The 144,179-nt window shown below is 39.4% G+C and overlaps 1 protein-coding gene across 2 annotated transcripts; it reads left to right on the forward strand.

Annotated features, from left to right (window-relative positions):
• Positions 1 to 11,653: 11,653 nt before the first annotated feature.
• LOC140725466 (fatty acid CoA ligase Acsl3-like) lies at positions 11,654 to 88,103 on the forward strand. 2 transcript variants are annotated; one of them, XM_073040955.1, is made up of 16 exons: positions 11,654 to 11,754; positions 20,044 to 20,443; positions 24,585 to 24,638; positions 44,236 to 44,413; positions 50,151 to 50,260; positions 51,099 to 51,237; positions 52,890 to 53,040; positions 57,599 to 57,722; positions 58,108 to 58,179; positions 60,394 to 60,533; positions 68,483 to 68,655; positions 72,569 to 72,643; positions 74,898 to 75,089; positions 76,236 to 76,350; positions 78,748 to 78,905; positions 85,431 to 88,103. In XM_073040955.1, exons 2-16 carry the CDS (start codon positions 20,105 to 20,107, stop codon positions 85,586 to 85,588), a joined length of 2,178 nt encoding a protein of 725 aa, XP_072897056.1. In that variant the 5' UTR covers positions 11,654 to 11,754; positions 20,044 to 20,104; the 3' UTR covers positions 85,589 to 88,103. The 2 variants fall into 2 exon arrangements, with proteins under 2 accessions (XP_072897056.1, XP_072897058.1); XM_073040957.1 differs by lacking the exon at positions 24,585 to 24,638.
• The last annotated feature ends 56,076 nt before the right edge of the window (positions 88,104 to 144,179 follow it).

Genomic DNA, 144,179 nt, shown 5'->3' on the forward strand with positions numbered 1-144,179 from the left:
TCTCTTTTAAAACAAAGGGGGGTGAATGTTGTGAACTACATATACCTGTCTGGACACGCCCCACTGCTGACTGCTCCTGTGGCTCCTCCCACTGACTGTGGCTCCTCCCACAGACCCCGGTATAAAGGCGATTGAGGCCTGAGCCCTGCCCTCAGTCTCCAGGATGTAGCATGGTGGTCAATTGCTGCTTGTTCCTTCTTCCAGTCAATAAAAGCCGATATCTCGCCTCACGTCTCAGAGAGTTATTGATGGTGCATCAAGTTGATTAAGTGCTGTGAAACAACAACCTTGCACGTAACATCAGCAAGACCAAGGAATTAATGATGGACTTCAGGAAGGCAAAGTCAGGAGAAGACACGGCAGTCCTCATAGAGTGGTTAGCGATGGAAAGAGTCAGTTTCTGGGAGACAAAACTTTGAGGATCTACCATAGGCCCAACAAACTGAAGCAATCACAAAGAAGGCCCTCTAGTGGCACTACACTCAGAGGGCACTTTATTAGGTACACCAGTACACCTGCTCATTAATGTAATTATTTTATCAGCCAATCATGTGGCAGCAACAATGCAAAAAAAGAGCATGCAGACATGTTCGAAAGGTTCAGTTGTCATCATTTTGCAGCTCATTCCACATTCTCCCGACCCACTGAGTGAAAAGGTTTCCCCTCATGTTTCCCTCAAACATTTCACCTGTCACCCGTAAGTCATGACCTCTAGTTGTAGTCCCACCCAATCTCAATGGGAAAGCCTGCTTTCATCTATCCTATCTATACCCCTCATAATTTTGTTTACCTTTATCAAATTTCCTCTTCATCTTCTACATTAAGGAATAAAGTCCTAACCTATTCAATATTTCTTTACCCCCCTAGTCCTCAAGACCCAGCAACACCTTTGTAATTTTTTTCTGTACTCTTTCAACCTTATTATCATCTTTCCTGTAGGTAGGTGACCAAAACTGGACACAATTCTCCAAATCAACCCCCTCCAATGGCTTATACAACTTCAACATAACATCCCATCTCCTGTACTCAGTACTTTGATTTATGAATGCCAATGTGCTAAAAGCTTTCTTTATGACACTATCTAGGAAGTGAAAGTCAAGGTAACACAGACCAGTCCTCATCAAGAGATCAGCAGTGGAAAGAGTGAACAGTTTCAAGTTGTTGGATGTCAATATCTCTGAAGATCTATCCCGGACAACTCATTGATGCAATTACAAACAAAGCATGGCAGCAACTATATTTAATTAGGAGATTGAAAAGACATGGTATGTCACCAAAGACTCTTGCATATTTCTATAGATGTACCATGGAGAGCATTCAAACTGGTTGCATCACCGTCTGGTATGGAGGGTCAGGAGACTATTGCTGAAGGGTCTCGGCCTGAAACGTCGACTGTACTTCTTCCTATAGATGCTGCCTGGCCTGCTGCGTTCCACCAGCATTTTGTGTGTGTTGCTTGAATATCCAGCATCTGCTGATTTCCTCGTGTTTGCAGTGTACTCTGGATGAATTCCTCCATTGATAATTATTAGAATCGACAGTTTTACAGTACTGTAGCAGTATTGTTCATGCTCTAACTTGTTCTGTATTTCCTTTAAATACATAATTTGTTACCCAATTTTCATACATTTTAAACTATTTCTGTGAATCTTTGGCTAATTTGGGCAACCACTTAATTGGGTCAAAATGTACTGGTCTCAATCAAACAGAATCCATTGTATAGCGGAGAGCCAGATGTTTGAGATTGAGTGCCCACTGCTAAATTTTTAGTCTTAATAAAATTAATGTATTAACGCTGAAAATAGAATTTAGTTTTATCTTTGACTACTGGGTATAAAAATCAGTACATGTTCATTAGATTTAAGAGTTTTCTTTGGTCCTTTAATGTGAAGAAAGCAAATAACATTCCTAAAAATATTTTGCTGGACAAAAACCAGATCATCAAAATAAATTAGATAGCTTGTTGGGCGACGTACAGAATTGTGTGCATGTATGAGGGCAATCCTGGCAGTGGCTCAAGCCTTAGTGAGCAGCTTAGAGCTGAATGCTGAGGCATGTTGCAAATCTCAGTGGAAGATTTTGATTCTATCGGAAAGTCCATTGGGACTATGGAGAATTCTCATGTTAGCTTTTACAGTTGAATTTATCTCTATCTCTATCTCATAGATGGTGCTTCAATAGTGAAGACTGATTAAATAGGCTTTTAATTAAACGATTAATTAATTAATTAATTAATTACTTGTATCGATTTTATTCGATTTTAATCCTGTCAAGTTTTTGACAACTTGAACTGTCAAAGGCCATCAAAAAAGTACAGGGCATGATGCCTTAAAATATGACAGGATTGAAGGAGCCTGCAGAAGGTTGTAGACTCACCCACTTCTGTCATAAGCACAACCCTCCCCACCGTTGAGAACATCTTCAAAAACCAATGCCTCAAAGTGGTATCCATCATCAAGGACCGTCACCATCTGTGACATGCCCTCTTCTCATTACTACCATCAGGGAGGAAGTACAGGAGCCTGAAGAACCACACTCAGCATTTCAGGACCAGGATCTTCCCCTCTGCTATCAGGTTTCTGAACCATCCATGAACCCAAGTACACTACCTCAATATTCATCTTTTGTACTGCATATTTATTTACTTTTATTGAAACTTATTTTGGCCAGCTGCCACAAAAGATTTAATTTGACAATGTACATCAGTGATAATAAACTTGATAGTGATTCTGGTTTTAATTCAGATTGTAAACTAATTTTCTAGTGCAAGACCTTCTCAGATCACTGGTAAATGGCAAGAATTGGGATCAATATAAAAATCTCTAAATGTATTACTTTAAAATCAGATAGGTTTAAGATGCTTTTTAGCAACTGCAGCTCAGAACCCCTTTCCATAATGTTATAGGGGTTACTGGGCTCCATCCATAGCACAATTGCTGGATTGTCAATCTAGTCTATTTCATACTACTTCAAACACCTGAGCAGATTGGCAATGAACTGGGACTTCTGATGGCATTTGACTTTCTCTCAGCGTATTCACTCCACATGCATCCCACCAAGTGGAAGGAGTCACATGAAAAACTACCTTGTAAAAGCAAAGTTAAAATACAAAATCTGAGAATAAAAATAGAGAAAATCAGAATCATGTTTATATCACAACGTACATTGTGAAATTTGCTATTTTGCTGCTGCAGTAGTCAAGTTAAGTTTATTGTCATTTCGACCATAAAACTGCTGATACAGTACACAGTAAAAACAAAACAATCTTCCTCCAGAACCCAGGCGCTCCATGAAACAACACAAAACTACACTAGACTATGTGAGACAGCACAAGGCTACACTAGACTACGTAAAACAACATAAAAACTGCACTAGACTACATAAAGTGCACAAAACAGTGCAGGGCAGTACAATAATTAATAAACAAGACAATAGGCACAGTAGAGGACAAATTACAATATAATAATAAATGATGTACATTGCAATCCATAATAATAAAAACTACAAACTACAATAAGTAGTATATATAAAAGAAAATTAAACTAGTAAGTAGATCAAAAAGAGGGGAAAATACGAGGTAGTGTTCATGGGTTCACTATCCATTCAGAAATCTGATGGCAGAGGGGAAGAAGTTGTTCCTGAAATGTTGACGGTGTGTCTTCAGGCTCCTGGATTTCCTCTTTGATGGTAGCAATGAGAAGAGGGCATGTCCTGGGTGATGTGAGTCCTTAATGATGAATGCTGCATTTTTGAAGCACCCGCTTTTGAAGGAGTCCTCGATGCTGGGGAGGCGAGCGGCCATGATGGATCTGGCTGAGTTTACAATTTTAGATCTTGTGCAGTGGCCCCTCTGTGCCAGATAGCAATGCAACCAGTTAGAATGCTCTCCATTGTACATCTGTAGAAATTTGCAAGTGTTTTTGGTGATGCACCAATTCTCCTCAAACTCCTAGTGAAATCAAGTTGCTGTCATGCCTTCTTTGTAACTGCATCAATATGTTGTGCCCAGGATGGATCCTCAGAGATGGTGATCATCCTTTCCAATTCTAATCCTTCGCCGAGGGCAGGTGTGTGTTCCCTCAACTTCTCCTTCCTGTGGACCCCAATCAATTCTTTGGTCTTACTGTCAAATTTTTCTCAAACTTTCTATGTGAGATCTTTGGAAGCGAAATACTTTCCAGTCCTCCAGAGATTAATTGAGCGCACCGTATCTTTACATCTCACTCAGTGGATGGCCAGAGACCACGTCCAGTGATAGTTCGCCTCCATCATTACCAAATCAAGGATATACTAATTAAAGAAGCTCGCCGACATAAAACACTTCAATATAAAGGTCATGCTATCCTTTTAGTAGAGGACTATGCACCTCAAGTTATGAGTCAACGTGCTGAATACAGAGTAATGAAAGTTCTCGACGATCATGGACTTCATCTGTCTCTCGCCTATCCAACCCGCCTCAGAATCAAGCTTAGGAACAGCGATTTTAAATGTTTTGATTCGGTTGCAGAGGCACAGACCTTCATTGATAGCCTATCTGCTAATTCGAGTTCCTCAGATACGATATGATATGATTTTTTTTTCTTTTCAGCCTTTTTCGTAGACACCTCTTAAAGGTCTTTGGAGACTTTATTTCAAAATGGACTCGGTGTCGCATTAAAAAATTGATATCGATTCGTGAAGTGACGACGTCTTTGAATGGTTTTTTGTTTTTCTTTTCAGACTTCAGTCTCCAATTTCTGCAAATCTTGATATTTTCTTAAATTTAAAATGTAGCTGTTGTTGCATCTATTTAATTAGTAGCTTAATTATGGTGCATTGTCCTATTGAAGTGTTTTTTTTCCATTTTCTCAATTTTAGTTTCTATGTTACATAATTTTAGTTCTTTAAAGGCGATGATCTTTTTTTCTCTCCGGTTAGATTATTTTAACCTTAAGCAGCAGTTGATGCTGTACCTTTAAACTCAGTTTCGGGTTTGGATCAAATTCCTCTCGAATGGATTTTTCTTTGGTGGTTTTTTTCCTTGTGTTTCAAGATGCTATTTGTGTTTTTTTTCTTATTTTTATGATTCGGTTGGATTACTTATTTTGACGTTAAAGTTTTTTTTCTGTATAACTGAGTTTATAGATTATCTTTTCTTTGGTTTATCAACTCTAGCGGGAAGGTTGGGGTAAAGTTTTTTTTAGAACATTATTATACTTTAAGATTTACAAACTTTGAATGTATTGTTTTTTCTTGTTGAGGTAAATCTTTGTTTGTAACTCTTAAAGCTTTTTGGTGTTTATTTCCATTACTGTATCAACAGTTGGAGTGGAGATAATTAAGATGTTACCTAATTGGAAGTCCAGTAGGGGGTTAGTTTATCTCGGGGAGAGCTTGCTGCTTTATATTTGCAGCTTTCTTGTTGTAGGTTTAGAGGGTGTGGGTGGGAACTCCAATGCTAATATTATATATGGAATTTTGACATATTTGTACTATACAGGATGTAATTTCATCCTGTTTTTTTTCTTCTATACTTTTGCCCCAGAATTACATATAAATTTCAGATATGGTTTAATGTCTGCTATCCTTTTTTTTCTTATGTTCAATGGTTAGTCCATTGAACTTTGTCAGCTGGAATGTTAAGGGTTTGAATCATCCGGTTAAAAGGGGGAGAGTGTTCGCACATCTTAAACAGCTTAGAGCAGAGGTAGTCTTTTTACAAGAAACACATAATTGTCACTCAGATAATTCTTGTCTTATGGCACGATGGGCAGGACAACACTTTCATTCAACTTTTCAAGCCAAGGTGAGGGGCGTTTCAATTCTTATAAACAAAAATGTTTCTTTTGAGCTTCATAATAAGATATCTGATCCTAATGGTTGTTATATTATTGTTTCGGGGAAACTTTATAATACACGGGTGGTCTTAGCCAACCTTTACGCTCCTAACTCGGATGATGTAGGGTTTTTTGACTGTTTTTTTTTCTTCATTGCCAGAACTAAGTTCATACTCTCTTATGTTGGGTGGTGACTTTAACTGTTGGCTTGATCCAGTTTTGGATAGATCTTCTTCTATCCTTAGACAATTAAGTAAATCTGCTTTATTTATTCAATCTTTTCTTTCTAATTATGGAATATCTGATATTTGGCGTTTCTTTCATCCACATGAAAGAGATTACTCCTTTTACTCACAAGTTCACCATACATTTACTAGAATCGACTATTTTTTAATTTATAATCAATTGATCCCATCCGTCCGTTCTTGTGACTATAAGAGTATATTGATTTCAGATCATGCCGCACTTATATTGTCCATAGTTCTCCCTGGCCTCCCTCAAGTAAATAAACACTGGCATTTTAATTCGACCTTGTCGGATAACGACTTTGTAAAACTTATGGAGGATCAGATAACTTTCTTTTTAAATACTAATGCACTACCTGAAACCTCTAGTCAGGTGGTTTGGGATGCAATGAAAACATATCTAAGAGGTCAAATAATTTCCTACACAGCAAATTTGAAAAGAAGGACTCACAAAGAACGTTTAGAACTGATCAATCAGATTAAAGCTATAGACCAATTATACGCCTAGGTCAAGGATCCGGAGTTATATAAGAAAAGAATGGAACTTCAAACTAAATTTAATCTTATTTCTACTTATCAGATTGAACGCCAACTTTTGGGCAGTCGGAGTAAGTTCTATATTCACGGGGATAAATCTGGTAAATCCTTAGTTAACCAACTTAGGCGCTCTAAAGCAAAACAACACATCACTAAAATTTGAATGAGTAATGGGAATATTAGTGTGGACCAGTCTGAAATTAATGATACATTCAGGAATTTTTACTCTCAACTTTACACCTCTGAATCCTTTAATGATAATACTACTGTTATGCAATTTTTAGATAGTTTAAATATTCCTAAACTTTCTTCTGATCTTAAACATAAATTGAATGAGCCATTATCCTTAGAGGAAATATCCTCTGCTATTTCTGCTTTGCAGCCTGGTAAATCTCCTGGTCCTGATGGGTTCTCTACAGAATGTTATAAATCATTTTCCTCATTGCTCTTATCCCAACTTAGTTTAGTTTTTTCTGATTCTTTTAAACAAAATAAATTGCCTGCATCATTTGATGAGGCTTGTATCATTCTTTTAACGAAAAAAGGCAAGGATCCATTAGAATGTGCTTCATACAGGCCGATTTCTCTATTAAATCTAGATGCTAAAATTTTAACTAAAGTTTTGGCCCGTAGGCTGGAGACTATTTTACCCTTAATTATCTCTGAGGATCAATCTGGCTTTATTAAAAATAGCCTTCCCTTTTTCAATATTAGATGTCTTTTTAATATTCTATATTCATCTTCATCAGGGACCCCTGAATGTGTTATCTCTCTTGATGCTGAAAAGGCGTTTGATCGGGTGGAGTGGCACTATTTATTTGCAGTTTTAGAAAAATTTGATTTTGGATATAATTTTATTAAGTGGATTAAGTTACTATATTCCCATCCAATTGCATCAGTTTTGACTAATTCCCAGCAATCCCAACCATTTGATCTTAAACATGGCACCCGACAGGGATGCCCTTTAAGTCCTCTGTTATTTGATCTGGCTATCGAGCCACTGGCAATTGCGTTTCGCAGTTGTACTGAACTGACTGGGATCTGGAGGGGTGGTTTTGAGCACAAAGTCTCTCTATACGCCGATGATTTGTTACTTTTTATATCAAACCCGACCACCTCCTTACCCTTGTTGTTTTCATTTCTCAATAAGTTTAGTCAACTATCTGGATACAAACTTAATCTACATAAGAGTGAACTTTTTGCAATAAATAAGGAAGCACAAGAATTAGAATTTCACAATCTCCCTTTTAAAGTAGTAAACAATTGTTTTACTTATCTTGGTATGATCGTAACAAGGAACTATAATTGACTGTTCGATGAGAATTTCAATAATCTTTTAAATTTTACAAAACAGAGATTAGCACAGTGGTCACCTCTGTCCATGTCTTTAATTGGGCGAATTAATGAAATTAAAATGTATATTCTCCCTAAATTTTTATACTTATTTCAATCTTTACCTATATTTATTCCTAAAGTTTTTTTTTGATTCTTTAGATTCTATTATCTCGTCATACCTATGGAAGGGTAAACAGCCCAGACTCAATAAAGCTCATCTCCAAAAGCCTAAAAGAGAAGGTGGCTTGGCGTTGCCTAATTTTCGTTCATATTATTGGGCAGCCAATATTCGTAATATTATCTTTTGGTCCTACTTTTATAACCAGTCTGTTTGTCCAACATGGGTGGCAATGGAATTAAATGCTTATAAGAAATTATCTATTCCAGCTTTACTTGGATTTGTTCTTCCTTGCCAATTGCCAAAATCTATTATTAATCCTGTAATCAGACATACTCTGAGAATATGGGCTCAATTTAGAAAATACCATGGTCTTTATAGTTTTTCCCTCTCTAGTCCTATTCTATACAATCATTTATTTCAACCATCTATGCAGGATTCCACATTCCTGGTGCAGGAGAGGTATCAGGCGTTTTGAAGATCTTTTTATAGACAATCGGTTTGCGTCTTTTGAACAGTTGTCTATAAAGTTTAATTTACAGAATACTCACTTTTTTTAGATACCTTCAAATTAGACGTTTTATTAGCCCTTTAATACCACATTTTCCTGAACAACCTGATAAAAATGTTGTAGACTTGTTTCTTCAAATGAACCCCTTGGGCAAAGGTGTAATCTCTACTATTCGTGTTAAATTTATGATTCTCATACGAGCCCCTTGTGATAAAATTAAAACTGCTTGGGAGCATGACTTAGGTTTTTCTTTGTCCGACAAGGTTTGGGATTCAATTCTTAAATCCATCAATTCAATCTCCTTATGTGCTCGCCATTGTCTCCTGCAGTTTAAAGTGGTCCACAGGGCTTATATGTCCAAAACCAAATTGGCGAAGTTCTATCCTGATACTAGTCCCTGGTGTGACAAATGCAAAGGAGGTGAGGCCTCCCTTTTCCATTTGTATTGGGCCTGTCCTACTCTGGAAAAATGTTGGAAAGATTTTTTTTAACTTTATCTTCTATATTAAATTGTCATTTGGAACCTGATCCTTTGATCGCTCTTTTTGGTATTTTTCGAGACCCTGACAAGCATTTGACCCTGGCTAATCAACGAACATTGTCTTTTGCCTCTCTTCTAGCCAGACGAGCAGTACTCCTTAAATGGAGAGATGTAGTTCCCCCTACCCATGCTCAATGGCTTAGGGATATTATGTCTTGTTTAGATCTTGAAAAGATTCACTACTCACTTTCTAATTCGGACATAAAGTTCCATAGGGTGTGGGGATCTTTTCTCGAATATTTTCATAACTCTCACCTAGATTGACAGGTGGGTGTTCTTTTTTCCTTGATAATCAGACCCTACATTTCCAGCTTTTTTTGACTTTTGTTTTTTTGCCCCTTTTTTTATTACAATATGTAGTTCTGGGGTAATAAAAGTGTATCTCATATAATGGTTGGCTTGGAGTTGGATAGGTGATGGATTGCGTGCTTTTCTTCTTTTCTCTTTTTTTTCCTTTTTTACTATGGGTGACTTGCTCATTTGTTAAGACATGTATTATTGTTATTTTTGATTATATGGCAATGATCCTTCTATATATATTATTGATTTTCTTTTCTTTGTTGTAGTTTTGTAGAAAATTATAAATAAAATATTAAAAAAAGACTACTGAATGAATCTCTTGTATGATAAGATAAACACGACCTCACAACTTACCTCATCATGGACTTACGCCTCTTTGTCTACCTGCTCTACACTTTCTCTGTAACTATAACATTATATTCTGCATCCTGCATTGCTTTTCCTTTCTACAATCTTAATGCATTGATGTTGCAAAAGAATCTATATGGATAGCATGCATAGTTTTTCACCTCAGTACATGTTACAATAATAAACCACTTACCAAATTATGATCATGGCTGACCTTTGCCTGGACACCGGTTTCATATCCTCCTCCCATATTTCTTGATTCCTCCAGTATTTATAAATCGATTAACCCCCATTTTGCATACAATCAATGACTGAGGTATCACAGCCTCTCGGGTAGTGAATTTCACATATTCTCCACCTGTGAGTGGACTAACCACTCTCACTTCAGTCCTAAATGGTCTGCCACTTACTCTGTAACTTTAATCCTCAGTTCTAGACATGTCAAGCAGAGTAAACATTTTACATTGGATACACCTTAGTATATTTTCACCAAGGCTTGATTTAATCGATGTAAATAGCAATATTCACAAGAGGCAGGAAGAACTCAGTAGGTCAGGCTTATTGAATTACATCCTTCACATACATGATTAAAAATCTTTATGTTACGTCTCCATCTAAATGTGCAATCATAGTAATTTATAATAATTTGTAATAAAAAGAAGTCAATGTAACATAGAAATACACTCAAATCAGTGTGACGTGATCAGACTGATGGCCTGGTGGAAGAAGCTGTCCTGGAGCCTGTTAGTCCTGGCTTTTATGCTGTGATACTGTTTACCGGATGGTAGCAGCTGGAATAGATTATGGTTGGGGTGGCTCAGGTCCCCAATGATCCTTTTTTCACACTTATCTTTGTAAATATCGATGCTATTGAAAGGAATAAAGAGCCAACATTTTGGATCGAGTCCCTTCATCAAGTCGTGATAAAGGGTCTCAGCCCAAAATGTGATCTGCCTGACCATCTGAGTTCCTCCAGCATTTTGTATGTGTTACTCTGCAACTCCAGCATTTGTAGAACCTCTTGTGTTTCTAAATAGCAACTCCTCAATTTTATATGCTCCAAGTAGTTTTCCCATCTCTGTGTGGGTCCTCATTTAAAGCTTTCTCAAAATCTTTATTACACCCTCTACTTTTCTCTCGTCTACTTTAATAAGGTATGTTTAAAAAGTTCCAATGGATTATTTAAATATGACTTCCTTTTTGTAATCGTTTTCGCTCTTCAACGTGAAACACAAAGTTTTATCCCCTAATGGTTTTTCAATTTGTTGAGTGTTTCCCGCATTTTCTGTTTCAGTTGTAAAACTTAATCTTTAATTTACATACAACTTTCACTAGTTTGTTTTCAGATTCTGTTTTTCCTTGATCAATTTGTCATCCCTTGCTGAATTCCAAAAGGTAACAAATGAAAGGGAAATCCAATAATGACAGTAAAATAGCCAGAACCAAACAAAAATAAAACATAAAACCGTAATCATTGACGATTCTCTCTCAGACTTTAACGTGCTTGGATGTTAACATTGTGATTGGATTACTCTGTAATCCAGCAAGCTAAAGTGTTCATATTTTAATCAACTTGCCTTTCTAACCAATCAGTTTCGAAGTAGTTACTGTTTTCTACTGTGATTTATTAACAGGATACAGTTGCCTCATTTCTTCCCCCGCACCTTCGGTGAGGTGGATGAACCAGACGGACAGCATGGGGCTCAGTAGGCGGACAAAGGAAATATCACCAGATCCAACCCACCACTGACTGCTGAACTACGTCAGCAGCCTCACCTTCGTCGCGTCATTATCCCCTCCTCCAATCATCTCGCCACCTTCGATTTTAGTCGCATCACCGGCCTCTCCTCCAATCAGGGCAGTCGAGCGTCCTCCACCAACTGCCGATCTCCTGACGTTTCCGTTGAACGGCGCAGGCGCGCGATTTTGGCTGCCACGGGAAATAGCGGGATTTGATAAGTGTGAGCGCGGCGACGGAGTGGTTACGGAAACTAGGTTAACTGGTGAGTGTTGACCGATCAGTAGCCGGTCTGTTTCCCCGTGGATGCATGAGTTTCTCACCGGTGGTGCCTGAAGTAAGCAGGTCATGGTTCTGTTCAGAGTTTTCAATTTACAAGCCCCCTGTCATTGCCGCGGAGACTAAGCAATCACTCGTTATGTAGGCCACCATCATGTCAGTGGTTGCTCCTGGTTACTTAGGCTGCGGGTCGTCCGCTGGGCACCTGTTCTTAGGGGAATGGGATTTTGTTTGCAGGTGTTAACCTAGAGGTAAATGCAGTGATATCGATTGAAACCCAGCTACACGAACTATTTGCCATTTTATTCTCCTCGTCCAGCTGTTTTAGCTGGACGAGAAGAATAAAATGGCAATTGTTACTCTTATCTGCACGATTAAATTAACAACTCAACCACGCTAGGCTTCGAAATTATAAAGGCAGTGTTAGGAGGCAGTCGGCAATGATTAGAGTATTTTCGTATTGCTATATCATTTTGCATTTAACTAAGTTTAACATTTGTTGTCCCATCTTTACATACTTTTGAGATGGCTTTGCCCGAGCAGTTGAAGAGTTTTTGAGTGTTCTAATAAAGCCCAACACAAGTCGAAAGGTAAATTATAGTCTTTCACAGGATTGTCACAGGAGGCAAAGTTTACAATTTCCTAGATTTCATTTGTAAACCTAATGGAATTTTATAGTGATCAAGTGGCTTTGTTTTAACGGATACCAGTTAGTTTCATTCACTAAATTACCACTAGAATGGTGGAATACTTGTTTTGTTAAAAAAACTTGCATATTTCAGTGTACTACGTGGCATCATTAGTGTGCTTGATTATAACATCTTCTGTTTAAATATAAAATGCCTGCCATCATAGGCTATTGTTTGTAACTGCATTAACCTAAAGGTTAATTATTGATTTAGACATTTGTTTTTTCAATAACATTGATTTAATGTGAATCCCTATATCTATACTAGCTGAAGCTTGTACTAAACAACGTAGGGAGATTATCTGGTTACAGAACTTTTATAGCTGACCTCTTGTCAGATAATCCATGATGGCATCCAGTAGGGGTCACTGTATGATTGGCTGATTTTATATTTATCCACCAAGGGCCATTGTGACTAACATAGAATCCCAGAGAACATTTTTATGTTTTAAAACTGATTTTTTCCCCATTATAATTTGCTCTGAAGGAGGAGATTGGAACAGTCAACCTATCAAGGCATTCAGAACCTTGTATGTTACAGAAAGGATATTCCATTCCTCTTAATTGGAATTTGGGCTACTTGATCTTTCCTCTCCAGCTTTTTCATGTCAGGTTCAGACTATTTACATAACATTCATTGTGATGTGTGGAGTTGGAGCACTGTTTTGAACCATGCATAATGTACCTAACCTTCTTTCCCCCATTTCCCAAAAGCTGAAAGCAAATGCATTAGGAACGTAAATGTGTTGAGGAATATCTTCTCTCGCAATCCAGGATCAGGGTTGAAAAATAGCTATCAAAGATAAAAGAGAGGATCATGGTACAGGCACTTCAGCTGGCAATCTGCTGATCTGCTAACCTACTGTTAAGATCAGTCTAACCCTCCCTCCCACGAGGCCCCCATTTTTCTTTCTTTCATGGGGTAATTTTCAGTATAAGACAAACATGACTACTTTGTTTTTTTGCTTTTTGGAGTAAATTTGCTGCTTCAAAGAAAGGCATAAGATCGTAGTGTATTTGCTGTATCGGACTTGATAGAATTGTAGTTGATGCTTGATTGTATGCGATAAATTTGTGGTAGAACTGTATTTGTGATATTTTTTGTTTGCTATGGTGGTGGGTTTTAAAATGAATTTGTTTGAATTGCAGAATTTTTACTTGGGAAACTGGTAGGATATGCTTAGCTTGATTACGAGCATTCTGCACAGAACAAGGGCGGAAGGCTTGTTGGAGGATCAGGTTCAGTTATCAAATTCTTAAATTTACTGCTTTGCAGTGCTGGGAGTGTATTGTTCCTAGGACTCTCAGTAAGCAGGTGTTTCAGTAGTTCTTTGCTGAAGGAGAATGATGTGAATGTAAATTTTGCATACACTTGCAGTAACTCAAATTTGATCTTGTGTACTGGGTTGACTTAACAGGCCTTCCTTTGACTATCTGGATTTATGGCATGTTTGCATTTTCTGTGACTGTACATCCCAAAGATGTGCCAACAGTAAACTTTGCCTTTGCATGGATAAGTGGCAAAATTAACAAAAGGAAGTTACTTAGCATGTTAGAAAGAATAAGCAAAGGGTACTGATGCAAATGTACTTTTGCAAACCCATCTGAACATTATGGGGCAAATATCATAATTGTAACTTGTAAGAGCAAGGAGAACAAATTTGACTGTTAAATTTGAAAGAGCAATGGATTGTGGTATTTTATATTCATGGACGGCACTTTAGATACGGACCCAAATACTGTTGTTTTTCAGGGGAAAATAGAAATGTGATGGAGAGTGTTAAAATTAATGCTTCAAGTGTTACATTGCATTGTTTTTGTAGCCACTCCAATATTCTGTGGTTTCCAGTGCCTTTGTCTGAGCCCAGGTGTCATTGAAAATACTGGGGATACTTGCCAGGTCGTGCAACATCTGCAGAGGAAAACAAAATTATTTTCCATACTTAGAACTTGTGTTGGGCTTTTAGAACACTAGAGTCTAAAGATTTGATATCAGAGTAGGATGGAGTACATTCGGCCCTCCTTATCCGCAAGGGATTGGTTCCGGGACCCCTCGTGGATACCAAAAAACATGGATGCTCAAGTCCTTTATTTAATCTCTTTCAGTGCGCTGGACTTTAGGACCCAGCGGAACCCCTGACCTTATTTAACCTTTCTCGGAGTGGTGGTCTTTAGGACTCGGCAGAGCTCTGAATCCGCAGTGTTTCTGTTCACGAAAATAATCACGATTGAAAATAAAGTGGAAATAATAAAGCGATTGGAAAGAGGTGAAACACCATCGGTCATTGGAAAAGCGTTAGGCTACAGTCGGACAACGATTGGAACAATTTTAAAGGATAAAGTGAGAAAGGCCCTGCCCCGATGATAGCTACAATGCAGTGGTTTGATTATTGAATATGTACGTTTCTTAAGTGTTTTATATACGTAGAAAGGTAAAATATATACTATTTTCTAAGACAAATGTTTGACTAACTGACGCTAAATAATACTGGATGTAGCTGTTCCGACTTACTTAGTAAGAGAATTTCTGATTTTTTTCGATCCCGATCCACGATAACTTACGCACATCCTCCCACATACTTTAAGTCATCTCTACATTACTTATAATACCTAGTATAGTGTAAATGCTATGTAAATAGTTGTTATACTGCATTGTGTAGGGAATAACGGCAAGAAAAAAGGTCTGTACATGCTCAAACAATGAGTGCTGGAAGAGCACTTCTGGCTTTTCTCGGTTCGCGGTTGGCTGAATTCGTGCATGCGGAACTCGCGGATAAGGAGGGCCGACTATTATAGTGATGGGGTGATGTTTTAGGTCAGTCTTGCAATCTGAGTAGAGATGCTTGGAAAAGTGGTCATCCAATGTGTATATGTTTTTACCAGTGTAGCTGGGACTGCATTATCAGCATTAAATATATGCTAAATTAGAAGTAATAAAGAAGTGATTCACTCTTGCACTGTGTTTGGTTCGTAGGTTGTGGGAAGCAATGAGGTAAAAAGTTTGGTACGCGAAGGGACAGGAATCCGCTATTGATTCATTGCTGGGGAATTGTTATCAGGCAGTTCTTTGCAATAACGTTTTAATTTAATTTATCACTTGAAAGTTTCATTCACTGCATTGAAAGGTGGAGAGTCAACAAGTTATTATATTAGGAGGTGGGTGTGGAGATGAAATTCTACTGAGCACCTATTCTTTTCCCACTGCAAGGTTGGCCATTGAACATGTAAGTTTCATCTTCTCAACACACAAGCATGGTTTGTTTTTGACTTGCTGCATCTTCAGTGGGAATAAATAATAACATTCTAGTTTTTTTCTAACCATCCAGGGCAACCTGTGTAGTTCACACTTTTTGTTTGCATTATTAAGGGCTGTCTTGGAAGTCCACTTTAACTAGTGGAGAAATATGCAAGTTCTACTTTTATTCAAAGAAGACTGCATTAATGGGATGTGACCACTTTAACAGGATGTGTCCATTCCTAATTCCACTTAGGAATCAACCATGTTATTTTGGAATTCCAAATAGTGGGAATAGTCAATGAGTTTTTATGACATCTGATAGTTTCACGATGATTGTTACACAAATGGTGTATGTACTCTTCTGTGGATCAATTGTTAAAGCCTCTGTACTCTGGTTTAGTGACTTAATCACAGCTACAATTTTTTTTTGGCAAAAACAAACTGATTCCTAGTATACCACCTGCTGCTTTATTCTGCTGGATCTTAACAGGTACAGCCTTCTGCAAGACTCAGTTTCAGTGTGTAAAATAATTTCCTATATCACCCAAGGAGATGAGTAAGATTAATAACACCAGGTGCAAAGTATCTTTGAGCTAGAGGTAGGCTTGTGCATAAAATAAACACCAACCCAACCCGAGTCTGTAAAAAGAAACAATCTTTTTGCAGTGAGGTGACTAGTACTGCAGATAAAATCTTGTAATTGCTGTTGATTTGTTTGAAGATGCAACACCACATTCAACTGAAATTTGACTTTCTGAAAGTTGTTTTTACTAGATAAATCATACTGACCGGAGTAAAACAATGAGCTAGGCCAGTATTAGCAAAGCTGAAATTGAGGCCATTCAGTGTTCTATGAAAATTTATAACCGACCTGAGCCCAACCTGCAATTGGGTATGATTTGGTTTGTATCATGCAATTTGGAGCAGAGCCTGATTAAAAGGCAAAGCTAATAATGCATGGAGTTTATGAGAAGCTGGAAGTTTGCATTGTCTGCCTGACAATTTATAACTTGACATGGCCATAAAAGACATGGTGTTCTCAGATCTGTTGCAAAAAAAACCAGTAGTGAAATCCTTCACTATTGTTTAGACTGAATAAACTTTCTTTTATGTTTAATTTGTTCCTTCTGTCTGTTAGCTTTTTTGTGTTACTTTAGGCTGTGCATAATTGATTAGGAGATTTTTTTTAATGTATCAACAAGATATTTTCTCAACACATTAGTTTTGCCAATTACATGTGTGTGATTTTGCGGGAATTACTTAAAAGCATGCAAAGTGATGGGAGAGATATACAAGTCTAACACTTGTGCAAATGAATAATGAATATATTGTAAATTCTCTATTTGCGGTGCTGCCTTCTGGAGGGAAGAAATAACATGCTTGAAGATGAAAAGCATCTGGAAAAATTTCCTTCTGATCCTCTCAGGCAATCAAAGCCAATGCAGGCGTTTTCTCTATCTTTGCATGTGCACATTTAATCCACTTAGGTGTTATGTAATGATGAACTTTGCTCCAGTTCTTTTTTGAGTTGGGACTGTTGGAAGGCTATGTAGTCTGCCTGGTTCCTGGGTCTGGGACATCTCGCCTAGCCTACAAGAGGAATTTAGAGGGGGAGAGAAAAGGTCCATTTGGGGACCAGCAAAATTGGAAGAACAAGGAAAGAGGTTCTGCTGAGGAAATTTGAGCAGCTGTGGACTAAAATAAAACACAGAACCAAAAAGGTAATCTCTGGATTGTTACGTGATCCACATGTAAAGTGGCATAGTGTTAACAAGATCGGGGAGCTAAATGCGCGGCTTAAAGTTTGGTGTGGGAGAAGTGGATGTGAATTTTTTTGGGACATTGGTACCAATATTGGGGAAGAAGGGATTTGTTCCAGTGGGACAGGTTCCACCTGAATCATGTGGGGACTAGGATACTGGCAAATCGCATAACTAGTGCTTTGAACTAAATAGTTATGGAATGAGTTCAACAGGTTGGAAAATTAAGGATAAATTAAAAGGGAAGGAGAGTGCAGCAGAGGTTACAGAAGTTTCTGGAATGACAAAAGACAAAGTTTAAAAAGGAATAAGAATTTAACTTCCAGTAATATGGAGACAAAATTGAAAAGATGTGGATTACCTCATATTTTATATTTGAATGCATACCTACTATATCATAAGATATAAGGTAGTAAGAAAGAGTGTACTGGCATTGGAGAGGATGAGTCAGAGGATGTCTGGGAATGAAAGGGTTAATAGGAGCTTTTTATGGCTTTGGGCCTGTACTTGCTGGAGTTTAGAAAAATGAGGGAGAAATCTCACTGAAATCTTTCAAATATTGAGATGCCTAGATAGACATGGAGAGAATGTTTCCAATAATGGGGGGATCTAGGTAGAAGGACGTCCCTATAGAACAAAGATGAGGAGGATGTTGAATCTGTAGAATTCATTGCCAGTACAGCCATGGAGGCCAAGTAGTTGGGTATATTTTAAGCAATGATTAATAGGTTCTTGGTTGGTAAGAGGCATCAAAGATTATGGGAAGAAGGCAGTAGAGTCAGCCATGATCAAATGGTGGAGCAGATTTGATGGGCCAAATGGCCTAATTCTGCTGCTATGCCTTCCAGTCCTAGTAAACTTCTGTTCCAAAGCTTAAGTCTCTCAGACAAGTTTAGTTTTCCATGACTAATGCAATCGAAACTACACAAGGGAGCTTGCAAAAGCCCTATATAATTGCAGCCAACTCCCTTGCTATTTTACCTTCCTAAAATTGTTTGAACCTGCATTTTAATGTTCATTGATTTGTGTGTGACCCAACCCATTTCAACACTACCTACATTTACCATTTTTATAATGATTCAGCTTTCTAATTCAGTTGACTAATAATTGAAATTGTATAAAACAATTGTAGATTAGCTTCATATTTATTTGTTAATAATTTATTTTGTTTTGAGTGTATTTAGTTATACTGATACCTACGAAACCTTGTAGAGAAAACATGTAATGTTTACAAAATTGCAAGAAAGCACAACAACAAGAGTACCAACATTGATTCCCGCAGTACACCACTTGTCAGGACTCCATTTAGAATATGACTGCTCCCCCACAGCCTTCTGTCTTCTATGCTCATGCCAATTTTAAATCCATTCTATCAAATCACCATGGGTACCATGTTTCTTGGTCTGTCTGCGTCCTCACAGCCTACCCTTCATGGAACTTGGGCATCTATGAAATGTAGAATCTGATGTTCAAATTGTGCTGTTGTTCATTAACAGTTAAAACTATTGCAGCTGACTTTTTTAACCTCCCAACTCAAACATTGCAAGGCTTTTCTAGCTCAGTGGTCCTCAACCACCGGGCCGCAAAGCATGTGCTACCGGGCTGTGAGGATACGAGATAATTTGGCGATATGAAATGAAATGAGTCAGCTGCACCTTTCCTAATTCCCTGTCACGCATTCTTGAACTTGAAATAACCTACCGAATCAAACCAAATAACACACAAAACCTGAAATAACACTTAACATATAGTAAAAGCAGGAATGATATGATAAGTACACAGCCTATATAAAGTAGAAATAATGTATGTACAGTGTAGTTTCACTTAACAGAATCGGGAAGATTAAGGCAAAACTGATTTGTAGAGAAGAAAAATTGGCACATACACGCATGCGCACATCATGTATGCACACATCACTCATGCACACACAGGTGCCCATGCAATACTTCATGGTCATGGTAGTCTTTCTCGGGGTAACCACAAGTGTCCTGTATTTGACTGCTACTTTTGTCCCTAATTTGGGAGTGAGAAAGTTGACAACCCTACTTGAACGCCTCCCCTCCCCCCCCATTGGTTGGTCCGCAAGAATATTGTCAATATTAAACCGGTCCACAGTGCAAAAAAGATTGGGGACCCCTGTTCTAGCTGGCCTTGTCAATTTTTCAAAATAAATTGAGTATGTCTTAACCAGTACAGAGCCCTACTCAACCATTCGCAGTGGTTAATCTACACTTGTGATGTATATTTAATAGAGTATTCTCCTTGTGTTTGTGTTTCTTTCAGCCATTGACATTTTTGGATCCTTTTAGAACTTATGACCTCATTCATTTAAATATCCCATTTGTGACAAGTTTCTGGCCAGCCAGGTCCTTTTGTTTTGAGATTCTATCCATAATCTTTCTCTTTTATAACTTTTAACTGTTTCCTTAACCAATTCTTGTTTTTAATGTTTTGTTTACCACATTGCATACCACATTAAAGATGTTAAAATTTGAAGTTATTAGCATGTAAAAGACAGTAAAATCTGTATTAAGAAGTTTTAAAACAATTGTTTTGTGTTTTTATATCTTACCTTTTTTTAATCTTTAGGCTTGAGAAAATTGGACTACTAGCCTCTATCCTAGAAGCACATTGGATTTCTCCAAGCAAAATGAAATTGAAGAAGGGTGTTAATCCCATCTTATCATTATTTTTGCAATTTATGATCATGGCATGCAATGTCATATTTATTTTGCCTTTACGGCTCTTTGGATGTTCACAACGAAGGTCCAGAATAAGAGCAAAATCAATTACCAATCATCCTGCTGGCCCATATAGATGCGTGGAAAGCCTGGATAATCTAATAGCAAACCTGTATGCTGGCGCTGACACTCTGGATAACATTTTTCAGTTTGCTACTGATCGTTTTAAACATAGGAATTGTTTAGGAACACGTGAAATTCTTAGTGAGGAAGATGAAATTCAGCCAAGTGGAAAGATCTTCAAAAAGGTAATTGTTACAGTTTTTTACACTTGAATGTATGTTTTACAATCTTGTTATTGTCATCCCAGTGGTTTTTTTTTCTCTTTAAAGTCATTTGCACATTTATGTCTCAATCCATTTTGATCAGTTATGGTATTCTATCAAAACCAGCTCAATGGGAAGAAGTTGGGTAAGAAATGTTTTGAAGTGTTCGATATGGACGGCTAACAAACTAACTTTTCACATTTACTTGGATGCAGTGAAAATAAGTATCCAGATCCCTTGTCATTTTTGATTTTGATTTCTGCTCACTGCAGATTAATTGCTTTTTTCCTCAGAATTTAAGGCTATTTGATTTTTGTTCTGCCTATCCTTCCCTTTCAAGTTATGGAAAAGAAATAATAGAACTTTCCTTCAGCATATCATCTCAGTTATTTTTGATGTATTCATTTGTTTACTGGCGTAAAAATGTAGCCATGTTATGGTAAGTGTGGACGTGTATTGGCGAAGGTGCTGGGAATGCCTGGTCATGGCAAGTGGAGTCCACGTCAAAGCTGAGATGTGACATCCCCAAGAGTGAGGAACAACCCGATGTTTGGACAATCTTTGCACCAGGTCAGATTGAAAAGGTCAAGGTGTTGGGACTGGAGGCGAGTGGCAGGCTGGTTCTACTTGCTGCTCCACATTTGCTGTGCTCTGTGCTGGACTGCAGTGATGCCTGGCTTCACGTCTGTTGGTCTCACAATGAACTGTGGCTGTTGCCTGTGCCAGCTGGAGTGAAGCCTGGCTTCATGTCTTTTTTAAAACTCCAGTACTGGAGCTATTTACTTGCTTTTGTTGTTTGTAAGATTTATTTTTATTTATTCTCTCTGCTCATTGGGTGTTTGGCGATCTTTTTTTTTGGTGGATTCTGTTGAGGTTTCTTTGTTTTGTGGCTGCCTGTAAAGAAATGAATCTCAAGGTTGTATGGTATATACATGCTTTGATAGTAAATGTACTTTGAACTTAAACTAAATCAGATTTTGGTAACTCATCAGTCCTGGATGATGAGCCCCAACATAATTGGTATTGTAGAGCACTGGATAAATTTTTGAATTATTGCCCCAACTCTGGAGAAAAATAAGATCACTTAAACCACTTCATTTGGTTTGTGGGACCTTGAAGTATTCTGGAGTTTCTGCACTGTGCCTGACAGTTCTTCATTAGATAATTAGACCATTTATTACCACATTGAGCCATTCTGTGTACTAAGCATAACAAATATAAAATTGATGCAAGTATCTGGACTGAAAGGGATGGCTTCTACTTCTGTCTAGGATATTGCTCTTCGAATCTGTCTTGTGCGCTTGTACCTGATCAAAGGATTTCAGATTGCATTGTAACCTACTTTAAACCTTCATGTCCCCTTTGTGTACTTGTGGAGATGTTTTATCTTTCCACTTGGTCTTGACCTGTTTTTATACTTTATCCTTCATTACCCACTGCTTCTTGAAAATCACTCAATAACCCCACACATCCCCTTTGTACATCTCTTCTCACTAACTCTGAAGAGGTCATTCAGGCATTGTAGCAATCACCTCTTATTCTGTTGCTTTCTGGTGCCTACCTTCTAATAAATTAAAATTTTCAGTGGTAAAATGCCTTCCGTGGAATGCCTTCAGTGGGTTACATTTTAATTGTGAAAATCAGATAACCTTTTTGCAGTGAAGATTTGATAATTGAATATTTGTTCTTGGGCAGGGTTGGTGGTAGGAAGATGACAATGGTACTTTATATCACAAGTCTCTCTTTGTCAGGACTTTTTGTTGCATGCTTCATCATTGGGTCATAAGGTAAACTAGAGGTGTGGAAACAAATTGTATATAATTAATCAATATTTATTCCTTTTGGGACTTCTCTTCAGGAAGCTGCTTGAAACAAATACCATTTCAACAATGCTTAATTATTGTCTTTTTTATTCAAGCTCTTTGTGTCTTCTGGAGGAACTCAGTGTCAGGCAACATCTATGGAGAGGAATAAACATTTGATGTTTTGTTCTGAAGCAATTTCCTTCAATTTGCTTTGTTCCTCCAGCAATTTGTTTGTGTTGTAGATTTCCTGCATCTGCAGAATCTCATGTTTAGATATGCCTTTGGACTGTCAACAGAGCTGATCTTTTGTCTGTAACATTATGAATTTGTTTATGGAGATGTCCTTTCATTCAAGGATTGAGGGTTCTTAAACTTTCCAGTCAATAAAGTGATAGCTTAGGATGAGTTTTCCTATTTATTAGAAACCTGCTTTGTCTATTCTTCAACTCCCCTAGGAAAAATGAACTACATGTACAATCTTTTTTGTGGTTATGCCTGCTTGTGTGCATAACATTCAGGAGCTTTTCTTGAGGGGCATCAGATTAGTGCATACTTATTATGGACAGGGAAGTTGATGCATGCCAAGTATCTACATGTTCAGAACTGTTTACTTTTGGACACTTCTTAGGATATCGTTGTCTTCCTCCCACCATTCACATGTTCTGCAAAAGTTAACATTTTCAACTTGTATAAAGATGAATTGTTAATGATTTTAATTAATGAGTTAGCAATAACTTCATGAATTTGTTGCTCATTGCAACATTTGTTGCATGAATTGTTCATGAATAATTAAATTATAATTATTGCAAGACCCTGTTGAACATTGTTAATGTGGAATGCTGAAAGTCTGATTCACTGATTTATTGGCATAAGGCAGGAAAGCTGCATGATCTCAGTTGTAGGAAGATAAAGCTTCAAATCATGGTGTCGCCTGTTTACAACTGCTCGAGAGAGTAGCATCGGAGTTGGTGTGCCCCACCCGAGGGTCAGGGGCTGTGTGGCACAGCGTCCAAGCTGGAGATGGTGCTGTGTCCCTGTGTTCACTCAGCAGATGACAAGCCATAAATGAGGAAATCTGCAGATGCTGGAAATCCAGGCAACATGCACAGGAGCTCGGCAGGCCAGGCAGCATCTATGGAAAAGATTTCAGGATGACGAGCCAGGTTGTGTTTGACTGCAGACTGCATTCATGGACTCGAGGTCCTGAACTGTATTTTACTGATATCTTGTATCTGCTTGCTATCTTATGTACTACATGTGTCTTGTGCTGTGTCTGACTGTTGATGCTGTGTTTTGCACCTTAGCCTCAGTAATGCTGTTTTGTTTGGCTGTATTCACAGGTATTCATGTATGGTTGAATGACAGAGACTTGAACTTGAATTTGATCTTGAACCTGAGCCCAAGTGCAAACTTTTGTTTTATGTCCAATATAACAATTTTAGGTGTGGATTGAGGCTGTTGAGCAAAAAATGAAGATGCCTGTCAATAATTTTTATCTTGATCTGTGTAAGGCTGTGACCTTGCCAAACTCCCAACACCTGTTTCAAAGTTGATCATTCCTTGCAGTGCAATATACTTGATGCAACCTGACTCAACGTGTAGAAGTTGTGCTTTGAACATGGTAAAGTTCAAGAACAGGAATTCCCAACTTGAAGTCCACAGACCCTTTGCTTAATGATTGAAAAAGGTTGGGAACCCCTACTCTAGTACTTTTTTTTAAAGAGAACTTTGTGTATTGCTTTGTAATTATGTGAGTGTCTGGAACGAGATTGTTACAGCTGTTTCAAAGTTGATCATTCCTTACAGATCAGACAGCAAGTTAACTGGCTTACATCCAGAAGCAGTTTCTTACAATTTGTGACTGATATTATTAATGTTATAATTTCAGGTCCAAAAGATTTTGTTCTCCATTTATTATTCTTGGGCTCTTGTATGAGTTAATCTTGACAAGAAGAGTAGCAATAAACAAAGATAACAAAATAAAGTGTTAGATATTTTACTGTAACATTTTAAAAATTTCACTAGGCTGGTATAATTGCATACAAACATCTGGACATAGCTTCCTTGTATCGGTTTGTTTGCGATTTAGTTCTGATATTCTTGGTGTGATTTTTCTCACATTTCACTATGATAGCAATTTTATTGTGAAGTTTAGTGTAACTAGTTCAGATGTATAGTATTGCTTATTTACGTAAGTGAATGAGATTTTTAAGCAATAAAGTTGCATTTAGTAGAAAAGGGTAAAATCATAAGTTTCCTGTCCTACTGGACAGGTGGTACTTCATTTTACCATTGTTTTCTGACCCTTCACATTATAGAGTTCTTCAGGTGAGACAGCACAGGAAGAAGAGAAGGTCATAGTGACAGAGAAAGTAAGTCCTTTTGCAACCTATTAGAATATTCCAGGTATGCCTGAAAGTAGGTTAAGTATTCATTTTTATTTATTTGTAAATCATTTGTGAAGATCTAAGTATAACAAGAGGATTTCATGAATGGCAGTTGCTATATTTAGTAAAGTGTGGTGTGTCATTCATTTCTGCACTCTGATACTTGAATCTCTGGGTATACTATAACTTATTAGGTTTGACAGTAGTTTTCAAGGTTATTGTACAGAGGGCTGTAGTTTTGCATCCTTTGTGCCAGATCAGATAACATTCACTATTGTTTGATTGTGTAAGCCATAGATAGTGTTAGTATGTATGTTTCTTATAGTCACTGGGTCCCTGTTACAATCTCACTGATGTAAGTATGCCTGATGAGGGTCACCAGTTGGGGGGAGAAAAAGCAGTTTATAAGCTGCCACAGTACGTTAGTGCCAAGGGGTTTTATTTAGTGCCAGGAGGAAAAAGTGCAAAAGCTGCCCAAAAGTTGTGAAGGAAAAAAAATTACAAGTAGACAAATGAAAAATAAACGAGTATGTACAAAAATTTACAAATATACAGATGCTTTCTCCATGACACACTTTAACTTTCTGATATAACTATTCACCAACTATCAAATCCAACTTCCACACCTCTCTAACAAAGCCAGACTGAGGGTTTAAATTTGCCAGACAGTTCTACTGTTGGTCTGGGGGGGGGGGTGATAATCATGTGACCAGACCGTAATAATTATTTCAGATGCAGAACTAGAACATTTTAAACAGGAATTCTGACATCCTACAGTTTTATTCCACAATAAATGCCTTAGTTAATGCCATCAGTGTCCACATGCTCAGGTGAATATAAGAGAATAATGCCTTCCCATCCATGGTGTTGGGTGTAGTGCGCCTGCTCCCACTAACCCATGCATTATTTTAGGATGCTCCAAACTGTCCCTTGGGTCTTCTCTTGGTTCTGCTGACTGCAAACTGATGTAACAGTATGAGTGAAAATAAATAAAACTGGAATGCCTATGTTTAGAATCCTTATTTTTATGAGTTATGAACTGTAGAGCATGTTAACTGAAGGGTTTGTTTTGATTATCCAAACAAGCAATTGTTTTACTGTTGGGGTCTGTAAATGGTGAACTCCCAAGAACTGCAGAACAGGAGGGCAAAGTGTGTGAACTACAAGTGTCCCCCGCTTTACAAAAGTTTGTTTTATGCCACTTCGCTTTTACAAAAGTCCTACATTAGTAATCTGTTTTTGCATTACAAAGAGGATTTTCGCTTTTATGAATTTTTTCCCCCATATAAATTAATGGTTCTTTGCTTTACGCCATTTCAGCTTAAGAAAGGTTTCATAAGAACGCTGTACCTTTGTAAAGTGGGGTACACCTGTACTGGGGAAATTAGACCAGTGATAGAACACGGAGGAGTGACTAACCAGGCAAAGGGGCAGTGTTACTGGGAAAATTAGCATTGCCAACCTGTTCTGTCACAGTCCCAATCACCAATGCAGTAACTAATTTATGAAGTTCGTAGTGTATTCAAGTCCAATGGCACTTTCATATAATTGCAGTTACTAAAATTAGAACTTTAAAATTAATAGCAGAAACAAATTATCTAGAATTTATTTTTTCTATATATTTTCATGTATTAAGGATCTTCATTTACATAGTTATAAGAATGTTTTCAACCATTTTCTGTGTAACATGACATCATTAAGCAATGATGATTAGGACTGTTTTTGCTCTTCACTTTTGCTAACACTTGCTCGATTATGGGAGCAATTAATGAAGTTATTTGTCATGCTACCTAGGGTCCTCTGTCCAGTGCCTGAATGCGAAACTTTGTCAGAGTGTTTGCAGTAAGTCGCCTGACTGGCTCCAATGAAAAATGGAGAATACAATGATAACTTGTTTTGTTTTAATTTGCCTTTGTGAATATAGCATTGCATCAATTTATAAAGCAAAATCCTTCCTGAAACTAAGTGAAAACTTCAGTATTTTGGCTTGATTCCCTTGTTAATCTATTTGCAGTAGCTTAGAGCTATTGACAATTATGGGTTTATGGTCTATGGATTGCTTTTCATAATCTCTTGATAGTAATACAACTGTCCCCTTATATGAACAATATCTTCAGTCAAGAATTGGAATCTAATTTCAAATGAAACCACATTTTGGGCTTAGCCTTTATGGATATTTAAATCATATACAAACCTTTTAAAAGTTCTGGACTAATGAGAGCACTGTGCTGACTAAGCTTAGAGTAAAGGAACCTTCATATTTGCACAAGGAACAAAAATGACGTATTATTATGAACATATTTTTCATTGGAAATGAATGCTTAGTTTTATATTACTATTTCAAAATTGGGCATGCTGCTTTCATGTCAGTTAAACTATGATACTGAATATTAAGTGATAAGTTTATTGCTGCCCTGTCTATTTTTGATTATAGTGTGACTATTAATGCTGGACTGTTTACACTTTTTAATGCCAAGCTCCCAGTCTCTTTCCAGTGTTTAACAACATGCAAATGCCATCACAAAGAAGATGCAACATGCGCCTCTTCCTTCTTAGAAGTTTGGATAAATTTGTCATGTCATATGAAGCTTTCACAAACTTGTACAGATGCACAGTAGAGAGTATCCTGACTATCACACGGTATTGGGCATAATGTCATTTATGGGGTGAAAATTAGCGATTCTCACCTCACCGATATTTGTGTCTTGCCTCTCCCCCCTCAACTCTCAACATATGCATCAAAATTCCAAACATGTGGGGACTTCCGGTAAGATGGCGATTGTTTAGTTGCTCCGAACTTTTGCTCCGTTATTCTTCTTACCTTTGCACTATGTGTCTCCCTTCTTAAACCTTAGTTAGGTATTTTATTGTTCTCTTCTACCTGCCTGCGAACACATCTATCTTACAATGGCTACCAAAAGTACTAAAACCGGGAAAAAGGAAACTTCTACGGCTTTGCCGGCTGACATTCTCGCTGTTCTGGAACAACATCGACAAGTTACTTTAATGGATTTTAGAACTGAATTTAGAACTTCTTTCAACCAGCTGAATGTCAAACTGGATCAGATTAATGCTAGAGTGGATGATCATGCTGAACATTTATCTCGCATTGACGTAACTTCTGAAGATTTAAAACGCCGTGTTCAATATCTTGAAACTCTCTGCTCCAACCTGGAGGAGAAGAATAGTAAACTTTTTTCCAAAATGGTGGATCTTGAAAATCGGAACAGACGTTGCAATCTACGAATTCTTGGTTTGCCAGAGGCCACCGAAAAGGGCTCTCCCGTTGAATTTTTTTCCAAGTTTCTCTGTGAGATTTTCGGGAAAGAATTTTTTCCGACTCCACCTGAGCTTGAAAGGGCACACAGGATCTACGTTCCTCGAGCAATTCTGGGTTCCCGCCCACGGCCGATTATTTTATGCTTTCATCAATACCAGGTGAAAAACCGTTTGATGATGGAGGCACGCCGCAGAGGTACTTTTGCCTTTCAAAATACGGTCATTAGTTTTGTGGAGGATTTTGCCCCCCAGGTTCTGAAGATGCGTGCTGAGTTTAAAGGTGTAATGAAAGTGCTTTTTGATCGCGGACTCAAACCCTTTCTCCGAAACCCAGCCGATCTTCGAATTACGCTTACTACTGGAGATTATAAGTGGTTTAAATCAGTGAAGGAGGCTGAGGCGTTTGTTGGAAGTCTTCCAGCCACCTCGTCTTCTTCGGAACCGGCCTGACCTTCTAAAATGGTTGATAAGTACTTCTCGAAGTAAAACTATTTTTTCCGAACTCAGGCTTTACTTGAATAATTCAGTCATTATCTATCGAAACTCTAAGGGCTGTAGTCAATCTCTCCCTGGACTTGGTGCGTTTTTTCTAAATAGATAATTTAAGTTTAATGTTTCCCTGCGAACTTTTAGATTTTACCTGTGTAATCTATTTTATTTTTGTATAACCTTATCTATAGAGAACTACAATTGTCTTTAACTTGTTTTGGAGGTTTGGAGTTTTTATTGAAGGCCTCCCTGTTGGTTGATTCATAGTTTAAGTTTTGCTTTTTTTTCTGTAAATGGTCGATAAGGACTCTCTTTGAATTTTATAATTTCCCCCTTTTTTCTTCCCTTTTTTTTCTTTTAATCTTTTCTAATTTTTCGCGGGTAGGTTAGCTTTAGTTTTCTTCTGATTTTCTTTGTATTAAGTTTTATACTTCTGTTGAAGTTCCTATTTATAATTCTGTTTTCTAGTGCATAAATTAGTTATTATTTGCTATATTATTTATACGGAACTTTTGTTAACGACACAGAACTGGAAGTCATACTTGGGTTAATTTTTTTGGTAGAGCTAGCTGCTTTTTTAGGTAGCCGTCTAATTTTGGGTTGCGAGGGGGGGTGGGTTCTCCAGTTCCAACACTACTCACTGTTTCTTTTGTTTTCTTTTATTATTCAGGACATGTCTCTGTTTTGATTCTATGGATCTATGTTTACATTTTTGCTTCCAGACTGTTATTGTACGGCTTGATTTTTTATATGCCTGCTACCTTCTATGCACCAACAATTGATAATGGTTAATTCACTTAAATTTTTGAGCTGGAATGTAAAGGGATTGAATCATCCTGTTAAAAGAAGGAAGGTCTTCTCGCAAATTAAACAACTCAAAACTGACATTGCTTTCCTTCAAGAAACTCATATTCGTAGTTTTGATAATTCTCGGCTTCTGTCAAAGTGGGCGGGTCAACATTTTCATTCATCCTTTGCTGCCAAAGCTAGGGGGGGGTCTCCATCCTTATTAATTCAAATATTCCTTTTGAACTCCATAATAAGATATCTGATACAAATGGCCGTTTCATTATTGTTTCTGGTAAATTATACAATACTAAAGTTGTACTAGCAAACCTGTATGCTCCCAATTTTGATGATGTTAATTTTTTTGAACGTTTTTTCTCCTCGTTACCAGATTTAAACTCATGCTCTCTTATACTGGGTGGCAATTTCAATTGTTGGTTAGATCCTAATTTGGATTGATCGTCCTCTGTTACTAGACTACTTACTAAATCTGCCTTAGCTATTCACTCTTTTCTCTCTAATTATGGTATTTCTGATATATGGCGTTTCCTTCATCCCACTGAGAGAGACTATTCTTTTTTTTCACATGTTCACCATACTTTTACTAGAATTGACTACTTTTTACTCGATAATCAACTTATTCCATCTGTCTATTCTTGTGACTATCAGAGTATACTGATTTCTGATCATGCCCCAATTACTTTGTCTTTAAATTTTCCTGGTCTCCATCAGAGGAATAAACACTGGCGTTTTGACTCGACTTTATTATCGAATGATGATTTTCTAAAATTTATTAAGGATCAGATAACCTTTTATTTTAACACCAATACATCATCTGAAATGTCATCCCAGATTGTCTGGGATGCCATGAAAGCATATTTGAGGGGTCAAATAATCTCCTATATAGCAAATCTTAATAGAAAGTCCTGTGCAGATCGATTAGACCTCATTAATCAGATTAAAGAATTGGATCAATTGTATGCTCAAACTAAGAATCCTGAATTATACAAGAAGCGTGTAGAACTTCAAACTAAATTTAATCTTCTGTCTACTCAACCTGTTGAACGCCAACTTCTTGAAAGTAAGAGTCGCTTCTATATTCATGGTGATAAATCTGGTAAATTTCTAGCCAATCAGCTGAGACGTTCCAAAGCCAAAAAACATATTACAAAGATCCGGAAGGAAAATGGAGACTTTACATCGGATCACTTAGAAATCAATGACGCATTTAAAAATTTATATTCTCAACTTTATTCCTCTGAATCTTTGAATGACAATATCTCTGTTGATCACTTTTTAAATAATCTGAATATCCCTTCGCTTTCATCTGATTTTAAAGCCAAACTTAATGGGCCTATTTCATCAGAAGAAATACCTTTTGCAATTTCTGCATTGTCTTCAGGGAAATCTCCTGGACCTGATGGGTTCCCCGTAGAATTTTATAAATTATTCTCTTCACTTCTTTCCCCTCAGTTATTCTCAGTATTATCTGACTCGTTTAATTACGGTAAATTGCCACCCTCTTTTAATGAGGCATCTATTATTCTTTTATTAAAAAAGGGTAAAGACCCAACAGAGTGTTCCTCGTATAGGCCGATTTCTTTGCTCAATGTCGATGTTAAAATCTTGGCCAAAGTTTTGGCTTATAGATTAGAAACTGTTATTCCCTCTATTATTTCTGATGATCAAACTGGTTTTATTAAAAACCGTCTTCCTTTTTTTAACATTCGGCGTTTATTTAACATTTTATATTCACCCCCAACTGGGATTCCTGAATGTGTTATTTCCCTCGATGCGGAGAAAGCATTTGATCGTATAGAGTGGAACTACCTTTTTGCAGTTTTAGAAAAATTTGACTCCGGTCAAAGTTTTATCTCTTGGATCAAATTGCTGTATTTGTGTCCTACTGCCTCTGTTTTGACTAATTTTCAGAAATCCCAGTTATTTAACCTCAAACGTGGCACCCGTCAAGGATGCCCTTTAAGTCCCTTTCTCTTTGATTTGGCTATAGAACCTTTGGCGATAGCATTTCGAAATTGTCCTGAATTGACCGGGATTTGGAGAGGGGGTGTTGAGCATAGAGTTTCTCTTTATGCTGATGACTTATTACTTTTTCTTTCAAATCCGTCTACATCCTTACCTCCAATGTTTTCACTTCTTGATCAGTTTAGCCAGTTCTCTGGCTATAAACTTAATTTACATAAGAGCGAACTTTTCCCAATTAATAAAGAAGCACAAGAATTAACATTTCGTGATCTCCCTTTTAAAGTAGTTCACAATCAATTTACTTATCTTGGGATTACAGTCACAAGGAAGTTTAAAGGTCTCTTTCGTGAAAATTTTGCCAATCTTTCATATACTATAAAACACCGTCTGTTACAATGGTCACCTCTATCTATGTCTTTGGTAGGTCGTATCAATGTTGTTAAAATATATGTTCTCCCTAAACTTTTATATTTATTTCAATCAATCCCAATTTTTATTCCTAAATCTTTTTTTTATTTCTTAGACTCTATTATTTTGTCATATCTGTGAAAGAATAAGCGCTCTAGAATTAAAGTTTATCTCCAAAAATCTAAAAAAAGAGGGTGGCATGGCTTTACCTAACTTTCCTTTATATTATTGGGCAGCCAATATACGTTGTGCTACCTTTTGGTCTTTTTTCCATGGCCAACCCGAGTGCCCTAATTGGGTGGCAATGGAGTTGAGTTCCACTAAAGATTTATCTATCTCTGCACTTCTTGGCTCTGTACTCCCTAGTAGTTTGTCCAGATTAATTGTTAATCCTCTTGTTAGACACACTTTGTGTATATGGGCTCAGTTTAGGAAGTTTTATGGTTTCCATGGTTTTTCCTTTTCTAGCCCTATCTTACATAATCACCTTTTTTTACCTACTACGTATGATTCAGCATTCCATGATTGGTATAGGAAGGGCATTAGACATTTTGAAGATCTTTTTATTGATAATCGCTTCGCATCTTTTCAACAACTCTCTGCTAAGTTCAATCTGCTCAATGCTCATTTTTCTAGATATCTCCAAATTAGACACTTTATTAATCCTTTAATTCCTAACTTCCCTGAAATGCCTGAGAAAAATGTTATGGATTTATTTTTCTATTAATCCACTAGTTAAAGGTTTAATATCATTTATTCGTGATAAATTAGCATCCTTACGGCGTGCCCCTGTGGTTAAAATTAGAATGGCTTGGGAGCATGATTTAAATATCTCCTTATCTGATGAGACTTGGGATTCGATTCTCAAATCGGTTAATTCATCCTCTCTTTGTGCTCGCCATTGCCTTTTACAGTTTAAGATTGTTCATAGAGCCCATATGTCTAAATCTAAACTATCTTGATTTTACCCTAACATTAGTCCTCTCTGTGATAAATGCAAAAGGGGCGAGGCCTCTCTCATTCATATGTACTGGTTGTGTCCTAGCTTGGAGAAATTTTGGAAAGATGTCTTCATAACATTATCTTGTATTCTGAATCGCCACCTAGAACCTAACCCTTTAACTGCTTTGTTCGGTTTTTTGGGTGAGACAGATTTACGTCTGAGTTCGACTAAGTGTTGAATATTATCTTTTGCTTCTCTCCTGGCTAGACGTTTAATCCTCCTTAGATGGAGGGATGTTGCCCCGCCCACGCATGCTCAATGGCTTAATGATATTATGTCCTGCTTAGACCTTGAAAAAATTCATTATTCAGTTCTTAATTTGGATACAAAGTTCTGTAAGGTCTGGGGACCTTTTATTGAGTATTTTCATAACCTTCCTCTTAACTAAGGTTTTTTTTTGGGTCCCTTGCTTTCAGCTTCTTTTTTGTTGGTAGTAGGCATTAATATCTTCTGTTGCTAAGTGTATTTACAGTTTTGGGGGTTTGAATGTCCTGATGTATACTCTCTGGATTGTGTTGCGGTTGGTCTGGAGTTCTTTTTTGTTGCGGGGCTTGGGGAGGATACTAATTTTACATATCTTCAATTTGGGTGCTTTCTCAATTATCTTCTTTTGTATTATATTATTTTTGCACTGTATTAATGTTCTTCATTTCGATCTGGGGTTTTTTTTATCTGTAGCGATGTAGAAAATGTATTAAAAAACTAATAAAAACAAAGAAAAAAAAATTCCAAACGTGTGATTGTGTGTGTATAAGTATTCATTTCTAGGTAAAAACAGCAAATATCGGCAGAGGCATATGCTACACAGATATTACGGGCATTGTACTGTGCTCTGACAGAGAGATCCCTTAGCCTCAAACTACTAAAGCAAGTGTAATATGTACTCTGCCAAGTATTAACTTATGTTTAATTTCATGCCCTTTTGATTTGATCACCAGCGGGTACCGTCATTATTGCTGTATCACCTTTAATATGTTCCATATTACAAGTGAAACTCTTTTCAGTTGTTCTGGGGTTTTGGGATTCTCCATCTCCAGAAGAGGGAACGAGGAAAAGGAAAGAGACGCTGGAAGAAGAGGGTGGGTGGGGGGGAGATATAGAGAGGATCATGGCCTTTGATGGATCAAAGTGGACAAAGAGCTCTTGGGGTAGGCATAGGGCACTTTGAAATTCTTTGTAATTCAATAAATGGGACCCAGTAGATAATTTCGGTTTTTCAAGAAGGTACATAGTAACAAAGGTTGCTGCTGTACAGGATAGCAGTTTTAGAATGGCAATTAGTAAACAGTTGGGTGCCTCAGATCAGTGCTGACTATAATAATTTATAATCACTTGGATGAAAGGACTTGGTGTACCGTAGCCAGATTTGCCAAAGCACACAGATTAGTAAGTCATGAGGAGGGCAAGAAGAGTGTGCCAAGAGACGTGGGCAGGGTAAAATATTTGGGCAAGAAGCTGGCAGATGGAGTATAATAGGCAAAAATGTGAAGTTTCCACTGGAAGGAAGAACTTAAAACAATTTATCATTGAAATACAATGATTCTGCAACTACAAAGCATTCAAGGATTCCTAGTTCATGAAGCATAAAATAACCTGAAAGTGCATTAAGTAATTAGGAAAGCATATAGAATATTGGCCTCTATTGCAAGGGATGTGGAGTATAAAGTTGCATTCATAGTTTATTTTTAAATGGTGCTAGTGAATTTAAACTTGAAAGACTGCTGCACCAGTCTTGGTCTCTTTATTTAAGGAAGTGTAGCGATGTACTACATACAGAGCTAGAAACAATGACACGCAGTTGGAAAGTCGTTTCGAGACTAGTTTATTCAAACTTCGCGGCGCTGGCTTTTAATCCCTAGTTCCCGTCCTCTCCGGGCGGAAATGACGTCAGAGGTGCATTACCAAAGTCTCTCCCCACGCGCGGACTATTTGTGAGCCGGTTCGCCTGTGCAGAAAGTGGGTCGCCACAGAAGGATATACTTGTATTAGAAGAAATACAGAAAAGATTCACTGGATTGATTGAGATGAAAAGGTTGACACTAAATGGAAGGTTAGCCCTATACCCAATAGAGTTTAGATGAATGAGGGGTGATCTTATTGAAACATTAAAGATTTTAAGGGGAGTAACAGAGGTTGTTGAGTCTACTGGTGTTATCTAGATTTAGAATGAACAATTGCATATTTTTGCTGGAGAAGGCCTACTAGGGAAGGGGCTATAAGAGGGGAATGATTATCAGCTGTCAACCAGATTTCTTCCTGGATCTTTTAAATACTATTTTACCTGCCTACTCTAGTTCTATGTTTTTTTTTCGTCATTAGCTCAAAATCTTGTCTGTTTGCTGCCAGTTCCAGAGAATTTATACTTTTATATCCTTGTCATACTACAAGATCCTAGACAACCATTGTATTGAAGTTGTCAGCCAAAGGCTCTTCGCTTATTATCAATTTATAATCTCCTTGTGTTTGAAGCTTTAAAACCCTATTTTCCCTCTTCCTCCTTGTTGAGTATAAATCTTTATGACCCTTTTTAGATTTTCCTCAAGTGCAGACAAACTATGATATTTTACGTAATTTTGTTTCTTTTAAACCATCAAAGCCAACAATGACGAGATGGTCTATGATCTGGAAGAGCTTGAGGCCTGGTGCCTGGCAAATATCCTCTTCCTCAATGTCAACAAGACAAAAGTAGTTATAGACTGTAAGAGAACTCGTACCACTCACACCCCTCTTTACGTTGGTGGCACAGCAGTGAAAACTGCGGGCAGTTTCAAACTTCTGGGAGTATACATCTCTTGGTCACAGAATGCATTATACACAATCAGAAAAACTCACCCATGCTTCTACTTTCTGAAGAAGCTGAAGAGAGCTGCACCATGCACATCTATACTTGCGTTATTCTATTAGATACATAGTAGAGAGCACCCTAGCAAGCTGCATCACCTCAAGGTAAGAAGAATGCATTACAGCAGACAGGAAGGCTCCACAATGGGTCATCAAAACTGCGCGACGCATTACCGACACAAGCCTACCTGCCATCAAGGACATGTATACAGAAAGGTGCTGGAAAAAAAACAGTAACAACATCAAAAATCCCACCCACCCTGCTTATGGATAGTTTGTCCTACTCCCATCAGGGTGGAAGCTTCATAGCATCCATGCCAGGACCACAAGACTCAAAAACAGTTACTTTCCCCAAGCAGCAAAGCTGATCAACATCTGCACCCACTAGCGCTCTCCTCCATATTCCCAACCACCACTAGTTCATCATTTCCTGTCCGTCATCTTGTGTACAGACAGTTCTGAGCCTAACATCACTTTACAGACATGTAATCAATCTACGTATATATGCAAACTTGTGCATTTATATTTATTGTGTTTTTATTTTTTTTGTGCGGGATCAGATCTGGAGTAACAATTATTTAGTTCTTCTTAACACTTGGGTACTGGAAATGACAGAAAACAATCTTGAATCTTAACAGATGCCTCTGATCTTTAACTTTGAAGTTTCCCAGGCCCACTATTTGTCTTTTGCAACACGTTACCTCCAGATCCTTTTTTTTCCTCCTTCAGGATCTTTTCATGCTTTTATGTTAGTGGGTGGTGGTGTTCAACGGGGATGAGCAAGACTTTCTCATTTTATTTAAGTAGGTAAATTGAAGTTCAGTTTCTGAGTGTACACATTACATATCAGTGACCTAGTTTGCTATCTGAGGTTGAAGCTGGAGGTGACACAAGTTGAACTCCCCCTCCCCCACTCCCCATGCTCCTGATTGGCAGATGAAAGACTTAATGGAATCAAACAGTGGTTGATGTTGCTCCCTAGACTTTTCAAAAGCCAATGTTCAAAGAACGTTTATTATCAGAGTACATGTAGAGTATACAACCTTGAAATTCATCTTGCAGGCAGTCACAAAGCAAGGAAACACAACAGAACCCATTTAAAGAAAAAAAAACCCTGTACAGTAAAGACCATTAGACACCCAATGTCTGAATCCAGGCTCCACAGCTTGGGACTTGGAATACTCCTGCACCTTCTCCCAGCAGTTACGAGAAGAGAGGGAGAACAGTCAAATGCAGACAGACAACCTGTACACTTTCCACTCTTGTCCTCTATGATTGTAATCTTGCTCAACACTTATAGCAGCACTGAATAATGGGGCCAACCACAGATTTGTTCTGCCATTAAGAATCGATGAGCCATCCTCAGTGATGGCTGCCCCTGCACTTTCTGCTCTCATCCTTGCCGAATCCCCCCAGGAGATCACAAAAGCACCAAATCGTATAGTTGGCACAAAATACATTCTTAAAGTGAAAATTACAGGATGCAATCAATCACAGTTCAGAAGTAGTATATTGAGTAGAAGAAGAGGAATATTGTTTGAATATAATTTGAATATTGTTTTGTGAGCTGTCTGCAAGATGTCACCTTTGGTCGTTGATGCTATCTTGCTCATCTTTTTTAAGCGTTTAGGGGACCTGCTTCAGTTCCGGCAACTCAAGTTCAATACTTTTTATGTGGACTTTGCATTTCTTGCCTTGACTTCATGGGGTTTCTCTGTGCCTCAAAGATGTATTGATGTGCTAATAGGCTACCTGTACTGCAGATGACTATTTTCTCTATATTTGGAATTTTCGAAATCTGAAGTTACTTATTTTCATAAAAGATCGTGGTATTAAGAATGGTTGTGAAGCTGATACACGTGCAGGAAAATGAATGAGAAGGTAAATTTAGTCCAATACTATTGATACAAAGTGTAGTAGATACTGGAAACTGAAATAAAAGGGAATGATCCTCTCTCTTCTCCAGCTGGGTATCCCTTTTGCCAATCAACTTTCCAACTGTTAGCTTCATCCCTCCCCATCCTGTCTTCTATCATTTCAGATCTCCCCCTCCCATTTTCAAATCTCTTACTATCTCTTTCATTTGGTCCTGACGAAAGGTCTCGGCATGAAATGTCGACTGTACTTCTCCCTATAGATGCTGCCTGGCCTGCTGTGTTCCACCAGCATTTTGAGTGTGTTGCTTGAATTTCCAACATCTGCAGATTTCCTCGTGTTTGCGTCTGGAAATGCACAGTTGTCTGGACATTATGTATAGGGGGGAAAATAACAGTTAATATTGCCACTGTGTGATGTTTCATCAGAATTGGCCAGGCTAACTTTCTGAATTCAATCTTGGATCTTGAGAACTACAACATTTCTAGTTTTTCAAGCTTGGCTTCAGAGCAATGTAAGGAGTCAGTGCAGGTGTGGAATAAGATATTAGGCATCAGGAAACTCAGTGACCCTTGTGCAGTGACACGAGTTCAACAAAGCAGTTGTCAAATATGCATGGGGCTTTAGGTGTAGAGGAAACTGGAATTCAATGAAGGTCAAAGGTCTTGATGGTAGTGCAGGTACCACACAGCTCCAGCCATCCTGATTTTTTGATTCTGAATGCTTGGAGATGTCCGTGTTGCAGGTGCACAATCTCCCCGAGAATGGCAAATATTTTCTGCTAGAAGTTACATTCATGAAGTAAAAAACAAGGAAATAGATTATCCAGTTCATCATGTTTGTGCATACTAGTAAACACGGGTATCCAATCACAAAAAAAACATTCAATCATCACCCTATGTCTTTTTCTGTTAAACCAATTTTTGATTCAAGCTGCCCAGGATCGCATGGAGTCTAACCTTTTAAATTGGTCTCCTGTTTGGGACACTGCAGAAGCCTTTTTGAAAACCTGCTCTGGTTTCCTTCCTCATACTGAGGATGTGCTGATACTGTAAATTTCTCCAAGTATAGGTAAGCAGCAGGAGAATCAGAGGAAGCTCAATGAACCTGAGCCAGAATTGGTTATAGAGGAAAAGAAAGGGGAAATGAAATAGATGGGGTGGCTTTGTAAGTCAATAAAGGGGGAGGAGGAAGATCAGGTTGTTTTGGTATGCGGAAAGAGTAGGTATGTCTAACTTTATTGAAGATGGTAGAAGTTATGCAGGCTAACTTGTAAGCTGAGGATGAGATCAATGAGAACTGAATTTAGCTCTGGGTGGAAGCAGAAGAGGTGAGGCAGAAATGTTGTATGCTTTTATATATGTATTTTAATTTAATCCTGTAGGACATGTATTCTTAAAACTAATCTTTGCAATATGATTTCATTGTGATTTGACCAACAAAATAAATATCTAAATCAGATGCAATAATAAAGAAGGCACAGCAGCAGCTATATTTTATTAGGAGTTTCAGGAGACTTGGTACGTCACCAAGGCCTAGCAAATTTCTACATGTGCACCTTGGATATCATTCTAATTGGTTGCATCATCATCTGGAATGAAGGGACCACTGCACAGGATTAGAAAACGCTGCAGAAAGTCGCATGCTCAGTCAGCTCCATCATGGGCATTAGCCTCCCCAGCATCAAGGGCATCTTTAAAAAGTGATGCCTCAAAAAAAGCTGTATCCATCATTAAGGACCCCCATAACCTAGAACATACCCCCTTCTCATTGCTACCATCAAGGTGGAGGTACAGAGACATGAACAAAGGGTCTCGGCCCGAAACGTCGACAGCGCTTCTCCCTATAGATGCTGCCTGGCCTGCTGTGTTCCACCAGCATTTTGTGTGTGTTGTTTGAATTTCCAGCATCTGCAGATTTCCTCGTGTTTATGTTTTAGGAACAGCTTCTTCCACCATGTCATAAGATTTCTGAATGGACAATGAACCCATGTATACTACCTCACTATTTTTCTTTTTTTGCACTGCTTATTTAATTTAATTCTTTTGGTATATGTTATTATAATTAGGTTTTTATTATGTATTGCAATGTACAACTGCTTCAAATCAACAAATTGCACAATATATGCCAGTGTTATTAAGCTTGATTGATTCGTCGTGATTGAGTATTGCATCACATTTTCAAGATTGTGTATTTTTGAATTGAATTTGTTGGTACTTAAGCTTGTCTCTGGATGGCAGTGTTATTCCAAGGAAGTGGATGTTTGTTCTACATATCTCTAAACATTGTTTGAATGCACTTTTCAGTTAATGTTTTTTTCTGTCTTGGTCAATGCTGGCTAGAGAATGATTACCTTATGTTATGTGGATTCTGCAATAGCAGATGTCATGTGAGAACTGCAGACGAGGTAAAAGACGGTTGATAGGACAAGTGGATAATTTGCGATGTCCTCCTTCCACAGGTTTTGCAGTGCTTCTGCTTGTTCCCAATGCCCAGATTTGAAGTTCTATTTATACCATCCTGAATGTTTCTTCTAAACTTCGCAGTAAAAGAAGATTCTCATTCTCTCTTTCCTCTCTCTCCTCTTTTTTCTCTCTCTTTTCTCTCTCCCCCTCTCTCTCTTCCCCCTCTCTCTCTCCCCCCATCTCTCCCCCCTCTCTCCCCCCTCTCTCCCCCCTCTCTCCCCCCTCTCTCCCCCCTCTCTCCCCCCTCTCTCCCCCCTCTCTCCCCCCTCTCTCCCCCCTCTCTCCCCCCTCCCTCCCCCCTCTCTCCCCCTCTCTCCCCCTCTCTCCCCCTCTCTCCCCCTCTCTCCCCCCTCTCTCCCCCCCTCTCTCCCCCCTCTCTCCCCCCTCTCTCCCCCCCTCTCCCCCCCTCTCCCCCCCTCTTCCCCCCTCTCCCCCCCTCCTCCCCCCCTCTCTCCCCCTCTCTCCCCCTCTCTCCCCCTCTCTCCCCCTCTCTCCCCCTCTCTCCCCCTCTCTCCCCCCTCTCTCCCTCCCCCCCTCCTCCCCTCTGTCCTCTTTTCTCTCTCTCCCCTCTTTTTTTCTCTCTCCCCCTCCCTTTTTTTTCTCTCCCCCCCCCCCCCGTACCAGAGCTCCAAATGGAGTAAATGTTTCACAAGTCCTCTGTCCAATTTGTAAATGATGTGGTCCATGCTGTGCACTTAACCAAGTCCACTGAAGATGTCAAAGATGGAAATTTTGGTGTTAGAGCAACCACTGGTATTGGTCCATTTAACAGTGAATTTACAGGATTTGGCAGAAGCCACGTTAGTGCTATTTTTCTAGTAGCTTGCACTGTTTGTTGTAGGTAGCCCAAGTCTTCAGAAATACGTGGAAACTATCTTATTGTCTGGTAAACCATGAGTTTTATGCCAGATCAGAGTTTTATGCCAGATTTTCAAGGACTCTTTTTCTCAGTTTACCAAAGGCTATGCAGCCATATTTAAACGTGGTGGATTTTTAAAATTCCTTTTTTTTTGTGGACAGATGGCCCTCAAAGTATGAATGATCCATATTGTGGAACTTTTCCCAGGTGTCATTTGTGGTGGACTTCAGCAAAGCTCATTCTTGTGGATGACAGCAGTTCAGGAAATATCTGTATTTTATATCAGCTAACTTGGCAAGATGCTAGAAAGCTTACATTCCCATCAAAACTCATCAAGTTTCAAGACCTGAGCCTCTATCTCCCTTTGTAATTGGATACGAGTTTCCTCATTGACAGACCTCTGAGGATTGGTCTCCTCCTTGTTGATTGACACAGGTGCACCTCTAGCTGTTTGCTTGGCTCCCTGTTGTAATCTTTAACAGTCGACTCTGGTTAAGTAGAGCTCCAGTGCCATTTTCAAAATCATAGAAAACGCTACTGTTTTTGGACAACAGTTGGCAATGAGTCAGCTTACCGGAACAAAATCAGATATCTGATTTGGTGGTGCAGTAAAAACAACCTGTCACCTGTGGTGAACTACATATACCTGTCTGGACACGCCCCCCCCTGCTGACTGCTCCTGTGGCTCCTCCCACAGACCCCGGTATAAAGGCGATTGGAGGCACTGCTCTTTCCTCAGTCTCTAGGATGTTGTGTGGTGGTCGCTTGCTGCTTGTGCTTTCTTCCAGCCAATAAAAGCCTACCTTAACTCACGTCTCCGAGAGTTATTGATGGTGCATCACCACCCAACTTCAGTAAAACTGAAGAGCTAATTGTTATCTTCGAGCAGGGGAAGGAGAACAAACGTGCAGCAGTCTACATTGGGGGATGGGGTGGAGAGATTAGGTTTTCCTTTACACTTGTAAGTTTCTGTATGCTTGCTGCATCAGTTACAATCTTTCCATAGCTTGCTTGTCAAGGTACAGGTTCTGATTTGGTTTTAAGTTGATTCTGCATGGACCTGTTCTTTCTATTCCCTGCACAGATGTCCCAATCTTAGGGTGATTATATAGATAATTATACCCTCTGGATATGATCTGTTTATCTGCCTTACTGAAGATTCCCACGTGGTGATGCAGTTTACTAGTTTTAAATCATTCAACCATAGTTGTGGTTCTGCCTTACTTGCATAAATTTTGTTCTGTGGTCTCCTGCTGTGCATTTGAGCTTCTCACTTTTTTGTTCTCTTTCATTTGTCCCTAGTACCTCGTTGAAGTTCACACTACTTTCCTTCCTTAACTTCTGTACTTCAGTCCTGTTTTACTCACTGATTTATGTGCCTTCCTTATTTCTTGCTCCTTCATATAAACTTTCCAATCCAACTTTACAACCACTTTAAACTTGTTATCTCACTTGATTCACTTTTCCTATTTCATTTTTGTACTTATGGTTATAGTGGTCATCCATACTAAGTTATCAGACTTTTCCTTGCCAAAACCAAATTCTTCACCTATAGCCTTTAATGTACAAATTCTCATTTAAGATAGTTAGGTTAATTTGTTCCACTACTGTTTTGTTAGCAGCATGAATTTTATATCAGATTTCTGCTTGACAGATGAGTGTGCAGCTGTTCATTCATCTTGTGCCCTTCAGTGTTTCTTTGTGGAAGAGTGTAAACTCTGGTTTTCAATTAATCTACCCTGGTATTTTTTCCCTGTAATTCTACGTGCAGCTATAACTTATTATTCTTCAACATCAAGCCCTCTGCTTAAAGTAACAATGGTTTTGTAACTCAATTAACTTAGTTGGTATTCTTTCATATTTACTTAGATTACAGTCTATCCTTGATAGAAAAATGCAACTTTAGTTCATCAGAAGGGCCACAGCTTAGTCAGATTGCCTTGACTGTACAGCTTCCTGCTGCTGCAATAGAATACAATTATCACATACACTGTATTTTGCCCTAGAATGAAAGCTTCACTCATTGTATATGTAGTCATGAGTTTCATAAACATACTGTTAACATATGCCACCACAGTAACATAAGCATGATATTTCCCCATGTCATCTATGATTTAAAATTCTGTCATTTCACTTTCAAACTGATAAAGCTATTTTCCTGGCAGGCAGCAGTGGATATAAGCCAGAACAAATCAAATACAGTGTACCAGTAAGAAAATGGTTGATGTATGTTTGCACTGTGAATGTTTTTTAAAAGATCAACAGAGTTATATGAGAGAAATTAAAGTTTTGTTTACCTCTTCCAGACTTGTGGCTTTTCTATTGCAGCATAGGTAAACTAAATGTACTGACCAATGCAAACAATCTGCAGGAGGAACTTAGCAGGTTGAGCAGCATTTGTGGAAGGAAAGGAATTGGTGACTTTTGGGTCAACACTGCATCGCTTCCTTCTCCAGATGTTGCCCAACCAGCTGAGTTCCCTCCAGCAGATTGTTATTCCAGATTCTAGCATCTGTGGTCCCTTGCCCTCCTTAGTTAAAAGTGCATTTTCAACATTTGTCGTGCACAGGTTTTGTTTCCTTAATTATGTGAGTTTGTTTGCTAATTGCAGGGTTGAACAACAAGCCAACTCACTCACCAAAATGTGTTACAAGAAATCTTGCATATGGACTAAAGAACAAGAGCAGAATTCATTTTGTTTGTATGAATTTACACAAACTGCTCAAACTGATGCAATGGTATTTCCAGTTTGTTTATTTTCATCATTGTAAATTATGATTTGGCCGTACTAACTCAACTTGCACTGTTGTTCAATCAAAAGGAGTCTACTGCCTTGATATCTGCCGCATAACTATGCACAGTTGTCTTGAAAGAGATGCCCTATGATGATGCATCATTTCAGGCGTTGGCTAAGAGGAATTTAGCCTCAGTAAGTGGTGTAATACAGAATTTCATTAATTAAGATTTAAAGTGATGCAGAGATCATTCTTCAGATATGGAGCAAAGTACTTGGTCTAATATGCACTTGCTTCTAGTTCTCAACATTGTAGTTATTGTCCACATTGGAAAAAAAAAATTGAATTTTGTTGTCCGAGTAAGTTCTATTTTATGAATATGACGTCAGCAGCAAATGTGTTTGGAGAACTCTAAATCAGAATAATTTCAAAATTAATACAGAACATGAGGTACCTATGAATTCTAATGACAACTCGGTTTGCAGAAAATGGAAGTATTGGAAATTGTACTTTTTTTTTCTCATTCCCTTTTCCCTACTCTTGATTATGTATGTTCAAATTGTGGGAGTGGGGGAAGTCAACAGGGACTTCAATAAGCACAATAGTTCCAATGCAGGATATGAAATTGTGATATCAGATGGCCTGCCTAACTGAAACCACTGAATGAAGAGTAGCTGAATTGGAAAATGCAATTGCACTAGCTTTTTAAACGTCAAATTTGCACAGTGATTGCTGTACTTTGAATTAAACAGTCAAACTACTAATTTTTATATCCAGTTTGATATTGTATGTATAACATGTAATTTTATTCACAGTATTAGTATTGAAAGTTTTTTTTTCCTTTTGCCCAAACTAGTTGATTCTTGGGAGTTATAAATGGCTGACCTATGATGAGGTCTATCGACGTGTTCTGCACTTTGGCAGTGGGTTGGCTGTGTTGGGCCAGCGACCCAAATTCAACATAGCCATCTTCTGTGAAACCAGAGCTGAATGGATGATAGCTGCACAATCCTGCTTCATGTACAATTTTCCCCGTGAGTAAATCTTTTAATATATTCCTAATGTGTGTTTTCTCTAATAAATAATTACTACTTTTCTAGCTACCCCCAATTGACAAGATAACATTTGCATTGTTATTGAAGGGGTGTGTATATCTGAACAATTGGTTTATATTTTTGCAGTGATGTAATAGCTATAGGAATGTCATCTAATTTCCAGGTAGGAACGCACCATGTTGTGTTATGCTAAAGCACCTGGGTTAGAAATTATAGCCAAGTTTTCCACTTAATTGGCATGTAGTAACTTAAGATTTTTTAAAAAAAAAATGCTATTGTGAGGGTGTCATATGTAAGCAGGATCATACTTAACTGTGGTGATTACCATCAGTTTCAGATATTTCTCACAAAATACCAAAGGTAAATCAAACTCTGTTCGAATTTTATGATGGGATAGCATGCTACTTCAGGGGAAGAAGTAAATTGCAGAAAGTGATTAATGTAATTAGCTTAACTTATCTGCACCCTTTCTTGAAAGGTTTTAAGTTAATGGTCCTAGTTCATGTTTTTGAATTGTCTGTGAGCTTCAAGTACAAAGTGTGCTGTAATTCTTAATCTGGGTCAAATGTATTTTATGCCAACTTTAAAACTGTAGTGTGCATTTACTCTTAAGAGCAGCTTTTTATTGGTCTTAATCTTCCAAACTGCACTTTGACCTTCCTGATCTCAGAACACCTCTTAAACTCAATGTCCACAGATTGAATGGTTCTAATCCTTTTTTTATTTGCAAGCCAATTAATACTAGCACTGTATATTAAAATGGAGCTGGACTTTGAAGCCATTCAGCATTGCCAAATCTGGCTCCCTTTTCAGTATTTTCAGATCTCAAGGCATGTACATACTGTTCATTCTTTGGACCACAATATTAACATGTGTTTGTCCTAGCAAAGCTCCAGTTTGCTAATTAACTCAGATTTGCAAGTAGCAGTAATGATCTTTGCAGCTGTCAAATAAGAAATGTGGTCATTTTTGACTATTAAGATATGAGGTTATATTATTCAGAAATTCAACAGGTGAATTAGCTTAGCAACACACGCAAAATGCTGGAGAAACTCTGCAGACCAGGCAACATTTATGGAAAAGAGTACAGTCGATGCTTCAGTCTGAGACCCTTCAGCAGGACTGGATATAAAAAATGAGTAGAGTTAAAAGGTGGGGGGAAGGAAGGAGAAACACAATGTGAGAGGTGAAACTGGGAGGGGTGACGTAAAGAGCTGGGAAGTTGATTGCTGAAAGAGATACAGGGCTAGAGAAGGGGGAATCTAATAGGAGAAGACAGAAGGCCATGGAAGAAAGAAAAGGTGGGAGGTGCACAATAGGGAGGCGATGGGCAGACAAGGAGATGAGGTGAGAGAGGGAAAAGTGGATAGGGAATGGTGGGGTGGGGGGGGGGGTCATTAGTAGAAGTTCGAGAAATCGATGTTCATGCCATCGGGTTGGAGGCTACCCAGACAAAATATAAGGTTTTGTTCCTCAAATCTGAGTGTGGCCTAATCACAATAGAGGAGGCCATGGATTGACATAACGTGTTTGAGAAGTGGAATTAAAATGGGTGGCTGCTGGGAGGTCCCGCTTTTTCTGGCGGACAGAGCGTAAGTGCTCGGCAAAACAGTCTTCCAATCTACATTGGGTCACACCACTATGAAGGAGTGTGAGATGAATTAGCTTGTCCTAAAAAAAACCATCCTGTAGCATTAAACTTTTTGCGCAAAGTCAGTATCATGTTTTGATGAAACTATTATCCCAGTAGTTATTAGCCTGAATTATACTATCAGAAAAGAATTGAAATAACTTGCTCTTCATCCACACATAAAATCAGCATACTTTGGTGTATCTCTGTGTCGCAATATATCATGAGATTTTTATTTTTCCTCTGACAAGATTTTTATTGATTTGTGCAGGTATAGAAGTAATAGCATTTGAGACCGTCAAGCTAGCCTTGCGCATGAAATAGGACGAAAAGTTGAACTTGTGATACAGCCTGTTCCAAGTTTAACTATTTAAAGCTTTCTTGAAAAAACAGATGTTTTAAACAAACTAAGAATTTGATTTTTTTTTAAGGTTTTAAATTCTCTTCGAGACCTTTTATAAAATGTCTTTTGAAAAGTGATAGGAAAACATTCTTTGTGCTTGGAGCGGTTGACTATAATTCCTGACAAATTACTATCATGAATAGTGAGCTGTCAGCCCAAATCTCATTCCCAGAGGCTTCTGTTGAGTCACTGATGGAAACTTTGGCATTTGCAAGTTTCAGCTTGCGCATGTAGAAATGGCAACATTGCTGTCGGTTTGGCACAGTAAAATCCTGGCAAACTGCTTTTTAGTAAAATCTTCAGTGACTTCAAGCAAAGTAGCTGGTTTAAAAAAAAAGGGGTCACTTTCAGGAAAGCTGAAAGGTAATTGTTCATTTCTTTTCTTTCCCTATTTCAATAAAAATTGTGACTTTCTACTTTGAGCAGTCATGGGTCAGTGATTTCCCCATATAAGTGAAGATGTTTTGTTCCTTTTCATAAATCTTTGAACATGTTCCTTAAACCTACCTGGTAATCCCTTCTCAATACAGAGTTACTAATGTTTCTGTTTCAAACATCCAGTGGTAGGCATGCAAACTACATGATCTATATAGGTAGATGAACTTGCAGCACAGTTACAGATTGGTAGGTATGATGTTGTAGGCAACACGGAATCATGTCTGAAAGATTATAGCTGGGAGCTTAATGTTCAATGATACACATTGTATTGAAAGGATAGACAGGAAGGTAGAGGGGGTGGCATTGCTCTGTTGGTAAAAATGAAATCAAATCATTAGAAAGTGTTGACATAGGGTTGGAAGGTGTTGAATCATTGTGGACAGAGCTAAGGAACTGCAAGGGTTAAAAGTCCCTCATGGGAGTTCTATACAGACTCCCCAAACAATAGTAAGGATGTGGGCTACAAATTAAAATGGGAGGTAGAAGATGTATGCCAAAAGGGGGGTGTTAGAATAGTCATGGGGGATTTCAATATGCAGGTATTTGGGAAAATCAGGTTGATACTGGATTACCGGAGGGGGAATTATTACAGTGGAGTAAAGTGAATTACAGAGGCATGAGAGAGGAGTTGGCCAGAAGTGATTGGAAAAGGACACTGGCAGGGATGACAGCAGAGCAGCAATGGCTGGAATTTCTGGAACCAATTTGGAAGGCACAGGATATATACATCCTGTATAGGAAGAAGTATTCTAAAGGAAAGATGATAGGACCATGGCTAACAAGGGAAGTCAAAGCCAACATAAAAACCAGGGAGGGCATATAATAGAGCAAAGTTAAAAGATTGGGAAGCTTTTAAAAACCAACAGAAGGCACCCTAAAAAGTCATTATAATTTGATTAGGAGAATGGGCAAAGAAATGGCAGATGGAATGCAGTGTGGGGCAGTGTATGGTCATGCACTGAGAGGAAAATTGGGTTGGTCATGATGAAATGGCAGAGCAGACGCGATAGGCCAAATGGCCTAATTCTACTCTTTTCTCTTATGGTCTTATGATCTATACATTGCCTGACTGAGTCTAATTGAAATCTCCCTGCTGAAGGTGGTGCACTGGGAGAGGAGGGTACAGACTTTGCAGAGATAACATTGATATTTTCTTAGTACTGTAAGGTGCCTGCCATTTATAACCCAGATCTGAGTTTTGTCTCAAAATACTTTTTCCATCCCTCAACCAAAGGCTGTGTTAAATATTAAGCAAGACAGTGAATTTCATCATTGAGATCTTCACTGATCTTGCATTCTGCAGTTTTACTATGAACATTTTGTTGTTGGAAAGTGCCATTGTACTGCAGAAGCAGGTTGCTGGGATATGTGGATGTTAAGTATGACACATAATTGTTTCTGTGAATGTCAATGATTTAGAGTGGTGCCTCAGAGCTCTTACAAATGCAAGTATCTGCATATTTCAGCTTGTCTACTGACATTTGGCTAACATTGGTGCCGGGTGCAGTTGCCATCAATTGAACCGTTTTCCAACAGCACTGAAGGTTACCTGTGAGAAGCACGTTGGAGGGAATGTGCATGTTGTCGCAATAATATTTGAAATGTATTAGAGTAATGATACAGCCTTATTTGATGCTGGTCATTGCTGAGATTGGTTAGGATTATGGCATGAATGGAGATGGCTTTCTGTGGGCAGCTGTATCTGAGGAAAATGCTTCATTCATTCTTCTATTTCATGGAATAAAAAGCTTGTGAAGTTGATTAAAGATAATATACTGTAGTTCCTGCAGCCTTTTATTTCTCATTGGAATTGTTGTTCTGTGAAGGTTCATATCTCCTGTCTCAAGTCAATTTCAATTTGCAATGCAGCTTTTTGGCCACGGAGCAGCTAGTTGTGGCAGATCCTGGCAATGACTTGCTATGTGGCAGACAAATGGATATAACAGTTCTTTCCTTAATTATTATATTTAGGACTTGATAAGATACTGTAATATTGACAATCACAATGATGCAGCACTTATGACACTGAGCTTTATTGAAAACTAACTTCATGTGTATTTGGCTATTGTGTTTTACCTGAGGCATAATGAAATCTGATATTATTGCTAATTGTCAGGATGTATACATTCTCTAACATCCAAATATCCAGAAGCACAAGAAATTTTTTCTAACTACCTTTGATTGAGTCTGATTTTTAACTGTTCTACATTGGTAGGTGCTTCCCTTGCATACTGATTCATGCTGTAAAGCACATTATTGCCCTTTCTGTTGGCCTCAGCCAGTCTGATTGCATCAGCATATGTGCAGTCTAAAGTTTATGCTCCCAGGAAGCCTTCGTGATCTTGCACATGTATCCATTTAGTGATGCCTGAGAGTTAGTGTCTTGAATGAAAACTAATGACATCCAGGCCAGTGACAGCGTTGATTAGCTAACTCAGTTTCTCCTTCCCACTTTCCTCCATGATGTCAATACATAATTCTTAAAGCATGATTATTTAACACTTTTGTAGTTTCAGAATAGTTTTCTCATAGCAACAATCCTTTTGACCACTTTATGAAATATTTACATGACAGTTTGTATGTAATGAATAAAATGTTCCTTTGTTGTTTTCTAGCAAAAGGGTTACCAGCTTTTTGGTGAAAGTGTATGTGAGCAAAGAGGGTAGTTTTAGATTTACCTGAATCTAACATTTTGATGGGGAATATGTCTTGTCAAATGTTGCTGAATATTAGCTATTGCTGAATCATTTTGTATCACTTAGAACATTTGATGGGAGACTTGAATTAGTTAACCTTGTGAACCAAATTTGATTTCAATGTCGGATCTTTGGAGCATTGCAAAGGTACTTGGATCAGATTATTTTGGAGTTATTGGTGAATGTGCACAGGACCACATGGTGTTACCATGTGCACAGGACTGGAATATTTGGAGAAAAGTGAAATGCTTCCATAATTCCTTTTCGCTGCTACAGTCTGTCCCTTCATAGTTAGATTCCTTATTCCCAAAATTGCCACTACAGCCGCACCACAGCATCCTCAACATCTCAACACGTTTGCTGTTAAGTCATTCATCCTCTCCTTAATTTTCTTCCACTGTGCAGTTATTTGCCTGACCTGAGAGTAGCTTTGCAGACCTTCCTCAGATGGAACTAAATCATGATGCATTGGGATGAGGGAAGCGGGTGTGGGGTACAATATATTCTTCATAAGGAGGAACTGCACTGATGTTCAGTTTTAATTTTCAGTTGTTACATTGTATGCAACTTTGGGAGGTCAAGCAATTGCACATGGCTTAAATGAAACTGAAGTTACTCACATCATAACCAGCAAGAAACTTCTTCAAACAAAGCTAAAGGTAGGTTGTAACATTCTATTGCTATTTGGAGACTTTTTGTATTTCCTTAGTTTCTCTACAAGAGTAAATATTAATGTAACTTGCAAAATTCCCAAATGGTATAATGCTTTCTATGCTATCTAGGATGAGAAAGTTGGTAAACTGTTCCATTTGTCTAGGAGTTAATAAATCAAACAAAAAATGAACTTGAAGTTCTGTTTCATTTATTACTGAGATGAAATGGGCTTTCTATTTGTGAAAATACCTATGAAAATAATAATTCTGTTTTAAAGTTTTTTTTCCCCTAAAATTCAAGATACTAAATTTGTGGTTCTCAAATTGAAATAAAAAATGAGCTAGGTAAAAAGCTAGGTTGTGAAGAAAAAGCATTTCAGGATGTGTGTGTATGTATGTATATGTGTGTGTGTGTGTGTATGTATGTATGTGTGTGTGTGTGTGTGTATATATATATATTTCTCTGACATTAAATTGTACCTTTGAAGAAGTCCACTTGAATGCTAAAGCTCTTCTCTGCACCCTTTGGCAGTTTGTACATTTTGCACTGATAAGGCCATTATGATATTCAGGTTATTTCTTGTATTCATGTTTTCTTTGATATTTTAAACTGATTTGGACAATATACATGTTTAAGGAGCACAAATATTTCAATTTGTTTTAATAAGATTTCCACTTACCCATTTTGTTCCCAATCGGAATGGTCTGAATTCTTAAACTTCATGGGTACTATTGTACAGCAGTTTCCAAAGTGCTTATATATCCATCTTGTAACAGGGTAGTTGTGATTACATTTTGCATGCTCATTCTGGATTTTTCATTTTTTCCCCAAATTTCTCCACAGGAAATCCTCCTTAATGTTCCAAAACTGCAACATATCATAATTGTGGATGACAAGCCAACAGCATGGGCTGATTATCCTCGTGGAATCATGGTTCACAACATGGCAGCAGTGGAAGTATTGGGTGCAAAACCAGAAAACTGTGTGTAATTTGTTTATTCTTTTTCCTACTTAAGTTTATTTTTGTATCACTATGCAAGGGACTGGTGCAGAGTTTTTTTATACTAAAAACTTGTATTAAGTGCATGGCAGATCTATCAACATTTGAAAGAGAAAACGTAATGTCTGAAACCACCTTTACATTTCAGAATGCAAAAAGAATTAAAGGGGAATGGTGTTTCTTCATGATAATAACTTAAGAAATGCTGTAGGATCTCAGCAGGTCAGGCAATCTGATAAGAGGGGGAAAGTGGACTCTGGGAGAAGTAGAAGGAGGAGGGGACCCGGGGGAAGTTATAGGTGAGAAGAGATAAAAGGTCAGAGTGGGGAATAGAGGAAGGGAGGGCTGGGGCAGAATTTGTTTACTGTGAGAATTTGATATTCATGCCATTCGCTTGGAGGCTCGTGTGCAGATGGAATGTAAAGTGTTGCTCCTCCACCCTGAGGGTTGCTTCATCTTAGCACTAGAAGAATCCATGGACCGACATGTTGGAATGGGAAGTCTCGCTTCTCGTGGATGGTGCGCGGGCGCTCAACAAAGTGGTCCCCCAATTTACGACAAATCTCACCGGTCTATCAGGAATAACAGAAGCAAACATCTCTTGCATCTTTTTTTAAATGTTTTTGGCTCCATTAAAGCATTTTAAGAATTGCCAAACAGTGCATTGAGACTGCTAGTTTGTTTCAGAATTGGTTTACATGAAACCAGATAGTTTATTGAGGTTTGTCACAACTTGATTTAAGCAAGCTGATAAACCAAATCTGCTGTTTCTGCATACTGCATATGAGGCAATTTTTCTTGCAGTTATGAAGAGGATGCTGTACATCTTTGTCAAACAGACTTTGAGCGTAGTGACCGAAACTGAGACCATTGTTAAGTTGCCGTGCTATTTTCCATCCTGGGAGGGTGCTCTATTCAGCCCATTCAGAGAAATTTCTCCCCCCTCCCCCCAGTTTATTTCCCTATAGCTTGTTCTTCCTCAGAACCATCAACTCTCTCCCCTGATTGTCTTGGCACCACCAACGCAAGAAGTAAATTACAGTGCCCAAATAACCTGTGAATCAGCATGTATTTAAGATGGAAACCAGGGCACCAGGAGGAATGCATGTGGTTATAGGGAGAATGTATAAGCTTCACACACAGCCTCAGGTCAGGGCAGAATCTGAGCTGGTGGAGCTGTGAGGTGGTTACACCAGCATGGTTTCAGCAGGTTGTCTTAGTGGTTCAAAATGCCACAAAAGTGATTCATTGTTCATTTAGAATAGGTATGATTTTTTTTTTAATTGAGAAAGACCTTGGCAAAAGTGGCAGTTGTGGAAGAAAATCAAAGATTTAAAGTAAATTTATTGTCAAAGTGCATGCGTATCTGTCATCATATACTACCCTGAGATTCCATTTCTTGCTGGCATTCACAGTAAATACAAAGAAACACAATAGAATTAATGAAAGACTGCACACAAAATGGACCAACAACGAATGTGCAGTTGGCATTGAGATAGTAATCATTAAAGCAGCATCTTAAAAATAGATAAAATGGAAAAACACTGAAATATCAAGCAATGGGAGACGTTGTTTTTCAACTATTTGCTTTCCTTTTAAATTATTTTGAACGTTGTCATTTTTTTTCTACCTAGTGAATAAAGCTCGAACAAAACCTACAGCTTTAGATATTGCAGTGATAATGTACACAAGTGGATCCACGGGACTACCCAAAGGAGTGATGATTTCACACAGCAACCTCATCGCTGGAATAGCAGGAATGTGTGACCGAGTTCCTGACTTGGGGTGTGTATAATAAGTCAAGGAAGTTTTGCTGACTTGTATTTTCTTGGAAGAAGTTAAATAAATAAATCTTATGCAGGCTTTGACTTGGACCTTCATTGTTTTAAATTTTGATAATGAAATAGAAAAAGATTTACAAATGCAATTACTTGGCTGGACAGTTTGTTAAAAAAGTACTAAAATAAAAAACCTTGCAACACATTAAATTGGGTATACTTTTTAGTCTATTCTTTTCATTCCATCACACAGTTGAGGAATGGCTTGGAATATGTTGGTACCAACGACAGGTAGAAAAAGGGAGTAAGTCCTGAAAATAGAATACAGGGAATTAGGAAGGATGCTGAGAAGTAGGACCTCAAGGGTGTAATCTTGGGATTGCTGCTTCTGCCACGTGACTGAGGATAGGAGTAGAATGAGGTGGCAGATAAGTGTGTGGCTGAAGAATTGGAGCAGGGGGCAGGGATTCAAATTTCTGGATAATTGGGACCACTCCTGAGACAAGTGTGACCTGTACCAAAGGGACAGATTGCACTTGAATCTGAGGGGGACCAATATTCTTGCAGGTAGGTTTACTAGAGCTGTTGGGAATGGTTTAAACTAATATAGCAGCGGGATGGGAACCAGTATGATAGAGCTGAGGATGAGCCAGCAGGTTTGCAAGTAGATGATCCAATATGAATGTAAGGAAGGACAAGCTGATGATTAGGTACAACTGCAGACAGAGCAAAGAGCTAAATTGTACCACAGAGGCAAAATTTAAAAGGGTGAAGAATGCAGGACTGAAGGTGTTGTATTTAAATGCATGTAGTATTTGGAATAAGGTGGATGAACTCGTGGTGCAATTAGAGATTGGTCAGTATGTTGTGGGCATCGCTGAGTTGTGGCTGAAAGAAGGCCATAGTTGGGAGCTTAATGTCAAAGGATATACTTTGTATTGAAAGGACAGGCAAGAAGGCATAGGTGGTGGCGTGGCTCTGTTGTTAAGAGAGGGAATTGTATCTTTAGAAAGAAATGACTTGGAGTCAGAGAATGTTGAATCTTTTTGGGTGGAGTTAAGAAGCTGCAAGGGTTTTAAAAAAAACACATTGTGGGAATTATAGACTTCCAAATAGTAGCCAAGCTGTGGAGTTGAGATTGCAAAGGGAGCTGGAAAAGGCATGTAATAAGGATAATGGGACAATTGTAATGGGGGACTTCAGTAAGCAAGGAGATTGGGAAAATTGCAGGAAAGGGAATTTGTTGAATGCCTATGAGATGGCTTTTTAGAGCAGCTTGCGCTAAGGGGAAAAGCTTTTACTAGGGGAAAAGTTATCTTAGTTTGGGTGTTGTATAATAACTCCGTCTTATTAGGGAGCTTAATGTAAAGGAACCCTTAAGAGGCAGTGGTCATAATATTGAATTCTTACTGCAGTTTGAGAGGAAGAAGCATAAGTCATATATATCGGTTTTGCAGTGGAGTAAAGGAATTAGAGGCATGAGGGAGGAGTTTGCCCAGGTGGATTGGAGGATGATGCTGGTGGGGATGACAGCAGAGCAGAGGTGGCTGAAGTTTCTGGTAATAGTTCACAAGGTGCAGGATAGATATGTCCCACAGAAGTTGTTCTCAAATGGCAGGTGTAGTTAAGGACTGCATGGCTGACAAAGGTAGTTAAGGACTGCATAAAAGCCAAGGAAAGAGCATATAAGGCAGTAAAACTGAGTGGGAATTTGAATGATTGGGAGGCTTTTAAAATTCAACAAAAGGGAGCTAAAAAAGTTATAAGAAAGGAGAAGATGAAATATGAGGACAAACTAGTTGATAATATAAAGCAGGATAGTGGAAGTTTTTTAAAGTGTATAAAGAGTAAGAGGGAGGTAAGAGTTGATATTGGACCACTGGAAAATGACGCTGGTGTGGTAGTAATGGGACAAGTCACCTGAACCAGATGGACTGCATCCCAGAGTCCTGAGAGAGATAACAGATGCGTTAGTCATGATCTTTCAAGAATCACTTGATTCTAGCATGCTCCTTGAGGACTGGAAGATTGCAAATGTCACTCCACTCTATAAGAAGGGAGGAAGGCAAAAGAAGGGAAATTATAGGCCAGTTAGCCTAAGCTTAGTGGTTGGGAAAGTGTTGGAGCCTATTAATAAGGATGATAAAATTAGTCAAAGTTAGTATGGTTTCTGTAAAAGGAAATCTTGCCTGACAAAACTGTTAGAATTCTTCAAGGAAGTAACAAGCAGCGTGAACAAAGGATAGGCAATGGATGTCAGAAGGCATTTGATAAAGTACCACATATGAGGCTCTTAACAAGATAAAATCCTATGGTGTTACAGGAAAGATACTGGCATGGATAGAGGAATGACTGATGGGCAGGAGGCAGCAAATGGGAATAAAAGGTGCCTTTTCTGGTTGGCTGCCAGTGACCAGTGGTGTTCCTCAGGGGTTGGTATTGGGACCACTACTTTTCACATTGTTTGTCAGTGATTTAGATAATGGAATTGTTGGCTTTGTGGCAAAGTTTGCGGATGATATGAAGATAGAGGGATAGGTAGTTCTGAGGCAGCAATGCGATTGCAGCAGGACTTGGACAAATTGGAAGAATGAGCAAAAAAAGTGGCAGATGGAATACAGTGTTGGGAAAAGTATGATCATGCATTTTGATAAAAGGAACAATAGTGCAGACTGTTGTCTAAATGGGGAGAAAAGTCCCACATCAGAGGAGCAGAGGGACTTGGGACTCCTCGTGCAAGACTCCCAGAAGGTTAATTTACAGGTTGAGTCTGTGATAAAGAAGGCAAAAGCAATGTTTGCATTTATTCCAGGAGAATAGAATATAAGAGCAAGGAGATGATGCTGAGGTTTTCTAAGACACTAGTCAGGCAGCACATGGAGTAATATCAACAGTTTTGGGTCCCATATCTCAGAAACGATATGCTGTTATTGCAGAGAGTCCAGAGGAGGTTTGTGAGGATTATTCTGGGAATGAATGGGTTAATATATGACAAGCATTTGGCAGCTTTGGGCCTGTACTCACTGGAATTTAGAAGAATGCAGAGGGGATCTCATTGAAACCTACCGAATAGGAGGAGGAGTATAGGAAACTGATACAGGACTTTGTGATATGGTGCAACTCAAACTACCTGCGTCTCAATATCACCAAGACCAAGGAGATGGTGGTGGACTTTAGGAGATCTAGGCCTCATATGGAGCCAGTGATCATTAATGGAGAATGTGTGGAGCAGGTTAAGACCTACAAGTATCTGGGAGTACAGTTAGACGAGAAGCTAGACTGGACTGCCAACACAGATGCCTTGTGCAGGAAGGCACAGAGTCGACTGGACTTCCTTAGAAGGTTGGCGTCATTCAATGTCTGTAGTGAGATGCTGAAGATGTTCTATAGGTCAGTTGTGGAGAGCGCCCTCTTCTTTGTGGTGGCGTGTTGGGGAGGAAGCATTAAGAAGAGGGACGCCTCACGTCTTAATAAGCTGGTAAGGAAGGCGGGCTCTGTCGTGGGCAAAGTACTGGAGAGTTTAACATCGGTAGCTGAGCGAAGGGCGCTGAGTAGGCTACGGTCAATTATGGAAAACTCTGAACATCCTCTACATAGCACCATCCAGAGACAGAGAAGCAGTTTCAGCGACAGGTTACTATCGATGCAATGCTCCTCAGACAGGATGAAGAGGTCAATACTCCCCAATTCCATTAGGCTTTACAATTCAACCGCCAGGACTTAAGAACTTTTTAAAAGCTATTATTAATGCTTTTTGAGATAGTGATTTAGATGCATATCATATTTTTTTTACTGAGTTAAGTATTGTATGTAATTAGTTTTGCTACAACAAGTGTATGGGACATTGGAAAAAAAGTTGAATTTCCCCATGGGGATGAATAAAGTATCTATCTATCTATCTATCTATCTATTGAAAGGACTAGATATGTTGGATGTGGATAAGATGTTTCCTCTGGTGGGGGTATCCAGAACTCGAGGGCACAGCCTTAAAATTGACCTTTTAGAACAGAGATAGGGAGGAATTTTTTTTTTGCCAGAGTGTAGTGAATCTGTAGAATGCTCTGTCACAGACTGTGGTGGAAGCTAAATCCATGGATATATTTAAAGTGGAAGTTGATAGTTTCCTGATTGGTTTGGGTATCAAAAGATATGGCAAGAAGGCAGATATACGGAGTTGAGTGGGATTTGGGATCAGCTACAATGGAATGGTGGAGCAGACTCGATGGGCCGATTGGCCTAATTCTGCTTCTATGTCTTAATGCCAATTGACAGATATATATTGATCAGAAAATTGGGAGACTTTTTTTTTGTTAGATCAATGGCCTTTTTTCCCCTCCGTCCACTGGAGGGCAGATGCAAATTTGGTTTAAAATCTGCATATCTCTATGAAACATTATCTCGGTGTTAGAGTAAAATGTTGAAGTAGATTATGCAATCAAGTGGCTTCACTGAGCCTTGAATACTATCTTTTAACACAGACATAATTGAGTCAAATATCAAATACTAAATATAATTTTTAAATATTTTATAGTGATATTGTTATGTGTATCTTTTTTTCCTTAAAGACCGAAGGATACCTACATTGGTTATCTGCCTCTGGCACATGTCCTGGAGTTGAGTGCAGAAACACTGTGCATGGCATGTGGCTGTTGCATTGGTTACTCTTCCCCTCAAACCTTGGCAGACCAGGTACAGATTAAACAAGGTTTTCTTTTGTTTTTGAACATTTTGTTTCATTCCCTCATAATAATTTGATCTGAATTTTAAACCAGCAGTGTTTTGTCCATAAGCAGCTTACCAATTATTTTAACTTTAACGTTGCAGCACTTTTGTGCTAATTTTGTGTGTACTTTTCTATCTGAATTAGAATATTTAAGTTTACACCATTCTTTTGAAAGTTGAAAAATACTGATGCATGTTCTATTTGGGAGGAGCTATACTTTTTCTATATTTACTTGTATGTTTTGAAAGCTGAAACATCTATTGTAAATGTATATTAACTATGAAAATGTATTTGAGCCACATGCACAACTAAATTTTCCTATGGGGTGCATTGATATTTGTTGTCTTTTAGTCTGCTAAAATCAAGAAAGGAAGCAAAGGTGATACAACTGTACTTAAGCCAACACTATTAGCGGCTGTACCGGTGAGTTCTTAATTTTAAAAAAATTCATCTAAATTTTAACAAGTACTATTGCTTGTTAGCGCCTGAAAAGCTTGTTACATTTGATTAATTCTCATCTTAAGTACTGCTCAAATACAGAATGCTAAGTCGAAGTTCTTTAATGTTGCACTAACAGAATAAGCAGTATTGTTTCACTCATTGGTTAAAATTGTTTCTGTTCCAGTAAGAGATCTGCATCTGAGCAATAAGACCATAAGAATAGGAGCAGATTAGGCCATTTGGTCCATTAAGCCAAATTATGGCTGATGTATTATCCCTCTCAACCCCATTCTCCTGCCTTCTTTTCATTACCTCTGATGCCCTTACTATTCAAGAACCTATCTACATCAGCTTTAAATATTCTCAATGATTTGGCCACCATAGCCATTCATGCATTGAATTCCACAGATTCACCACCCTCTAGCTAAAGAAATTTGCCCTTTTCTCTGTTCTAAAGGAATATCCTTCTATTCTATGGCTATTCTTTCTGGTCCTAGACTCTCCCACTAAGGAAACTTCCTCTCTATATCCATTCTATCTAGGCTTTTCAATATTCAGTAGGTTTCAATGAGATTTCTCTTCTCTTCCCCCCCCCCAACATTCTTCAAAACACCAGCGAATACATGCCCAGAGCCATCAAACCCTTCCCATGTGTTAACCCTTTAATTTCCAGGATCATTCTTGTGAGCCGCTTCTAGATCCTCTCCAATGCCAACATATGTTTTCTTAAACAAGGGACCCCCAAACTGCTCACAATAAGCCAAATGTGGTCTGACCAATTCCTTAAAGCCTCGACATTATATCCATGCTTTTATGTTTTAGCTAACATTGTATTTGCCTTCCTTACTATTAATATCTTGATATTTAAGTGTTTCTATCGGTGCCAAAGCTAATTCTGTGTTTTTTTAAAAATAAATTTGACAACACACTGTTAAACCATAACAGTACAAAAGTCTATCTTGCAAAGTTTCTCATCAGTTCTGGCTTTGGGTCAGGCATGGCCAATGGTTCCAATTTCGTGCAATATTAATGATTTTGGAGGATCTGAGCCTAAAAATGCTGGAAAAGAGTTGGTTAAGAGAAGACATTACCAGTATATGGGATCGTCTTGGCTGAACAGTGTACATGTTGCTGGATTATTGGATTTTTTTCCTGCAGATTTTCCAGGCTGTCATGCATTCTATAAAGCCTCCCATACACTTAATTTGCCCTTTTAGAGAGATTACACGATGGTATAAGTTTTCCAGTGAACCCGCGAGGTTTCATGGGAGGGTGAAACAAAGAGCCAGGTGAGTTTAAAAGGGATTGCAGGGTACAAAGGTGCTGTCAGGTGGATGGTGAGCACAGGAACTGGGTCCCTGGTGAATGGATGGAGTTCAGCAAACATCCATCTTGTTAGCCAGGTGTCATATGTTCCTGATTTCTGAATAGCTGGATAGTGGATTATCAGAGTTTTATTCAATTACCAGCCAAGTGGACAAAGGTAGTCCAAATTCGGAAGACTGAACATACAGTATGTTCTAAGGCATAATTGGAGTAACAGACTGAATGTTTCCAACTAGGCTTTTGTTTGTAAAATACACTCCATCCACCATAGACATGTCTCTGTTACAGACAACATTTAATTTCTTGGTCATCAGTATGGTGGAGATAACTTTCATTTTTGATCAGTTGAAGAGTTTGAAGTATGAATTTTGTTGCATTGGCTAATAAGCAGCAGCAGCTTCTCAATTGCTTAAAATTCCTCTTAATATCCTGTATTCCTGTGATGTGTACAGCATATTATTAGAAGGGATAGCCCAGGTTCCTTTGAAAAGACACTAGAATTTGATCAAAAAAAGGAACAATGTTTTCAGAAAAGATTTATTTATTCCTTGAGATACAGCGCAGAATAGGCCTTTCTGACCCTTCATGACACACCACCCAGCAATCCCCCGATTTAACCCTAGCCTAATCACAGGACAATTTACAATGACCAGTTAACCTACTGACTGGTATATCTTTGAACTGTGGGAGGAAACCAGAACACCTGGAAGAAACCTTTGAGGTCATGGGAAGAAAGTACAAACTCATTACAACCAGAGCTGGGAATTGAACCTGGGTCACCTCTACTGTAAAGTGTTGTGCTAACCACCTATGCTACCTTATGTACTGTCAACAAACCTACAGTTACTCTATCTCATTTTGTGCCAACAGGAAATTATGGATCGAATTTATAAGAATATAGTAACAAAAGTAGAAGACATGAATAGTATACAGCGAACTCTCTTTATTGTTGCTTACAATTACAAAAAGGAACAGATTGCTGTAGGTTACAACACACCCATCTGCGACTGGTAAGATGATTAAAACTTCTAAATTGTTTTATAGTAGTGTATGAAGTTATGCACCAAATTGAATAGAACCAAGCATGCCTCATTGTTTTGCTTAACTGTGGGCTAGAGGTTTGGGTTTAAAATCTCAAAGGAGTGTAAACATGTCAGCAATCATTAAAACAGGGGTTCCCAAACTACTTTATGCCATGGACCCTGATCATTAACCGAGTGGTCCATGGACCCCAGGTTGTGGACCTTTGATTTATAACTTCAAATAATTATTTGACGTCAATTGCTATGAAGTGCTTCGAGCGATTGGTTATGGCACACATTAACCATTGTTACGTATCCCGTAACTGGATCACTTACCAGCAAAGATAGAGAGGTCCACTGAAGTCTGATGGTACCATTTTTAAACGTTTTTATTTATAAAGGGGCACAAAAGTAAGGTTAATACAAACATTCAGATAACATACGTCATCAATACTCAATCTAAAGCGCAGGTATAGTAATAATCAATCAGAAATAAGCTCTATCGTTGTCTAGGGGATAATATCTTGTCCATTTGGAAATATAACAGTCATTCAAAAGTCTGCAGGCTTCAGCCTTTTGGGAACCACTGGGTTTCCCGTGTTGGAGAGAGAGAGAGAGATTGGTGAGAAAAGGAACACTTGCCCGGGTCCTTATGAAGCAAAGCCGTGGAATCAGGGGAGCAGGCTTTCCTGTTGTTAGTTAAAAGCGATTTTCCGTGATTCCAGCCACAGACTCCTGATTCGGAATCTAACGCACGTGGCTTCCTTCAAAATGGCTTCCCGCTACGACGGGATCGCTATCGTGTCTCCTTGGTGCGTCTGAAGGGGTCCCCCCCCAGACCCTCCTTTATACTTCCTCACGGGATCGCAGGTGTCAATCTCCCTCTCAACCAGCCCACTTTGCCCGAGGGCTTTACACCTGGTCTTCATGAGACAATAGTCAAGGTCGCCTTATTCTGCATCCCGGTGGAATGCGGTATTCAGCATGTCTCTCTCTCTCCCATTTCCTGTGTCTATTCAGCACGTCTCTCTCTTCTCTTGGGTCATTGACCCCCCCCTTCACTAGGGCTCTTTGGATTCTCACAAAGGAGGGGGCTGGTATCATAACACCTCCTCTCTTAAACGTTTTTTACCAGCGGTTAAAAACAGTGGTATAGAGTCTTACAGGATTTTTGAATCTACCACAATACACAAGCTTTTCTTTTCACAGAGTACTACTGTTATACATTCAAGTCAGTATCTAAACAGTTAACGATTACAGTGTCCCTTTCTTTAATATCTTAACATCGCGTACCGTACTAAAAATCTTGTAGCATCAGACTTCAATTCAATAACCACCTATTTATTTATTTATTTTCTTCAGCAACAAAACTAAGGAGGTGTGATCTTAGCTTAGGTGCATCTACAAAAGTTTATGCGAATACTAATCGTTTCGGTCGTTTCACTTCACCGGCAGGTCTCCAAAGGGGCTGTCTTTATTATTCACAGGCGTTGGCGCAACCCCGTACAACCTGCTTTGCTGTTTAAAAATGGCATCCCCATTAACCGTCACCTCTTTTTCGGTGAGTCCCCCCGTGGGGAACTTGAGTAATTTGGCGTGGTGAACTCCTGCCTGTCTCGTTCATCGGGGTCATCTTATCAACACCACTTAGACCATTTCCACCCAATTCTGTAATTTTACCCAGGTGGCTAGCCCTTTTGTCAGGACTGATGGGTTTCAGTTCGAACCTTTCCCTCAGGCCACATTTAAATTTTGGCTTTTTCACAGCGCTCTCTTGAATAACAACAGCGTGTGGGGCACCTTTACATTCCAAATCAACCTGTAATCGATGCGCAGGCACCGCGTTACCAAGCCCTCGTTTCTGTAGCTTGGTTGCTTCTTCTGACACCAATCTAAACTTTAAATTTTCTTCATTCGATTTGGGAACTACAAACTTCCCGTTCCCTTCAATAATAATGTTTATTCCCCCTTGGTCGAGTTCCACTTTAAGGCTCACCACCCCTTCGCGTACCAACACCTGGGAACCCTCCCTTCCCCCAATTACCAGGATTAACCCTGTCTTCACTGAATCCAGTCCATCTGACCCACAGGGACTGCATTCCTTTTCAACTGAATCAAATACCTCAGACTTTTTCTGAGCTCCATTACTAGGTTCAGTACCACGTGCATCCACATCTTGGACACACTCAAACAGGACATCTGCCTCTTCCAGGCTTTCAATACCTGTACCCTTTTCAAATTCTAAATTCCCCTGATCCTCCCAGTTCCTCTCTGGGCAACTCCCTTCCGGAGTAAACTCAACCCCGCGGGCTGAAACAACCTCGTCTGCCAACCCAGCAGACCTCTCCAAGGTAATGGCATCCTTTTCATCTAGGACTGCCTTCATCTCATTATCGGGAACACCTTGATAACTCTCAACTTCTTCAAACAGGGCTGCCACCCCCGACAGATCATCCATGTCCAACTCTGGACCTTTTAACAGCTTTTTCCGTTTCTCATCTTTATTTCCTACCTCTAGGACCTTTCTCTTCGCTAAGGGCAGATCTTGCTCCTCTCCCTTAACCCCTTTCACTTTACTACTCTTCAGTTTACCACCCTCAGAACCCTCGTGGTACAGGGTCGGTAGGACCGTCTCGGCCAAATCAATACTGGCCAGATTTAAACTGCTCGCTTTCTCAGCTGCCTTTCTCAACAGGCTGCGAATGCTCGCGCCTGTGGTACAGACTGGAGATGCGAGGGGCGGGGCTGCAATCCTCACAGGCTGTTTGAGCCTTGTCCAAACCTGCCCCCCGGCTAAATCATTTCCGAGGAGGACGTCCGCGTCAGTTCTCGGGAATTCTGATGGCACCCCTATTTCGACTGGTCCAGATACCAGCTCACAATCCATAATTACTTGATGTAGGGGCACTATTTCTATTCTTGTACCTATCCCCTTCACGGCGACCATTCCCCTTCTCCGACCGAAATCTAGTATCTCACGGCGGATCAACGACAGCTCCGCCCCGGTGTCTCGCCAGATTTGGACGGGAATGGGTGGGTCTCCCCCCTTCATGGACACGGTTCTGGGTGACAGCCAAGTCTCTGACCCTTCCCGTACTCTGTCTACCCGGGGCTCTCTCGTCGATTTACTGATTACCACGGCACACCCGATAGGGACCGCTGCTCTCCCTTTTTCTGGCTCCTTTCTCGGAGCAAAGCACCTAGAGGCAATATGTCCTCCCTTCCCACAATTAAAACAGGTCAAGCCCGGAAATCTCGGGCCGCCTGGCCTTTCCCCCTCAACCCTACCACTAGCTCCCGGCGGGACCTCTGCCTCAGCCGGCGGACTTTCCCTACCGTTCCGACGGTCTCTCGGGTAACCTTTTGGCGAGGAAAACTTTATCCTGTGGGTTAGAGCATATTCATCTGCGAACCTAGCAACTTCTGAGATGGACTTATTCGCCTTCTCATTCAAATACACCCGGATCTCCTCCGGAACACACCCTTTTAATTTCTCAATCAGAAATAACTCCCTGATATGCCCATAATCCCCGTCCACCTGTTCCGCGGTGCACCAATGGTCCAAGAGCACACCCTTTTCATAGGCTAGCTCAGTATACGTTTGATTCCACCCTTTCCGTAAATTTCTGAACCTTTGTCTATAAGCTTCAGGTACTAGCTCGTAACTCCGGAGAATGGCCTCTTTTACTTTGGCATAATTCTCCGCTTCCCCTTCCTCGACGGCCAAGGCCGCATATGCTCGTTGTGCCTTCCCCTTTAACACACTTTGTAACAACGCCACCCACTGCTCTTTGGGCCACTTTTGATTTACTGCCACCTTTTCAAAAAGCAAGAAATAACTATCAACATCCGACTCTTCGAATGGAGGTACTACCCTCAACTCCTGACTAACATTAAACCTCTCGTCTCGATCTAACCCTAGATCTCTTCGCTCTTTCTTTAACTTCTCCATCTCCAAGTCATGTTCCCTCTGTTCTCGTCTCTCTTCATACTCTCTTTGCTTTTCCGCTCATTCTCTCTCGTTCTCGGCTCGTTCCCTCTCGTTCTCGGCTACTTCTAGCTCTTTTAGCTGAATTTCATGCTGTCTTTGCTTTTCAGCTTGGTCCTGCTCTTTTTCCACCTCTAACCCCTTTAGTTGGAGCTCCTGCTCCCGTTCTTTCTCTCTCTCAGCCCGTTCTTTCTCTCTCTCAGCCGCTTCCAGCTGCTTCATTTTAAATTCATGTTCCAACCTTAATTTCTCCAACTCTAGCTGATCCATCCCACTCGCTGGTACTTTTTCAGGGATATTTTCCAAGACCTCAGCTTCGAACACTTTCTTCCCAATGTAATACCGAGTTATGGCCCCTCGCACCTCCTGCTTTTTCATGGACGACCTCACTTCTGCGAGATCCAATCCCTTCGCCAAATTTAACAAGTCTGATTTGGTGGCCGCCTCTAGCGCCTCCACACTCGGGTTTTTCATAAATTCATCCACGTCCATCTTTGCTGGTTTCCCGTCTGGCTACCCGCGTACCAGATCCAAATTTTTTAAATTTTTTTTTTGACTTACAAACCCAATTCACTGCCCTCCCAATTTGGTTTCAAATCTCGAGACGAGGCCCCCACGTTGTTACGTATCCCGTAACTGGATCACTTACCAGCAAAGATAGAGAGGTTCACTGAAGTCTGATGGTACCATTTTTAAACGTTTTTATTTATAAAGGGGCACAAAAGTAAGGTTAATACAAACATTCAGATAACATACGTCATCAATACTCAATCTAAAGCGCAGGAATAGTAATAATCAATCAGAAATAAGCTCTATCGTTGTCTGGGGATAATATCTTGTCCATTTGGAAATATAACAGTCATTCAAAAGTCTGCAGGCTTCAGCCTTTTGGGAACCGCTGGGTTTCCCGTGTTGGAGAGAGAGAGAGAGATTGGTGAGAAAAGGAACACTTGCCCGGGTCCTTATGAAGCAAAGCCGTGGAATCAGGGGAGCAGGCTTTCCTGTTGTTAGTTAAAAGCGATTTTCCGTGATTCCAGCCACAGACTCCCGATTCGGAATCTAACGCACGTGGCTTCCTTCAAAATGGCTTCCCGCTACGACGGGATCGCTGTCGTGTCTCCTTGGTGCGTCTGAAGGGGTCCCCCCCCCCCCAGACCCTCCTTTATACTTCCTCATGGGATCTCAGGTGTCAATCTCCCTCTCAACCAGCCCACTTTGCCCGAGGGCTTTACACGTGGTCTTCATGAGACAATAGTCAAGGTCGCCTTATTCTGCATCCCGGTGGAATGCGGTATTCAGCACGTCTCTCTCTCTCTCCCATTTCCTGTGTCTATTCAGCACGTCTCTCTCTTCTCTTGGGTCATTGACCCCCCCCCTTCACTAGGGCTCTTGCGATTCTCACAAAGGAGGGGGCTGGTATCATAACACCATAGCCTACTGGTCAAACTCGACGCTTTGCAATTCGCCTACCGGAGCAACAGGTCAACAGCAGATGCCATCCCTTTGGCACTACATTCCTCCTTAGAACACTTGGAGAATAAAGACACATATGTAAGGCTCCTTTTCATTGACTACAGCTCTGCCTTTAATACCATCATTCCAAATAAACTGATTCCTAAGCTCCAGAACCTGGGTCTTAGCACTCAGATCTGCAGCTGGATCTTCAACTTCCTCACAGACAGGACCTAGGCTGTAAAAATAGGGGACAAGCTCTCCTCTACAATCACTCTGAGCACCGGTGCCCCACAAGGCTGTGTACTCACTGTGTACTTTCCAACTGTGATAAGACTGCTGAACGGATCCTAACCCGGATCTGGGCCGTACCTTCCAAATATTTGGACCTGAATTGCACTGCCTTACTTTCCCTTTTCTATTTTCTAATGTTACGTAACCTCGTAACCAGGTAACTTACCAGCAAAGATAGCTGGATCAGCTGAGTCGGATGCTACTATTTTCAAACGTTTTATTCAAAAAGGGGCACAAACGTATGGTTAATACAAAACATTCAGATCATATACATCGTCAAAACTCAATCTAAAACACCGGTGTAATAATAATCAATCAGAAATAAGCTCTATAGTTGTCTAGGGGATAATACTGAGTCCAATTGAAATATAAAGAGTCACTCAGAAGTTTGCAGGCTTTTCCCTTTTGGGAACCGCTGGGGTTTCACGTTGTGGAGAGAGAGAGATGGTTGAGAAAGGATAAACACTTGCCCATTGTCTTTACAGAGCAAATCCTTGGAATCAGGGGAGCAGGCTTCCCCGTTGTTAGTTAAAAGCGGTCTTCCAAGGTCCAGCCACAGATTCAAAATTCGGAACCTAACGCACGTGGCTTCCTTCAAAATGGCTTCCCGCTCCCACGGGAATCGGTATCGTGCTTCCTTGGTGTCTCCTTGGTGCGTCTGAGGGTTGTCCCCCCCTCAGACCCTCCTTTATACTTCTTCACGGGATCGCAGGTGTCAATCAGGTTGCAGGTGATGCGATCTCTCTCTCAACCAGCCCACTTTGCCCGAGGGCTTTTCACGTGGTCTCCATGAGACAATAGTCAATGTCGGCTTTATTCTGCTTCTCGGGAGAACGTTGTCTTCCGCACGTCTCCCTCTCTCTCTCTCCCATTTCCTGTGTCTATTCAGCACGTCTCTCCCCCTCTTGGGTCAGTTGACCCCCCCTTTGACTAGGGCTCTTGCGATTCTCACAAAGGAGGGGGCCGAGGGCATAACACTAATTATAATTTATAATTTAAATTTTTGTTATATTTACTTCGATTTGTGCTTCAGGGAGTGCAAAGCGCAAAAGCAAATATCGCTGTGTTGATTGTACGCTGTAGTATCAATTGTTTGGTGACAATAAAGTATTTCATTTCATTCATTTTACTTGGGATGCAAATGACACTTGTGGAAGTTTTAATTGTAGGGAATAAATATTGTTGAAAATAAGTTTTTAAAACATTTGTTCCTGTCACTCTTAAGATATATGATACCAGTACATAAGTTTCTTTATCTTAACAAGGTAATTTTACTCTGAATTTTGACATTTGAGGATTTGATTCTCTCTGAAGTTGCTCCAGTTGATATGGATTAAATACGTTAAGTTCAATAAAAGATTCCAAGTTAGCTGTAATGTGTTTGTGGAATGGGAATAATCACTGTGCTGTAAATTTCTTTAAACTATGGTGTTATGCATGTGGCTTAGCATTGTCGATTTGTAAGGACGTAGCAACATAAATTGTCATTCTCCATTTGGCCTAAAATTTACCGGGAGGGTGAGGGGGGGATGGTAGCAGTTGTAGTACGAAGGAACTATTTCCTTAACAAAATATAGCAAATGTTACACCATTTAATGCAAATATGTATAATTAGTAATCAGTGTTAAAATTATCAAATATATTATAAAAGAAGTTTATAGGAATTTGGTATGCTGCCCAGAATTATCATTTCACAAACCCTCTTTGTAGCCTTTTCCTGTTCTATATTTTGATCATTCATTCATCTTCAACATGGTCCCCTGACACTGCCATCACTTAAACTGATTTTGTTCCATCTTTTCTGAATTCAATAGTCATATTTAAATCCTGTTGAGCAACCATTTCCGTCCTGAAGAACTGTCTTGGTGCAAAACGCCGATTGTTTACTCTTTTTTTTCCATAGATGCTGCCTGGCATGCTGAGTTCCTCCTGTGTTTTGTGTATGTTGCTTTGGATTTCCAGTATTTGCAGACTTTCTCATGTTTATACTTTTACTATCTCTCTGGTATCAATTTTAATATAACTTTCAAATATATAGCGATTTTGCTGCTACAAGCCATAGTATCAATACAAATTGTATTTCCTACTGGTCATTTATCTAGTCTAGTCTATTTAATTATTTCAAGTTGTTTAACATTATTTGCATTGACTGATTATTCATCTGGAACTGCCATATTTAAACTATTATTATTTTCCTTTGCAGGTTGATTTTCCGGAAAATACGTTTATTGCTAGGAGGAAAGACCCGGCTCATTCTGTGTGGTGGTGCTCCATTATCACCATCCACACAAACATTCATGAACATCTGCTTTTGCTGCCCTGTTGGACAAGGATATGGATTAACAGAGACCTGTGGAGCCGGAACTATTAGTGATGGTTAGTCATCTCCTGGGAAATGTACTTTGTAACTGTCGTACTAGCAAAATCTGGTTTAATATCACTGGCATATGTCATGAGCTACGTTTTATGTTAGGAGTACATTGCAATGCATAATCAAAAAACAAATTAGAATAAATATATAACTGTTCCTAAAATGTTGATTGTGTGTCTTCAGGCTCCTGTATCATGACCTTGATGATACTAATGAGAAGAGGGCATGTCCAGGGTGATGGGGGTCCTTAATGACAGATGCTACCTTTATGAAGCATCATCTTTTGAATATGTCCTCAAATGCTGGGGAGGCTAGTGCCCATGATGGAGTTTGCAACTTAGTGCTGCTTTTTCTGATCCTGTGCAGTGGACTCTTCATACTTAGACGGTGAAGCAACTAGTTAGACTGCCCTTCATGCTACATTTGTCAAAATTTGCGCAAGTCTTGCTGACATACCAAGTCTTGTCTAATTCTGAATGAAATGGTATGTTCAAGGATCTGTGTGTTCAACCTTTAGAAATGAACTTACTTGGAAAAGGTGGCTTAAGGACCACCTTCTATTGAAATAAAACTAAAGCCATTTATTCCTTTTATCTTTTTCTTAATATATTTAACATGACATTTTATAGTATGATCTCTAACAAAGTTCAAAAAGTTCAAAGTAAAATTTATCAGAGTACGTACATGTCACCATTTACAACCCTGAGATTCTTTTTCTGCAGCCATACTTGGCATATCTCTAGAACAGTAACTGTTAACTGGATCAATGAACAACTGTGTAAATGCAAATATAAATAACAATAAATAACTAAGTGTATTACTACTATATGTAGATGAATACTAAAGGGCAAAAAAAGTTATTAGAAACTGTATCCCTATAGCTATTTTTTTTTGAAGGCAGGTTGTAAACTTTTTCCCGTATCGGATACATCTTTGATATTTTTGAATTGATATTTTATTAATGCTATATGTAATCATTTTGATTACAGTTTACTTTTATCTAAATATGAAGTAATGCAGGTTTATTACGGCAGTTAATTCTTGAAACATTTAACTTCCTGAATCAAGATTATCAATTAACATAATTGGTCTTCATGTTGCATATGTCATGTTCACCAAAATCTCCAGAATTTCTGAACTATTTGAGTTTTTGCTTCACACAAAAATGCTGGAGGAACTCAGCAGACCAGGCAGCATATACGGGAAAGAGTACAGTCGAAGTTTCAGGTCGAGACCCTTCAGCAGGATAAGAGGAAAAAAAAAGATCAGTAGATTTAAAAGGTGGGGAGGGAGGAGGGAGAAACATGGTGGTAGGTGAAACCGAGAGGGGTGAAGTAGAGAGCTGGAAAATTGGTGAAAGAGATACAGGGCTGGAGAAAAGGGAATCTGATAGGAGAGGACAGAAGGCCGTGGATGAAAGAAAAGGGGGAAGGTGCACCAGAAGGAAGTGATGACCAGACAAGGAGATAAGGTAAGAGAGGGAAAAGGGAATGGAGAAGGGGGGCCCCTACTAGTTCTTATCTGATTTAATCAATTCACAAATGTTTGCTGCTTTTGCTTCTTCTGTTGAGCTTGAAGTATAAACTGAGTTTCACCCAAAGGATGATGAGTACCTGAAGCTCATTGCCTGAGAGAGTGGTAGAAGCAGAGTCATTGTCAGCATTCAAACCTCTTGAATCCCTGCTGCCACGAAGAATATGTGTCATGTGCTGGATCAGATTAATATGACTGGCTGGCCACTGATTGGCAAGAATGTGTTAGCCCAAAAGACCCACTTCCATGTTCTAATACCATAGAAAGTAGACTGGTGTGAATGAAGACTTTGCAGCTCGTGGGTTTGTACTTGGAGAAACCTGGATATGAAAAAGCATAGAAAATAGGAGTAGGCAACTTGGTCCTGTTCCATTATGATTATCTACTTCAATGTCCTGTTCCTGCTGCCCTCCCATATCCGTTGGTCTCCTTAGCATTAAGAAATATATATAGGTCTGCCTTGAATATAGTGGCTAACTTGGCCACTGTACCTTCCCCCATTGGGAATTCCATTGCTTTAGCAGACTCAGGATCAAGACATTTCTTCTAATCTTGGTCTAAACGGCATATTCCAGAAGACTTGAGATCACATGATTCTCTGTTCCACTGAAAATAGGCCTATCGAGCTCAATCTCTCCTGCCACTTCAGGGTCTGTCTTGTAAACAGGGTCTGTCTTGTAAACACTTCATTCACAAGAAAATCTTCAGATGAGGAGACCAAAATGACGCTTTCACATTTTCAAACGACTTCTCACCAAGGCCCCATGCAGCTGCAGCAAAACATCCTTGCTCTCAAAATAAAAACATTTTGGAATGAAAGCCATCATATAATTTGCCTTTCTAAATGTTTAGTGCACTAGAATGTTTGCCAGGTATCATTGCACCACCACTTTTCTCACTCTGTAATTATTCAGGTAACTTGTCTTTCCATTTTTCAAACTAAAATGGATAATGTCACACTTATTCATGTCATACTGCAGATGCTGTGCATTTGCCTACTCTCCCATCTTCTCTAAATCACATTGCAGCCTCGCTTCATCCACCTCCCATCCATCCCTACATTCCTCTCCACACACCAACTTTCACTCTTTGGCTTTGTATCCTTCATAATCTTAAATGTTTCATTTGTTAACAAAATAATTGCTATACCATGTGATTTAATGGAAGCTAACCACTGATTCCTACAGTGCAACTTTAGTCATGGCCTGCCATCCAGTAAAAAGTCCACTTCACTCTTGCTCTAGCAACCAGTTCTCAATCTATGCCAGAATGTTTCCTCCAATCCCATAAGTTTTAATTTTGCACATCAACCTCTCATTTAGGACCTTATCTGCATACAAGTCTAAATTCTATTTGTTATTTATTTTTAAAACCTCCAGTGGATTTTTGTGGTTGGTTTCCAATCTTGTTAATCATTCCTAAGTGTTATGTTATTACACCTTTTTATAATAGGTGGTTGTATTTTTCTGCAGTACTGATGGGAAATATTATTACTAAATCTGTGTTTTCTATCTTTGCAATTTGAAACGTATATACAGTGGGTGGAAGGTTTAAATTAGTTTGATAATAGGTAGGTTTGAGTTTCATTTGGTGCGTTATCCAGTGGACAATGTAAATTCATTTTCATTGTTTCACTGGAAGGAACATTTAATTAGCTGAAATGGAAGCGTCGTGATCTTTTGGTTGTTTTAAAATGAATTGCATATGAAGAGAACTAATATTAAAATCTTCTATTACTATGAATAGTTCCTCAATAAATTATGCTAAAGTGATTCCTAAAACATGAGATGCGTTTTAATATTGTTTCACAACTGCAATCATCCAAAGCCTATGATCTACTATATTTTAATTGTAATGTGAATAAATGATAGCCTTCTTGTGTACTTTCCCACAACGAAAATCTGACCTGGTAATTCATCCATTAATTAATGTTGATTGTGGAATATGTCACCTTGGTGAAAGATTTTAACCCAAGTACTAAACAGCCAAAGAAAAACAATTTCATCTCAAAAGTAAATCCATAATAGAAAAGCTTATTTAGCTCAACTCATTCATTCCATTGTGTACAATATTAACCTCAATCGGTACGTATAAAGTACCCCGACAGGCTTTCAGTGGAAAATTAGCTAGTAAAACCTTCTCAGGTATATTGTGGTTATAATATACCAGCTGGTTTTTTTTTTAAGTCTTTGGCTGCCCCTTGAAACCCCAGTTTAGATCACTGGGGATGGAGAATGGGGGAAGCAAAGCATTAAATGTCGCTCCATTGACTCATTCTAGCTATAGCAAGCCAAAGTGTTTTCAATTCTCTATAAACTTCTGTACTTCAGAATCTTTTAACAACTTTTAGAGGTGTTTCATTCAAGTAATTTTTGTTGATTCTAGCATTTGACTTCACTACTGGCCGTGTGGGAGCTCCACTTCCCTGCTGTGAAATTACATTAAAAAACTGGGAAGAAGGTGAGCACTGTCATTTGCTTGAAATGGAAGTGTCTAGTAAGAAGTGAAATACTTAATTTCCCATTTCTTAACAGATTTATTCCAGTACAATTTTCTGCAGAAGAATGGTAATGTCTCTGTTCTGAATTTATAGCTGCATTATAGAGCTTCCCTATGACATCTTGCAACAGTACAGCACAGGAATAGACCCTTCAGCTCACAATGCCTGTGCAAACCATGATTTCAATCTAAACTAAATGATCTTCCTGCAGAAGATCATATCCCTCTATTTCCTGTTAGTCTATTTGTCTGAATGCTTCCTAAAGGCTGCTGTCTCGTTTCTTTCTCTTCAGCTAGCAGAACTTTCCAGGCACTTGCACTCTGTTTCAAAACAAACACCAAAAAAAACCTTATGGTAAATAGTCATAGAAAAGTACAGCACAGAAATAGACCCCTCAGCCCATTTATTCTGTGCTGCACTATTTAAACTGCATAGTCCCATCGACCTGCATAGCCCTCCATATCCATCCATGTACCTATCCAAACTTCACTTAAGCGTTGAAATTGAGCTTACATGCACCACTTTTGCTGGCCTCTCATTCCACACACTCACAACCCTCTGAGTGACGAAGTTTCCTCTCATGTTTCCCTTAAGCTTTTCACCTTTAACCCATGACCTCTAGTTGTAGTCCCACTCAACCTCTAGGCATTGCTTGCATTTACCCTATATATATCCATGATAATTTTGTATACCTCTTTCAAATCTTCCCTCAATCTTTTACATTCCAAAGAATAAAGTCTTGACCTATTCAATCTTTCCTTATAACTTGGGTGCTCTGGTCCCAGCCACATCCTTGAAAATTTTGTTTAGACTGTTTAACCTATTTACATGTTTCTTGTACGTTGGTACCCAAAACTGCCCATGATACTTCAAAATGGGCCTCACCAACATCTCATACAACTTCAATATAGCATCCCATCTCCTGTACTGAATATTTTGATTTTCTTTACGAACGAATCTACCTGTGACTCCACTTTCAATGAATTATGGACCTGTATTCTCAGATCCCCTTGTTCTACTGCACTCCTCAGTATCATACCATTCACTGTGTAAGACTTACCCTGGTTGGTCCAACCGAAGTGCAACACCTCACTCTTGTCTGCATTAAATCTGATCTGCTATTTCTCAGCCCATTTTTCCAAGTTGGTCCAGATCCCACTGCAAAGTCATGATAGCCTTCCTCGCTGTCCACTACATCCCCAATCATGGTGTCATCTGCAAATTACAGATCCAGTTTACAACATTGTCATCCAGATCACTGATTTAGATGACAAGCAACAACAAACCCATCACCTGTGACACTCCACTAGTCACAGGCCTCCAGTCAGAGAGCCAACCATCTCCTAACACTCTGGCTTCTCCCACAATGCCAATGTTTAATGTAATTTGCTACCTCATCTTGAATGCCTAGTGACTGGACCTTGACAACTTTCCATGCTGTGTCAAATCCCTTACTAAAGTCCATGTGGATAACATGCACTGCCTTGCCTTCAACAACTTTCCTGGTAGCTTACTCGAAAAACTCTTAAGATTGGTTAGACATGACCTTCCATGCACAAAGCCACGCTAAATATCCTTAAACTGTCCATGTCTATCCGAATACTTGTACGTCCAGTCCCTCAGAGTACCTTCCAATAACTTTCCCACTACTGATGTCAAGCTCACTTGCTCCTAATTTATTTTTAGAGCCGTTCATGAACAGTGAAATAACATTGGTAATCCTCCAATCCTCAGGAACCTCTCCTGTCACTAAGGATGATTTAAATATCTCTGCTGGGGCCCTGGCAATTCTACACTTGCCGCTCGTAGAGTCTGAGGAACACCTTGTCAGGCCCTGAGGATTTATCTACCCTAATTTGCCTCAAGACAGCAAATACCTCCTGTGTGATCTATTTAGAATCATTGCTTTGCTGCTCTCTAGACTCTTGTGTCCATCTCCTGAGTAGACACAGATGCATAAAATACCGTTAGCATCTCCATCATCTCTTTTGGCTCCATGTATAGATTACCATTCTGATTTTTCCAGAGGACCGATTACATGAGACGGTTGTCAGCTTCAATAGGTATTACAATGGCTAACCTGGATATGCAACACACAAATACAAGTCTCTGTACATTTTCAAGGCTTCAGATAAAGTTGGTTATACCTTGCATGTTTCTGTTTGAGTGTTAACTCTATACATCACCTTTTTGTTTTCCTATTTCATTAACTAGGTGGATATACAGTTTATGACAAACCTCATCCAAGAGGAGAGATTATTATTGGTGGCCCAAATGTTACCTTGGGATACTTCAAGAATAAATCCAAAACAATGGAAGATTATTTTATGGATAAGGATGGGCAGTCCTGGTTCTGTACTGGGGATATAGGCGAATTTCAAAACGATGGATGCCTTAAGGTCATTGGTTAGTGTCTGTAGATAACTGAATATAAATTTCAATCATTAAGTAATACTAGAATTGAAAAGCCTATAATTTTGTGATAATGGTAAGTGTGAATTCAACAGAAGTATAATTGAGGAGGAGTCTATTTCTAAATACTATTTAAAAGCTATTTTCCTCTCAAAGTTTAGCCTTTGGGATATTGCCAATTACAAGTCACTATAATCTTGGGAAAATGTATCTTTCAACAGCAAATACTAAACCTAATGAGATCATTCTTGTGCCCTTAAGAGAAACTTAAATGTTTCTACTGAAGCATTGCCATATGTCTCTCCAGTTTTCCCCCAGGAATTAATCATTTTTTTTTTCTACATTGGCGTAATTTTCTTTTCGTAATGCCAGATAAGCAGCTGTTGGAATACAAGCAATCTTGTAAAGCATTGTTGGCAGTTTGCATCTACTGCAAAAGTCTAGTGCAAAGACGTTGGTCTTGTTTCACATATGACCTAATTCATTACCCTCAGTAACAATTTACAGTAAAGGATTATTAATGATCTTAATTTCATTGGAATAGTATTTTCCTGTTATCCCTATACACTATTATTTCCCATCCCCTGATTTTTTTCCAGCATGGTGCACAGTGATGGGGATATGTATGTTACTCATCCAGGCACATCTCTTAGAAATATAGAAACATAGAAAACCTACAGCACAATACAGACCCTTTGGCCCACAAAGCTGTGCCGAACATGTCCTTACCTTACTACCTAGGCTTACCCATAGCTCTCTATTTTTCTAAGCTCCATGTACCTATCCAGGAGTCTCTTAAAAGACCCTATCATTTCCACCTCCACTACCGCTGCTGGCAGCCCAATCCACGCACATGTACTGCTTTTCAAAAAGGATTATTTAAACCAGACAGAATATATATTAATTTGAGGTACTTGACAACCAAATTTGGTAATTATTCTTAATTTAATAACATTTCCAAGAATTGAAAATTTTAAGTTCATAATCTTCAAGTTACTTCATATACAAGCAGTCTCAATTTTTTTACAGATTGAATTTGAGTAAAATCTGTATTGACATTGTAAGATAATATTTGTGAATTTTTTTAAACAGAATGCTTTAATTTCAAGAATTGTAACTGCAATTGTACCTTCTCTATAGATCGTAAGAAAGATCTTGTGAAGCTTCAAGCTGGGGAATATGTTGCCTTGGGAAAGGTGGAGTCTGCTTTGAAGAACAGTCCATTAATAGATAATATCTGTGTCTATGCAAACAGGTGAGATTTGTGTATATTTCTACCCTTCTGAATAACCTGTTGCTCTACAGAATCTAAAACATAAAATTACCTCGCGATAGACTGGCGTCCTATGCAGGTGGGGGGGGGGGGGTAATTCTCGTGCTCTCAGTCACTTCACGCCACGGAAACCAACACCGGCCTGATGAGCCGATAACGCTCTGGACAGACTTTAACTAACAGTCTATGAAGGGATTTTTTTTGACCAAAATTAAGTGTAATTAAATTAATTCCGGGTAAAAGCATAGATTGCACTTTGGTGATAAACACCAGGGAGAACAGAGAGCATTTCAAATGCTTGTCTCTTTCCCATGTCTAACCTCTGAAAATTCCCAGTGTAAAGCTGAAGAATTTCTTCCCTTGTATCTGGCAATGTCAGATTGATTTTATTTACCCTGTAGTACAGTGCTTTGTAAATGATTTCAGCCCTGACCCTTTGTTCACATAAATGAATATTACAACCAGGGATTTTGATGTATTTAACTAAGAAATTTTATTTGTGAATCATTTGTTTTTTCCCCCAACAGTAGAGCCCAAAAAAACAGGGAAAATTGTTAAGCATGAAAAACTAAACATTCAAAAACTAAAATGTCAGCACTTCAAAAGTATTCATTCCACTTTACTCAGTACTTAACTGAACTACTCCTTAATGCTATTATGGCCAGTGATCATTTTGGACAAGTCTCTATTAGCTTTGCACAATGTGATGGAGCAAGATTTTTCCATTCCTTCTTGTAAAATTGCTCGAGTTGTGTCAGGTGAGTTGAGGAGCAGCCATGGACTGCATTCTTGAAGTCTTGCCAGAGATGTTCACTTGGGTTAAACCCAAGACTCTGGGCCATTCAAGGACATCCAAATTCTTCAGTAGAAGCCACTCCATGATTGCTCTGGCAGTGTGCTTTGGGTTGTTGTCCTGCTGAAAAGCTAACTTCCTCCCCAATTTAAGCTTTCTAACAAAGGCTAGCAGTTTTTTATCCAGGATCTCTCTGTATTTAGCAGCATTCATCTTCCCATCAGTCCTGACCAGATTTCTGGTCCCTTGTGCTGAAAAGCATCCCCATATCATGATGCTACCTTCACCATACTTTACAGTAGGGATGGTACTGGCTGATGCACAGTATTAGATTTTTACTGTCAGATTTTTTCTTTTGTCTTCCTTTTGGGTTGGTCTGTTGAAAATCTACCATACTGTTGGACCTTACAGAGAGAGAGGGCATTTATTCTTATTAATTAAAACAGGTAATCCACAAATTTTCTACATCAACAAATTGGGTGAGTTGGTAAGGTAATATAGAGTATTGCATCTGAGGAAAGTTAGCATAGTACCGTAATTGCAAAGGGGATGAATACTTTTTTCAGCCTCACAATTTTGGTTTTTAATTTTTTGTAAATTGACAGGTTTTGGAATTTTTCTTTTGATTTGACGATGCACAATGTTTTGTAGATTACCTCAAAAATCCTACTTCAATATATCTTAAATTTAGAAAATGAGACAGTAAAATAGTTGTGGGGGCTGTGAGCTTTGACAAGGTACTGTATGTTTATTGCCATTCTTTCTGCCTTTCTGTTGTCTAGTATTTCATTCCCTCTGATATTCATCTACTGTAAGCTACAGTTCCTTGTGCGATGTGTTTCATGTTCTTTCAGGTTAATTAGATAAATGTTTGTGTTCTCTCTTGTGACTTAAGATTTTATCAGTTTGTGTCCAGCAATTTCTAACAATTGCAAAATCTTATTAAGGTCAAGTATATTAATGGATATCATTTTGATGCTTTGAACAATTAAATCGTGAATTGGTATATTTCAGGTTTTAAAATTATCTCTGGAAATTCAATTTTTGTAACATAGTTGGAATTTGGTCTTGATTTTTTGGTTAATAGGATTTTGTGCTGAAAATGCATCTCATAATTCAAGGTCATGAACATTTAAAGTAAATAAAACAAATGATGCCTGTTTAAGACACAGCCCCACCTGCAAAACAGATGAAGCAAGCAACATTGAGGAGCATTCACCAGGATCAAGCATCATACTTTTTTAAAAAGAACTTGATCTATAAAAATCTACTAAGGCACTTCGACAAACAATTAAGGGTATATATTAAATCTGTCTAATTTAAATAAGTCAATTGAAGCTTAATTTCTGAGAATTCCAGCCCTTACTACAGGGATAGTTTAGTAATCACTGGTAAAGAATGGTTCAGAGTAACTGGCATTTTCCATGCAAAATGCACCCCTGCAATTACTGTATAAATTTTGAAGAACCGTATCTGGTAAAATTTTCAAACTGTGCATTACTGTCACTTTGGACATTTTCTTGAAATGTTAATGTCTATATATGTTTAGCAACCAAAAGTTAATTCACAAATTGTTTTCTCCCTAGTGATCAGTCATATGTCATCTGTTTTGTGGTGCCCAATCAGAAACAACTGCTAACTTTGGCTCAGCACAAGAATGTAATAGGAAGCTGGACTGAGGTTTGTAACCACCCAGAAATGGAGAAAGAAGTGCTGAGAGAGATTACTGATGCTGCTGCAATTGGTGAGCTTGAAAGGAAAAAAGACTGTCCTACTAATGAATTCAGTTCATATTTAATCCACAAGCATGATGTTATGGATTACTTAGAACAGTCTACAGTTACAACTGTATTGATCAAGTACAATAGATATGGTTTCATGGCTGAAAGAAGTTTATAGTTGGGAGCTTAATGTCCAAGGATACACATTGTATCAAAAGAACAAGCAGGGAGGCAGAGGGGGCAACATTGCTCTGTTGGTTTAAAGAAAATGAAATCAAATCGTTAGAAATGAAGTGACATAGGGTTGGAAGATGTTGAATCATTGTGGGATAGTGCTAAGGAACTGTAAGGGTAAAAAGACCCTGATGGGAGTTGTGTACAGACCCCCAAATAGTAGCCTACAAATTACAGTAGGAGATAAAAATGCATGTCAAAAGGGTAACATTGCAAAAGCCATGGAGGGCTTAAATATGCAGGTTGATTAGGAAGATGAAATTGGTGCTGGATTACAGGAGGGGGAGTTTCTAGAGTGCCTATGAGATGGCTTTTTAGAGCAGCTTGTGGTTGAGCCCACCAGAGGATCAGCTATTCTGGCTTGGGTGTTGTTCAATAAACCAGAATTGATTAGAGGGCTTAAGGTAAAAGAACCCTTTACAGCAAGTGATCATAATGCAATCAAATTCACCCTGAAATTTGAGAGGCTAAAATCAAATATGTCAGTATTACAGTGAAATTAAGGGAACTACAGAGGCGTGAGAGAGGAGTTGGCCAGAATTAATTGGAAAAGAACACTGTTGGGGATGATGGCAGAGTAGCAATGGCTGGAATTTCTGGAAGCAGTTTGGAAGGCACAGGATATATTCATCCCAAAGAGAAAGAAGTATTCTAAAGTAAAGATGACACAGCCATGGCTAACAAGAGAAGTCAAAGCTAACATAAAAGCCAAAGAGAGAGAATGTAATAGAGCAAAACTTAGTGCGAAGTTAGAGAATTGGAAAGCTTTTTAAAAAGCAATGGACGGCAACTTAAAAAGTCATTAAGAATGTAAAGATGGAATACAAAAATAAGCTAGCCAATAATATTGAAGAGGATGCCAAAAGTTTCTTCAGATACATAAAGTGTAATAGAGAGGCGAGAGTGGATATTGGTTTGTTGGAGAGGTAGCAGTGGGGGAGAATGAAATGGCAAGTGAAGTGAACTGAATAAATATTTAGCATCAGTCTTCATTGTCCATGACACTAGCAGTATAATGGAAGTTCCAAGTGCCAGGGGTCATGAAGTGTGTGAAGCTACCATAACTAGAGAGAAGGTTTTTGGAAAACTGAAAGGTCTGAAAGTAGATAATTCACCTGGACTAGATGGTGTGCACCCCAGGTTCTGAAAGAGGTGGCTGAAGAGATCAATAGGTATGTTTAATGTCAGAGAAATGTATACAATATACATCCTGAAATACTTTTTCTTCGCAAACATCCATGAAAATAGAGGAGTGCCCCAAAGAATGAATGACAATTAAATGTTAAAATCCCAAAGTCCCCCCCCAACTCTCCCTCCCACACATAAGCACAGCAAAGCAATGACACACCCCCCCCAGCGAAAAAGTATCTATACCCTCCACCAAGCACTCATGCGTGCAGCAAAGCATCAGTTAAGATACAGACTTGCAGTACCCCAAAGACTACTTGTTCACCCGGTAATTTGACATATCACAGGCTCTCTCTCTCTCCCAAATAAGGGGAAAAAAGAGATTTCCCTGTTTCATGAAGATATTATTAATAATCTTTTAAGAATCACTAGATTCTGGAATGGTTCTGGAAAACTGAAAAATTGGATATGTCATTCCAAGAAGGGAGAGAGGCAGAAGAAAGGAAATTATAGGCCAGTTACTCTGACCTCAGTGGTTGGGAAGATGTTGGAGTTGATTACTAAGGATGTGGTGTCAGGTTTCTTGGAAGCACATGATAAAATAGGCCATAGTCAGCATAGTTTCCTCAAGGAAAAATCTGGCCTGACAAACCTGTTGGAATTCTTTGAAGAAATAACAAGATAGGTAGAAAAAGGAGAATCAGTTGAGGTGTTCTTGGATTTTCAGAAGGCCTTTGACAAGGTGCCACACATGAAGCTGCTTAATGAGCTGCAAGCCCAGAGTACTTATTACAGGGAAGATTCTAACATGGGTAAAGCTATGGCTGATTGGCAGAAGGCAGAGAGTGGGAATAATGGGAACATTTTTTGGTTGGCTGCAAGTGAGAGAAAACGCTTCATACAACAAGCCATTCAATTCTGGAATCATGCACAGGGGCCTGAGTTGGGGCCGATTCTTTTTATGTTATATGCCAATGATTTGGATGATGGAATTGATGGCTTTGTTGCAAAGTTTGAAGATGATGGGTGGAGTGGCAGGTAGTTTTGAGGAAGTAGACAGGCTTCAGAAGGACTAGGGTGAAGATTAGGAGAATGGTTAAAGAAATGGCAGTTGGAATACAGTGTTAGGAAGTTTATAGTCATGCATTTTGTTGGAAGAAATAAAAAGGTTGACTATTTTGTAAATGGAGAGAAAATACAAAAAAGTGAGGTGCAAAAGGACTTGGGAGTCCTTGTGCAGGATTCCCTAAAGGTTAGTTTGCAGGTTGAGTCTGTGGTGAGTAAGGCAAATGTGATGTTAGCATTCATTTCAAGAGGACTAGAGTATAAAAGCAAGTATGTAATGTAGAGATTTTATAAAGTACTGGTGAGGCCTCACTTGAAGTATTGTTAGCAGTTTTGTGCCCCTTCTTTTAGAAAAGATGTGCTGATATTGGAGAGGGTTCAAAGGCGGTGCATGAAAATGATTCCAGGCTTGTTGTAGGAGGAGTGTTTTCTGACTCTGGGCCTGTATTCACTGGAATTCAGAATGTTGAGGTGTGACCTAATTGAAACCTATCAAATGGTGAAAGATCTTAATGGTGTAGATGTGGAAAGGATGTTTCCTATGGTGGGAGAGTCTAAGACCAGAGGACACAGCCTCAAAAAGAGATGGAGATGAGTAATTTCTTTGTCCAGGCAGTGGTGAATTTGTAGAACTCGTTGCCACAGGCAGCTGTGGAGGCCAAGTCTATATGTATATTTAATGCAGAAGTTGATAGATTCTTGATTGGTCATGGCATGGAAGGATACAGGGAGAATGCAGGAGTTTGGGACTGAGTGGAAAATTGGATCAGCAATGATGAAATGGTGGAGCTGACTCAATAATCCAAATAGCCTAATTCTGCTCCTATGTCTTATGGTTTCAAGACCTGACATTTATTATAGGATACGATTAATTCAGACATTTAACAGAAGTTGATGTTTAAACTCGAGGCTTAGCTGCAGATAGTGGACATTTAAAATCGCAACATGCTGGGAATTATCAGCAGGTCAGATTGAAATATTTTAGAAAGCAGTGCAGTGAAGATATTTCAGTTATTAAGCAGTTATGAGTTGGATTTTCTTTACTCTTGGTAATGTTGGTTGTTGGCTTTGCTGTAGGGTATGATTTTGGTTTGGTCTTATTGCACAACTTTCATATTAGCTTGAGGCATATCCCAGCCAATGAATCAGCAGAGTATGCACAAATCATAGGGTGATGCAGTTAATGTTGACTGATCCAAGGCTTTACCTGAGATAGTTATCATGGAAACTGTTTAATCTCTGCCCCTGCTAGGAGTACATGAACCATCTTTTACAGATGTAGGAGTATATCACTGACTCTAAAATTGCTAAAGGTGGCAAATTTGCTGATTTCTGCAGGAAATGTTCTCTGTTGAGGCCAAGTAAACAGGAACAAAAGCTTCAAGCATTTTTTAAGCATTTTATTTGTAGATTTGGGTTTTTGTAGATTTAGATTTTTTCTGCTCTGCTTTAAACCTAACAAATTGGAAACTGCAATTAAAATTTATTATATAAGCATATTAACTTCAATTTCAGATACATATCTACAAACACATAGAAATATCTGAACTTGAAGTCCTTGTATAACAAATTCTAATTGCAGTTTCCATTTTGTTAGGCTTGCTTTAAACTTTAAATGCTATTTTTTACTACATTAAAAATACCCATTGCACTTTAAAAATTTATTATGGTCGAAGTTTCCTTTTAAAATCACTTACCCTACAAATTCTGAGCTTTTTAAAGGATAGTACTTTTGACGACTCATAATGTGATCTCTGTATCTTGAATGCTGCAGACTCTTATTTCTAATTTTTAGAAACATTTAAGTTGTAAATTATCTTAGTTTAGATAAGATAATCTAAGGCCATGATCTTAGTGATGTGCTGATGGTGACTATAAGACAAAGGCAAAGAATGGGGCCATTCACCCCATCAAATTTGCTTCACCATTCGATCATGGCTGATTTATTATTCCCTGTCAGCCCATGCCTTCTCCCTATAATCGTTGACACCTTCTCTAATTAAGAAGCTATCAACCCTGCTTTAAATATACCCAGTCACTTAGTCTCACAGCTATCTGTCAGAATGAATTCCATCGATTTAGCACCCTTATTTAGCACCTAAAGAAATCCCTCCTTATCTTTATTCTGAGAGGATTTGTTTTATTCTGAGCTGTGCCCTATGTTCCTATACTCCCCCACTTCTGGAAATGTACTCTCCACATCCACTCTATCCAAGCCTTTAAAAATTCAGTAGATTTCAATGAGATCCCCTTCGTCCTTTTAAACTCCAGCAAGAACAGGCCCACAACCATTAATGTGTGTTAACTCTTTCAACCTAGGGGTCATCCTCTAATCTACTCTGATTTATAGCCTTTTTTTCTGCCCCCCTCCCCCACCCTAATTCTTGAATTTCTGTCATGTTACTGATACCTTCCATATGTTTCTATTTCATCCCTATGACTGTTTAGTTTAAAGTCTTAACCATAGCACTGGTTGTGCAATTTACCAGGATGCAGGCGTCAGCATGGTTCAGGTGGAGCTTGTCCCATTGGAACAGTCCCTCCCCCAGTACTGATGCCAATAACCTACAAATTCAAACCCACTTTTTCCACACCAATTTTTGAGCCACACATTTAACTCACTACTTGTCCGGATGTCAGTTTGCATATGGCTTGTTTAGTAATTCAGGGATATTAATAGTTTGGTTCTGCTTTTTAATTCAGTCCCTAATTGATCAAAGTCCCTCAACAGAACCCTGTTCCCTGTTCTACCTATATTGTAGATCCACCCCTCCCATGGACCACAGTTTTTCCCCTCCCACTCAAAATTCTTCTGCTGGTCAAATGAGATGTGTTGAACTCGGGCACCAGCTTGGCAATACAGACATCAGGCTCTCAATCCTTCTGGCAGGGAATTGTCTATGCTTTCCACAATTACAGCCAAATTTCTCTCACCCTCCCTCCTCCTGATTGGTTATCTGAACCACAGTGCTACAATAAAATCTGAGTACGAATCAAACTCTTACACTTTTAATCTTGGAGGCTGATTCCTGCAAGCAAGGTATCTTCCATTTGATAGCGAGATTATATGGTGAAAAGCAGTTGTTTTTCCACAAAAGCTGATTTTGGAAATTCAACCATAAAATGTATATTTTAAAGTTCACTGAGGTTGTAAGACAGTGAATATTTCACTGTCACAAAATTATTTTGGATTTTTTAATTATGTGGATGTTGAAGGCAGGGCCAGCATTTAATATCCACTCTTAATTGGCTCTGAACTAAAGGCAGATGAGAGTCGGGCACCATGGTGGATTTGAAGTCACATAGGGCAGACTGAGTTAGAATGGCAGATTGTATCTCTGTATCTCCGGTTTTTGTAAGCATTATGTTATTTGCACACCTGTATAGGATTAGATGTAGTGACATAACTCACTAAACTGAAGGATATTAGTTAAGTAGATGGGTTTATAGTAGGTTAATGCTTATCATCATTACTGGAACTAACTTTTTAAAAAATCAACATTTATTTAATAATTAAAACTTAATTTCCCCAATTTCCACATCTGTGGAATCTGTGCTGTTGGAGCAGTGGTCTAGAACTCTTGACAGCTTCTAAAGTGACTTGGTACCTGAGTAGAAACTGACAGGAGGCCATTGAAGTTCTTTATAGAGCAATTAAATCATTCAGTTTGCCCCTTTTCCTGTGGCCCTGAGAATTGTTTTCCCTCATGTCAATTTTGAAAGTCCTGAATGATTCCAACTTTAAGTAATGCACAATGGGTAGCTTGGTGAGTCGCTTTTTATTGTGCTTAAAGACTTACTTTCTCACATTAATGAATACCTGAGTCATATTGAATGTAGCTTTATAACCATACCCTTTCATTAATCCAAATGCCAAGATGCAGTAGGGTAATCAGATTTACGTTTTAAAGATGGGTTAAGCAGTTAAGAAAGGTTGAAGGAATACAGAAATGGTGGGTGGTGGTGACAAAGGGTGCAAAATAGATTGGGATCATTCAGAGGATAAAAGCTAACACTAGCTAACGGGAAGGAAGCAGTTCCTTGTGTGTTATAATTTGTTTTTGTAGATTCAAATCTATATATGTTGTAATTTTAATTACTTGTTTGACATTTGTTTGCAGCAAAACTGGAGAAATTTGAAATACCATTAAAAGTGCGGTTGAGTCCTGAACCTTGGACTCCAGAGACAGGCCTGGTGACAGATGCCTTCAAATTGAAACGGAAGGAACTCAAAACCCATTATCAAGCGGACATTGAACGAATGTATGGTGGAAAGTAATACCTGCATTCCACACAACCCAAATAAATAGGAATGACTCTGAAACATGATTATAACTGACATCAGAACACAATGTTTTCAAAACTAAGGTCTTAGGATTAATCAAAAAGAGAACATCACATTATAAAATAGGTTACCCTGTAGTATTCTTTATAGATATTAACATTTATCCAGGTCAAGATTGCTAAACCATTTGAAACAAAAATAATTTGTTTCTTTGTGTTTGTGTTTATAAATTATTACTCAATTAATGATCCACAAGAACAAATGTAACTACATGATCTCTTGAACCTCTAATACAGTTGTGTTCTAGGTTGTGGAAACGTACAGTTTATTTATTATACACTTGTGCAATGTTTAACTTAATAGGGTTTTAATCAGTGCAGGGCTTAATCTGAAAGGGTTTAAGAAATTGACATAAATATTATTTATCGGCGACTTCTGATGCAACTAGCCTCTGATAAGCTGGGCTATAAAAATCATTAGTATCGGATATATAGGATAGCCCTGCCTTGTAATTAGTTAAGATAATGGTTTGTGCAATTAGTTTGGGAATAAAAATTGGCCACTGTTATAGCCAGCAATGACGAGTCTGGTTGGAAGTGTTCATGTGATTGTTAGCGGAGTACAGGATTGAACTTGTTTGTGATGTCCTTGCTCAAATATTCTGCCCACACTCGCTGATAAATTCCATGCATGGATTGTGGCCTCTTAGACAAGATACTAGGGTACAAAAGCACTAAGCAGTCAGTATCTTCACGCAAGAATGGGGGGAGGGGTGGAAATTATTCTGGAGGAAAAGCCTAATAAGCACTGACTTCTGTGACATCTGGAACTAAGCTTAAAAAACATCACTTTTTTTTAACACCCTCTTCTGCCTTTTTGTGTATTGTACTGATTATTTTTATTAGTGGTAAAGTGTTAATGAGGAAATAGGCAAAATCTGCTGTTAACTGCCCCAAAAATGATAAATAGTTTTGCATTTTAGTAAAGCTTGTGCAGTTGAATGTTAAAACACTACAACAGAAATGCATTTGTAGAAGTTCATTGAGAGGATCCACTTTTTAAACAAACCAATTCCGAACAGTTGTTACTGATTTGCCAGGATGGCTTGCTCAATGATCATACTAACATTTCCTCTATGTTCTTGAAGTCCAGTTGTTTGATGTAAGTAAGAACAAAAGGTTTCAGATGCTGGGAAAAGAGATGTTGCCCCTTAAAGTATCCAGTGTATTCAAAGTAGAAATTTGTACTTTTGCCATTATCTGATCATTTTGCCTTGGTCTCCATTTTGTAATTGGCAAAAACCAAAATGCCATTATTCTTGAATTATGGAAACAAAAAAGCATGTTTTTCTCAAAACTTTCACCTTTACACTTTGCTTGCAGAATTGAGGTATTATGGCTTTAAAATGGACATGCTGAAACATCACCATACATGAGCTGTGACTTTTTAAAAACAAACAGGGTTGTTTTTTTCCATTTCCTGAATTCATGATTTTCATGTTTGTTGACTTGTGTAAACAGATCACTCAATTTAATTGCAGCTGTAAAATAACTTTTGGAGTTTACATATGATGTAGACAGCTACTTTCACTGTGAGAACAACATTTGCAGAAAACAGGACCCTCAAAAGTGTAATCATTCAGCCTCTTGCTGATTGTTGATCGTTCAGTTCTCAAGTTGGTTACTGTAAAGAATGCTACTATAAGTTTAATTTTCTTCTGGCTATCAGTTGTGATTTCATGACTAGTAGGTTTGTGTCAATTGTAGTTAAATAGGTAGAATTTGGAATGCATGTCCATTGATTTATATATAAAATATTGTGAACATTTTTAAAACGAAGTAATCATGTTCACAATGAGATGGCTGGGATGGGAGGGGGTTGGTGGTGGGATGACAACAGCTTTTGGAGAAATGAATCCAAGTTATTACTTGTCCTAGGAACAGTGATTCAGTAGCTCAGTACAGTAATGACAAACACAATTGTAAGTTCATTGTCATGGTGTCTCATTTCACAGGAATGCATTGAACTTGTTTGTTTCATATGAATAAGCTTGTGTTATGTTTTGCGCATGGTTTATCGTTAGACTTTCTAAATGTAAATGTGAGGAGTGGGAAACAAAGGTTAAAATGTATATAAGATAAAACTGCGTACACTTGTGTAAAACAGACTGGTAAAAGTTTGTTCTACTCTACCTTGACTACTGTTCATTTTAAGGAATTATAGTGTGGCACCTGCATTAAATCTTGGTATTTATTGGTTCATTTCTATATGTAAATACCTATGGGACTGTAAATTTAGTGCAAGTTAATTTTTTCTTCCAATTAGTCAATTGTACAGTAATCTTAGTATTTAATGTAATGAATTTCATGACAAAAGTCTAGAAATTTTCAGTGGACTTCCTGCAAACATCCATGTGAACTGCGTTACAAAATATATTCATTTATTTATTTGTATTTGGATATGTTTTCAGTTATAAAATAAAGTTGTAATTTGTGATTTCCACTTTGATTTTGGTTAGTTAAACTGGGATTTGTTTTTGAAGATGCAAAAACTTGTGAAATTGTTGGGTTTTTTTTTACAAGAGCTCTTCAGTTATATGATATGTAGATCTACTACTGAAATGTGTAAGTCAATGTCACTCCACTCTTCAGGATGGGAGAGAGGCAGAAGAAAGGAAATTATAGGCTTCAGTCTGACTTCAGTGGTTGAGAATATTGTTAAGGATGTGGTTTCGGGGTACTTGGAGGTGCATAATAAAAATAGGCCATCGTCAGCATGGTTTCCTTAAGGAAAAGTTGGAATTCTTTGAAGCAAACACAAGCAGGAAAGACAAAGGGGAATCAATGGATTTTGTGTACTTGGATTTTTGTAAAGTCTTTGACAATGTGCCACACATGAGGCTGCTTAACAAGTTAAGAGCCCATGGTATTACAGGAAAGATACTAGCATGGGATAGAGCATTGGCTGATTGGCAGGAGGCAAAGATTGGGGGGGGGGGGAAGAAAGGGAACCTTTTTTGTTTGGCTGCTAGTGACTAGTAGTGTCCTTCAGGGGTCTGTGTTGAGACTTTTTTTTGTTATATGTCAGTGATTTGCTGGATGGAATTGATGGCTATGTGGCCAAGTTTGTGGACTATATGAAGATAGATGGAGGGGCAGGTAGTGTTCAGGAAGTAGAGAGGCTACAGAAGAGCTTAGACAGATAAGGAGAATGTTGGGGGGGGGGGAGAGAGGCAGATTGAGTATAGTGTTGGGAAGAGTATGGCCATCTTGCACTTTGGTAGAAGAAATAAGTGTAGACTATTTTCTAAATGGAGAGAAAATGCAAAAATCTGAGGTACAAAGGGACTTGGGAGTCCTTGTGCGGGATTCCCAAAAAGTTAATTAGCAGGTTGAGTCAGTGATGAGAAAGGCAAATGCAATGGTAGCATTCATTTCGAGAGGGCAAGAATATAAAGCAAGCTATAATGTTGAGGCTTTATAGAGCACTGCTGAGGTCCTTTGGAGTACTGTGAGCAGTTTTGGGCCCCTTATCTAAGAAAGGATGTACTGACCATGTTCAAAACACCATGGGGGTGTTCAAAGGAGGTTCACAAAAATGATTCCAGGATTGAATGACTTATCATATGAAGGGCATTTGATGGTTCTCTGCCTGTACTCACTGGAATTCAGAAGAATGGGTGGGGGTATCTTACTGAAACCTATCAAATGTTAAAAGGCCTTGATAGAGTGGATGTGGGGAGGATGTTTCCTATGGTGAGGGAGTCTAATTCTAGATGACACACCCTCAGAACAGGAGGACACCCATGTAGAACAGGGATGAGAGATTTCTTCAGCCAGAGTGGTGAACCTGTGGAATTTGTTGCCACAAGCAACTCTAGAGACCAAGTCATTAGGTATATTTAAGGCAGAGGTTGATAGATCCCTGATTTGTCAGGTCATGAAGCATTACCTGGAGAAGGCAGAAGATTGGGACTGAGAGGGAAATAGATCAGCCATGAAGAAATGGAGGAGCACACTCAATGGGCCAAATGTCCTAATTCTGCTTCTGAACCTTGTGGTCTTATTTCAGGGAAAGTGGGGGAATGGGTTTGCTTTGATTTGATGGTCAAATATTATCCTGCTTGTAATGAATTATTAAATGCTTTGAAATTGTGCATCTTCGGTTATTGTGTTAAATGTTGGCACGCAGGGCAGTTAATTCCAGTATTGAAGTAGCAAGCCACTGGCTAAATGAAAACGTAGCACCCCCCCCCCCGCCCCCCCCCATACCCGTAAAATGTTTAACCCAAACGTCTAGTTCCACGTAGTATTTTAGTTTATTTACTTATTTGTTCGTGGACGAAGATTAGATTTACAAGAACCTCCGATTTATTAACAAGACGTGCTTATATCAGTGTAATAGTAATAACTGTTTCAAGAATGAAGTGACGTTTGACGACTGCAATGTCATAGCAGATTCCCATGAACTACAATGTCTGTTTTAGTGGGATACGCTCTTGATGTGCCCTTAACGCGCGCACGCACACACTCACACTTCTCTATTGCCAAATAGTAATTTGCTGTCTGTTTCCAGTGAACTTAAATATGAAAACGGGCGAGAAATCTAGCTGGGGAGATCCTGATAACGATGTTTGATTCTGTTTTTTTATAAATCCATACCAAGAAACTTTGAAATGTTTTTGTTAAAAGAACCTCAAGTTTCCATATTAAGAGCTTGAAACTCTATGTAAATAGTAAATCTGCACCTAACCACCAGACCACCTAACAGGATTCCCGCGTTCAGGAATCTGCAGAGCACCCGCAGCACATTATGTGTATTTCCCACTTCCAGTGTGTGTTCCTGCATCCTCACCAGCACAAAAAGCAATGTTTCCAAAATCAGGTTAGGGTTAAAATGTGTACACAAATTCACGTTCGCAAATTGTGTTGCTATGGGAATTAAATCCTTAAATTTATCAGCGAAACAGCTTCTATTGCCAATGGCAAGTTATTAATTGCAACATTTATAGAGAGGCAGCGAATGAAGTTCTGCACGTTTGTCCATTGATTGTATTTTGCTCTCTCGAATGAACTTCATAAAAGCAAAATTCACACGTCACTAGAGTGAGTTTACTGGTAGTTTTCCTGCTTAAGTCAAAAGTTCGTCTCGCCCAAAATCTCAGTAAAATGAATCCAGATTCCCTCACTTCAGAGTTAACTTCCCTTGGCACGTGATGGTGCGGAATGAAATATAAAAGTCGGTCGATTGTAAAGAAGGGAATTACTGCACACATCACTGAGCTGAACTGTGCTCCAGTTTTTAAACCACTTCATCCTTCTGAGAAGTTTGAAAGATATATTTTATACCGATTGGTAAGTAAGTGCCATATTGGTAACATTCTATAAAATGAAATGGTGGCTTTGATTGCACATTTTTGTTAATAATCGCTTCAGTGCATGCAAAATGCAAGTCAGTTTTTTTCAGCCTCTTTAATGTTGTACTTTCATTTAAAGAAACATGATACACAGTTTAATTTGAGTAGACCTGATTCCCTGTTAATTGTTTCTACCAGGATCTTCTATTTTATAAAATTGCAGTCCATCGACTTAACGATGTACAATTCCAATGAAACCAACTTCGCTGAAATACATACACAGACAGCGAAGGCTGCAAGTGACTCCCAGGACAGCCAATATCTGTACATCTTAATTGTCATGTCTTTCTATGGAACCTTCCTCCTGGGAATAGTGCTGTGTTACATCAAGTCAAAGAAGCGACAGCGGAAAGACGATGCACTTGTTCTGTATGATGACACGGGAGAGTGGGCTGCACTGAAGTCGTTGCAGATACCCTTGGTGTTCGGCACTTTGCCAGAGAGCGTGGTGCCGTCTTTGTCCTGTGCCGTATGCTCCATGGAAAGTAGCTTGAGCTCGGAGACAGCTCAAGATCTCCAACTCACCTTGGAAGGAGAGGCAGTGGTTGGAAATGAAACTCTGCTCTACAGTATTTCGGGCAGCTCTCATCCGCCGGCTGAAACCCCTTCTTAAAACGATGGAAAAGGAGTTCCAGACAGTGAGCAAGCCCGTGATTTTGGTTACACTGCACATGCGGTGCCTGTCGCACGCTAGTGCTTGAATTAGCCATCACTTCCCAATGGACACTCACAAGAGCACGAACATAACATGGAAGACGTTTCTGCGAATACACCCATTGACTCTTAAAAGTCAAAATCTGTATATTTGGACACTAGTGACGGCGTTTATAAGATGTACGGTAAACATGTTAAACATTCGATTGTAATTCTCTACAGAATTGCCGTTAAACAGACTGCTACCATTTTATAGTTAATCCGTAGATATTATGTTTTGAAATAAAGAATTTAAGCAGGAGGGTCAACAAATCAACAAGGCTTCGACTGATGGATGATCTTCAAAACGCTTACAAATTCTCATTGGCAATTAGCCTGGAAACACTTGAAAATTGAAAATCTTCCGGATGAAACTGGCGTTGGACTTTTGACAAATATTCTGTAAACTATATCATTGCTATTAAATTAATTTGTAAATATTAGGTTAGTCTGCAAAACAACTGTAAATATTTATTGTTAAGTGGCATTAAAATTATTTGAATTTAAGAATATTATTTATCTATATTCATATCAAATATGAATGTCAGGTGTAATGGAGCTCACGGAAGCATAGTGGTTTACACAACGCCCTACTGTACAGACGGCCCAGGTTCAATTCCCACCGCTTTCTATAAGGATTCTCCCCGTGACCGCATTAGTTTCCTCTGGGAACACTGGTTTCCTCACACAGTCCAAAGAACTACTGGTTGGTGGATTAATTGGTCATTGCAAATTGTCCCGTGATTAAACTCGGATTAATTTGACGGGTTGCTGGGTGGTGCAGTTCGAAGGGCAGGAAGGACCTCGTCTATGCTGAATCTCAATAAATATATATCTGGGTAAATACACCATCTCATTTGTTATCAGGTCCTTGGTTCAGTGATCTTGAGAGCACTAACCTCACCTTGGACTCAATTCCCAGAATGAATAAAAGGAGGATAAGGCTGATTGGATCTCTAGATGGTCCTAGTGGCTGAGCATTTTGATGTAACTTAAAATGCTGCCAAATGTCTGATGTAGGCCCATATTAACCTAATGTGTGTACTGCCTTGCCAAACCATTGTCTTTGGATAAAATGTTAAACAAAGGCCCTTCTGGTCTGTTTTGTGATTGCAAAGAAAAGTTTGTGGATTCTACTTTGAATCATAGCAGGGGAGATACCATGTCTTGGACAATATAGTCAATGCACAGCTAAATCAACTAAGCTGAGCACTATCACATTTCTGTTTGCAATATCTGTCCCTGTGCATTACCTACTTGTCCTTGGCATCTGATTCTGAGAGGAAACCAGTTAACCGGAAAAAAATGGTTCAAGGAAGTCAAAAGTAAAGCAATAACAAAAATGGAGGTAAGAGGTGGAGAGGATTTATGAAAGTAATGAAAGACAATTACTTGAGCAATATCCATGAAGTGATGGATGAGGTTGATACTGGCATTGCCCCAAGACCATAAGCATAATGAATACACGTGCAAATCAATTTTTTGTAAGCACACAACAGCTGAATATTTCTATCTGACCTGTCTATCAAATGGTTGACTATCAACTCTTTAGGAGATCTATTGTGTGCAGGCTTCTATGTGGGGAGCAACCACCAGTTGGTAGGGGCAGATTGCAATAAATGGACTTGCTTCAACTGTTGGAAACTTGTCCTTTGGGCATCATTGTTTTAGAGCAAATTCTTCAAGACGTGTGCTATGAACAATGTGCATTATGTCGACAGATAGGAACAATGATGACTGCACCCTTTTTGAAGTTAGTTTCAATAAAAGCTGAAATACAAATAAAATAGTCTGCAATTAACTTCAATAGTGAAAATTGCAACACACTCAAAATGCTGGAGGAGCACAACAGGTAAGGCAGCATCTATGGAGTGAAATAAACAGTTAACATTTTGGGTTTCTCTGCCAAGTTCTTTGTTGTTTCTGCACCAGGTTCTTCGTTGCTGCTTTTCATACTGATAGGTGACCATTTGTGATCTGGATTCTTGTTAATAACACTGAATAATATTTATGCATGTGTTTTCTAAAAATTCAGATCCAGGCCAATCTGTATTGTTTTCATTGCTGAAAGGTAATTATTTTCCTTGATTTCTAGTGTTTTACTGTAATCACATTGGCACAACTAATTTGTATTTGCCTACAGTGGATTCCCAAATCCAATACAACTACAAAAAAATTGATTTAGTGTTACAGTGTGGATGAATAAATAGATTATACTAATTGGACATTAAAGCTACATAGATGTTTGCCAGCATTCCTTGATGGGGACATGTAGAACGTTTGTAGATCCAATGACTATTCTGTTAGTTTTACATGTTATGACATTCAACCATTACAACACTGTAGGTACTGTTTGTAGTGAGAGTGATCCCAATAATTTCCTTTAATTGGTTTTCAACCTTGTACACTTAAATACGCTGCGTAATGAAAAAATGTGCAAAGCCGGGAAAATCTTTTAAGCTTCTTTCTTGATTTTTCCAAACTCCTGGAACATGCAGCTATTGCTTTCTGTGAAATGGCCTTAACATCTCATATGTATCTGGATGATAATGTGTTAAACTTCTCAGATGATGCCAAGATTGCTATCAAAGCTTGCAGTGGGATCTGGACCAGCTGGGAAAATGGCAGACAGAATATAATGCTGTCACCATATCATTCCATTCCTTTGTAATTCTATAGCTCTCTTAATTTTATTTATTTTTAATTTAGAGATGCTCCTCTGGCATGCTGCACTTTGAGAGGACTTGCATGGTGAATTGTGGGGAACTGAGCAGTGTGAAAGAACAGAGGAATCTGGGAATACAGATCCATCATTCCTTGAAAGTGGCATCACAGGCAGACAGAGTCATAAAGAGAGCTTTTGGCCCATTGGCCTTGATAAATCAAAGTACTAATTGCAGTAGTTGGATTGTTAGGTTGAAGTTGTATTAGATGTTGGTGAGGCCACATTTAGAGTATTGTAACTAGAATTGCACACAATAGATAGGGTTAATGCAAACAGGCTCTATTCACTGAGGCTGGGTGAGTCTGGGCCTAAAGGTCATGGGTTAAGGGTAAAAGGTGAAATATTGAAGGGGAACTCTAGTGAGAGCTTCTTCACCTGAGTGTGGAACAAGCTATCAGAGGAAGTGGTCGATTGGGTTTGATTGCAGGATTTGAGAGAAATTTAGATATTTACATGGAAGGTAGGAGTATAGAGGGCTATGGGGCAAGTGCAGATTGATGGGACTAGACAGAACAGTGTTTGGCACAGGCTAAAAAGGCCAAAGGGCCTGTTTCTGTGCTCTAGTGCTCTATGACTCTATATCAGTTCAAATGGTAACACTCTGATTTTACTCTTTTTATGCCATGTTTGATATCAATGCTGTAACTGTTGGGACTAGACTTAGTTACAGAGCAAACAAAAATATAGAAATGCAAGGGCTTAGAGACTGGAAAATTCCAGGAAGGATTTAAACACTGTGATTTATATCCAGATCTGATCAACAAGGCAAACAAACAAAATAATAAAATGTGTGTGTTTATCCATTTATTGCCAATCTTTGGAGACATAAGAGACTGCAAATGCTGGAATCTGGAGCAACAAACAATCTGCTGGAGGAGCAGCGTCTATGTGGGGGGGGGGGGGAGAGGAGGAAATATCACTGTTTTGGAGTGAAACATTGCAGAGCTGCAGGATTCTGATTCAAACCTCTAATGTAGGTTCCTCCAGTGGATAGCTCATTGCCAGGCACTTGTTGGTACATTTATTTGCCTTTTCTTCTCCAAGTTTTCACCCCTCATAGTTGCTAACTGCCTTACTGACAAGAGGTGCTTATTGATTTCTTAACTTTTAGGATTGGTTTCATTCATTTAATGTTTAAGCAGTAGATATGGCAATGGAGTACTTCTCAAACATACTGCTTGTCCACTGAGTCTGCTTACATTTAGTCAAGTCAAGTCAAGTCAACTTGTATTGTCATTTCGACCATAAATGCTGGTACAGTGCATAGTAAAAATGAGACAATGTTTTTCAGGACTATGATGTTACATGACACAGTACAAAAAACTAGACTGAACTACGTAATAAAAAAAAAACAGAGAAAGCTACACTAGACTACAGACCTACACTGGACTGCATAAAGTGCACAAAGACAGTGCAGGCATTACAATAAATAATAAACAGGACAGTAGGGCAAGGTGTCAGTCCAGGCTTCGGGTATTGAGGAGTCTGATAGCTTGGGGGAAGAAACTGTTACATAGTCTGGTCGTGAGAGCCCGAATGCTTCGGAGCCTTTTCCCAGACGGCAGGAGGGAGAAGAGATTGTATGAGGGGTGCATGGGGTCCTTCATAATGCTGTTTCCTTTGCAGATGCAGCGTGTAGTGTAAATGTCCATGATGGCAGGAAGAGAGACCCCAATGATCTTCTCAGCTGACCTCACTATCCGCTGCAGGGTCTTGCGGTCCGAGATGGTCTGTGAGCGCTACTCATTTACTCTGAAACCACCATCCATGTCTTCATCTGGAAAGTGCACTGAAACATCAAGAGGGATTGAAAGGCACAAATTTCAATCCTTCTTTCTCCCTTCAGACCTCTGAACTGATTTATTTCATTGATGTCCAGGTCAGCTCCCATCTTCCTTCTTTCATAACCCTGAGCTAAGCTCCCCTCCCCCATCCCAATATTACTGTATTTACCTCCATACTCTCTGTATACCCACAATCATGTTGTTAGGCACAGCTCAAATGCCATCTATAAATTTGCTGATGAATAACTATTGTTGGCAGAATTTCAGATGGTGATGAGGAGGTGTACAGGAGTGAGGTAGATCAGCTGGTTGAGTGGTGTCTCAGCTATGACCTTAACACCAGTAAGACCAAACAGCTAATTATGGCTTTCAGGAAGGGGAAGCCAAGAGAGCACACAGCAGTCTTCATCAATGGATCAGAAGTGGAAAGGGTGAGCAGTTTCAAATTCATGGCTGTCAACATCTCTGAAGATCTATCCTGGGCCCACCATATTGATGCAAGTACAACAAAGGCGCGACAGGTGCTATATTTCATTAGGAGTTTGGGAAGACTTGATATGTCACCAAAGACACTCACAATTTTCTATAGGTGTACTATGGAGCGCATTCTAACAGGTTGCACCGCTGTCTTTATGGAGGGGCCATTGCACAGTATCAGTAAAAGCTGCAGAAAGTTGTAAACTCAACCATCTCCATCATGGGCACTAGTCTGCCCAGCATCAAAGACACCTTAATGATGGCATCCATCATTAAGGACCCCCATCACCCAGGACATGACCTAATCTCATTGCTACCATCAAGGAGGAGATAAAGGTACCTGAAGATATGCACTCAACATTTCAGGAACAGCTTCTTCACCTCTACCATCAATTTTGTGAATGGATAATGGACCCAATACCTCAGTATTGTTTCTCTTCCTCTCTTTTAGCACTGCTTATTTAATTTAATTTTTAAAAATTTGTATATACTTATTGTAGTTTATAGATTTTATTATTATGTACTGCTGCAGCAAAAGCAACAACTTCATGACATGTGCCAGTGATATTACACCTGGTGCTAATTCTGATTCAGTAGTAAAGAAATGGAAGTCAGAGATGTACAGGAGCCTCATTTTCAGCTGCTAGAGGCACAAACTCCAAAATCTCCTGCCTAAGCCTCCTTGTTTAACACTGTTTTGGCTTCTAAATCAGTACTTTAAGTGTATGACTTTGGCCATGAATTTGGTCACTCTAACTGTCCCCCTAAGATGCTAGGTCTCAAATATTGCTTGATGGGATGCTTTACTGTGTTAAATGAGTTGTATTATTTTTGAATAGCTATAAACCTCTTTATGTTCAATAAATTACTAAATAACAATTAAAATTATTAGTAGTTAAAGGTAAGGAATAAAGCTTTGGGGTCAATTTCTGGGGAGAATGTGAATCTAGTTTTACACTTGAAAAGCAAGAAGTCAGATGTTATGTTCAGGAGGGTTTCTGGTAGGGAGTATTCTGGAGATATGTGAATATAGCAAATATTAACTCAATCATGAGCCAATCTTCATTTTTTAATGCTGATTGTAAATTGTCAGCAATAAATTTCCAATTTCCCTTGGGATCAATAAAGTATGTCTGTCTGTCTAAATTAAAGTTAAAAGCACACCTTGCACTGTCTGTGGAGCACAGGCTGGCCCATGGACTAAGAGATATGGTTTGCAAAATTCGCATATGCATCAGCCAAACATTAGGCCAATCAGGTCATGCTAATCGGCTTCCAGCAAACAAGGCAACATTGCTAAGTTATTTGCACCATTGTGACTTGAGTTCAAGCTGGCAATCCAGGTTGATGTTTTCACTTAACTTATCAAACTTGGTCACAGTTAGAGTTACAATCAATAGCTGATCTAATGTCTACTCAGACAGTCAGCTCACGCATACACTAAACTTGGGCATCTGGCTCTCGTCTTCAGAAGTATTTAGAATATCTGTGCCAATTATTTTGTCCCTGCAGGGGTGTTTGAACTTTTAGAGGTGTCTCCCACTGTAAATGAGTAATTCAAAGGCAGCCTTGTCAACCTAAATTATTGAAGTAAATGATGCCATTGTAACCATTGAAGTTGATTTGAATCACCTGCTCTTACCTTTGATCTTAAGGATATAAATATGTGATGTACTTTGAGTTTGGGAGATTCTACCACAAGTTTCTCCACAAGAATGCTTATAATTTAAGAGATAAATATGAAATATTTTTGAAAATTTGGCGCCCTCATTTACAAAAGACAGGATTAAATATATAGGCGCTCCGAAGATGAAATAATTGGTTACTTGGGGGAAGAAATAAATATATATACTAAAGTTATTACGAACTCCATGGAGCATGTGGGGATCTTCCAATATCCAGGCATTCCTTTTTTTTTCTTTCTTTCTTTTTTCTTTCAAAAGGGATGTTGGGGGGGGGAGGGGTTAAGGGGAGGGGGGATGGGTAACACATATTTTCTTTTTCACACACTTTTATTCTGTAACTATTTGAAAACACAATAAAAAAAGTTTTTTAAAAAAGAATGCCTGCTTGTGATGAATAAAGACATCTACAGTATATGTCACCAGCTTCAGTCTCTTTCCAGTGAGTTTGATCACATGCACAACAGTATTAATCCTCACATTCTCTGTTTGTTTTGCACCTTTGCAGTTTGAATGTTGTATTTGATTTCGATGGCTCCTCAAATATATGTGTTTTGAATCTACAACACTGCTTTTATCTTGTTAATGTATGATTTACAATGTCAGTACTGGACATTTACTGACTCATTCTTGAACTAATCGATTTTCTGGCTGCAAACTATAAAAGATATTTTCTGTGAAATCACAGTGCTTCTGGAAATTTATGTGGCACTATTCTCTGCTTAAAGATCTGCCCAGCACAACCCCCACCCCCATCCATGGTGTGCTGAAATCTCAGAGGTCAGGATGACGGTGACCTTGATCTAAAAAGGCAGAGTGGCTGACACATGGGTACAAAACTGGAAATCTGCAATGGCAGACATAAGAGATTCTGCAGATGCCTGAAATCTTGAGCAATATGTACAAACGTTTGGAGGGACTAAGCAGGTCAGGCAACATCTATGGACGGAAATGAACAGTTGACGTTTTGGGCCAAGGTTCTTCACGAGGACTCAGTTAAGTAAATGTTGCCTTTTGCATTTTGTAACCTATAGTAATTTCTATGGCTTGCACTTTATTCCAATTTGGCATGGGAAAAGTGTACTTGAATTATAAGGAACACACACAAAATCCAGGAAGAAGTCAGCAGGTCAACCAGTCTCTGTGGAGGGAAAAGAACAGTCAACATTTCAGGCCAAGACCCATCAAAAGGCAGGGAAAGGGAAAGGAGCATAAGCTGGCAGGAAATAGAACTGCGGGGGTGGGGGGGAAGGTAAGCGGGTGAGAGAAGGATGATGAAAGAGAATGTTGTGAGAGCTCAGAGGTGATATGTGTAAGAGGCAAAGGGATGAAGAAGAACTATAACAGGAGGGGACAGTATACTATGGAGTAAAAGAAAGGAGGTGGGGAACAAGAGGGAGGTGATGGGCAAGGTTGTGATGGTAGGGAATGGGTGAGAGGGCCACTAGAATGATAGAAAATGAAGAGTGGGAGGGGAATCAAGGAAAACAGAAGGGAGTGATTGCCAAAAGTTAGAGAAATTAAAGTTGATGCTAACATGTTGGAGACGACCAAGATGGAACATGACTTGCTACTTCTCTATTCTTCTGGCCTCATTGTAGCTGTTGAGGTGGCTGTAGACAGATATATTGGCGTGGGAATGGGAAATGGAATTGGAATGGGTGGCTATGGGGAAAACCTGGCTGTTGTGACAGATGAAGTGAAAGTACTTGATGAACTGGTCCCCCAATCTGTGTCAGATCTCACTAATGTAGAGGAAGCTGCATTAGATAAAATAAGTGACACCATCAGACTCGCAGACGAATGGCAACTTCATCAGTTTGGGGCCTTGAATGGAGGAAGTGTTGGGGCAGGTGATGCACTTAGCATGGTTGCAGGGATAAGTGGTGGGAAGGGGCAAGCGGAAGTGTGAGTCAGAGAGAGAGTAAGAGAAAAATCTCCAACGGAAGTGGAAATGGGGGGTGGGGGAACATGGGAGAGAAGAATGTTCTTGGTAGTGGGATCCCATTGGAGATAGATGGAGAAATTACAGAGAATGTGGAGAGTTGGAGACAGAGAGTTCAAAAAGGGGAGAGAAGTGTCAGAGATGGACCAAGTTAATTTGAGAGCAGATTGAAAGTTGGAGGCAAAGTGATGAAATTGACAAGCTCAGCATGGCTGCACAAATGCAGTCATCAGTGTGGCAGAGAAAGTGTTGGCGAGTTTTACCAGTGTAGAATTGTAACATAAAATAAATGCTCAAGATTCTGCAGATGCTTGAAGTCCAGAGCAACAAACACAAAATGCTGGAGGAACTCAGCAGGGCAGGCAGCATCAATGGAGAGGAATAACAGTTGCTGTTTCAGGCCGCGACTCTTCATCAGATCACAACGAAGGGTTTTGGCCCAAAACATCGATAGCTTATTCCTGTCCATAAATACTACCTCAGAACAGAGAATATTCATTGTAGATAATAAAAAAGCAGATATACAGTAGCTGGGACCCATGTGAGTGCCTATGGATTCACCCTTGATTTGGAGAAAGTGTGTGGAGCTGAAAGGGAAGTTGTTGAGTGTGAGAACCAGTTCCATCAAATGGAGGAGGGTGGTGGTGGAGGGGAACTGGCTAGGTTTGTTGTCAAGAAAAAATGGAGAGGCATAAGGCCTTCCTGATGGGGGATGGAAGTGTATCGGGACTGGATGTCCATTGTGAAAATAAGTTAGTCAGGGCCAGGCTACTGAAAGGTGATGAAGTGATGGAGAGCATGTGAAGTGTCACTGATGTAGGTGGGAAGGGACTGAACCAAGGAGAACAAGATGGAGTCAAAAGATGCGGACACAGTTTCAGTGGGGCAGCAGCACGTGGATACAATGATCCTAGCAGGACAGTTAGGTTTGTGGATCTTGGGAAGGACATAGAAATGGGCAATACAAATCAGGGGAACTATTGTTTGAGACTGTAGATTGGAGATCTCCTGTTGCTTCTTAAAAGGGTCATGATTCAGGGATAAGTAAGAGGAAGTGTCTGAGAGTTGCCATCTGGCCTCAGCAAGACAGAGTGCAGTGCTGTTGTAGTCTCTGTCAGGCTATAACAACATTGCCTTTGACTGCAGGTTTGGTGGTAAAGTTAGGAGTACAATGGAAGGAATGAAGGGCAGTGCACTTAGAGAGAGATTGAGATTGGAATAGGTGAGGGGAGTGGTAGTCAAGATGATTGATGTCCTGTTGCCAATTAGAAATGAAAGGATCCAGGGTTGGCAGAAGGCCAGAGCGAGGCATCCAAGAAGAGAAGGAAGGTCAAAGATAGAAGAAGGGTTCATCAGTGGGGTGTGGGGAATCTTTGCCAAAGAAGTAGGCCCAGAGATAGAGACAACAGAAGATGAGCTTGGTGTCTTGGCAGGTGCAGAACTGTGAGGGTGCTGGGGGGCAAAGATAAAGCCCTTGCTGATGGCAGAATGTTCTACCTAAGAGAGGGGTCAGAGGGGATGGTGAAGGCATGGCAGAGATTAGAGCTGGTGTCAGGGGAGGGTAGTGGTTTGAAGGGGTTAGAGGAGAATGGATGGTTAGAGTGTTCAGGGAAAGTGAGGTGGGAGGAAGATAGGGGTTCTAAGATGTGAAGAGGGGATGAGGGGTAAAGGGTAGCTTGAGAGACCAGGGTGGTAGGGGAGTAGTGGTGGAAGAGCTGCATCAACAGAAGTTTGCCACCACTGACTGAGAAAACCTTAGTTTCTCCATACATTTCATGTAAAGAGTTGGAGATGAGAGGACTGCTTTCTGACAGGTTCATTTGACATAAATCCTATTTCCTTCTTGTGATGTCTGTTCCTATCTGTCCATAGTTCTAACTCTAAATAATATTCGGTGGGTTTACCCCAGATGTTGTCATGGCAAAGAAGTAATGTGGAGAAAGGACAGTGAAGTTAAAATGAAGCTGATCCACCAACTTTAAGTAGCTTCCTTAATTTCCAAACAGCCTCCAAAGACCACTGCAGCAGAATTGTGAATTAAGTGTCAAGTAGCTGTGTTGCAGAGAATTAAAAGCCTGTTGGTGAGTAGCCAGTAAACGTTGTAAAACATGATCCAGTTTCAACTGTCAGTGCTCCGAACATTAAATATATCACTCTGCGCACTTCCCATGTGGCAAACATCTGATGTGATCAGAGAAGCAAATTCTGCAAACTGTGCAAAATGATCACAATTCTGTGATTTACACTTAATAAGTTTTTGTTGAAAAATTCATAGCACTGTATGGTCTACTTGGTAAGCACATTTTTCTACGATAGCTGGAGAGAATTTTATGATTCCATTTTATTCTCGTGGGCTAGGCTACAAGTACAAAACTAACCCTCTCGAGGGAATTATTGTTCTCTTTTCTCTTGATTTATCATGTGCCAGAGAGATGAACCATTTTTACTGACTCAAGAGAACAATATGTTCTTCTTTATTACAGTGCATAAAGAAATACTGGTAATTTTCACTTCAAGAAACTTTGTATCAAATGATTCACAAAACGGGGCATATTTTTTTTGAAGAGCACATCCCAGTTGGTAATATTTACTGGCAAAGAACAGCCTGGGGAAGATGGACATTTTGCAGCAACAAATCTATAAAGATTCGTTGTTGAGAGCCAAGAAAAGAGAATCTTGGTCTTACCAATAATTCAGTGTGAAATAGAACAAGAGTAATTGTTAGGAAAAGTGGTTATCTAGAAAAAATTACAGAAGCGATTAGACCAACGAGATTACTAGCCTCATAAACAAAATATTCTTCAGAATGAAGAGGAAATCTGGAGTTTTGTTCAACTAAATTATATTAATTCCTAACTTTTTAATGCCACATTTGCCACTTGGACTGCCATCAATCAATCATTTTGCCTACTTGAAAAGGCTATCTAGAGATCACTTCTGAACTCATGCTAGCCTGTGTTATCGCCTTTTAAAGAGGAAATACACTGGAGAAATTATAAAGTGATCAGGGGATTTATTGACATTTTGCTGTTTCTATTAGAGTGGTACCAGATGAACTGTTTTTCCTTTGTCTTCATATAAGAACATAAGAAATAGGATCAGGAGTAGGCCATCCAGCCCATCGAGCCTGCCCCACCATTCAATAAGATCATGGCTGATCTGTCCATAAACTCAGCTCCATCTACCTGCCTTTTCCCCATAACCCTTAATTCCCTTACTATGTAAAAAACTATCGAACTGTATCTTAAATATATTTAGTGAAGAAGCCTCAACTGCTTCCCTAGGCAGAGCATTCCACAGATTCATCACTCTCTGGGGGAAAAACAGTTTCTCCTCATCTCCATCCTAAATCTTCTCCCCTGAATCTTGAGACAATGTCTCCTAGTTCTACTCTCACCTACCAATGGAAACAACTTTCTATCTTATCTATCCCTTTCAAAATTTTGTATGTTTCTTTAATATCCCTCTCATTCTTCTGACTTCCAGAGAGTATAGTCCCAGGCGACTCACTCTCTCCTCATAGGTTAACCCCTTCATCTCTAGAATCAACCTGGTGAACCTCCTCTGCACTGCTGCCAAAGCCAGTATATCCTTCCTCAAGTATGGAGACCAGAACTGCACACAGTACTCCAGGAGTGGCCTCACCAGTGCCCTGTATAGTTGCAGAATGACCTCCCTGCTCTTGAATTCAATCCCTCTAGCAATGAAGGCCAACATTCCGTTTGCCTTCTTAATAACCTGTTGTACATGCAAGCCAACTTTTTTGTGATTCATGAACAAGCACTCCCAAGTCCCTCTGCACAACAGCAGGCTACAATCTTTCACCATTTAAATAATAATCTGCTCTTCTATTATTCCTTCCAAAGTGGATGATCTCACATTTACCAATATTGTATTCCATCTGCCAGACCTTGGCCACTCACTTAACCAATCTGTATCCCTCTGCAGACTCTCCAGATCCTCTGTACAATTTGCTTTTCCGCTCAGTTTAGTGTCATCAGCAAATTTTGCTACACTACACTCAGTCCCCTCTTCCAAATCATCAATGTAAATGCCGCGGGCCCAGTACAAACCCCTGCGGCACCCCACTCACCACTGACTGCCAACCGGAGAAACACCCATTTATAACACCTCTCTGCCTTCTATTGGTAACCAATCCACTATCCATGCCAATACACTTCCGCCGACTCCATGCATCCGTATCTTATTTATAAGTCTCTTGTGTGGCACCTTATCGAACGCCTTCTGGAAATCCAAGTATACGATATTCACCTGTTCCCCTCTATCCACTGCACTCATTATGTCCTCAAAGAACTCCAGTAAATGTTGCAATGAATGAGGCAAGCCCAAGTGCAGGACACAGGCACAGAGATTTAGTTAGGAATCAGACGTGAATGGCAAACAGGCGGGAGAGCAGGAAGGCAGGAGACAGGCAGAATTTATCTTGAACAGAGCGTAGAAAGGGAAATGGCAGACAAAGCTCTTCTCAACACGGAGAGATGGAGTTACGCAGGCAACCCTCAGTGCTGAAGTAAAACTTCAGAAGACTTATCTTGACGCAGTGAGGCTGGGTTTCACAGGTAAACCTTGGAACTGGAGTAGAACTTAGAAAACTGATCTTGACACGAAGAGACAGAGTTTCACAGGTAATTCTTGGCACTGGAGCAGAACTTAAAACACACAGTCCTAAGCGGCCAGGAAACGTTAATCACCACACAGGCAAAACTAACGATCTGGCAACTAGTGGTTGTAATGCTGGGGTTCTTATGCTGCAGGTCCTGATGGAAACCAGGTGTGCCGTCATCAAAGAGAATTCGGAGAAAATAGGGAATTAACGATCGGGACTGTCACAGTAAGTTTGTCAAACAGGACCTGCCCTTTCTGAATCCATGCCACATCTGTCTAATGGAACCACTCCTTTCTAAATGTTTTGCTATTTCTTCCTTAATGACAGCTTCAAGCATTTTCCTGACTACTAATGTTAAGCTAACTGGCCTATAATTGCCCATCTTTTGCCTACATCCTTTTTTAAAAAGAGGCATGACATTTGCTGTCTTCCAATCCACCAGGACCTGCCCAGAGTCTAGAGAGTTTTGATAAATGATTAGCAACGCATCTACTATAACCTCTGCCAATTCCCTCAGCACCCTGGGATGCATCCCATCAGGACCAGGGGACTTATCTACCTTCAGGCCCTCTAGTTTGCTCATCACTATCTCTTTAGTGACAGTGATTTTCTCAAGGTCCTCACCTCCCATTTCATCCATAACATCCTTCTTTGGCATATTAGACATGTCCTCCAGTGTGAAGACGAACACAAAATAGTCGTTCAATGCCTCAGCCATTTCCTTATCACCCAATATCAATTTCCCCTTCTTGTCTTCCAAGGGATCTATGTTGACTTTAGCCACCCTCTTCTGCTTTATATATTTATAAAAACTTTTGCTATCTGTTTTTATATATTGTGCTAATTTACTTTCATACTCTATCTTCCCTTTCCTTATTTCTTGCTTAGTTGTTCTTTGTTGCTTTTAAAAGTTTTCCCAATCCTCCAGTCTCCCACTACTCTTTGCGACTTTGTACACATGAGCTTTTAATTTGATACTATCTTTTATTTCCTTAGTTATCCAAGGCTGACTCTCCCCACACTTACTGTCCTTACTTTTGACTAGAATATACTTTTGTTGAACACTGTGAAAAAAAATCTCTTTGAAAGTATTCCACTGTTTCTCAACTGTCCTACCAAATAGCCTGTGCTCCCATTCCACACTAGCCAACTCCTCCCTCATCCCGTTGTAGTCTCCCTTGTTCAAGCATAATACACTAGTTTTAGATCTAACTATTTCATTCTCCATCTGGATGCGAAATTCAATCATACTATTATCACTCTTTCCAAGAGGATCCCTGAGTACGAGATTGTTAATCTTACCCATCTCATTGCACAGGACTAGATCTAAAATAGTATTTTCCCTTGTAGGTTCACTAACATGCTGCTCAAGAAAGCCATCATGGATGCATTCTATGAGATCCTCCTCAAGATTTCCTTGACCAACCTGATTCACCCAAGCTATGTGGAAGTTAAAATCCCCCATGACAACTGCTGTTCCATTCTTACAAGCCTCAGTTATTTATTGGTTAATTGCCTCTGCCACTGCAATATTTTTATTAGGTGGCCTATAGACAATACCCACCAGTGATTTTTTTTTCCCTTTACTATTCTTAACCTCTACCCAGATGGACTCAACATTCTATTCCGTAGATTTTGTATCATTTCCCACAATCGCCCCAATTTCATCCCTAATCAAGAGCGCCACCCCACCTCCTCTGCCTTCCTGCCTATCTTTCCGTATTACCTGATACCCTTGGACATTTAGTTCCCAGTCATTTCCACCCTTGCAACCAGGTTTCGGTAATGGCCACTAAATCATATGCCCTGGTACTGATCTGTGCCACAAGTCACTAACCTTGTTTCTAATACTATGAGTATTTAGATAAAGTGCCCTTATTCTCGTTGTCCTTTTAGAATTTAGTGACCTATGCGATTTTTGCATTTTATTTTTAAGCACTCTACTCTTACTTTTTTCTTCACTACCTCTAGCTTTGTTCTCTGCATCACTTCCCTCTTCTGCACTGTGTGGGTTCCCATCCCCTTGCCATATTAGTTTAAAACCTTCCCAACAGCACTCGCAAACAATCTCCCCAATCTTCTCACCAAGTCCCAGTGCCATTTCTAAGGAATATTGGCGAGAGTATTTATAAAATGAACAAATTGGGATTGAGTTTGGTTTTGTCAACTAGATGGTGGTTGTCTCAAAATATGTTCTCAAGCATTTCAAGAGAATTGCCTATTTAGGGAGTTGGGACATTTTATCATGTAACCCGGAATCTTAGCACCCTTATTGACAACTAATATTGGAATTCATTATCACTGAGGTACTGCTATCCTGCAATTGTCTAACTTCTGCTCTGCTATTTTTGCAGACTTCTACCAGTAGGCGTCAATCCAGTCATATGCATCTGGATTTCCATCTGACATCTCACACCTTATGAATCTGATGTTAAGTGCTCAAGTTGCATCAGTTGAATACCCAAATTCAACCCATAAGCCCATGTCATATCAGTTAGTATTGTGCTATTAGAAATCAGGCATTAAGATTGTGAGATGCATGGAAAAGTCTGATGGACTCAAAGAGCTACCTGACTGATGCAGTCAACCTTATCAAAGAGTTGGCATTAACTCCTTTGGGCTTCCTGTGGTGAGGCACAGCACGTCCAGTGAAAGAACAATGCAGACTCACAGCTCTAAAACGAGATTTTGAAGCAGCCTCAAAATAGAAATAAAAATCAGCATTTGGAGTGTAGACACTTGCAGGAAAAAAATCTTTAGTCAATGTTGGAGCATTAGCAAATGCTTAGAATTTCTTTGCTCATATAATACAAAAGAAATATTTACTGCAAAGGACAAGCAACTGATTGAGGATACTATATGTAAACCTGAAGTTAATTGTTCTATTCAATCAATGAGTAGCTACTGTTCTGGCATCAGTTTTAAAAGAAACTTGATGAGATGATTCCCTAGAAAATAACAAAAACAAATTTTTCATATTGAACCATCTCTTTACAGATTTCAGTAATGGCTGTTCTGGTAGGAATGATGTCAAAGTGGATTTGGGTATCAAAACAGAAGAAAATCCTGGGTATTCAACAGAATGGGAGGGCTTATGTCAGTTTAGATGGGCAAAAAATTGGTAAAAGATAAAAGCATTTCCCAATATGTTTTACATTTTGCAGATTTCAGTTCCTTTCTCCAGTTATATACTGCACTCCCAAGTCAAAACTACAGTGCCTATAAAAAGTATTTACCACCCTTGGTAGTTTTCATGTTTACTGTTTTACATTGAATCACAGTGGATTTAATTTGGGTTTTTTGACACTGATCAACAGAAAAAGGCTCTTTTGTGACAAAGTGAAAACAGATTTCAACAAAGTCATCAAAATTAATTACAAATATAAAACATCAATAATTGATTGCATAAATATCCACCCCATTCAAGTCAGTATTTAGTAGATGCACCTTTGGCAGCAATTACAGCCTTGAGTCTGTGTGGATAGGTCTCTTATCAGCTTTGCATATCTGGATTTTGCACAATCTTCCCTGCTAAACTGCTCACACTCTGTCAGATTGCATGGGGATCATGAGTGAATAGCCATTTTCAAGTCCAGCCACAAATTTTCAGTTGGATTCAGGTCTGGGTTCTGACTTGGCCACTCCAGGACATTAACTTTGTTGTTTTTAAGCCATTCCTGTGTAGCTTTGGCTTTATGCTTGGGATCATTGTCTTGCTGGAAAACAAATCTTCTCCCAAGTCACAGTTCTCTTGGAGACTACATCAGGTTTTCCTCCAGGATTTCCCTATATTTTGCTCCATTCATTTTACCCCCTACCTTCACAATCCTTCCAGAGCCTGCTGCAGTGAAACATCCCCACAGCATGATGCGGCCACCACCGTGCTTCATGGTAGGGATGGTGTGTTTTGATGATGTGCAGTGTTTGGTTATGCCAAACATAGTGTTTAGTCTGATGGCCAAAAAGCTCAATTATGGTTTCATCAGATCATGGAACCTACTTCCAGCTATTTCAGAGTCTCCCACAGGCCTTCTGGCAAACTCTAGCGATATTTCATGTGAGATTTTTTCAATAGTGCTTTCTCTTTGCCATTCTCCCATAAAGCTGTGACTGGTGAAGCACCCGGGCACAGTTGTATGCGCAGTCTCTCCCATCTCAGCCACTGAAACTTGTAACTCCTCCAGAGTTGTCTTGGTGGCCTCCCTCACTAGTCCCCTTCTTGCACAGTCACTCAGTTTTTGAGGACAGCCTGCTCTAGGTGGATTTACAGTTGTGACATTTTCTTTCCATTACTTGATAATGGACTTAACTGTACTCCCAGAGCTATTCAGTGACTTGGAAATTTTCTTGTATACATCTCCTGACTTGTGCTTTTCAATAAACTTTTTGCAGAGTTGCTTGGAGGGCCCTTTTGTCCTCATGGTGTAGCTTTTGCCAGAATACTGACTCTCCCACAGGTGGACCTTTTAGATACAGGTGTACTTTTACTACAATCAATTGAAACACCTTGACTGTACACAGTTCTCCAAAAACAGATCTCCATTTAACTAATTATGTGACTTCTAAAACCAATTGGCTGCACCAGTTTTGATTTGGTGTGTTTGACGTTAAGGGGATGAATACTTATACAATCAATTATTTGGTGTTTTATGTTTGTAATTAATTTTGATGGCTTTGTAGAGATATGTTTTAGCCAAATTAAATCCACAGTGATTCAATGTTGTAAAACAATAAAACAAAAAAAACTTTCAAAGGGGGTTAATACTTTTTATAGGCACTATATTTTCATATTACTCAGCTGTATTGCATTCTGGCCCCCTCACTTATGATTTTGAGAATTACATCTTCCAAAGTTCAAGTCCTGCTCCTTCTCTAAAGTCTAAGAATTGCCAGTCTTAAAAGTGATATTTTAATTTCAAATTTAAACTCATAACTGCAGAAAATTCAGATCACAGAATGCTTGTGTCCAGTTTATAGTAATAACTTTAACATGATTGCCTTTAGACTCACACTCATTATCTCCACTTAAATTTACAATTTTGTATTTCTGCATCATAGTCTGGTATGGGAGGGGACTACTGTACAGGATCGAAATAAGCTACAGAGACTTGTAAACTTAATCAACTCCATCATGGGCACTAGCCTCTGTAATATACAGGGCATCTTCAAGGAGCTATGCTTCAAAATGGTGATATCCATTATTAAAGATATTCCTTCAGTGGGACAAGTCCTTTTCTCATTGCCACCATCAGGAAAGAATCACAGGAGCCTGAAAGCACTCAGTGCCCCCCCCCACCACCACTTCTGGCCTTCTTAACCTGTCTGCTGTTCCCTTCCTTTCCAGTGCTGATGAAGAGTCTCAGTCTGAAACTGTCAGTACCTCCAGTTGAACTTTGTCTTTTTGTGTGTTTCCCCCTAGCTGTCAGTCTGTGGTTTTGTACTGCCATGCACTCCTGTTCTACTCCGGCCCCTGTATTACCGTGTACTCCGTCTCGCACCTGTTTCTCATTATTACCTGTATCGCTGCCACCTGTGCCTCATTGTGCTCCACCTGTCATCTGCCTCTCTGTTTATTGCTCAGGGTATTTCAGTCCTGTGTTTTCACCTGTTTGTTGCCAGATTGTGCCAGTGAATTTTCCTGAGCCTTTCCAGCATTTGTATCTGTACTCTGTCTATCTGAATATCAATTCTGCCTGCTTCCCAGTTCTGGTTTTTGGATTTCACTGCATGTTTTGATTTCTGCCTGAACTTTGACGCCGACTTTGTTTGCACCTTGGGATTTGTTACTCAATTAATATCACTGTGTGCACAGTACTGGGTCTGCAATTGGATCCCTGATCCAGCGCCCTGACAGTAACATCAACTGTTTATTTCTGTCTCTAGGACCTGCTGATTTCCTCTGGCATTTTGTGTGTGCTGCATTTCACGTGCCTGGGCTTGAGGTCTCAGTGGTGAGCAGCTTGACCACTTGCTCCAGTCTGCCCAGCACCGAAACCTCTATAATCTACATCTCCATTTCACTGTTGGATTCATGTCAGGTTCCTGGAACATCAGCAATGTAGGCAATACATCTTCTTATACAAAATGCAACAATAACTGCTTATAGCATTCCTGTTTTTGGGAAATCAAACTGAGAATTAGAATCAAGTATATTATCACTGATACATGCCATGAAATGTAAATAAAAAGAGATAAGAATATCTTTATTTGTCACATGTACATTGAAGCTTACAGTGAAATGAGTTGTTTGCATCAATGACTAACACAGTCCAAGTATGTACTGAGGGCAGACCGTAAGTATCACCCTACTTCCAGTGCCAACACAGCATGTCCAGTGCTTACTAAAACTAACTTGTACTTCTTTGGCATGTGGGAGGGTGTATGTTCTCCTAATTTTCCCTTCCTGAGGTCCGTAGTCAATTCCTTAATGTTGAGTGCAAGGTTGTTCTTGCAACACCCCTCAACCAGCCAATTTATCTCACTTCTCTATGCTTCCTATTCACCTTCTGAGATTCATTTGACTGATTTTAAAATGTGATACAGTTTTATAAATGTACACAAAATCTTCAAGCAGATGTATTGTTTTTCTAACACGAATTTCTGAATATTGAGAGTGGTTTTGGCTCTGCATCTAATGGCAATGGAGAGGGTCCAAGGGAGGTATACGAGAATGCTCCTAGGAATTAAAGAGCATGAGGAAAATTTGTTGACTCTGTTGCTTGGAAGAATGAGGGAGAGGCTGTTATTAAAACCTACTGAAAGGCCTGGATAGGGTGGATGTGCAAAGGACGTTTCTACTAGTGGGCAAATGTTAAGGAAAAACTTCTTCTCCCAGAGAGTTGTGGGGGTCTGGAATGCACTGCCTCGGAAGGCAGTGGGGGCCAATTCTCTGGATGCTTTCAAGAAGGAGCTAGATAGGTATCTTATGGATAGGGGAATCAAGGGATATGGGGACAAGGCAGGAACTGGGTATTGATAGTAGATGATCAGCCATGATCTCAAAATGGCAGTGCAGTCTCGAAGGGTCGAATGGTCTACTTCTGCACCTATTGTCTATTGTCAAATCTATGATCAGCAGGCACAGCCTCAGAAAAGAAGGATATTTATATATAACGAGATGAGGAAGACTTTCTTAAGGCAGTGGGTGGTGATTTTAAGGAATTCATTGTGACCAAGTCATTGGGTATATTTAAAGCAGTGGTTGATAGGTTCTCAATTAATAAGGGTGTCAAGAGTTACAGAAAGAAGGTAGGAGAATTGGGTTTGAGAGAGAATATAAATTGATTGAATGGTGGAGCAGACTCGATGGGTTGAATGACTTAATTCTACTCCGGTGTCTTAAGGTCCAACTAAATTAACAACTGAATACTTGAGAAAGAAACACATTAAAATCAATGCACTGTGCCACTTGGATGCACAAGCCTAGACTATTGGAAGCAGTGAAATGCTTTTAGTTTATATATTTATTATTTATTTATAAACAGAGAGTAGGCCCTTCTGACTTTTGAGCTGTGTTGCCAGCAGCCCACCAATTTAATACTAGCCCAATCACAAAGCAATTTACAATTACCTGTAGGGACATGTTTGGCACAATTTGTGGGCTGAAGGGCCTGTATTGTGCTGTAGGTTTTCTATGTTTCTATGACCAATCAACCTACTGACCAGTTCATCTTTGAACTGTGGGAGGAAACAGGGACACTGAGAACAAACCTAAGTGAACACAGGGAAGGATGTACAAGCCTCTTACCGAAAAACTTCTTACGTTGGAATTGAACTCTGGTGCCCCAGGCCGTAATAACGTCGTGCTAACCAGTACACTGCTGCGTTACTCAGTAATCACTGCTAAATGACATGTTTGCTGTAGGCATTTCTTTGTTGCATTGGAGCAAAAGAATAGGGAAAAAAATTAAGTTTAAAATAACAAATAAAATCCTGCCAGCAGACATTAAATATTCTTTGTGGGGAGTCTCTGAATCCTTTTTGCAGTCACTGAGTGAAAAATGTTGTTTTGGCAGCCTTGTATGTTCCATTTTACTTTTGTTGTTGGACTCCAACTTCTGAGCGCCTGAAGTAAATGAGGCAGATTACAAACCCAGGGAAAATCCCACTTCCTGTTTGTTCTCAAGAGAGAACAATACTTTAACAGTTTTCGTATGTTGTAGTGAGAGCTCTCAGGGCTTATAGGGTAGAAATGATACAGATGCAATGTATGAAATGCTATGCAGGGCCTTTTATTCTGCCTCAAGCAGTTGTGAAATCAACCATTTAGATGATGGGTTGGAATTGAAGTATCATAAAATCATTAATGGTATTAATGGTATCATAATATCAGCTTACTTTTGCAAGCTGTTTTACAAATGTTTGGCACTCAATCCTGATCACAAAGTACCTTTAGACTTGCATCAAACGATCTCTAGCTAGATTATCTTTGTGAACAGGTAAGTTACAGAATTCTTCCTTTGGCTTTGTCATGTTATTAATGTTGTTAAGTTGGAGTTATGGTTGCTGACAGGGAGAAATGATGATTGCATTTGATAATATTTTTCTCTGCGTTAAAGACATCATATTCATTTAAGCATAAAAAATAATCTCTGGAAAGCATTATTTCAGTTTCTTAGCAAATACTTACATTGTGATCAAAAAACCACGTAAATTATGAGAGCTTCTGATTCTGATTCTGACTAATGGCTGAAATGCCTCCAAAAAAGATGATTTTAAGATTGAAATTCAAAGCTTTCTCCATGAGATTTGGCTATCAATAGGTTTTAATCAATGATTTCAATTATTCAATACTAAGCAATTAATTTCACTAACATTCTTAACTTGTTGAGCATTCTGGCCCATATTTTCAATAAGTATAATAAATGTCATTGTATTGGGGATAAACATCATATTTTATTGTGACATTATTAATAACACCTTTTCTGAGGTAAATTGTGGAAACTATCACCACAAACAGTGAAGGGGTGAGTGGAGGTGAAGCTTTTTTGTGAAATGAACTGTGGTGGTGCGTTGCAAAGTTGAAGTGTAACATGTTTGAGGTGGGGTCACAGACGGAGATGGTTTTGCTGTCAGAGATTGAGTTGGACTGATTGATTCAGTAAGGAGGAGTCAAGGTGGAGGAGTTTTGATGCCAATCCACCTAACCCTGGTGTGAGGTTGGATGACTCTAAGCGTCATGGTGATTTGGAGAGGTCAAGAACAGCTTTGGCTGGGTGGCAATGATAAGGCCCAAAGCATATTGTTGCACTTGTGTCCAGATCCTAATGCGAGGCATGATCTGGTGTTTGCATAATTTAAATACCAGCCCAGATAGACTAGAAAGGTAGGATTTTGGGGCTAGTGGTGAGGGTCGGGCTGATTTCACTCGCTCTCCTGTGATGTTCACTCCTCTTTCCAGGGCGCTGAGACTGTGAAACTGCCCCGGAGGCTGTGCTCCGTGGCGATATAATGAACTGAGACTGCGGTTTTGGGCCTACTCGGCACCTGGGATTCAGACCTACGTACTCAGTTTGGTTCAGAATGCTGTTGTTTACTTCTATTGCTTCTATGCTTCATGTTTTTTTCTCTCTCTGCATTGGGTGTTGGTCTTTCTTTATTAAATTGTTTTTTTTCAGGTTATTGTTTTGTGGCTGCCTGTAAGCAGACAAATCTTAAGGTTGTATAATTTACACATACTTTGATAATAAATGTACTTTGAATCCTTTCATTATTGTTAATATTTTAGCAATGTACTGCAGTAAGAATGTGGTCAAAGATTTCTTTAAAAATTAAAGATGAATGTTTTATTTTTTGTTGTAAACTTCAACCTTTGACCTTTCAAATGGACTATCTGAATCACAATTTCCAAATTTCCTCTCTCATTTTCTTCAGCAGCCAGGGATGCAGAAATTGTGTAATGGGTGACTCATCCTCTTTAAGCACATCTGACTGTCTTTTACCTCTTTCAGCATCCCAACTATATATTTCTTTGTGATTCTAATGGGATTTTCTTCCTCAGTAAAGACTGATGTGAAGTATTCACTTAATACCTTGGCCTTTGGCCTCCATTTTGGTCACTGATTAGCCTATCACAACTCTCACTTTCCTACTCATCTACCTGTAGAAGAATTTTGAATTCCCTTTTGTTTGCCAGTATCTTTTCTCATGACTCCGCTTTGCTCCTTTAATTTCCCTTTTTACTTCCTCGGAACTTTCAATAACCAGCCTGTTTCCTACCTGTGGGAAATTGGTCATACGTGATTCTGACTTTTCTCTCTGCTTCATGTAACTCGCCATTTCTTTGGCCGGTTGGTGAATTCCAGCTTCAGTAGCAATACCTTTCTCCCTCATGGGAATCAAACCACTTCCTCCTTAAAAGCAACTTACTGTTCAGTTATGTTTTCCCAGTCAGTCTTTGATTCTGCTTTACCTGGGCCATATCAGGCATCTCCAAATTACTTATTTCCATAATTCTATTATTGTCATTCCCTACATACACCCCTGATGTCATTTGCTTCTCTTAGCCTTCCTCAGTCTCAAAAACCAGTGGTTCCTTCCGCATGGCAATTAAGAATTATTTTCCTGAACTCCCTCTAAAAATTCTTCCCTTCATTTTTGTTACCACTGACTTTATCCATATTAGACTTGAAATCCCCATGACCACAATGGCTTTTTGCACATTTGTGCAATTTCCCTGAAAATCTTCACCTCTATACCCTCCCCTTTGGTTAGTGCTGTACGCTGCTCTCAGTAGTATTCTGTACTTCTCCAAGACACCTCTATTATTTATTTTAATGTGAAACAATAACGTTCTTAGCACCACACACAAAATGCTGCAGGAATTCAGCAGGTCAAGCAGCATCTATGGAAATGCGTAAACAGTTGACATCTCAGGCCAAAACCCTTCTTCAGTACTGAAAAGGAAGGGAGAACACACCCTTGATTGCTGCAGGATATTCTTTCACTCCTATACTTCAACATTTTCCTTAATACTCATCCTCCTCCTTACTTCTCTTTTTTTTTGCTGAACACCACAAATATATATTTTTTTAAATCCTCCACTATTTTTTACTTAATCAACAGATCTCTGTTTTTAAAATCAGATTATAATTCCAAACAGCATTGCCTTTTGCATTTACTCACATACACTATAAATTTACCGAGAACCTTTTGAACTCTTTTTCAATTTCTCTGCATTTAAATCTGTACAATTTCTTCCTTCACTGCTACTTGTCTCCCTCAATATTTTGTGCACCATTTTTTCCTAATCAAAACTACATTCGAGAGTCTATCACTCTGCTAAGTTAGTTTAAACCAAGGATTCCCAACCTGAGGCCTATGGACTCCTCAGTTAATGGGAAGGCTCACTGGCATAGAAGAAGTTTGGAAACCCTTGGTTTAACCTAATAATATTGGAGTGCAAGTCAAAGATTTCAACATCATTCACCACAAAGCATTCCATTTAATTGCCACTTTATTTCCCACCCTAAACGTTCATGTGGTCTATCACTTCCACCTTTTGTCTGCAATGCTCACCAAAATGATTGACAAAAAGTGTTGTAGTTACTTTCCAAGTTTGTTTAACAAGACCTCCTGTGCCCACAACCTTTTAAACCTAGGAGGAGAGGGACAGTAGATGAATGGGCTTATGACATTGTGACTGTAAACTGAGACACCAGAGAAACACTGAATCAGAATCAGGTTTATTATCATATGACGTAAAATTGACGTAAAATTTGTTCTCAGATGGTTGATATGAAAGTTCTTAATTTATTGCAATATGAAGACATTCTCTTGGAGAACTTCTCAGTAGAGTCTCCCCAGACTCACGTAATACTCTGAAGGACAAAGATAACAGCAGTTGATTCAATATAACTTCAAAAGTGATGTCGGTACTTTGTATCTGACAAATGGTTCCATTGAATAATATAGATAGAATGGGAGCATACTGTAACTGACAAGTCACCTCTGCATGTTGAAACATCTTTGCTGGACAAAGTAATTCATATGGATGGTCTAAAAGAGTCTGAGGAAAGGCAACCCAGACACTAAAAATCAGTGTTATGTGGACTGACTCCTGTACATACATACACACATACCATAAATATTGGTAGAGAGCAAAACTGCCAATGGTTCAGGCATCAAGCCCTGTTTGAGATTAAGATTAGGTTTATTTCTCACATGTACATTGAAACATAGTGAAATGTGTTGTTTGTGTCAGTTGGAATATATGCTGGGGACAGCCCGCAGGTGTCACCTTGCTTCTGGCACTAGCACAACATGCCACAACATATTAACCCTAACCCACAGACCTTATAAATGTGAAAGAAAGCCAGACACACGGAGGAAATCCACACAGTCACAGGTCGAACATACAAACTCCTTACAGACAGTGGTGGGAATTGAACTTTCATCGCAGATCATTCACACTGCAAAGCGTTAAGCTACCCATAAGCTACCCTCCTGCCCCTTGCTGTGCTAAAGGACAAAATCAGTCTGGTTTGGAAGCTTTATTCAATTTGGTCGCCATGTTAGCCAGTGTTGTCTGGTTTGATGTGGGCCAATTAGCTATAAGACCAAAAGGCCGTAAGACACAGAAGCAGAATTAAGCCATTCAGCCCCTCAGGTCTGCTTCACCATTTTATCATGGCTGATTTATTATCCCTCTCAACTCCATTTTTCTGCGCTCTCCCCTTAACCTTTGCTACCCTTATGGGCCGTCTATCACAGGCAATGCCTTTCTCACCAGTGAGCACATCCATATGGAGTGTTGTCGCAGAAGGCAGTATCCATCATCAGGGACCCTCACCACCCATATCATGACTTCTCATTACTGCCGACACGAAGGTGGTACCAGAGCCTCAGGACTCGCACCTCCAGGTTCAGGGCCAGTTATTACATCTCAACCATCTGGCTCTTGAATCAGAGGAGATAACTTCACTCAACTTCACTTGCCCCACCACTGAACTGTTCCCACAACCGATGGACTCACTTTCAAGGCCTCTTCATCTCACGTCCTCAAAATTATTTATTTAATTATTTAATTAAAAAAATTAATATTATTTTTTTTTCTTTCTTGTATTGGCACAGTTCGTTGTCTTTTTCACACTGGTTGTTGGCTCTGTTGGTGCAGTCTTTCATCAATTCTATTATGGTTATTGGATTTATTGAGTATGTCCACAAGAAAATAATGTTAAGATTTGTATATGGTGACATATATGTACTTTGAACTTTGAAGTAAAAAACTATCAACGTCCACTTTCAATATACCCAATGATTTGTCTTCCCTTTTAAAAGGGATGTCCTTCTATACTGAGGCTGTGCCCTCTGGTCCAAGACTTCCCCGCTATAGGAATCATCCTCTCTCTATCTACCCTATCTACGCCTTTCAATATTCCAAAGGATTTCAATGAGATCCCTCCTAATTCTTCTAAGCTCTAGCAAGTATAGGGCCAGAGCCCAAACACCTCCTACATTAACTCTTTCAATCCCAGAATCATTCGTGTGAACCTCCTTTGGACCCTCTGCAATGCCAGCACATCTTTTCTTAGAAAAGGGGGCCAAAATTGCTCACAATACTTCAAGTGTGATCTGACCAATCCCTGATAATGCCTCAGCATTGTATCCATGCTTTTATAATCTAGTCCTCTCAAAATGAATGCTAACATACATTTGCCTTCTTTACCACTGACTCAACCTGTGAGTTAACCTTCAGGGAATTCTGCACGAGGTTTTCTAAGTTCCTGTGTAACTCAATTTTCTAATATATGGCTGATACTTATGAAAAGGTTTCATGGTCATCTGTTTGCAAACTGTATCCTGAGCAACCAGCCTCCTGCTGTAGGCCAGTGCTCTGTAGACAGCACTGTTTACAATTTACATAAAAAAATTGAAGACTGGTTCTCATTTAAATTAATGCCTGCTATACTCACATAATTCTGTAACTTCCAAATCCCTAACATTCATCATTTACATGATATTTCCATGCCATCAAAACTTTAGAGTGGGCGCAGAAGAGATTTACTAGAACAATAACTGGATTAGTGAGCATGCTTTCTGAAGATAGGTTGAGTGAGCTAGGAGATTTTCTCTTTGGAGTCAGAAGACGAGAGTCGACTTGATAGAGGTGTACGAGATCATAAGAGGCATTGATTGAGTGGATAGCTAGAGACATTTTTTCCCAGGTTGGACATGGCTAATACAAGGAGGCATAATTTTAAAGTGATTGAAGGAAAAGAAATGAGGGATATCAGAGAAACAGAGAAATCTACAGCACGTTACTGGCCCTTCAGCCCACAATGTTGTGCCAACCATGTAATCTATGCTAGAAACTGCCTAGAATTTCCCTACTGCATAGCCCTCTGGTTTTCTAAGCTCCATGTACCTATCTAAGAGTCTCTTAAAAGACCCTATTGTATCCACCTCTACCACTTTTGCCGGCAGTGAATTCCACACACCCACCATTCTTTGTGTGAAAAACTTACTTCTGATATCCCCTTTGTACCTACTTCCAAGCACCTTAAAACTATGCCCCCTCATGTTAGCCATTTCAGACCTGGGAAAAAGTCTTTGACTATCCACACGATCAATGCCTCTCATCATCTTATATACCTCTATCAGGTCACCTCTCATCCTCTGTCACTTCAAGGAGAAAAGGCCGAGTTCACTCAACCTATTCTCATAAGGCATGCTCTCTAATCCAGGCAACATCCTTGTAAGTCTCCTCTGCACTCTCTCTATAGTATCCACATCCTTCCTGTAGTGAGGTGACCAGAACTGAGCACAGTACTCCAAGTGGGGTCTGACCGAGGTCTTATATAGCGTTAACATTACCACATGGCTCTTGAGCTCAATCCCACGGTTGATGAAGGCCAACACACCATACGCCTTCTTAACAACACTATCAACCTGCACAGCTGCCGTGGACATGGAGCCCAAGATCTCACTGATCCTCCACACTGTCAAGAATCTTACCATTAATATTATATTCTGTCTTGAAATTTGACCTGCTGAAATGAACCACTTCAAACTGATCTGGGTTGAACTCCATCTGCCACTTCTCAGCCCAGTTCTGCATCCTATTGATGTCCCACTGTAATCTTTGACAACGCTCCAGACTATCCACAACACCATCAAGTTTTGTGTCATCAGGAAACTTACTAAACCACCCTTCAACTTTCTCATCCAGGTCATTTATAAAAATCACGACGACGAGGGGTACAAAAACAGATTCCTGTTGAACACCACTGGTCACCAGCCTCCATGCAGAATACCAACCATCCACAACCACAATTTGCGTTTTGTGGTCAAGCCAATTCTGGATCCACAAAGCAAGGGCTCATTGGATCCCATGCCTCCTTACTTTCTGAATGACCCTTGCATGGGGAACATTATCAAATGCCTTACTGAAATCCATATACATTACATCCACTGCTCTACCTTCATCATTGTGTTTTGTTACTTCCTCAAAGAATTCAATCAGATTCGTAAGGCATGACCAGCCCTTGACAAAGCCATGTTGACTATCCCTAATCAGAATAAGTCTCTGCAAATGCTCATAAATCCTGCCTCTCAGGATCTTCTCCAATAACTTGTCCACCCCTGAAGTCAGACTCACTGGTCTATAATTTCCTGGGTTATCTTTACTCCCTTTCTTGACCAAGAAAACAACGTTTGCAACCTTCCAATCCTCCAGAACCTCTCCTGTCCATATTGATGATACAAAGATCATCGTCAGAGGCTCAGCAATCTTCTCCCTCACTTCCCACAGTAGACTAGGGTATATTTCATCCAGTCCTGGTGACTTATCTAACTTAATGCCTTTCAAAAGCTCCAGCACATCCTCTTTCTTAAAATCTATGCACTCAAGCATTTCAGTCTCCTCTAAGTCATTCCCACAATTCCCAAGGTCCTTTTCACTGGTGAATACCGAAGCAAAGAATTCATTAAGTACCTCCACTACCTCCTCCGGCTTCATGCAACGGTTTCTACGTTCACTCCTGTTTGGTTCTATTCTGACATGGCTCATCCTCTTGCTCTTCACATACTTGTAGAATGCCTTGGGGTTTTCCTTAATCCTGTTCACCAAGGCCTTTTCATGGTCCTTTCTAGCTCTCCTAATTTCATTCTTGAGCTCCTTCTGGGCACCCTTGTAATTTTTCAAGAGCTCTAACAGTACCTAGTTTCTTGAAAATTTCTTAAGCTTTTCTTTTCGTCTTAGCTAGATTTTCTACATGCTTTATACACCATGGTTCTTTTAACCTACCATCCTTTCCCTGCCTCAATGGAACATACCTATAACAGAGGTAAGTTTTTTTATCCAGAGAGTGTTGGGTGCTTGGGTCACACTGCCAGGGTGGTGGTAGAAGCAGATGCTCTAGTGGCATTTAAGAATCACTTAGATAGGCACATGGATGATAGAGAAATGGAGGACTATGTAGGGGGGAAAGGGTTAAATTGATTGTAGAATAGGTTAAAAGGTTGGTGCAACATTTTAGACTGAAAAGCCTCGACTCTGTTTTAACGCTCTGTGTTCTGTGACATAACTGAAAAACGTTCAAACCCATAGGTACAAGCTTGAAAGGCAACAGAACCCTTTCAAGCTCTTCTTAAATGTTAACGATCTGCTGGGAGGCCTCAGCAAGTCAAGAGCATTGGCTGAAACCCTGCATCACCATTTACGTGTTCCTTCCCTGCCTCATGGCATCTTGATTTAGAAATAACATTATCCTTTTAGAAGATTATTTGTTACTCTAGATCTCAGCATCTGGATTCTCCCATGATTTCTTTTTAAATGCATTTTGGATTATAAAAAAGTTGACCAAATTACAACAAAAAATCTTTACCATGTTTGAACTTTCATTTGGTTACCAGAAGATCTGAAACTTATTTCTCAAATATTTTCAAAAGCAATTTTTTTTGGTTGCATTATTATACTGAAACATGATATTTTAATTGGAATAAGCTAACTCATTTTCCCAGCTGGAGATTGTATTTAAAAGGTCAGAAAGCCATGCACCCTGGGAGCTTTTTTGTTGTTACATATCACATTGCTGAAGATGGGAAGGAGCGTTTGGAACATTGTGAAAAGTTCAAGTCCAGCAGGTCTTGCCAAAACCATTAAGTCAAGTCAAAGTAAATTTATTATCAAAGCACACCACCTTGAGATCCATTTTCTTGTAGGCATTTACAAGAAAATAAAGTAGTACAGTAGAATTTATGGAAAACTATACACTAAGAAAACTGACAAATAGCCAATGGGCAAAAGAAAACAAATCATACAAAAGAAATAATACTGAGAACATGAATTGTTAAGTCCTTGAAAGTAAACCTGTTGGTTGTGGAATCAGTTCGGAGTTGCGGTAACTGAAGTTATTCACACTGGACAAGAGCCTGATGTTTGCAGAGTAATGACTGTTCGTGAACCTAATGGTGTGGGACCTAAGGCTCCAGTACCTCCTTTCCCATGGTAGTAGCAAGAAGAGAACACTGTCTGGATGGTAGAAGTCCTTGTCGATGGATTCTGTTTCCTCATCTCAGTGCTCCTTGTGAATGTGCTCATTGATGGGGAGGACTGGGCCATATTCACCAATTTCTGTAGACTTTTTTCAAACCTGGGCATTACTGGTCCCATGCCAAGCTGCAATGCAACCAATTAGCTTGCATTAGATTGGCAGGTTGGAATGACTTGCAACTAATAATGCGTTTAACACTGGTAAAACCAGTAAACTCTGCAACATGGATACACATCAGCATAAAATGCTCTCTTTTAATCAATGGGTTTGAAGTTAAGCTAAAGTGAAGGCACAGAAGTCTCTTGTTGCATGCTGTTAAAGCTTGAATGTGAAGAAAAGGTGAAAAACACAAATTCAAAATATAAAAGTAGGCAAGACTTCAGGATCAGTATGTTCCAGTAAGGATGAAAGGAAATGTTGGCCAAATTAGGGAACCTTGGATAACAAAGGGTATTAGAGGTTGGAAAAGGGGAAAGAAAGGAAGCATATGGCAGGTATTGGCAATAGGGATCAATGGAGTTTCTTGAGGAATATGTGGGGTGTACAAGAGAACTTAAGAAAGTAAGGGAGTGTAAAAAAGATCTACGAAATATACTTGGCATGTAAGGTTAAGGGGAATCCCAAGACATTCTATAAATATTAAAGCATGTATCCATATACAGTTCTGGAATTTGTCTTCCCCAGAAGTCCGCAAAATAAAGAAAGAACATAAAAGTCATTCCGGGAGAAACACCAAATGCCCCTGCTGAAACAAGGATGGCACCCCAATCATCAAACTCCAAAATTTCCCTCCACACCCCACAAAACAGGAACATTGACCTGCAAAAAACAAACCCTCCCCCACACAAATAACTAAAACCCTAAAACTCCCTCCCCTTGCACAACAAAACAGAAAAGGAATGGGTGATAAAAAAACATAGAATATAAAAACTGTATGTCTGAAAAAGTCTACAGTCAATAAGTGCAATCATTCAATCCATAAATGCAGAACCTCGTCACCATCCTTCAATACTGCTGACGTTCATCGAAAGAGAGGGACACCACATGACGCAGAGAGGCCTACCCACCTGTCACAGCAAGCCACACCAGGATAGGCCGCTCACAGATTCCTTCTCTGGCAGCGAGCAGAAGGAAGGCAGTCAGCACTGAACTCTTGCTTGGCCTTCCACATTTGCCTTGATGTATCAATCTTTCTCAACGCTTTAATCGGTGATTAATGGAAATGGTGTCGAAGCTTGTCTCACACCCAATCTCGAAATTTCCTTCCATTGAACCCATCTAAATACACACTTGCTTCCCGGAATCTTCTTGGAGACAGTAAACAATGGATCACTCAAATGATCTCCAAACTGTAAATTGCAGGCTACAGACATAAAAGAAGTGAAAAAGACATTTTTGTGAGTTATCTGGAAGATGTTGACTGAGGGAGTGTTGTACGCTGGTGCCAACTATTCTATAAATATATCAGGAGCAAGAGGGTAGCCAAGGGAAGAGTTGGTTCCTTTAGGATTACTGGTCTCACAATAATCTCTATGGGTAAGGTCCAAGTGAATACATTTCATCTGTATTCACCAAGGAGAAGGTCATGGAAGGTAGTGAATTTAAGCTGGAGTACATGGATAATTTGAAGCAGGTCAGTGTTAAGAAAGAGGAGGTATTAGATATCATGACATATCTTAGGACCAGGTGAGATCAATCCTAGGTTGCTGTGGGAAGCAAGGGTGGTGGCTCTGACAGAGATTTTTATATCTTTGTTAGTCACAGGTGAGATGCCAAAAAACTTGAGGGTAACTAATTTTATTCATTTATTTAAGTACGGCAGCAGGGATAAATCAGGTAACTGCAGACTGCTGAATCTTTCAGCAATAATAAGGAAAGCACTGAAGGAATTTCTAGGGGATAAGGGATTGCATGCAGGTGCTTCCCAGGGTTAATCAGCAAGGTCTTGTGCAAAGAAATCCTGCTCAATTTGATTGAGTTTTTAGAGATGGTAACTAAGATGACCGAAGATGGCAGAGCAGTAGTTCTTGTCTATGTGTACCTTAGTGAGGCATTTGACAAAGTCCCATACAATAGCCTTGTCCAGAAACATAAGCAGATGAGATCCAAGGTGACAAAATTAATTGGGTTTCACATTGACTTCATGCTAGGAGACCGAAGGACGTGGTGGAAGTATGTTTTTTTATTGGGAATCTGTGACCAGTGATGTACCATAGTGACTGGTTCTGGGACTGTTGTTGTTTGTGATATCCATTAATAACTTGGATGTGAATATAGGAGGTATCAGGCTACAGCGGGTTATAGGTGAAAACAAAAGTTGGTTTGCAAATTAGCACATGAAATTTAATCCTATCAAGTGATACATTTTTGGAGGTCAAGTAAGGGTAAGTCCTTATACAGAAAGTGAGAGGGCACTAAGGAATGCCGATGAACAGAGCAATCTTGTGATTCAGATCTATAGCTCCCTGAAAGTGGCAACACAGGTAGATGTAGTGGGGAAAGGTCATACAACATCCTAGCCTATATACATCAGGGTATAGAATGAGAAAGTTGGGACGTTTTGTTGTAACTTGTTAAAACATGCACCAAGTACTGTATACCATTTTGGTTGTTGTACTATAGTAAGGCTGTTGGAGGCACCAGAGGGAATGCAAAGTATTCACCAGGATATTGCCTGGAATGGAGACATTAGTTATTGGGAGAGATTGGATAGGCTGGGTTTATTTTGCTTGGAGCAAAGGAAACTGAGGGGAGACTTGACAAAGTTTCACAAAATTATAAAATGCATAGACAGAGTAGTAAGTTAGAACCTTTTCTTCATGGGAAGGGCATCAAACACAAGAGGGCAATAGAGTTAAGGTAAGAAAAAGGAATTTCAAAGGTGATTTGAAGGGAAAGTTCCTTACAGAGATGGTTGATATCTAAAGCTCGCTGACCTTTAGGAGACATTAAGATAGACAAATAGGCAAGCTATTAGGCTGATCAATACCCCCATCCATTAACCCACCCCACACACCCTACCACCACTACTTTATCATTTCCTGTCAGAGTAACCTAATGTACTGATGCCCCTCCCTGTACAGTCTATGTATATAAACTAATTTTATGCATTTATATTTATTATGTTTTTTTGTGTTCTTAATGCTTATTGCATTATTTTATAGTGCATCAGATCCAGTGTAACAATCATTTCATTCTCCTCTTCACTTGAGTACTGATGAACGATAAAAACATCTTGAAACTTGTATTGAAGAATGCAGACTTCATGCAGGCAAACTGGATTAGTGTAGAACATCAGCAAGCACATGATGGGCTGAAAGGCCTCCTTTGGGCTGTGCAATTTACTATATTACTCTATGGTCAAATTGAATGGCTCATGTCAAAAAGTGAATCTCATACTGTTTTAGGAGGTGAGGCTAAACTTAAGAAAGATTGGGAACATAATTCCTCTATAGGTTTTCAAAGCTTGCAGAGGGATTTGGACCGGCTGGAAAAATGGCAGATGGAGTTTAATGCAGCCAAGTGTGAGGCATTGCACTTTGAAAGGAAAAACCAAGGTAGAACATACAAGGTAAATGGTAGGGCACGGAGGAGTGCAGTAGAACAGAGGGATCTGGGAATACAGATACAAAATTCGCTAAAAATGGTGTCACAGGTAGTAAAGAGAGCTTTTGGTAAATTGGCCTTTATAAATCAAAGTATTGAGTATAAGAGTTGAAATGTTATGGTGAGGTTGTATAAGGCATTGGTGATGCCGAATTTGGAGTATTGTGCGCTGTTTTGGTCACCGAATTACAGGAAGGATATTAATAAGGTTGAAAGGGTGCAGAGAAGGTTTACAAGGATGTTGCCGGGACTTGAGAAACTGAGTTACAGAGAAAGGTTGAATAGGTTAGGACTTTGTTCCCTGGAGCATAGAAGAATGAGGGGAGATTTGATAGAGGTATATAAAATTATGATGGGTATAGATAGAGTGAATGCAAGTTGGGTTTTTCCACTGAGGCTAGAGGAGAAAAAAAACCTGAGGACATGGGTTAAGGGTGAAGGGGGAGAAGTTTAAAGGGAACATGGGGGGGGGCTTCTTCACACAGAGAGTGGTGGGAGTGTGGAATGAGCTGCCAGATGAAGTGGTAAATGCAGGCTCACTTAACATTTAAGAAAAACTTGGACAGGTACATGGATGAAAGGTATATGGAGGGATATGGGCCAGGTGCAGGTCAGTGGGACTAGGCAGAAAAATGGTTCGGTACAGCAATGAAGGGCCAAAAGGCCTGTTTCTATGTGTAATGTTCTATGGTTTTATGGTTGAATATTTTGAGTTAATTTATGCTCAGAATCTGAGTGACTTTTGCAGCTTCACAGCTATACCTAGTTGCCATGAGAAATTGGCAGGGGTCATTTCAGAAGATATTTATGGCCCATACATTTTGTGAGGTTTGGGTCATGAAAAGCAAAATTTGTTAAAATTGCTTGGTTTTCCCTGAAGGATGTCAGTAGCCAGTTCTACTTTTACCACTGTTGTTCTGTGGAAAAAATTCCCATCAGTAAAGCTTTGTGAAGGCTGGTGCAGAACTATAGAACCCTAAATGACATGATTGTTTAAGGAATTGTCATTTGATGTAAATATTTCCAAGAGTTTAGTTTAAACCCGAATTAATCCTGACCTGCCTTGACCTGCATTGTATGGGCTCATCCAGAAACACAGTTTATCACATCTGTTTATCTCAGAATTTCTTATAAAAATGGGACATAATTCAACCCCCATGGGAAATTAATCCTCCATTATTATGAGAGTATGCCATGGTGTTCCTCCGTGGCTACTTAGTTGCTTGTTTCTTGGCAAGAAAGAGAACAGCGTTTGCCAGATATGCAAAGCTTGAGGCTAAGTTCACACGAGAGAGACTATTAACACTAGACAAATCTGCAGAACTCAGCAGCAGCCATAACATTCCTGGGGCTCGATGATGATGTTATTGGTGCATGGCCAATATCATAAAGGACATGTAAGTCTTGTATGGAAAGTTAGTTTTTATGGCATTTCCTTCTTATTATGCAATTTGTATTTTAGCAGTCATTTTTGCTTGTATAGTGCTCTGTGATGAAGATGAATACTTTAAGTTGTACGGCAGTTAGTATGATCCTGCATATTGATTGGAGTCAAGTCTATTTATAGACTTATGCTCCCGCTTTTACATAATAATCTTTTAGACAAGTTAACAAAGGGCATGAAAGGTGTGGATGTGCAAAAATGTCCCATTCATTGAGTGGTGCCACTCAATCTAAATTTATTGCTCTATGAGGAATAGGGAACCATGACAAGTTAGTAGAAGACGAGCATAATGGTGATGAAATTCATCTGGTGCAGTGGAATGAAACTGGTTGCTTAATGCCATTTATAATTTTTCTTTGGCTCGTTCCTCATTCTTGGTAATAAATACAATGCATTTTGAGTGTATTGCCCTCAGAGCAGAATTAACACTGACAACGTTCATATTTTACCCATCTTTCTGTGAGGATCTGTAAAGAAAGAACAATCAGAAATCTATTCAAAACTATATCTAACAACACCAGGTTTTCAATCTAAGTAATCCCAGTTTTTCTGATTTCTGTCAACTATGCAATCTTATTAGTTAGTATTCACTATGGTATTTAATATTCCACACAACCCTATTGATGCTATCAGTGTTTATTTGTGTTCTGTTGTTGCTGCAATCAGAATGTCAAACAGCTGTCTGAATAAATTACAAATGATGTAGATTAGGTCTTATTTATTATCATGAGCAAAGCATCTTACTTCCAAGAACTACATAAATGAACTGAGCTTGGTTTATTTTTGATAAAAACATACAAAGCATGTCACATAATTAACTTACATTTAGCCATTATTTTGAATATTAAAAAGTCAGGGCATAATTCAGAGTAAAAAATGTCAGGGTATAATTTATAATCCTGAAAAACAACTTGTGAGCTGCCAATATTTATAAGTGTCCCTCTGAAAGTACAGCTGCTTATTTTGTTATAAATCAAATTATATGTCAACTAAAATCAAACAACTGTAGTTATTTGTTTTGGACTTTAAATATCTGCATTCATGACTCCCTTCAATGTTTCTTAATTTATTTGTGTTGAAGCAGCTCACACTCCATCAGACACACAGTACAGAAGAACTATATTGACATTTATCTGTATGTTACGATTGATTCAATATGGAAAAGCATATTGTTCTTCCCAAAATGTACAACTTAATAGGAATGAATTCAAAATGTTCACATCCCATTGAAGTTTTTCACTAATAATTTTACTGCCTTTGCTAAAGGAAGGGTTAAATTGTGTTTTCATATTAATGCTCATTTTACAGCTCATTCCCCAATACTCCAGAGCTGTAAAATAAAGAAAGGAACAGAATTAAAACACATGGGAGAAGAGGCTTGAGTTTTGTTGATAGCAACAGATCATGTGTGGATTCAGTGGGAAAAGCCGCTAACAGATGATCTTATCTGGAGACAAAAAAAAAAGCAAAGCATTGCATTATAGCAGAGACTGTGAACTCTACATTCCCAAACCAAAAGCTGTGGATGAACCAGGAGGTACGTCATCTGCTGAAGGCTAGATCCGTAGCATTCAACTCTGGCGACCCAGGCCTGTACCAGAAAACCAGGTATGATCTGTGGAGGGCTATTTCAAGGGTGAAGAGACAATATCAAACAAGGTTAGAGGCGACATTGGATGACGACAACTCTGGCAGGGTCTGCAAGACATTACAATAGCGTGAATGCAGCAATGCTTCACTACCAGATGACCTCAATGCCTTCTATGCACGCTTTGAAAGGGAGAATACAACTACAGCTGTGAAGATCCCCGCTGCACCTGATGTCCCTGTGATCTCCGTCTCAGAGGCCAATGTTAAAATGCCTTTTAAGAGAGTGAGCCCTCCCAAGGTGAAAGGTCCCGATGGAGTACATGGTTAGCCTCTGAAAACCTGTTCCAGCCAATTGGCAGAAATATTCAAGGACGTTTTCAACCTCTCACTGCTATGGCTGGAAGTTCCTACTTGCTTCAAAAAGGCAACAATTATATCAGTGCCTAAGGAGAATAATGTGGGCTGCCTTAATGACTATCACCCAGTAGCACTCACATCGACAGTGATGGAATGCTTTGAGAGGTTGGTCATGACTAGACTGAACTCCTGCCACAGCCTATTGCCACAATAGGTCAATGGCAGATGCAATCTCAATAGCTCTTCACATGGCTTTAGACCACCTGGACAACACAAACACCTCCATCAAGATGCTGTTCATCAACTATAGCTCAGCATTTAATACCATCATTCCCACAATCCTGATTGAGAAGTTGCAGAACCTGGGCCTCTGAACCTCCCCCTGCAATTGGATTCTCGACTTCCTAAGCGGAAGAACACAATCGGTGCAGATTGGTGATAACATCTCCTCCTTGCTGATGATCAACACTGGCGCACCTCAGCGGTGTGTGCTTAGCCCACTGCTCTACTCTCTATATACATATGACTGTGTGGTTAGCCTAAGCTCATATACCATCTATAAATTTGCTGATGATACAACCATTCTTGATAGAGTCTCTGTGGTGATGAGAGGGCGTACAGGAGTGGGATACGCCAACTAGTGGAGTGGTGCTGCAGCAACAACCTACACTCAACGTCAGTAAGATGAAAGAGCTGATTGGACCTCAGGAAGGGTAAGTTGAAGGAACACTTACCAATCCTCATAGAGGGATTGGAAGTGGAGAGAGTGAGCAGTTTCAACTTCCTGGTGTCAAGATCTCTGAGGATCTAACCTGGTCCCAACATATCGATGTCATTATAAAGGATACAAGACAGTGGCTGTACTTCATTAGGAGTTGGAAGAGATTTGGAATATCAACAAATACTCTCAAAAACCTTTATAGTTGTACCATGGAGAGCACTCTGACAACTGCATCACTATCTGGTATGGAGAGGCTACTGCACAGGACCGAAAGAAGCTGCAAAAGGTTGCAAATCTAGTCAGCTGCATCTTGGACACTAGCCTACAAAGTACCCAGGACATCTTCAAGAAGTGATGTCTCAGAAAGGCAGCATCTGTTATTAAGGACCTCCAACACCCAGGGCATGCCCTTTTCTCACTGTTACTTTCAGGTAGGAGGTATGGAAGCCTGAAGACACACACTCAGCAATTCAGGAACAGCTTGTTCCCCTCTGCCATCCGATTCCTAAATGGACATTGAATCCTAACTCACTTTTTTTAATATACAGTATTTCTGTTTTTTGTACCTTTTTTAAAAATCTATTCAATATATGTATACTGTAATTGATTTACTTGTTTATTTATTATTATTTTATTTTATTTATTTATTTTTTCTCTTCTAGGTTATGTATTGCATTGAACTGTTGCTGCTAAGTTAGGAAATTTCATATCACATGCCGGTGATAATAAACCTGATGCTGATTGTAATTCTGATAGATCTGTGCAGTATTTAGTGGAGCAAAGGGTATTATTCATATACTTATTCATATATGTTCATACACTCAAAGATGCTCATAGTCTCTGGAAGGTAAGTTATGGGACTGCCAGCTTTTAAGTTCTTTCCTGTCTCTTCAGGCACCCCTCGGGACTGAAAGTGACTTGCTTCCCCTCAGTTTGGGAGATTCTGAGGCTGCTGATGAAACCGATGTGGGAACTGCAGACTTGCCTACGTAAGGTGCAGGAGGTGGCTGGTGAGATGGGTGGGTGGGTAGTTTGTGATGTGCTGTGTTCATTATGTCACTTACACAGGGCTTTTGAGTGAAGCATGGTTTCTCAATTTGCAAAACCATCACTAAGGTTTCTTCTCTGCTTTGAGTGGCCATGGGCAACAGATTGCCAGGATTCAGTGGGCAGATTACAATACAAGAATGATGGTGGTAAATGGATACTTGGTACCATGTAGGTGCTCATTTGGATAGAGTTGGAAACTAAGCTTTGCGATCGCAATGGACGATTATACCCCTTCTTTGTACCACAGTTTCATTATCATGGTTAAGGAATGAAGGTATTTTCTTTTGTGGAAATTCTCAGTATGCAAATTTAGCCCTTTGAAAGTTCAAAGTAAATTTATTATCAAAGTACATATATGTCACCATAAACAACCCTGAGATTCATTTTCTTGCAGGAATACTTAATAAGTCTATAGAATAATAACCATAACAGAAAGAATAATGACTATAGCAAAATCAATGATAGATTGCCCAACTTGGCCACCCAACCAGTGTGCAGAAGACAGAAAACAATGCAAATACAAAAGTAAATAAATAATAATAATAAATAATCAAACAAACAAACAAATAAATACATACATAAATGAATGAATGAATAAATGAATAAATAGATAGATAGATAAATAAATAAATAAGCAATAAATGTCAAGAACCTAAGATGGAGAGTCACTGAAAGTGAGTCCATTGGTTGTGGGAACATTTTTCAATAATGGGGCAAGTGAAGTTGCGTGAAGTTATCTCCTTTGGTTAAAGAACCTGATGGTTGAGGGGTAGAAACTGTTTCTAAACCTGGTGGTGTGAGTCCTAAGACTCCTGTACCTTGTCCCTGATAGCATGTCCTGGGTGGCGGGGGTTTCTGATGATGGATGCTGCTTTCCTGTGACAGTATTTCATATAGATGTGGTCAGTGTTGGGGAGGGCTTTACCCATGATGGACTGGGCCATATGCACTACTTTTTGTAGAATTTTCCATTCAATGGCACTGGTGTTTTAATACCAGGATGTGAAGCAGCCAGTTAATATACTCACCAACACACATTTATAAAAGTTTGTCAAAGTTTTAAATGTCATGCCAAATCTCCACAAACTCATAAGGAACTAGAGATGCTGCTGTTCCTTCTTCATAATTGCCCAGAACAGGTCCTCTGAAATAATAACACTAAGGAAGTTAAAGATGCTGACCCTATCCACCTCTGATCCTTCGATGAAGATTGGCTCATGGACTTCTGGTTTCCTTCTTCTGAAGCTAATAATCAGCTCTTTGATCTTGCTGACATTGAGTAAGCAATTGTTGTTATGGCAGCATTTAGCAAGATTTTCTATCCCCTTCCACTATGCTGATTCATCAGCACCTTTGATTCGGTCTATGACAGTGGTGTTGTCAGCATTGGAGCTATGCTCAGCCACACAGACGTAAGTGTAAAGTGAGAAGAGCAGGGAGCTAATCACACAGAATTCTGATGTTCCTGTGCTGATGGAGATTGCGAAGGAGATGTTGTTGCCAATCCGGACCGACTGGTGTCTGCAAGTGAGCAAATTGAGATATTGATGCCAAGGTCTTGGAGTTTATTGATTAGTTTGAGGGGATGGCGATATTGAATGCTGAGCGTTCTGATGTATGCATCTTTGCTGTCCAGATGTTCCAGGTTTGAGGGAAGGCACCTGCTGTGGACCTATTAATCGGTAGGCAAATTGAAACGGATCCAAGTCGCTTCCCTATGTTTTTCAGAATCCTATAGCTGTGGGAATGCATGATAAGGGGATGTTTAGAAATATAGATTGTGTAAGGCAATTTGACACTGCCAAATGTCCTCTATATCAGCCTGGGAAAATTCAGAAAGATGAAGCTGATGATCTCTCTGTTCATTACAGACACTGACAATACAGTTCTGGCTCTTCTCTGTAGGTGTCGTTATGGCTGTGAAGGCACTTTATTTCTGTTAGCACATCCTTGGTGAAGTTAGAGGCTCCTAAAACACCCCAACAGGGTAGGATTCCCTGATAAAAGCCTCCCTTCCCTTTTTCTTCTGTTAGGTTACTCAGGTGCAGAGGGTCATTTGTCATTGATTTCATTTTGTACTCCATGTTTGGAAACAAAAGTATTCTGCTGGACCATCTGTTTACTTCTTTCCACAAAATCTGCCATTGCTGACTACAAAGTCTCCTAAGAGGTGTGGAGAAATACTAATTCCTTCTTTCCTAGCTCCACATCCATTCAGAACTGGTGTATTTGGTCATTGACATAATTCTTGTAATCTTTTGAGCAGTTCACAAGATCACGGCACACACAATAACTCTTTATTTCAGTCACCTGGTGCAGCACCTTACTTCGAGTCATTTCATTTAATAAGAATTGCTTGCTCAAAACTGCCACCATGGTATTCAATGCCAGTGTATTTCTTTGAAAACACACTGAAACGATCAGCGTGAATGCAATGTGTGACTGACAAGAATTTAATATCGCTGAATAATGTAACAAAAATAAAATATAGAGAATTCAGAAAGATAAATATTGGAGTTATGGTCTTCCAATTAGTCCATATGATACGCTAACCTTTATAACATCCCTCAGCTGTAAAAATATTTCTGCAAATGGTCTCATAAATTATGAGGAAATTGTTTAATAAATATAATAGACTTCTTTTAAATTGAAGAGAACTAACAGAATTAGTGATCAGTCTCTTGTTTCCTGCTCTGATTCACTCCGTTAGATACTTTATATATTCTGTCTTTACTTGATGATGTTTCTTGTAACCCTAGCAACCCTAGCTGGCTTGCACTGCTGAGTCCATGAATTTTCAAAATTATGTTTCCTTAACAATGAAGTGTTGGTTTACATTGGATGGGTAGCAGAAGTAAGCTACTGAATACTTTCAGTTGGTGTGTACAATAGTTTTAACATAGAACGCATGCTGGTTCTTTTCTGCAGCATGAGAACAGGACCCAAGATTAGCTCTAGGGAACTAGGCTGGGGGGCGGGCAGAGTTAAAAGAGCTGAAACTGGTGGTGAACTTTTGGGCAGAGGAAAGCCTGGAGGAATTTAAAACCCAGAGCCTGATTTAAAATTTTCAAAACTGTACAAAACCAGAGAGAATTATGTTAGAAACATAGAAAAAAAGAAAACCTACAGCACAATACGGGCCCTTTGGCCCACAAAGTTGTGCCGAACATGTCCCTACCTTAGAAATTACTAGGCTTACCTATAGCCCTCTAGTTTTCTAAGCTACGTGTACCTATCCAAAAGTCTCCTAAAAGACCCTATCATATCCACCTCCACCACCACAGCCCATTCCATGCACTCACCACACTCTGCGTAAAAAAACTTACCCCTGACATCTCCTCTGTACCTGCTCCCCGGCACCTTAAACCTGTGTCCTCTTGTGGCAACCATTTCAGCCCTGGGAAAAAGCCTCTGACTATCCACACGATCAATGCCTCTCATCATCTTGTACACCTCCATCAGGTCACCTCTCATCCTCCGGCGCTCCAAGGAGAAAAGGTCGAGTTCACTCAACCTATTCTCATAAGGCATGCTTCCCAATCCAGGCAACGTGCTTGTAAGTCTCCTCTGCACCCTTTCTATGCCTTCCACATCCTTCCTGTAGTGAAGCGACCAGAACTGAGCACAGTACTCCAAGTCGAGTCTGACCAGGGTCCTATATAGCTGCAACATTACCTCTGCTCCTAAATTCAATTCCACGATTGATGAAGGCCAATACACCATACACCTTCTTAACCACAGAGTTAACCTGCACAGCAGCTTTGAGCATCCTATGGACTCGGACCCCAAGATCCCTCTGATCCTCCACATTGCCAAGAGTCTTACCATTAATACTATAGTCTGCCTTCATATTTGGCCTATCAAAATGAACTACTTCACACTCATCTGGGTTGAAATCCTTCTGCCACTTCTCAGCCCAGTTTTGTATCCTATCAATGTTCTGCTGTAAACTCTGACAGCCCTCCACACTATTCACAACACTTCCAACCTTTGTGTCATCAGCAAACCTACTAACCTATCCCTCCAATTCTTCATCCAGGCCATTTCTAAAAATCACAAATAGTAAGGGTCCCAGAACAGATCCCTGAGGCACACCACTGGTCACTGATCTCCATGCAGAATATGACCGATCTACAACTACTCTTTGCCTTCTGTGGGCAAGCCAGTTTTTGATCCACAAAGCAATGTCCCCTTGGATCGATGTCTCTTTACTTTCTCAATAAAACTTGCATGGGGTACCTTGTCAAATGCCTTGATGAATTCCATATACACTACATCTACTGCTCTTCCTTCATCAATGTGTTTAGTCACATCCTCAAAAAATTCAATCAGGTTCATAAGGCACGACCTGCCCTTGACAAAGCCATGCTGACTATTTCTAATCATATTATACCTCTCCAAAATGTTTATAAATCCTGCCCCTCAGGATCTTCTCCACCAACTTACCAACCACTGAGGTAAGACTCAATGGTCTATAATTTCCTGAGCTATCTCTACTCCCTTTCTTGAATAAAGGAACAACATCCACAACCCTCCAATCCTCCGGAACCTCTCCCGTCCCCATTGATGGTGCAAAGATCATCGCCAGAGGTTCAGCAATCAATGTTATTGCTGATTGACAAGATTCACCACTTGTGGAGTAGTTACTCTGCTGATGGGAAGCTGCAAGACGAAAGCTTAGCAAGATAAAGGTCAGGGATGAAAATGCAGAAAAAATAGCAGCCACTTTATTGACAAGCTCCACAACATATAGAAATGAATGCTGCTTGAGGGATAAATGTTCATGCATCCCCCACTCTTTGAGCATTAGTTAGAACATATAAAGCAGGGCAATTAGCAGGAAGATGGAGTAGGAGGAGGAAGGGCAGGTTGCTTATCAGGAATTGTAGCAGGATGGGAGGAACAAAGAACTGAGCCTCTTCCACTATTCCACTGGAGATTGTGTGTGAGGTTTCTAGTCCACAAGGTAATTGGTTGAATTTGCCTTTTAGTCTTCACTTTGGAGCGGCAGGATGGTGCAGCAGCTAGCGTAACGCTATTACATCGCCTGCGACATGGGTTCATTTCCCCTCGCTGCCTGTAAGGAGCTTGTACATTCTCCCTGTGACTGCGTGGGTTTCCTCTGGGTGCCACCCACATTTTGAAGATGTATGGATTAGCAGGTTAATTCATCATATGGCTGAAAATAGGCAGCATAGGCTCATTGGGGCAGAGGTGACTGTTACCGTGGTGATTCGCTAAATTAAAAAAAATGTAGCCTTGAATATTGAAAATCAGGTGTTGCACCATCTCATCCTCCTCTTCTGCCTAATGTCTCACTGGAAATGGGTCCCTTCTTTATCCAATTCCCTATGCTGGGTCCCTGTGCCAGGTTCTAACATGATGCCATGCTCTCCAATGAGAATGCTCAAATAGACTTCATTACGTGACCATCATGCTGAGTAGTAGCTGATGTGTGAGAGGAGTGGATCCTTCAGAAAATTGTCATTCTCTGTGATTATGCTGAGCATGTGCAATTGAGTAAATTGTATGTGCTGAAGAGTTGAGTACTGAACGATGAAGACTTTTCATGGGAAGAGGATACTGATATGCTAAACTGAGCAAAGTGGATAGAACTAATGTATTATATTATATATATAGGAAATAACAGAGAATACCAAATGAAGATTGAATTCACTACTTGTATGACACCTATATCTTTCTTGTATTCTACCCAAGTTCTTGGAGCTGAATCCTGGGTGTTGATGAGCTCATGTTTGATGACCATATTGTCCTCAGGAATTTTCTCCTTCACTTTACCTCATGAATATTGAGTTCACTGCTTAAAAACATCACAACAGAGCTGCCTCACACGTTAAGACGTCTCCCACCCTATCATGGCACAGATATAAAGCTACCTGTCACAAACCTTTGTGGCTCTATGTATCTCCCCGTAAGAGGTTGTGAATGTATTTAAAGTAGCAGTCCTTCATTGGCCCTCTGCTGATGCATGGACAGTAAGCCGCACATTGCATTCAGCAGTCATTCATGGTTAGCACAATATTAACATGTTGTCTGCAAACCAATGAAAAGGCATGGGTTAATTATGTTCCATGAACCACTTGCCCACTTCCTGTGCTTTCCATTTTAATTTCTACACCTAAACATTGAGCGAGAGGACAGGGCAAGGGAGAAGGATAGAAGAGCATGATACAGCTTGTAAATTCTTTTCAAAAATTAAATTAGGTGACTTTTTATTCAATATTTTCAAATGATCTAATTCTTTTTACTTTTTCAGTTAATCTTTTTTTTCTTCTCCGCAAAGTTTTAGATTTGACCAGAAGGATTTTTCCTTCTTTTTTAAATTGTATCCTTAAAATAGACTGCCCTGTCCCCCTTTTTTTTTGTTTTAGGTTAGTTTAGTGGGTTTTTTTCCTCTCAATAACGGAAATTTTTGAGACATTCTTTTCTATGAATTGATTTGAGGAGACGTGGTTCTTTTTTTCTTTATATTAGCTTAATCCTATATATGATTTTGAAAGTGTATATTCCTTTGTACTATTATTGAAATATGTATTTGAGATAACTTCTCCTCTGACTTGTATTTATCCTTATTCTTTTTAAATCAATAAAAAAGATTGAAAATGAAAAAATTAAATTAAATTCTTTCACCACTTAAAATTAAAATTTGTACTTTAAGAAATAAAGCAGTGCTTAAATGACCTAGAATACTGTATTTTTGAGGTATAAGTCTGTTTTCCGAGGGAGCTTTCCTCGGAAGATGTGCAGTAATTACAAGTGGCGGAATTTGATATCTAATATCTAATTCTAAATTTAACAACTGAACTTGGTTGATTTGGTTGGAGCTTATTATTTATTATTAAGAATATTATTAGCGATAAGTTGAAGTAAAATCAATACAGGAACAGGATTCTGCTGCTTCTGAGCGAAATAAGCTTTTAAAATATGATGAACAGGGTGAACTTTCAAACAGAGCCTTCCCTTTTTAAAAATGCAACAGCAATTGCACCAGATATTCTGCTGTCCTGCTGGTTGATGTAGCTGCAGGTTGCTTTTCATGTCTTTGTCATATGAAAATGTCACTGAGCAGGTACTTGGATGAGCTGGACTATTTGCCTGGCTGTTGATTAATGCTGTCTCTGCTTTCTCCAGATACTGCCAAGAGAATAATGGTCAAAGATTTGCAAGGTGGTGTCAGGGAGCTCCTGCTATGAGGGAAGGGTTTTGACATTTAATTGCCTGCTTCGAGTGTAATTACTTTCTTTAACATATTTCACAATGTTGCATTGAAATCTATTTGAGAACGGCTGGCAGTTTTCTCCCCCGTTGCCTCCTTTTTGAAGTGGATTAACTTTTGCAAAGTTTCCAAGGTGCCACTGTGAATAAAATAATTTCAGTTAGAGATGAATGAAATACTTTCCAAAAGGATGAACAGCTAAAATCAAACCTTGAAAGATAAAATTGAGAATACATATATTGAAAACATTATTTCCCACAATTCTAAGGCTGCAGCAGGGTTTAATATGATAAACAGCACCTACAGAATTAAATTTGTCTGAATATGTATAGACTGCTCCATGAAACAAGAGATTCTGCACATGCTGGAATTCTTGAGCAATGCACACAAAATGCTGGAGGGTTTCGGTAGGTTTGACAGCACCTATGGAGGGAAATAAACAGTGTGACGTTTTGGGCCAAGACCCTTCGTCAGGACACCATAGTTTGTTTAAAAGGCATTTGTGAGAATCTTGGGCTTCATTTAACAGATCTCTCCATTATTCCCCACAAACCGCCACGCCTGTTCATGCACTTTAGAGTACAGTTACCTGAATACCATTCCTTTGATCTGGATAGCCGGCTGCACCTCCATTGGAGTGAGGCCTGGAACATGAGGCTGATTCGTTGCAGTCTCAGACGGCAGCTAGGGAGCATTCTCAGGAAACACAATATCAAGCACTGATAGCAAGTCTGTCCAAACTAGTGCTTTTACACATTCTACCTCACCAATTTACTTGAAGTGAAACATTGCATATATTATTTTTTTTACAATTTCTCAACCTTGATGCTATGTTATAGGATTTACATCATGTGTAATGAGAGCTCATTTAACCTCCACTAGCTATACTGTAAGTAAAATAAAAGATAACATCCCACTAATGAATGCATACTGTCTCCATCCAGGATGGATGTGTCAGGAACCTTCCCTAATCAGAGCCATGGACAACACAGAGCCAGCATAAGCACTGCGCACTGTAATGGGGTATAGAAGATGAAAGACTAGCAAGCATTACTGCTATAGCAGCATAGGACTGTGCTTGTTTACTATCCTTATTACGACCCACTTGTCATAAGCTGCAGTCTCTTAAATTAGCTCCATATCATTCCAAATTAACAGCAATTAAATTATTCATTTTCATTTTTAATAAAGCATAGAGCAGTCATTAGCTCAGATAAATAAGTGTAAAATTATGTAGTGTAAAAAATTTTCCAGCCAACTTTGATTGCTCAATTTTTCATAGGATCTGATAACAAAAGTTCATCGGAGGAATATTTTTAGAAATGATGTCTGAAAACTTGGTGTGTAATTGTTAGAGAAGTTCAGTTCTTGATTGTGAGACAAGGTCTTCATTGCTTCAAGCATCTGTGGGTCTTGCTCCTGCAGCTTTCCGCTGTTCATTAGAGCTCAAAGTAATCTGTCAGCCTTTCCAAATCTTCTTTTCTACAGGTATTTATTCAGTGCAGATTAATACAGTTCAGAGATCCAGGAAAGATTCGCAAGTAAGCACTGCAGAAACCCCACAAGCCTGAAGGCTTTACAGGAGATGGACAAGTGATTTCAGCATTCCAATTGCTCTCACCGTCGGTTGGAAATACCATGGATGGAAAAATTATGGATGAACTAAATTGAAAACCATTCCTCAGGAAACAAAACCTGTACGCAATTTTACTTCCAACTGATTCTTTGGGGCTAGTGATTCATTCTGATTCTATCCCATGGAAACTTCATAGGGAAAGACAAGAAATGCATTTAGCACCTTTTCAGAGGTGTACCCCCCACAATTCAAGACACAGTTCAGAATAGTCCTGTTTTGTCACTTAAACTTCTGATTGGTTTGTACACTCAGTGGCCATTTTGTTAAGTACCTCCTGTACCTAATAAAGTGGCCACTGAGTGTATGTTCGTGGTCTTCTGTGCTGTGACTTCAAGGTCTGATGTGTTGTACATTCAGAGATGCTCTTCTGCACACCTCTGTTGTTTTGTTTTTTTTTAGTTAGTGTTGCCTTTCTGTCATCTTGAAACAATCTGGCCATTCTCTTCAGACTGGTCTCATTAACAATGTTTTTCACAAAGAACTACCATTTATTGGATTTCTTTTTTGTTTTCCACACCATTTTCTGTAAATTCTAGAGACTGTTGTGCATGAAAATCCTAGGAGATCAGCATTTTCTGAGATACTCAAACCACCCCATCTGGCACCAATAATCATTCAATGGGCAATGCCACTTACATCACATTTCTTCCAATTCTGATGTTTGGTCTGAACAACAACCAAACCTCTTGCTTTTATGCATTGAGTTGCTGCCACATTATTGGCTTATTAGAGATTTGTATTAACAAGCAGGAGTACAGATGTACCTAATAAAGTGGCCACTGAGCGGAACCATCCCTTAGTTCAGTAACAAAAGGATATATTTTGGGTGTCTGGCTTTTGCAACAGATCCCAGTACAGTGTTGAAACTTCAAAGGGGCTCTGCTAGTTGGGACGTGTTGTCATTGTGTGGTGAACTAGATATACCTGTCTGACTGCTCCTGTGGCTCCTCCCACAGACCCTGCTGACTGCCCCTGTGGCTCCTCCCACAGACCCCTGTATAAAGGCGACTGTGGCCTGCTGCTCTCCCTCATTTTCCCAGGATGTAGTGTTGTTCTTCAGTCAATAAAAGCCGATATCTCACTTCCTAAGTCTCAGCGTGAGTTATTGATGGTGCATCACATTGCAAACTATGTAATCCTATAAATTTACCTGACTATATTCAAAATGGTGAACTTAAGTAGGTGATTATAGGAATTGAAACTGTAGATAATTGTTATCTCTGTGTTGAAGAAGTATAAAGCAACATGTTAGGAGAGTGAGATTCTCTTGGATTCTCTTGGACTCCCCCTCTCCTTCTGATCTGATCTTGCCGCATCATTTTCTCTTGCACTTTTTTCCAAAACCAGACCTCACAGAGCCTGATACAAAGAAAATCAATCCATGATCATTTACTTAGCTCTGCACAGTTACAACACTACCAGTAACATTACACTGTTGAACATGCCCCACCCACATTATGTTAACCTGTTAATCTTCAGTGCAAACCACTTAGGGACTTGAGCTAAAATTATTCTATGACTGCATGTGTTGTATTGTAACTATATGTGCCGTGTGTGTCTATATGTGCTGTGCTTTTCACCCTGGCCACAGAGGAACAATGTTTTATTTAGATGTATACGTGTGTATGCTTGAATGGCAATATACTTGAGCTTGAACAATGCAATCTGTGCTGTCCCTCAGTGTGTCTGGCTGAAATCATTGACATGCCACTTATCTGACTATTTACCTCTTTTCTGCCTCTGAGGTTTCTCATGCACACTTCCTCCAACAATATCTCAAAGTTAAGCCTCCTGCAATGCACATACTGTGGTGGATGTTCAATGCTGATAGTGTCTCCTGCAGGGTGAGAATATACGTATTTCAATTATCTCCCTGACAGGCACCTTTCCTCCCAAAATGTAAGGTAGTGATTAAATTGAAAGTTGCAGATCACTGGCTCAGTTGTTTTTATACAAGCAGATAATACTTAAAAGAAAATTGGTCACATTACACACTGTGTTTAAGTTAGAGAACAATTTTCACCTTTTCCTCCTGTGAAAGGATGCAAAGCATTAAGTATTGGTCATGTGAATTAAAATCTGAACAGATGGATCAATTTAACTCTTCCCTCTCACATAGCCTTCCATTTTTCTTTCATCCCTGTGCCTATCTTGCTTACTGCCCATTATGTCACTGGTATTTTGGGCAAGAATGAAGGTCCTCCATCCCTAGTGGGGTTCAGGGCTTCCTTCATCAAGTCAGTAGCTTCCTTTTGGCTTTCACTACTGTCAGGCATGTACGTCCTGGGTGGAGACTCAGGAATACTGTCACACTCAAATGTTGAAGGATTCTTCATTGCTGTTTCCATAACAATTTTGCTTTGCCAGTCAGGGTTGCTAGCCCTAAGTGGTCCTCAACTAAGAGGACCAGTTGACCACTCTTAGTCTGGCTTCTACCCTTTGACCTATTTGGCATTAGTGACCCTACTGTTATGCCCGCAGCCCCCTCCTTTGTGAGAATCGCAAGAGCACTGGGGGGTGGTGGGTCAGTGGACCCAGGAAATGGGAGAGAGACATGTCGGATGCCTCGTTCGCCGGTGATGCAAAATAATGCGACATTGGCCATTGTCTCTTGGAGACACATATGTGGATTGGGGACTGGGCTACGTGCAAGCCCTCGGGCAAAGTGGGCTGGTTGAGAGAGAGATTGCATCACCCCCAACCTGATTGACATCTACTACCCTGCGAGTCAAGATAAAAGAGGGGCTGTAGAGACGGCCCCTCGGACGCACCAGAAGACACGCTAGCGATCCCGTAATAGCGGACAGCCATTTGAAGGAAGCCAGATGCGTTCGGTTCCCTTGCCTGGGAGCCGGTGGCGGGTACCACAGAAACGATTTTCTTGAACTAACAACGGGGAACCAACTCCCCCGACTCAACGGATTGGCCTCATCAAAAGACCCGGGCAAGTTTCTTTTCTCACAAATCTCTCTCTTTCTCCAACAAGTGAAAACCCAGCGGTCCCCAAAGGCTGAAGCCTGCAGGAACTGAGTGACTTTTATATTTCCATCGGACAATATATTATCCCCTAGACAAACGATAGAGCTATTTCTTATTGATGATTATTACTATATCTGTGCTTTTAGATTGAGTATTGACGACGTATATTATCTGAATATTTGTATTAACCTTACTTTTGTGCCCCTTTATAAATAAAGACTTTTAAAGATAGTACCATCAGACTTCAACGGACCTCTCTATCTTTGCTGGTAAGTGACCCAGTTACGGGGTACGTAACACTACCAAGAAGCAAAGCATAAAACCCTGACTTCTGCCAACATAGCTCTCTGGGTCATTGAGGTGTGCAGGCCTCCAAACAATGACAAGGCTGTGGTCCTCCTGGAGCTGTGCCTGCCTAAGGATCTCTTAAATGTTCTTAATGTATCTGCCTGTACCATCACCCTTGGCAGTCCATTCCACACACCCACCATTCTCTATGTAAAAAACTTTCCTCTGATGTTCCCCTATACTTTCCTCCAATCACCTTATAATTATGCCCCCTTATATAGTCTCTTTTATGCCTCTTATCATCTTATATACCTCTATCAAATCACCTCTCATTCTCCTCTGCTCCAAAGAGAAAAGCCCTAGCTTGCCCAATCTATTTTCATGAAATATGCTTTCAATCCAGAAAGCATCTTTGTAAATCTCCTCTGCACCCTCTCCAAAGCTTCCACATCCTTCCCATAATGAGGCAACACAATACTCCAAATGTGGTCTAACAACACTACCTTGCAGCTCTTGAACTCAAACCCTCAACTAATGAAGGCCTCAACTATAAACCTTCTTACCCACTCTAACAACTTTCACAGCAACTTTGAGCGATCTATAGATGTGGACCCAATGATTCTCAGTTGAATGTCAATTGAACTGAAACTCTGCCATTAACAAAGGAGGGCTTCATCCTTGCTGGACTTTCCCTGTCCCTTTGCAATCCCCACAACCTCCCTTATTTCCCATTATCACTGGAGGCAATGAGTCTGGAGTATGTACCATAAGTTGAGAGAGAATTGCTGCACAAAACCATTGGTAGCATGAATATTACAAGATTAATTGGGTGT

The sequence above is a fragment of the Hemitrygon akajei genome, chromosome 3 (genome assembly GCF_048418815.1).
Source record: "Hemitrygon akajei chromosome 3, sHemAka1.3, whole genome shotgun sequence".
In the NCBI taxonomy this organism is placed as follows: Eukaryota; Metazoa; Chordata; class Chondrichthyes; order Myliobatiformes; family Dasyatidae; genus Hemitrygon; species Hemitrygon akajei.

Bases quoted from the DNA above. Each gene is read 5' to 3' on its own strand.
- LOC140725466 (XM_073040955.1), top strand. From the start codon at position 20,105: ATGAAATTGAAGAAGGGTGTTAATCCCATCTTATCATTATTTTTGCAA. The intron at 53,041-57,598 runs GTGTGTATAATA...TTTTCCTTAAAG, and splicing joins GACCGAGTTCCTGACTTGGG to ACCGAAGGATACCTACATTG. The intron at 58,180-60,393 runs GTGAGTTCTTAA...TTGTGCCAACAG, and splicing joins CACTATTAGCGGCTGTACCG to GAAATTATGGATCGAATTTA.